The sequence below is a fragment of the Geotrypetes seraphini genome, chromosome 8 (genome assembly GCF_902459505.1).
Source record: "Geotrypetes seraphini chromosome 8, aGeoSer1.1, whole genome shotgun sequence".
Lineage (NCBI taxonomy): Eukaryota > Metazoa > Chordata > Amphibia > Gymnophiona > Dermophiidae > Geotrypetes > Geotrypetes seraphini.
This window is the reverse complement of record NC_047091.1, coordinates 134,922,540-135,044,435: the sequence shown is the minus strand read 5'-3', so window position 1 is coordinate 135,044,435 and position 121,896 is coordinate 134,922,540. Positions and strand designations below refer to the sequence as shown.

At 42.1% G+C, this 121,896-nt stretch overlaps 1 protein-coding gene across 1 annotated transcript; it reads right to left on the bottom strand.

Moving 5' to 3' along the window:
• Window positions 1-21,844: 21,844 nt before the first annotated feature.
• Window positions 21,845-53,128, bottom strand: TOP3B (DNA topoisomerase III beta). The gene is made up of 18 exons (XM_033957111.1): window positions 52,842-53,128; window positions 48,746-48,852; window positions 47,330-47,461; window positions 46,154-46,260; window positions 45,355-45,429; window positions 42,561-42,757; window positions 38,246-38,402; window positions 32,819-32,932; window positions 32,186-32,276; window positions 31,414-31,568; window positions 30,646-30,751; window positions 29,939-30,085; window positions 29,188-29,361; window positions 26,758-26,886; window positions 24,887-25,036; window positions 24,264-24,364; window positions 23,857-24,058; window positions 21,845-22,401 (listed from the first exon to the last, which is right to left on the bottom strand). Exons 2-18 carry the CDS (start codon window positions 48,813-48,815, stop codon window positions 21,920-21,922), a joined length of 2,589 nt encoding a protein of 862 aa, XP_033813002.1. The 5' UTR covers window positions 48,816-48,852; window positions 52,842-53,128; the 3' UTR covers window positions 21,845-21,919.
• Window positions 53,129-121,896: the final 68,768 nt, after the last annotated feature.

Sequence of the window (121,896 nt, the reverse complement as noted above, 5' to 3'; positions counted from 1 at the left end):
CCCTAATCCTTTATTTTATATGATGTATTCTCTTCCCATTTTCATTTGATGTGTCCAGTGACATCCTTTAATGTTTTAATCAGTGTACATTCCCCGGTTCTGTTTTCATTTATTTAAACTTTTGAACAAATGTTTTTCTGTTATGTAAACCGCGTAGGATTTTTTAGACAGTATATCAAATGCAATAAACTTAAAACTTGACATGAAACTTACTACGCCACTGAGGTCTGGTTCTTCATAGGGTCACTTGCAGAGGTAACAATTCCCATACACTGTCTGTAGCTGACTCAAAAGCTTTGTCCTGCCCCTCCCTGACACAACTTCCTATTTCACCTTTGCATGCTAAGATTAAGCGCGATTAATCATGCAAATATTTAATTGTTGTCCACCCCATATACTGTATACAGCTCATATGATCCTGTTAAAATCAATAAAATTGTGAAACCTTAACATTTTGAGATGCCTGGAAACCCCAGGTTCAGATAAACAATTAACAGTAGCATGTTTTGGAGCAGGGGTAAATGCCAACATTCAGATTTTGGAAAGTAGGCATGTATTGAAAATACACACTTGCGGCATACCTTTCTACAACAGAACAGAATTATTATTTTTTTTAATGTTAATAAGAATTGCCATACTGGGACAGACCGAGGGTCCATCAAGCCTAATATCCTGCTTCCAACAGTGGCCAACCCAGGTCCCAAGTACCTTGTTAGATCTCAAGTAATATAACAGACTAGCTGATGCCCCGGCTTTGCACGGGTATTTAATTATAGCAATAACACTGTAAATGGAATCAAATAAAGACACTTTATAGTGGTGAATGAAATTATTTTTTAACAGCTTTATAAAAAGTACAATATTCAAATTATAATGTGAAATATTTGACAAAATGAATACAATACAACTAACACAAAACTTGATTATAAACAACATTTTTAGTTTCACCTCCAGGAGCAAGAACATATAAATTCTTGGGTGAACCCACCCTTGAGCAAGCAACATAGAGTTGGCCAATGGGAAAAACAGGGGGATCTTAAATCCACTCCACAGTATGTAATAGTCTGTCCCTGTGATTTGTTGATTGTGAATTTGCAATCTCTTAAACTGAAAAGGAAGATCTGTTGGAATAAGTGGCATCCAAAAGTTCCAGTATTGATTAAAACAACTCAATATGTGGAAACTCAGGTTGAAAAGAAACTCCATGCAGTTGTTTCCCGGTTCAGAATGGAACCTGTGTTCCTAGTTCAGCATATGTGAGTACTCATGTAATGTAATAACATTAAGAACTGGGGTGCATGAAGGAAACAGTTACAAACACAGTTAGAACATACAAACTCTATATGTATGGTGTCCGTGGTAGAATAGAAACGATGTCCCTAGTGGTTATAGTGTCATAGAAAGTGTTTTATAGTTGGAATTACGGTGAGAATGGCAGCTTTTTACATCCTTTCCATTGACATGAATGGGTGAAATCTGATTTTCTGTTTGTAGCTCCGCCCACGTGTGCAGGTGGGCAGCGAGACCCCCAGAACATATCACCCCAGGTAGTGAGGGATCTGCATACCAAGTTTGGTAAAAAGCGGTCAAGCCGTTTTTGAAAGCAACGAAACTGGTAAGAGGGCTGGAACACTGCCCATACGCCGAGAGGTTGGACAGGCTGGGGCTCTTCTCTCTGGAAAAAAGGAGGCTCAGGGGTGATATGATAGAGACCTTCAAGATCATGAGGGGCATAGAGAGGGTGGATAGGGACAGATTCTTCAGGCTGAAGGGGACAACAGGTACGAGGGGGCATTCGGAGAAAACTGAAGGGAGATAGGTTCAAAACAAATGCAAGGAAGTTTTTCTTCACCCAAAGGGTCGTGGACACTTGGAATGCACTACCGGAGGAAGTGATCGGGCAGAGTACGGTACAGGGATTCAAACAGAGACTGGACAGATTCCTGGGGGATAAAGGGATCGTGGGATACTGAGAAAGTATAGAAACCCAACCAGGTCGTGCATGTGCAAGACCGGAGGGCTAGGACTTCGATGGGAAGATAGGACTCATCAGGAAACCAAGGTGGCATGGGGGCCCCTTCTGGTGATTTAGACAGGTCATGACCTGTTTGGGCCGCCGCGGGAGCGGACTGCTGGGCGTGATGGACCTATGGTCTGACCCGGCGGAGGCACTGCTTATGTTCTTATGTTCTTATTACTGTGAGAATGGCAGCTTTTTACATTTTTTCCATTGACATGAATGGGTGAAATCTGATTTTCTGTTTGTAGCTCCGCCCACGTGTGCAGGTGGGCAGCAAGACCCCCAGAACATATCACCCCAGGTAGTGAGGGATCTGCATACCAAGTTTGGTAAAAAGCGGTCAAGCCGTTTTTGAATTACTGTGAGAATGGCAGCTTTTTACATTTTTTCCATTGACATGAATGGGTGAAATCTGATTTTCTGTTTGTAGCTCCGCCCACGTGTGCAGGTGGGCCGCGAGACCCCCCAGAACATATCACCCCAGGTAGTGAGGGATCTGCATACCAAGTTTCGTTCAAATCGGTCAAGCCGTTTTTGAATTACTGTGAGAATGGCAGCTTTTTACATTTTTTCCATCGACATGAATGGGTGAAATATGATGTTATGTTTGTAGCTCTGCCCACGTGTGCTGGTGGGCCACGAGACCCCCAGAACATATCACCCCAGGTAGTTGGAATTACTGTGAGAAAGGCAGCTTTTTACATTTTTTCCATTGACATGAATGGGTGAAATCTGATTTTCTGTTTGTAGCTCCGCCCACGTGTGCAGGTGGGCCGCGAGACCCCCAGAACATATCACCCCAGATAGTGAGGGATCTGCATACCAAGTTTCGTTCAAATTGGTCAAGCCGTTTTTGCGTGATCGCGGCACATACACACACGCACACATACATACATACACACATACATACCTCCGATTTTATATATATAGATTTTATGCTGCTTATATGTGTAAGCAGTGGTTTCCAAGCCTATGGACTTCCATTTTAGGAATTTATCCAAACCAGGAGGAGAGTGTGGCATAGTGGTTAGAACCACAGCCTCAGCATCCTGAGGTTATGGGTTCAAATCCTGCACTTCTCCCTGTGACGCTGGGCAAATCACTTAATCCTCCACTGCTCCAGGTACCTTAGATAGATTGTGAGCCCACCGGGACAGATAGAGAAAATGCTTGAAGTACCTGTATGTAAACTGCTTTGAATGTGATTGTAGAACTACAAAAAGGCAGTATAGAAATCCCTTTCCCTTTTTAAAACCCTGCTAAGCTAACACCCCTGAGACATTTCTTCTCCAAGCTGAATAGCCCTGGCTGCTTTAGCTTTTCCTAATAGGGAAGTTGTTCCATCGCTTTTATCATTTTAATTGCTTCGCTGTACCTTTTCTAATTCCGCTATATATATTTTTAGATGCGGCAACCAGACTTGCACACAGTATTTGAGATGCGACCACACCATGAAGCAATATATAGGCATTATAACATTCTCATCTTTGTTTTCCATTCCTTTCCTGATAATTCCTAACCTTCTGGTTGCTTTCTTAGCTGCTGCCACACATGAGCTCAGGGCTTCAATGTATCCTCAATGATGACACCTAGATCCTTTTCCTGGTTGGTGACTCTTAACGTTTCACATAGCTATGGATTTTCCAAAATCCTTCTATAGTACTAATTGTGAATGGAGCAAGGCCAGCTTAGCACGTCTGTCACATTGAATGCTACAGCCAAGGATTTACTATGTGGTGATAAATGGCAAATGAACAGGATAAATATAACTGTAAAAAAATATACAAAAAATGTCATAAAATCTGAAAAAAACACAACACACATGTGCACATGCAAACACCCCCCCCAACAAAAGCAGCAAGGGAAGGCAGAATACTGTTCTCTCGGTAATTCAGACAAGAAGAAATAATGTTCATTTCAGAAGCAACACCCTGAAAAGGAAATCTGCATTCTAGAAATGAGGTAAGAAATGCAGCCAGGCCCCTGAGCCACAGCAGCTGGAAGCTGAGGAGAAAAATTTTTCTTTCCTCTCTTTGTACAACTGACAGTCATGAGGGTTTAAGAATTCCTGGAATCTAAGCCACAATTCTCTGAAACCAACACCACCCCTCCCCCTCCCCCCTCAACTGGAGAGAAGCTAAGTTTCCCAATTTATTTGTAATTTTATAAAATTCAGAGGTGAAAGGTCAGGCCTACAGCATTAGCGGTGCCCCCAGGTAATCCAAACTATTTCCAGAATTCAAACTTTCTATTCTTCAAAGTGCCCGCCCTTCCCCTCTCCCAGGCCCCCATGTTGCTAGCATGGTACCTGCCCTGCCCAGCATGTTTTCCTGAGCCCTTCTGTACCTAGGATGTTCTCTTTGAGAGACTGATGCAGTAAATGACTACAGGAAGTAGTCCTTATCCCGCAAGTGCTGATTATGATTTTACTGGATTCCTGAAATATTCAGAGATTTTTGGCATCTCTAGCATAAAGAACTGATGAATTCTTTCAAATATTGACCTTCAGGTTTAGATATCATACTGTACACCCCTCCCTCCATATCCTTGCTCTCCACCATCAGTCTCCCACATTCTTCTCCCCTCTGCCCACAAACCTCCTCTCCTCCTTCATCTTCCATGCCTCTGTTTCCATCATTCCTGTTCACTCACACAGCAGGCATCTTCTACGAGGGAGTGTATTTTTGTATAACTTTGCGTGTTGTATAATATATGTAGATATGCTATTTCATTTAGTGCACATTAAATAATGAAGGCTATTATTACATGAAATGTAAAAACACAAATGAAAAAGAAAACAATGATAGTTAAAATGATACAAAATGCAATCAACAAAACTTTCTTGACGCACATTCCTATTCTCCACCCCACACCCAACTTATTTACCCCAAATCATACTATCCCTCCATCTCCATTATTTACCACAAACCACCCCTAATCCCCCAATCAAAATATGCATCACTCAAGGCCCCCAGGCTGGAATCTGTACCATGCTCAGTTCCTGTGTGCTTCTCTATTCTGGAATCAGCAGGTACAACATGGAGAAAATATTCACAGCTGCAAAATGCATGGGTACCTTTTATCTATAAGATTGGCAGAAGGAAAAGGTAGCCACAGACACTCAGGCCCAAATTCTCAAAACTGTGTTGCAAGTTAGGCGGCAGTAGGCAACCTACCACTGCCTAACTGGATTGTTATAATTGGTGATAAACGGTGTGGTAATTGTAGAGTTACCATATTTTTCTCCAGGAAACCCCGAACACATGGCCCCACCCCATTCCACCTCCACAAAGCCTCCTCTCTTCTTCCGGATGAGCTCCAGTCACATCTGGAGGGCCTGTAGCGTGTGTGGATGTGTGTGACATCATCTGCGCATGCTTAGAGACCCTTCTAGATGCAGCTGGACTCGGAGCTTTCCAAACCCAGACAAATGCCAGATTTTGGAAAGTCCATCCAGGAGCCTGGACAGTCCTCTAAAAAAAGTACATGTCTGGGTTTTCCCGTATGTCTGGTAACCGTAGGTAATTGACCGCATCATTTAAAATCAATTAAAATCTAATTTAAAAAATTGTAGGTACTTGCAAGCGCCTACAAATGATGGTGTCCAACTTCCATCCATAAAGGCACCTACCGTCGCCTAAGTGTAAAGTAGGTGTGGTTTGTAACAGAAGTGTAAATATAACATTAGAACCAAGACTTCTCAGAATAAATATCCAAAAGGGAGGTTAGATGAAATTCAAATGCAATAAAGTAAATGCATTTATACATACACTCAGATATGTGTAATCCGACCAAGAGCCGTGGCTCCTATAGCCGAACCCACCGTCCCATCACTGGGTATGACTATGATGCTAATAATATTGGGGTGCTTCTTAAATAATAAAAGTATTTTTCAGTTGCAATAAAGGAAAAACAATTCCTACTTAACTTAAATAAGTGTTAGTAGGTCCCGACATGGGCCATGTTTCGAGGGTCTTTTTCAAGGAACCCAAAAGAGGTGTTGGTAGTTTAATTCAAATGCCAAAGAAATAGTTGCTAAGTGATGTGGGCAAAAATTTTTTTTACTAGAGTGAAAAAAGATAAAAAACAAACAAGGTTTTAAGGTTAATACAAAATGTTTACATATCATTGTCTAAAAAGGAAGCTCTAAAAAGCAACACAGGAAAAGGTACTTGCCATGTAAACATTTTGTATTAACCTTAAAACCTTGTTTGTTTTTTATCTTTTTTCACTCTAGTAAAAACTTTTTTCGCCCACATCACTTAGCAACTATTTCTTTGGCATTTGAAACTACCAACACCTCTTTTGGGTTCCTTGAAAAAGACCCTCGAAACATGGCCCTTGTCGGGACCTACTAACACCCCTTTAAGTTAAGTAGGAATTGTTTTTCCTTTCATTGCCACTGAAAAATCTTTTATTATTTAAGAAGCACCCCAATATTATTAGCATCATAGTCATACACAGTGATGGGACGGTGGGTTCGGCTATAGGAGCCACGGCTCTTGGTCGGATTACACATATCTGAGTGTATGTATAAATGCATTTACTTTATTGCATTTGAATTTCATCTAACCTCCCTTTTGGATATTTATTCTGAGAAGTCTTGGTTCTAATGTTATATTGTCATTGAGTTTGACCTCTCAGCCCTGCATTCTTTTAGAGCGTTTCCTCACCGCCTACTATTTTTGATTTATAACAGAAGTGGACATAGGTGCCAATGGGCACCTTTATGGTTATGGTTCTCATTGATAGTAGGTGCCTATTTTTGACTTGGCTGCGATTCTCTTAACAGCACCATTTAAGCGGTGCTATTTAGAGAATCCAGCCCTCAGAGCTCCTGTGTGTCCAGATACTTTTGAAAATACAAGGCAAGGGCCCTCTTACAATCTGTACTTGAGCCCCACTTCAGGAACCTCTCTACTAAGGGCTTGAGCCTTTTATAAAGAAAACAAAATCAATTCAATCAAATCTCAAGTGCTAATCATATATACTGACTATAAAAAAAATCCCAACATGAAACACCATAAATAGAGCTTTACCAAATAGCATATTTTACTATTTGGACAAATATAAATAGAGTAGACTCTCTCAGTTAACCGGCACCCATGGGGAGTGGTAGATGTTGGATAAATGTAGTTTCTGGTTGCTTGAGAGTTATTGTTAAAAATAAGCATAATACTATACCCCATACCATGCCATACCATAAACTGTTCCAGACATACTACCGGACATATGGTAGGCAAAGTGTGGGCATACTCAGGTCAGAAATTGATTTTATTTTCATTTTTATTTAAAGTATTACAGTAGTTCTTTGATTTTTTTTTTGCTGGTTGCTTGAGAGTTTTGGTTGCTTGAGTTCCAGTTAACAGAGAGTGTACTGTAATGGGCATTAAGATTTAACACAGGAAATACTATAATAAAAGAAGTGATATAAAATCATATATCTGAATTTATTGTGGCTAAAGAAGAGGGGGGGGGAGGAGTAACTGTTGGTTCAATTGCTTTGCCAACAGTTTAACAAACTGGCTGTCTGGGGGTAAAAACAAATGTCTCCTCCTCTGTTTATAAGATAATGTAAAGTTATTTTCTTTTTTTCTTGCTCCTAGTTTATTTCCTTGCTCTTGGATCACAACTCTTCTTTGTGGACAAAATAATTAATAGCATCTTTAAAATATTTTGTTTGTTACTTTCAGTCCTTTTATGACTGGTTATTTTTCTAAATTTGTTGTAGCGTGTGCTAAAATTCTGCATGAGCTAAAAACGCTATTACAGCTTAGTAAAAGGAGCCCCAAGTGTTTATTTCAGAAGGATTTAGCACATTAGAGTCCTGGATTATTCATATTCAAAATTAGATGCACATCTCCTTATGAGAGGCATAGAGGGATATGGGTGATTAGAACTGGGCCTCCGCGTGTGCGGATCGCCGGACTCGATGGACCATGGGTCTGATCTGGAGATGGCAATTCTTATGTTCTTATGTTATGTTAAATTTAAGGGGTCCTTTTATCGAGGTGCGGTAGGGGTTTAACACGTGGAATACTGCGCGTTAAACCGCCTGCCGCGCTAGTCGCTAACGCCTCCATTGACGAGGCGTTAGTATTTTGGCTTGCCGTGGGTGTTAGCGCGTGATGAAATGTCTGACGCGCTAACCCCCCGTAGCGCACCTTGATAAAAGGAGCCCTGAATCACTATTTGGCTGAATACAAATAATTTATTTGATGCCAAATTGAGTTGAATACAAATATTTGGCACAGCCCTAATATCTGTATAAAATAATCTTGGATCATCATGTAACAAGCAATATGGTATGGTTCAAAATTATTTTATAAAAATATATCTACATTATATGGTGTCTGATCTTTGGGTGTTTTTTTAAGATTATCAAAGGCAGTGAAAGTACCTGTGCCTTTATAAAATAGGCTCCCAGACCCAGCCCAGATGCTGTAGAGTTTCACTGTTCAATAAGCTGGACAAGTTCCCAGAGATAACTGCAAGAGCCAACCGCAGGCTGCAAGAGCTGCTTTATGAGTTAGAGGCAGCAAAATTTAAGCAGTGCTTCACAGGCCTCAACCAGCTGGACACTGCTTGGGGCATGAAGTTCATTATAGCTAAATTGCAATATGACATTAGGGAGAAGTGGTCAGCAGTTGGCACAAGATATGAACAAATTCTAGGAAAACATCCTCCCTTAAATGTCTTCATTGAGTTCATAAGAGACATAACCAAGAGGAGAAACAATCTTCACAACAAGGGTGATTCACCAAGAGCAGTCGATTTGAGACACCTCCTGAAGGAGGAACAAGTTGCGCAGTATGACTATGGAGGAAAGCCAGTATCTGCATGCAAGATGAAAGTGCCACCCTCAGCATCTTCACCATACCTTCTCCCACCAAACATATATCATGCTTATTTCATAAGAGCATTTTAATGTTCATATTTTTAAAGTACTTATTGTTCATAATTCCCTTTCTCCTCACAAGTACAGAGAAGAGTCTCCTGACATAGGTCCACATTTCACCATCAGTTGCATCAGGGAATAGATTCAGTTCTCATTCTCTTAAGGCATTTGTAATGTTAGCTCAGCATTGATGGTAAGATTTATCACTGAGGATACTAATCAACAATACCCCATACATATGAAATCTTATCCTCTCAAAAAATGTCAAGGGTTCAGAGAAAAATCCCTGCTCAAGAGGTACAGAGTCTGTTACAAATGTTGGGGGCTTCTCAGGCCACCTTGCCAAAGACTATAAAGCACTATTCAAGTGCATAGAATGCAACAATGACCAACATGTCTGTACCCTACACCCAGATGGTACAAATCCAAACCCTCAAGATGCCCCTACCCCCCAAGTCAAGACATGGCAGGAAAACAGAGAAGGGGAAGACTGTAATGTTCCAAGTCACTCCTAAATGCATAATGGTGTGTCAAGACAACCAAGAAGGGAGATCCTGCACTAAAATATGCCTGGCCAGGGTGTACCCTGAAGGCAGTCCGAGAAAGCAGCCACAATGTAAGTTGTCACAGATGAACAAAGTACCAAGTCTCTTGTGAGGAGCAGTTTCTGTGAATGCCAGTCTCAAAGCTTGTGTAGGAGTTACTTAGGTGACCAGAAGAATGGTGAATGGCTACATGATAGATGCAATAGATGGCAGCAGTAAGTCATGTCTACCCACACTGGTTGAATGCAAACAGATCACAGATGACAAATGAAATTCCCACACCAGACATTACTTGGTATCATCCTCACCTGAAGCTATCTGACCACATGCATGAATAATTCAACATTTAATTTCTGGAATGTGGAATACCTTACTGTCTAACTATTCTCTCACCTCTACCACAAAGCTTCTGTTCTTCAAATCTTCACGTCCACCTGCAATATTCAAAATCTGCCAACTGCGAGTACATCTCAATAAAGTATATTTTTAAAAATTATAAGGGCTTCCCATGTGTGCCTCAGTGTGCTAAGGTTTAGCTATCTGGAAAGTATAGCCTATGTCTGCTTAGAGAGTTCTGAACTGCGGCAGCATACTATATGAATCTATATGCTATTACTATAGAGATAACTATAGATTATATGTGGGTTTTATTTTGTACATCTCTGGGATCTGTATGTCAGAAGTGATAATATATCAAATACTGAATAAATTAAGCATAAAAATGTAAACTGGGCAGACTGAATGTCCAACTTTACCATCATTCACCATGTTACTGTGTTAGAGGATAGAAAGGTTAACACATACACACAATGACTAATTTAACATATTACATTAAATTAGCTCAATAAAAAGGAATCAGCATATTCTTTTCACATGTACTAATCTTTATTCCCATCATTTGAAGTGGACTAGTATGACAACTACCACACGGTTAAAGGGAACCCAGCCTGACAGACTTTTAATTATGATACTTCCGAAATGTGCATGCAACCACCTCTGGGGTATGAGAGCTGACAGCAGTTCTGAATTCTTGTAATGTATTCTATAAGTTGGAATACATATACCATTCTAAAGCCAGCAGAGGGCAATGTTTGCTCATTTACCTTTCCAATGACAAGAAAGACACCAAGGTAGGACTAGGTTGCTGTAGTTAAGTGCCCTTGTGGATCTCATCTTGATATCCCAGCCTCTTCTTGCTAGCCCAGGGGGGATGGGACGATTCAGAAAGGCCATTTCAGCATGGCCAGTTCAGAGCAGTCCTTTCAGCATAGGACAATTCATTGCAGCCATTTCATCACAGCACTTTTAGCATGAGCTGATTAATCTCTTAATATTAAGATGCCCTCTCAAAGTCAACTTTTTACCCCAGAAGTCTTCCCTCTGGACAACTTTCTTTTCCACTATAAAGGGAAACCTTACGATATGCCTGATTGATCTGTGATGATGCCCCCCCCCCCCCCCCCCCCCCCCCGTTTCAAACCTTGAAGTTACCAAATGATGTGAAGGCACAAGAAGAAGATTCCAGATGGGTAAAGGGAAAGGAAAGAAGCACCATTGGGGAAATGGCCATGCTGAACCGGGCTGGCTGAAACAGCTGCACTAAATTGGTCATGCTGAATTGTCCAAATAATTTTCTTTTGAAAATCTCCTACTTGGATGTCTTGGCCACCAGGACGTCTAGCTTTATTCACTATTGTCAACCACAAAAATGTTCAAGTTAGAAACATCCAAATCAGCACCAGTTAGACATGGAATAGGCCAGCATTGTAATGGACTGGCCACACAGACATCCCACAGGAGCAGTGGGGCACCTTAGAGGGCACTGCTGTGAACTTCACATAAAGGGTGCAAGATATACATCTCACTATAACCCCCTTATTATTTATGGTGATCCTTCTCAAACTCCCCTAAAACCTACTATACCTACCTGTCTCCCACCCCAATAGCTCTTATGGCTACAGGTGGCTTTTATATGGCAGTAGGGTAGGATTTTGGTGGACTCACCCCCCCAAAAAAAATCTGAATGAAACAATACATACCTGTCTCTAGAACAGCAGCATCTGGTATGAGGTTAATAGAGCATCACAAAGGTGCCTTAAGTAGCCTGGTGAATGGGCTAATCAGTTATGAGCCATAGAGAGGAGGACCCAGGCCCTTAAGACACTATAACCACTACATATATAGTGAAAAGTGTGAGTTTACCAAAACCCAACAAAACCCTATTCTACTTCTATATAGGTACTAGGAATCTCGGTTGGTCCCATTAAAATTAAAGCTTCTGTCTTTGCGGATGATGTGCCATTGTATATGAGGTCTGTTCAAAAAGTTCCAGGATAGATTGAATTGCGCGCCAATGGGATGTTCTTTTGCGATGTGCTAAGTGGACTTGAGTAGATTGAAACCTCACGAGTGACCTCCTTTTTTTCTGTTTGTTGATATCTGGTTTTGTCTCCAAGGTACAGCAGTTTTTGTGAAAGTGCGTTTTCATGATCAGCTATTTTTCATCATGTGCAACCTCAATGAGCTGCGTTACAGCAAGAAGTTCTGTTTTAAATTGGGTAAGACTGCTACAGAAACATGAACTGTTAAAAGTGGCTTATGGGGAACATGTCATGAGTCATGGAAGGTGTTTTTGAATGCATCAAAATTCACAAATTTTGATGCAAAAAACCACAATGACAGTTCTTCCCCAGCCACCTTATGCTCCCAACTTGGCCCCTGCTGACTTCTTTGTTTCCTAAACTTAAATCCATGCTGAAAGGAAAGTGATTTAACACCATTGAAGACATAAAGCAATCTGACACAGCAACTTTTGGCGATTCCTGAAGATGTGTTTAAGGACTGTTTCCAGAAGTGGAAACCACAAACAAAAAATCCAACTTGACTGCAGTCGAATATCAAACCGAAGAACAAAAAGAGCAAAGACTGCAGTGATGATGTACAGGATGCCAATATTTTATTAAACAATCATAAAACACATAAAACAAAAGGACTGATAAGATCAGACCCAACACCATCTGTGTTTCGAAGATACACTCCTTCCTCAGGGGTCCAAACTCATGTCAGTTCAAAATGACCTGATGGATAACAACTGAATGAAAGCTGGGAACAGCAGTGAATAACGTGTTGGGTCCTTTTGGAAACAAACTGTTTTATGTGTTTTATGATTGTTTAATAAAATCTTGGTGTCCTGTACATGATCACTGCAGTCTTTGCTCTTTTTGTTTTCCAGAAGTGGAAACATTAGGAAAAGTGTATATATAGGGAAGGGAAGTACTCTGAAGGGGGCCCAATGGAATAAGTTGTACGATTGTTTAATTTTTATAGCCATGCAGATGATAACACGTAATTGGAAGAACTATGATCGCCTCAACTTTCCTTTTTGGTGGGCAAACTTATGCTCCAGCTACAAGTAAGAAAAAATGAATGCTGAGATGTTAGGGAATAATAAGGTATTTAAATTGGTTTGGGACCTGTTGACATCTGTTATTGCTTCTATATAGTTGTCATTTCTCTTTATTTTCTGTTTGATTTCCCTACACATCCAGAGTGGGAGGGAGGGGGGTTGGAATGTATTATTACTTTAAATAAGAGTGGGTTATTGGAAGATTAAGTGTATTTATATCATTGATTAAATAAAAGGGGTGGAGGGGAAATGATTACTTTCAATATCTGTAAGTTAAATGTGATTTTCTTGATTTGTTACACATTCAGATATATGTGTATTACACTGTTAATACTTGAAAATCAATAAATAAATAAAATCAGTCCTGGAACTTTTTGAACAGACCTTGTATGTGGGAGTCTTTAATCACAATTCCTGAATTTTTATGCCTTTATCATTATATTTTGGATCTCTCTTAGGTTATTCTGTCAGTTGGAAGAAAACAGAGGTTTTACCACTAAACCCATTATGTACTAAAGATATGGTCGATTCTTTTTCTCTTTGCTGGAGTAACTCTGAAATTAGATATTCAGGAATTCAATTTAGATCTCTATTGAAGATACAATTTGCCTTAATGAAGATCTTTTTTTGAAAAAAAGTTAAGGAGCTATGTGCTACTTGGTCTATTCTCTGGCTCTCGTGGTGGGACTGTTTAGAAGTTGTATGCATCTGGTCACCTTTCAAGTAACAAGGAAAGGAAAATGGTAAAACCAGAGGACATAATTTGAGGTTGATGGGTGGGAGACTCAAGAGCAATATAAGGAAATTCTTCTTTACAGAGAGGGTGGTGGATGCCTGGAATGTGCTCCCGAGAGAGGTGGTGGAGAGGAAAACAGTGAGAGAGTTCAAAAAAGCATGGGATGAACACAGAGGATCTAGAATCAGAAAATAATAGTAAATATTGAAGAACTAAGACCAGTACTGGGGCAGACTTGCACGGTCTATGTCTGTATATGGCCATTTGGTGGAAGTAGGGCTGTGGGGGGCTGGAATGACTGGGACGGTGTAGATCAGGGGTCTCAAAGTCTCTCCTTGAGGGCCTCAATCTGGTCAGGTTTTCAGGATTTCCCCAATGAATATGCATGAGATCTATGTGCACTGCTTTCAATGCATATTCATTGGGGAAATCCTGAAAACCCGACCGGATTGCAGCCCTTGAGGAGGGACTTTGAGATCCCTGGTGTAGATGGACTGGAGTGAGCTTTGACAGAGATTTCAGTAGTTGGAACCTAAGAACAGTACTGCCCAGAAATAGCTAAGGAGAAGAAGAAACCCCCACCCCAACAAACTTTTAGATTGAATCAGGTTGGGTAGACTAGATGGACCATTTGGGTCTTTATCTGCCGTCATCTAATATGTTACTAAGTTACACTTCAGATCTTATATGTGCTTCAGATATTACTGGTTGCTACGAGGGGGCATTCGGAGAAACTGAAGGGAGATAGGTTCAAAACAAATGCAAGGAAGTTTTTCTTCACCCAAAGGGTCGTGGACACTTGGAATGCGCTACCGGAGGAAGTGATCAGGCAGAGTACGGTACAGGGATTCAAACAGGGATTGGACGGATTCCTGAGGGATAAAGGGATCATGGGATACTGAGAGAGGAGCTGGGATGTAACACAAGTATAGACCAGGTAATAAGTATAGAAACCCAACCAGGTCGTGCATGTGCAAGACTGGAGGGTTAGGACTTCGATGGGAAGATAGGACTTCAATGAGAAACCAAGGTGGCAAGGGAGCCCCTTCTGGTGATTCAGACAGGTCGTGACCTGTTTGGGCCGCCGCGGGAGCGGACTGCCGGGCAGGATGGACCTATGGTCTGACCCGGCGGAGGCACTGCTTATGTTCTTATGTTCTATGTCCCATTCTTTCTATACAAGTATTGACAAAATTCTTTCTGCCATTCTGTGGAGATCTAAAACCCCCAGAATATCTCTTAATGCTTGTTCGTGGGCTCATCTTCAGCCAAGTCCTTGGGATCCTGTCTGGCTGACTATAGAAACATAGAAAAATGACGGCAGAAAAGGGCCAAAGCCCATCAAGTCTGTCCACTCCAGTGACCCTTCCCCCATGAGTTTGCTCACCAACCTCCTGCCCTTACCTCATTAGAGATCCCACATGAATATCCCATTTATTTTTGAAATCTGCCACGCTGTTGGCCTCAATCACCTGCCGTGGGAGTTCATTCCAATGATCGACCACCCTCTCAGTGAAGAAATACTTTCTGGAATTTCCCTCCCCTTTCATGAAATTTCCCTCCCCTGATTTTCAGCGGATGCCCTCTGGTGGACGAAAGTCCCATAAGACGAAAGATTGTGCATTGATTTCACCATTCTCTACTATGCAGTTGGTTGGAGCTTCTACTTTACCTAGTACAGGGGTAGGCAATTCCGGTCCTTGCATGCACTACCTCGTTGAGATGCAAATCTGTCTCATGCATATTTATTGTGGATATCCTGAAAACCTGACCTGGCTCCGGCTCTCGAGGACCTGACCTAGTACATCGACATCACCCATTTTGTATGATACGGTACAATCTTTAATTGCTTTAGAGCACAGGTGTCAAAGTCGGTCCTCGAGGGCCGGAATCCAGTCGGGTTTTCAGGATTTCCCCAATGAATATGCATGAGATCTATGTGCATGCACTGCTTTCAATGCATATTCATTGGGGAAATCCTGAAAACCCGACTGGATTACGGCCCTCGAGGAGGGACTTTGACACCCCTGCTTTAGAGAGAACTTTATCTTTTCCGCTTTAACCAAACACGCTTTTCTCCTCTATGGGCCAATGTACACATGAATTGGGAAACAACCCATATACTGAGCTCAATGGATAAAAAAAGGTATCAATCTTTTATAGGAATAAGCATGGGAAGAGTGTCCATCTTGCATCTTGGGTAGCCTTCTGAAGTAATTCTGATCTTTGAATCTTTACCAGAGCAGACCAGATACCTGTCTTTATTGCTGATTCTCAATGGAAAGGGGTCTCTCACAGTAATCAAACAGAAATACTTGGGAGCTGGGATTTCATTCTCCTCAAAGTTTGGGAGAACTTTCTCAAGTCCTTTTTTCTTCAAAAATGTTAATTTTAGTGCTCATGAATTCAATTGGATGTTTCTCAATCAAGATTTGCAATCCATGCAATCCCTAGCACCTAGGTTAGGATCCCTACTGGAGGTGTGGGTGCACCGGATAACCATCAAGGTGAAGAAAAAAGCATTTATCTCTTACAAACAATCGGGGACACGGGACTCTAGAGCACACTATCTGACCAAGTCAAAAGCCGTCAAAACAGCAGTTAGGGAGGCTAAATTCCAGATGGAGACTATGTGGAAAAAGACTCGGAAAAAGCCCAACTGTTAAATGAATACTTCTGCTCAGTCTTCACCCGAGAGGCGCTGGGGCTCGGCCCTCAGCTACAGACAAGGGTTGACTCAGTTGACCCGTTTAGTAATTTCAAGTTTACGCCCAGCAGTGTCTAAGGTGAGCTATCAAAGCTCAAGGTTAACAAGGCAATGGGACCTGACAACCTACACCCCAGGGTGCTCAGGGAGTTGAGTGATGTCTTGGCGGAACCACTGTCCGCACTCTTCAACCTCTCCCTTAGTACAGGCAGCGTCCCATTGGACTGGAAGACGGCTAACGTCATTCCACTCCACAAGAAGGGCGCTAAGATAGAGGCAGCAAACTACAGACCAGTGAGTCTCACATCAATAGTGAGCAAATTAATGGAAACTCTAATCAAACGCCAATTGGATATGATCCTGAATGAGGATCCCCGTCAACATGGATTTACTAAGGGGAGATCCTGCCAATCAAACCTGATCAGCTTCTTTGACTGGGTGACGGGGAAGCTGGATGTTGGGGAGTCCCTGGACATCGTATACCTGGACTTTAGCAAAGCATTCGATAGCGTACCACACTGCAGGTTGCTGAGCAAGATGAGTTCTATAGGATTGGGCGACACATTGACAAAATGGGTTGGGAACTGGCTTGGAGGTAGGCTTCAAAGGGTAGTGGTGAACGGCACCCCCTCCGAAATGGTGGAGGTGATCAGTGGAGTGCCCCAGGGCTCGGTCTTGGGCCCGATCCTATTCAACATCTTTATAAGAGACTTGGCAGAAGGGCTCCGAGGTAAAATAACATTATTCACCGATGACGCCAAACTAAGCAATGTAGTGGGCAAAAGCACAACGGACAAAAATTCAATGCCCGACAACATGATGTACGACCTACTCCTACTGGAGCGCTGGTCTAGGACCTGGCAACTCAGCTTCAATGCCAAAAAATGCAAAGTTATGCACCTGGGCAGCCAAAATCCATGCAAGACTTATACCCTTAATGGCGAGATCCTAACAAGAACGGTAGCAGAACGAGACTTAGGGGTGATTGTCAGTGAGGATATGAAGGCTGCCAATCAAGTAGAGCAAGCTTCATCCAAGGCAAGACAAATCATAGGTTGCATACACAGGGGTTTCGTCAGCCGTAAGCCTGAGGTCATTATGCCACTGTATAGATCCATGGTAAGACCCCACCTGGAATACTGTGTGCAATTCTGGAGGCCGCATTATCGCAAGGATGTGCTGAGACTGGAGTCAGTCCAGAGAATGGCCACCCGGATGGTCTCGGGACTTAAGGATCTCTCGTATGAAGAACGGCTAGATAAACTACAGCTATACTCACTCGAGGAGCGCAAAGAGAGGGGAGACATGATCGAGACGTTCAAGTATCTCACTGGCCGCATTGAGGCGGAGGAAGATATCTTCTTTTTCAAGGGTCCCACGGCAACAAGGGGGCATCCGTGGAAAATCAGGGGCAGGAAACTGCGCGGTAACACCAGGAAATTCTTTTTCACTGAAAGGGTGGTTGATCGTTGGAATAGTCTTCCACTTCAGGTGATTGAGGCCAGCAGCGTGCCTGATTTTAAGGCCAAATGGGATCGACACGTGGGATCTATTCACAGGGTAATGGTAGGGGAGGGTCATTAGGTGGGTAGACTGGATGGGCCGTGGCCCTTATCTGCCGTCTATTTCTATATTTCTAAGCTATTTATCGTCACAGGACTGTGTGTGTCCTTTAGTAATTATAATAATAACTGAACTCACATAGATTGCCCTGATCAAAAGTTTACACTCTTGAATGTTTGGGCTGATAATACACACTTAATTTGACACACACAGACTGAGATGGCAATCAAAGGTAAGTATCTACAACTGTGCCTTGTTTGATTTGTAATTAGTGTTTGTGTATAAATATAAGAACATAAGAATTGCCATATTCAATGAGATTCTTAGTTCTTGAGAAGTACCGGTACTTGTGCATCATCCAGGGCTGTACTGAGTTTGCTGCTTACTGAAATATGGGAAAAGTAAAAGAACTGTCAAAGGATCTGCAAGCAAAAGTAGTTCAACTTTATAAATCAGGAGGACTTAAGAAGATATCCAAAGATTTGAAAATGGCAATCAGTACTATTCAAACTTTGATCAAGTAGAAAATTATGGGTTTTGTTAATACCAAATACACTCCCCCCTCCGTATTCGCGGTGGTTAGGGGCAGAGCCGGCCCGCGAATATTGAAAATTTGTGAATAACTTTTTGGGCCGACTCTGACCCATTCCCGCCTCCCTCCTGCGTCCCTGGTGGTCTAGCGATGACACGGGACAGGAGCGATCTTCCTACACTCCTGCCCCGTGCAGAGCCATCATCGAAAATGGCTGCCGTGAGTTCCCGTTGTAGTCGGCTTCTGAGAATACAGAATACAGCCCTCAATGTCTCCCACTTTTTGTGTCAAGTGACCCCACAAGTGCATCAAACAATAAAAAAGTGGACCTCAAATCCCAAAGGAATTGATAGAGCATATATACCTTCACTAAAGAGTCAATTGTTCCAATTATTGGTCTACTCCGGAAACAGGCCAGAGAGAAAAAAAGCCTCCCTTCCCACAAAATGAGGAAGAAAAAGTTTCTAGCCAAAAAAATGGGCTCTTCTTAATTAACTCATACAGGGGTCAGAAAGATTTCAAACACAACTGCCAGGAATCTTTGTAGGGATATAAAGAAAAACTCACAGCAGCTTCTCCTGAAATACAAGTTTCTTTGAAACAAAGTGGTGTGGCTGTTTCAGCATGCACAATAAAGAGACACTTGAATAAAAATAGGCTGTATGATAAAGCTGCCAGGAAAAAAAAACATTGCTGCACTAATGTCACAAAACAGCCTACTTACAATTTGCCAAACAGAACCTAAAGAAGTCTCAAAACTTCTGAAACAAAATAATTTGGAGTGATGAGACCAAAACCATAAATGCTATGTTTGATGAGGAGTCAACAAGGCCACTGAAGAGGCCTACCATGAAGCATGGAGGTGGATCTTTGTTATTTAGGGGTGGGGGTGGGGTGAGCTATAGCAGCACAGAGAATTTAGTCAAAATGGATGGCAGGATGAATGCAGCATTTTATCAAAAAAACTATTGGAGGAAAATTTGCATATTGGAAGCTGCATATTGGGCGCACTTGGACTTTCCAATATAACAATGATCTGAAACAAAAGGCCAAGTTGACCCTTTAGTGGCTGTAGCAGAAAAAAGTGAAGGTTCTGGAATGGCCATTACAGTCTCCAGACCTCAACGTCATTGCGCCACTTTGGGAAGAACTCAAATATGCAGTTCAGGCTAGAGAGCCAAAGATATGTTGGCATTTTTCAAAGAACGGGGAGCTTTACCATATTAGAAAATAAGAGGCTGCAATCCACAATATTAAGAAATAAAAGTATGCAGTCTTTTGACCAGGGCTATTTTATCATTTCCTTTTTTGCTATGATTTTTTTAAATGACCGAGCTATTCTGTAATGCACAATGGTTTAAGACTTCGTTTACTTAAGCTGCGGTCGAGGTTTCTACGCAACGCAGTGTGCTAAATGCGCCAACGCTCATAGGAAGCATTTAGTGCTCCGGGCCGCAGTAGAAACCTCTACCATGGCTTAGCAAAAGAAGGCCTTAATTTGAAACGCATTAAAAATAAGTGTTTTATCTTATTACTCATATTTTCCACAAATGGTACATATCTTACAAATTCTGCCAGGGGTATGTAAACTTATGAGCACACACAAAAGGTACATGTTCAAAAACAAAAAGCCAATCAATATATATATATGTTGGTAGGAGGAAAAGAAAAATCTGGATTGTGTTTTCAAATATATGTGAATTCATTTTCAAGGCAAAAATATCCAAAGGAAAAGAAAGTACACACTTTGAAGTCCAGAGTTTTAAAAAAACACCCAAGGATTTTGACCCAGGTGGGAAAATTGTTGAAAACTACCCTTATGGCCTTGCTCTCCTCTACGAGAAACCCTTATTAAAACCATTGACAAGTGCTGGGCAGTTGCTTCATTGTCTGTTTGTTGTGAATACTGGAGAATTAGAAGACATGGCTATTATTATGTGCAAATCATATACTTTGTCTTTGTTAGTGACACACCAAAGGCTGACAATAGATATTGTCACTTATGGTTATTGTTCTCAATTGTATGGACCTTCAGATAGCAGCAGGGCAAAACGCGACCGGTTGCTTTTGCTCTTCGTCGGTCCAGCCTTTATTAATTGTGTGTGGCGCAGAGGTTGAAGCTACAGCCTCAGCACCCTGGGGTTGTGGGTTCAAACCCCGCGCGCTTGCTGGGCAAGTCACTTAATCCTCCATAGCCCCAGGTACGTTAGATAGATTGTGAGCCCACCAGGACAGACAGGGAAAATACATGAGTACCTGATTGTAAAACCGCTTACATAACCTTGATAGGCGGTATATAAAATCCTAATAAAACTTGAAAACTTGAATATGACTCATTTTGTAATTTTTTGTGTTTTGTTTTTACTTAGAATTTTCTATATACTAACATTAAAGGAACGTCACTTAACTTATAGTGATCTTGTCCTGTATTCACCTCTCCCGACATGCATGTTTCATAGTGAAACCTTTCTTCAGGGTCGAGGGAAACATTTGAGGGAGCTAACTCGGGCTTGTAACAATAACCATAAGTGACAATATCTATTGTCAGCCTTTGGTGCGACTCTAACAAAAACAAAACAATATATGATTTGATTGATATTACAACAGTGGCTTTTCTATATTACTGATTTATTATTATGTGCAAACTCTCTGGCCCAAATGCTACCAGGGAAACGCCACACACTAGGGCTGTCCAGAAAAACTATGTGATTTGAAGTTTTTTCCTTGAATTTGATTGTGATCAGAAAATAATTTTAAAATATTTTCTAAAATTTGTCAGTACAGTGAAGGTGGTTAACGACACAGTGGAGTGAGGTGTTAAACTGATAACTGACTTTGCCACTGGCATCAGCACAGACCCAGTGCAGCGTAAGACCTTGATGCGAAGAGTTGAACAGCAATGCAGGCTTTATCCTATCTCAAGAAGACATTGCTTGAGTGTTGGGAATGCCATTAGTAGATGACTAAACCAAAGTGTACGTGTTTAGCTATTAGCGAAGTATGATAAATTTCTGTTATTTTCCACAATAAAGTGCAGATATTTAAGGTTGATTTAATAAAATACTGCTACATTTTCTGCAGAAAATGTCTTTTTTATCAATGTAATCATTTCTGAGTGTGAAAACATAAAAGTTATAGCTATAATACCAAGAAATTTGTTCCATTAAGCAAAAATAATAGCAAATTTAAGAAAAACTGAGCTTCATGTAATCAGTGGTTTTGAGGGACCCCAGGATGAGCTTTAAAAATTTTTAAATAATTTTTTTTCTGATCAAGTACAATCAAATTCATGGGAAAAACTTCAATTCGCACAGTTTTTTCTAGCAGTACAATCATCTGTCCCATTAATAGACGTCCTCTAAAAATTTCTGCATGTTATGTGCCAGGAACTTTGTATGCCATATACTGTATATAGAGAGGGGAAAAATCAAGAGACACTTTGGAAGAGGAGACTTTTAATTTTTTTTTTTTTTTGTAAAATCTCATACGGGAAAAGGGGGTTGGAAGGCTTATTATACAAAGTATGCAGCCAGGGCTGCCATCTTGTCCTTGGGTTTCTTAGGATTGCCCCTGCCCCCTGGCCTCCGGCCCCTCCCTCTGCCACGGCCCTGCCTCTTCCCTTGCCCTCCCCGATGCATAGGGTGCCTCATGGCAGCATGCTTTAGTTCCACTAGGTCCTGGAAAACAGGGTCACAGAACACACACCCTGAGTGCTGAGTCTCCTCTCCTGGGAGTGGAGACTTGGTCTTATTGAAATCAACATCTACCAGGGCAGCATCACAGGAGTCACAGTTCTCAGAAGACACACGCACTTTATGGGCATTCTCGAAGAAATGCACAATGACATTGCATTTATTACAGGCCATTTTCCACTTGGGGCCAGAGGTTGGGTCGAGTACAAGCACCCCGTTTTCACATTCCACACACTGGCCAATCCCAAGCATGCCTAGAGAGTGCTGGCATGTGGGGTGAGTGCACTCATTACATCCCATTCCTGCGCAGAGAAAAAAAACAAAGCAATCAACAAACAATCCCTGAACTGTGAAGAACAGCAGGAATGCAGTGAGCAAAGTGCTCTAGCGACTTTTCAGGTAATGGAGAGCTCAAGACAAAATGACAATTCTATACTCAATAGAACAGGGAGAGATGCAGGACATTACCCAGGAACATAGGGAGAAGGTAGGGTGTTTTGATAAGCTGTTTGATAAAGAAGTAAAACTGAAAAGTCATAAAGTTCAGCAGGTCTTGTGGTATGAGTCTCCAGTAGCCCTCTTCTCTCTTAACATAAAGATCACAAGAAGAGACTCAGGATCTCATGTAGGTGAACACAAGTTCCTGGATTTGCAGGTAGTTTAAAATAAAGTATAGTAAAACCTTGGATTGCAAGTAACTTGGTTTGCAATTGTTTTGGAAGACAAGTAAAACATTTTATTACATTTTAACTTGATATACAAGCAATGTCTTGCAATACAAGTACATACAGTATACACACATCACAACTGAGCTGATGGTTCTTCTCTCTCCGACACTTCAAGAGTGAGTGACTGTTCTAAACAAGCTAGGTCTTACGATACGAGTATATACGGTATACATGCATCACATCATCACAACTGAGCTGATGGTTCTTATCTCTCCGACGCTGCGGAAATGTAGTGACTGTTCTAAATGAGCAAGGCCTTGCTATCCAAGTACGTACAGTATAGTATTTTGTATAAAAGTTTTTGGATTGTGGAACGAATCGTCTGAGTTTCCATTATTTCCTATGGGGAAATTTGCTTTGATATACGAGTGCTTTGGATTACAAGCATGCTTGAAACTAATTATGCTTGCAAACCAAGGTTTTACTGTATTTATTTCTCAAAAGACTGTTTAATAAAAGTCAAATATACATAAAGGTATAAAGTCTGTGTCAAGGAATTAGTCATGACAGCATATATTTGATGCTCCGTATTCTTTTCAGGAGCATCAAATATATGACTAATTCCTTGACACAGACTTTATACCTTTATGTATATTTGACTTTTATTATACAGTCTTTTGAGAAATAAATAGTTTAATTTAAACTACCTGCAAGTCCAGGAACTTGTGTTCCACTTCGTGTGGGTTTTGATATCAATTTTGTTGTGGAACACTGGTCCTTTTTTGTGGTTCTTTGAGCTTAGAGGAAAAAGGGAGACAGAAATATGTCTACCATTGTGCAATGCTAATGGATTATGTAGAAATCTCAAAACAAAAAAAGCAGTAATTCCACAACCAAATATCAAATACACAAAAAAGTGGAATGAAACAAAAATTAACTTTGTCAATTCAATTGCACTGATAGATCATAAATGGAAGAAGGCAAAATCTCAGACTGTACTGCTGCATCTCATAACAGCCAAAGGCTATTGACAAATGCTATGTTATGGTTTCAATCATTGGTCCACCTCCATCCTTGTAGAAATCTCACCTTTTTTCATATCCCTGAATGGAGTATGGTTGTAACAGTAGGGACACAGTGGATAGCTCTTTCCCCTGGATCCCGAGGACCAGAGAACTAACTCAAAATCATCCAATGGGCAGCGCAGCTCCTTGTAGAGTTTGATTGTGCCATTTTGAGGGAGGGTGTAGGTCTCATCACAATGTGAGCAATGAAGGCGGCTGGGCTTTGCCTGTAGAGGAAACCAAATATAGACAAAGATCTGTCTTTGTTCCCTGCAGTAGGCATGAAAGCATTAACTCTGTTCCTGTGAAAAATCAGACATTAGCAATGCCACTTTGAGTCACAATTTCAAGTTACAGGTCTGAGTGCAAAACGAGGCATGATGCGAGCAGGAAAACACCTGAAAAGTATTAGGGAACTGCTGATGATGTTACCTGGATGTACTTCATAAAGCGATGGCACTTGCCACAGCGAGAGAGAGGCTTGCCAGTGGCAGCCAGAGGTGAGAAGGACACCTCCATCAACTCGTCCATGCCTAAAGAATAAAAATAAGTCAGCTAAGCAATGTCCTTCCATGATTAGAACAAGTAGCTGTTGACACTGTTGAAAAAGTCACAAGATCAGCTCCACAAAAGCCTTATCAGTCTGTATCGCCCCCTGCTGCTCCCAATCAGCTACTACCAAGCACCACTCACATAGCCAATCTCTTTTCCAATGGTTGATTTTCCCTGTCCATACTGTGTCCCATATATGGAGAAAATGATATGCTTCTGCTCCAAAACATGAAACCTATCACAAGACTCTGACTTATAAAGTCACAGAACTATAGAGACATACAAAAAGTCCTGTGCTGCTTTAACTTGGTTCATGCTTCATTCACTCACACTGGGGTTGGAGAACCCGCCATGCTTTGCAGTCATTTTCATGGGTGCGGGGGCAGGAGGTAACAAATGATATAGCAAACTAGTAGGTAAGTAATGCTGATTCTCATGTGACATAAGCTAATGCTAAAGGCGAGGACCTTTCAGGTCAAGAGAGAAAAACCCTCCAAACTTACCTGCAATAGAATCAACAAAGTAATGAAATTTTCTTTTAAATATATCCAAGGTGTGATTGAGAACCTGCTGGAAGTCAGCTTTGCCCTGCGCTATGAGATTTAACTGCTTCTCCACCGCACTGCGGATAGTGGGCTGTACTAGCTCCGAATCTAAGGATGCAAAGAGAAGGAATCGTTTTAGCAGCTTATTAAAATCATGCTGGCCCTTATCACATAGCACATACTGCTTGGCATACACAGGACATTTAGCAATAGTAAGTTGATCTGGAGGCTGACTGAAATATCTATAAGAGCCACTAAGAGGAAGGGGATCAAGGGAGGGTTAAAGTGTGAAATTCTAGATATTTTGGTTCTTAATAGTTCTAAGTTTGGGAAAGAAAGATATGAGATCAGAAATATGTTGGATTGATATTCAGCATGATTTAAATGGGCAGGAGAGGCTCATAACTAAACTAAACCTTAAGTTTGTATACCGCATCATCTCCACAAAAGTAGAGCTCGACACGGTTTACAGGAATTGATATAGAAAGGAACTCCAATGAAGAGGGGAAGGACTTAGTAAAGAGGAAGATAGAGGGACTTAGCATATCGAAGAGGGGGGGAGTAGTTACAATTTAGAAAAAAGCCAGGTTTTCAAATGTTTTCGGAAGCGTTGGAGGGAGGTCGTACTCCGAAGCGGGGCAGAAAAGCTGTTCACTGAGTGGGCCCACCACTGATATTCAATAGCACTTTAACCAGGCAGTGCCACTGAATATCAGCTCTAACTAACCAGGTGGAACCCAGGCAGTACTAGAGCAGACTGGGCACAGGGTTGGCTTGCATTGAATATCAGCTGGCATCCGCATAACTGGTTAAGGGACTGGAGGAGTTGCCGTACAGTGAGAGATTAGAGAAACTGGGCCTCTTCTCTCTTGAAAAGAGAAGACTGAAGGATCGAAACATTCAAGATAATGAAGGGAATAGACTTAGTAAATAAAGGCAGGTTGTTCACCCTCTCCAAGGTAGAGAGAACGAGAGGGCACTCTCTAAAGTTAAAAGGGGATAGATTCCGTACAAACGTAAGGAAGTTCTTTACCCAGAGAGTGGTAGAAAACTGGAACGCTCTATCTGGAGGCTGTTATAGGGGAAAACACCCTCCAGGGATTAAAGACAAAGTTAGACACGTTCCTGTTGAACTAGAACAACGTAGATAAGGCTAGACTCAGGGCATTGGTCTTTGACCTAAGGGCTGCCACGTGAGCTGACTGCTGGGCACGATGGACCACTGGTATGACTCAGCAGCGGCAATTCTTATGTTCTGGGATGCTGCCTCACTCTCCAAATTCCTCCTCCTCCCATTTTTCCCTTTTATGGAATGCTAACCCCCTCCCCTGTGGTAGTAATGTGAGACTCCTGCTAGGGGGTCAATGCTGCCATTTTGAACCTGGAGCTGAAGGGACAGGAGCAGAAAAGGCCAAGGGAACACCACAAGGTAAGTTCTGGGAGTAGAAGGGTTTCCAGGGGTGGAGGATGGCAGACCGATAGTCCTTTTTTCAAGTTCCAGTCAATATTCAGCTAAGCATCTTCTACAGTTCCTTCCTGAATACTGGCTGGGGACTTGGATAAGTGCCAGTAGCTAGTTCCTGGCTGGAAAATGCCTGATCTTCAGTGCTGGTACCTTAACATGACACAGCACTGAATATCTAGGTCCAATTTAATCAGTGCTTAAAAACACATAGTCTGTCACCAGCTGAATATTGACCAGCTTATGTTTTATGGTGAAGAGAGTGAGAAATGTATTAGGACCACTGGGCATACGTAATGTGAACAATTTGTACAATCTTGCTCTCTGCTCTATGGAAATTGTTTTATCTTGATAAATAAAAACTGACCTATTTTATAGTAGCCATGGACAAGGACAATGCCCAAGTTTGTAGGCTTTAGTCTGCGACCAGTTTCTACTGTAACATAATTTCTCTGACAGATGTTGTTAATGTGTACAGGAATACTTGCATCTGTACCTAAAATACAAGCAGAATCACAAGTCAGCATCTGATTTAACTCTGCATCTGATTGCCATACCACTCTTCCAGGCTAGACCTATCCTGGCCACTTCCTATTGAACCTCTTCTTGTGTGCTGGCTGGAGCCAAGACAATATCTTTTCTGTTTTTGCTTAATTAATAATAATAATAACAACAATTTTATTTTTATACTGCACTACCTCATAGTTCAGTGTGATTTACAACAAGAGAAACTGTGAAAACACAGCGATGATACATCAAATTACACTATTAATAAAATCACAAATTTCTTGAAATTGACAAGGCATTATACAAATTATTTACCAAATAGATAGGTTTTTGAATATTTTCTAAAATCCTGGTAAGAAGGGGAAGTCATAGTCAAACCACTTTCAAGGAATCTTTTATATATACAGTGGAACCTTGGTTTACGAGCATAATTCGTTCCAGAAGCATGCTCGTAAACCAAATTGCTCGTACAAAGCAAGTTTCCCCATAGGAAGTAAGGGAAACTCGCTTTGATTGGTTCCACCTTTCCCTTCTCTAGCAGACAGCAAACAACTAGTTTTCTTGCCGACAGCCTTGCAAATTCACCAGATACAACCTCCACCCCTGCCACCTGCACTCTCACTGTTCCTCTCCCCATTTTGAGCAGTCTCCCCTTTTCCTCTTGCTGAGCCTTGTTCCACACTTCCTCCACCCAGCATTTACACCTCCTCCCCCCCCCGAGGCTACCGGCGCTGCTCCATTCCCCCCCCCTTGAGGCCACCGACACTGCTCCATATCCCTCCCAGCGATCCGGCATCCCCCCTGCAAACCGGCATCCTCCCCCCGTTCGCGCTGCCCCCCTCCACCGCGATCCTACATCCCCCCCCAAGCACGGCAATGACATCCCTTACCCCAACTGGGCACCGGCACCATCACCGGTGCCCGAAGATCCTCCCTTTTCTGGCGCGGCCTAGGCTGGGTGGTGCGTTGGAGATCCTCCCTCTTCTGGGCTGGGCTGGGCTGGACTGGTTTTGAGCATTTGCACATGCTCAAAGCCTTCTGGTCTCACTCTCTCTGAGATTCTCAGAATCTCGGAGAGAGCGAGACCAGAAGGCTTTGAGCATGTACAAATGCTCAAAACCAGTCCAGCCCAGCCCAGAAGAGGGAGGATCTCCGACGCACCACCCAGCCTAGGCCGCGCCAGAAGAGAGAAAATCTTCGGGCACCGGCACTAGTGCCCAGTCGGGGTAAGGGATGTCATTGCTGTACTCGGGAGGGGGGGGGATGTAGGATTGCAGGGGGGGGCGGACGCGAGCGGGGGGGGATGCCGGATCGCGGGGGGAGGGCGCTCAAAACATTTGCAAACCGGTGCACTCGTAAACCGAGGTACCACTGTATGTGTATATATATATATATATATATATATATATACACACAACCTTTTAAAGATGGAAAAGAAAACAAAGAGATATCGTGGGCATGACAGTTAACTTCAGATAATTCAAAATGCTTTAAAAGAGAACTTGGAGCAAAACCAAGCAGTGTTTTATAACATAAGCAAGTAAAAATTATTCTCGCTTCTACTGGGAGCCAGTGTAACTTTTGATAGTAAGGTGTTGCATGCTACTTCCAAGGCCAAGTGGAAAAGACAGGGTCTGATTTTTAGGTCTGGTCTTCTGCTTCCTGGGCCCTTGCTGTACAACAGAGACTCCTAGGAGCATGTTCTCAGAATAGTCCTGGTAATCAGCACCCAGCAACAGGCTATCCTGGCAACAACTGGGCTGAGTCAGTTGGGAGGGGATATAAAAGAGAGAAGCAAATTTCTAGAGAGATATGAATAAAGGCTCATAACAGCTGAGCTCACCCTGCTTCTGAATGAGCTGGAAACCCATTCAGATACTCCCCCCATCCCAAACAAAATACTAAGACAAACCTAGAACACTCCAGAGTCACTGATGGCCTACCACCTCACCTGGAGTCAACCAGCCCTTCCTGGAGTTTGCCTCATTACATGCATAAGGGAAAAGATGAACTTGAGCAGAAGGACTCGTTGATAACCCTAAACCAGCCCCCCCTATAGCCCCGCAGTTTGCCTTCTGCTTTTAATAACAAGCCTTCCACTCCACCATATAAGCTGCTTCACACTTAACCAGAACTATCTTCAGACCTGAAAGTGAAATGACAAATGAGGCAGCATGCTGTGGTTCTCAGGGAGGGGTAGAAACGGCTTAACTCAGAGGCTGCGCTTGGATTCCTAACATTCTTGACAGTGTAGGTAAGAAGAAATGAGAGCAAGTGGTGCATCTCCTACCAATTCCATGCCTCTCCATCAGTGTGATGAGTTCTGCCTCTGTCAGGTAATCTGGTGGGTTGGTTTGTTTCTCCAGCAGTTTCACTTCTTCAATGTTGAATATGTCTCCCCTCTCACAAGTGGGGAGGCTTTCCTCTTGAGGGATGGCTTGCCAAGACATGATCTCCGTATATCCTGCACACAGACATATGGAGGGGTTTGTGCATTGCTCTATTTATATAAAGTGATCTTCGGGGTAAAACAGGCTACAGTGAAGACAGAACCAAGATTGCCCACATCACAGTGGGAAGGAAAGAGGTGAGCTAAGGCAGGCCAAGGCCACTGTGGAGTCAAGGAAAAAGGAGTCAAAGCAGATGTGGTGGAGTTTTTAAAACTTTTTAACATTTTAAAATTTTCCCAATATTAATTTTAATTTTTATATGTTTTCTTTTTCCTCCTGATGATGTAGCCAATTTTACTGTATGTTTTACTGATAAGGCGAACCCTCTGTCATTGTATAAGGAAGCACAATAAATTAATTCTTTAATTGGCAGATGGTGAAAATGGCTGTTTTACCGTAAATTGATGTTGAACGAGAGCAACAGTGCCAAGTAACAGGCATTTGGAGATGCAGATCTCTCATAAAAGCCATAGAAACGCATGTTGCTCCTGAGCAACAATGTCAAATAAAGGGTTAAATAAAATAAACAATAAACCATATGGCAGGAGGCTGCAAAGCCTACGGTTTATACTGTTTCTTGTCCTCTCTTACCTGGTGATAAAACTGTCTTCCCGGAGCAGGTGAAGTGCTCTGGGCCCACGCTGAAAGCAATGATGGTCTGCAGATACTTGCAGTCATAGCTGATGGTGGCAATGAAATGGCGGGTGATATATTCATACAACCTCCATGCATCCCCACCTGCAAACACAGAATCACCACTGCGGTTACCATGCCATGCTGCTCTATCTACTCTTAGCTTACTCTCAAGACATCGATGTATTGGTTTGCTAGCTCCCCTCTTAATGTCCTTATTTCCTCTTTTAATATCAGGCTCTAAATCAAAGCCTTTGCTTCAGTGGAACTAATGATATGAGGACCCCAGAGGGGCTGCTTAACAGGCAAGTAGGAGGCCTCTAGAGATAAAGCCTCTACAGTTATGTACAAGAATTCATACACCAACACATTTATGTTCATCTGAAAGCAACTAGAAAGAAATGAAAAATCTGTAATCTTCTGCTTAGCGAAACATACATGGTACAAAACCTAAGAGTTGATACTCGTCAATAGACCAGCAGACAAAACCCAGTGCCATGCTCAGTGCCTCCCCCCCTCCCCCAACACACATTACAAGAGAAATCTGCATTCAACTCAACTTCAATAACATCGCATGGGGATTATTGGAGGGTAGATATTGGCATCAAAACCCAGCACCCATGTCAGAGCCTCACCCACCCTGGAAGTGCAAGAGAAACCTGTACCCAGTTCAGCTTCAGTAGCAGATCTCATGGGGGTTATTGGAGGATGGTCACCAGCATCAAAACCTTTTCTTGGATGATTAATCCCTTCTGCAAGTAAAGCTTTCACCTGTGGAGAGAGGAAAAGAAGAATTGAAAAACACAGCACACAATCTGGAAACAAGTGGAGGCACTGGCAAATTTGCATTTTCTGTGATAGGACCTCTTGAATAGAATATACATTTGATGGCATTTAGACAGGATAATAATGGTGCCAGTTGAAAACTTCTATGCAGGCATACTTTGGGCAGTAGTACTAGGGGAGGAAGATACGTTTCTTTAGTATTTATGTTTGTAGTACATAAGAACAATAAAAACGCAATAGAATATATGTGAACTGTAAGCCACCTAGTTCTTAGATGGGCTAGAAATGTGCAATAAATAAGATTTATATTTGAAAAGAGCACCTGGACTTTATAAACCTCACATGGAGGCTTAGGCACCAAAGATATAGCAAAGATGATAAAGAATAGATCTTGCTGGAGAGTTATTGGAGATTACAAAAGGAGGGGCACCTAGGTCAGATTCTGGGTAAGAGTACAGAGAGAAGAGTTTGGCATTTCCTCCTTGTTAAAGTTTGCAAGATTATAGTTTATTGAAAATACAACACAACAAACTCAATAGAGATAAATTAAAAAAAAAAAAAAAGATAAAGCAGTGTATTTTCCAGGACAGCTTCTTCAGCTTCAGACAGGAAGCAGAAACATGACAATGGCCATCTTTTGTACTCACTGTTTCTGCCCAGTAGGGATTATTCGCTTGTTGTCTCAGAGATCCCTTCAAATCAAAGTTTTCTGGATAATGGGTGGTTTCAGTTCTGGGGTAGCTGATATAGCCCTGGGTGTAAAGTCGTTCAGCGATCTGCATGGCATGCTGAGGGCCCATTCCTAAAGTCAAACAGAAAAATATTGAATGAGCCACTTGGTGTTTCTGTTGAAGGAGGTAACATACATTATATGAAAAGTCCAGAAAAGCAGAGGGGAGGAACTGAATCCTAAATGCTAAAACTTAACACCAGAAATTCAGATGACCTGTGCACTGATTGCCCAGTATGCAGCTGGTATTCAACCAGGGCCTGCATAAATGTGTCTTATACAGGTCACGGCTGAATATTAGCTGATACCCACATAAGATATGGCGGCCTGCACAATGTTAATTAGCCCCAGATATTCAATGCTGGTATCGCTGGGGCTAATTCTGTCCATGGAAGCCACTTTTTAAAAAAATGCTGAACATCATTGGCTGAAAAGATTTTAATGTAATCAATCACATTATTGTAATCCAATTGGTAAAGTGGACTGTAAATGTTTAGATTAAATAAAGCAAAAAACAAAAACAAAACCCTGCTGGGCAAGCTTGCTACTTGGTTACAGGCTCCTAGTTGTCACAAGCAAGATCACATGTTCCCTCCATGACTCCAACTGCATTGCCATGGCTAGTTTTACTACCATTCAAAAGCTGGAAATAGGTGTTGCAGCACATATAATAACTCCGTGCACTGTACCTAAGGCCGAACTGGCCACTCGCAACATTTCCACTGTGTTCAGGGCTAAAGGTCTCTGTTTCACCTTTTCCTTTCTGCTCAGCGATTCCACCTGAAAGACAAGCATTCTCACTGAGTGCCAGCACCGTGGCGTCTGGCGATTGCAGCCTTAGGTTAGTCTTCTCAGCCATGTCATTGCATAATAGTACAGGCTTCAGCACTATAACAGAAGCATGCTGGTTTTGTACAGATAGAATATACTAGTCAGAGTTGTACTGCCCAAAGTTGCATCCTTGCAGCTTTGCACGACACAATTTGAGCTGTTTACAGCAAACTGTGACAAAGACTTTGCAAATATGGACTGAATGGCAGTGAAAAAAACACATAGAAAAGGCAGACTTAACAGCACATTTCTGTTTGGGGTTGCAAAAGGGAACAATATATGCAATATTTTGTGGCTCTGTTTTCTCACAGAGCTGTTCAGCAAAACATTTTAGAGGAAAAAACCCTAACTAGATGTCTAGACTTGGGCCAGTGAAGCTGGATGGGCCTCGTTACCAAACATCTCTGGCCACATTGGGAGTTTCTGTGGATTAGTACATCAAGTTTATTTCCGTCCACAATCCCTATAGAAGAATGGAATTCCACCAGTACCATCGCTTCCTTTGCCATCTTTGTTATAAGCAGAAAGGTCTGGGCAATCTCTCTATCGAAGACTCTGACGCGGTCCCACTCCAGTGTGAGGGTGTTATCCTTCTCCTGGTTCACCTGCAAAAAGGGGAAAAGTCAAAGGCTCTGCAGTGCTGCCTACATTCACCATATACTAACTTCACACATACATAACTAGCGATATAAGTCTGCACTCACCATATATTCTGAGAGATTTCATTTGTTGTGTTACTGTGAAATAAATTCTGAGCTATTCTAAAACAAGTTCTAGCACTTTATGCATGGTTCAAAGTGTGCTTAGGTCACAATTCAATTTGACCATCTAGTCAAAGGCATCTATTGGGGCAGAGTTGGAATGAAGCCTGGTCATGGACTTGGAACTGACCCTTTTTGAAAATGACCTCACATAGCTGAAGTTACAAATTATAGGCCAGGCTGTGCAGAAGCCCATTTTGCATTTCTTGTGATTCTCCTACACCCTTGACAGCTGCCGGGTTTGGAGAGCACACCAATCATATTAAAGTTTGGATCTGCATTCACTGGCAGCACATCAGGGTCCAGGAGAAATAACCAGAATGAGGATTCTGTATTGTAAAGTTTTAACTTGCAATTCTGTCTTTTTTGTAAAATTTTCAATTGTACACCGCTCAGAAGTTTGATTGAGAGGTACAAGAAATTTTAATAAAACTTGAAACTATAACCTCCCCTCAATATTATATCCTAGAGATTAGATAAAGACATACAGTGTCAAAAAATAAGAAACACTTGGTGCATCCACACAAAAAAAGAGGCTGTCTCTAGCAGTTTGCAAAGGAACAGACAATGTGCCCAGACCATTGAAGAACGAAGCAGTCACACAATGGCATACAAAATTATAATTTTTTGTTGCAATAAACTTATTTTATTGTACTTTTGTGCCTGAAATCACATTGCTGGATATTTTAATTTCATCAATGTTTTGTTAAACTATATTACAAAGTGGTCCTTTGACTAAGGTTAGCACCCTTATTAAAAAAAGACCCCATATAATTTATTAATATTAAAACATCTGACATGGCTGAGTTTTGGCCACCACCTATACCAGGGATACAGTGAAATATTGATTACTGTACTACACTGAACAAGCAAATAATCATATACATAACTAACAAACTTGCAGTATCACATACAAAATTTACAAAATACATAGAAAATGTAGCCACACTGTATTTTTGAGTCATATTGGAATAAAAATTGCTTGAACCAGTTATGTACATCAGTTTAATGGGTTCTTTAATGACATATATATTTTTATATGGTTTTATTGGTTAACATAGTAACATACATAGTAACATAGTAGATGACGGCACATAAAGACCTGAATGGTCCATCCAGTCTGCCCGACCTGATTCAATTTAAATTTTTTCACTAATTCTGGGCAAGAATCCAAAGCTCTACCTGGTACTGTGCTTGGGTTCCAACTGCTGAAATCTCTGTCAAATCTCACTCCCAGCCATTGAAGCCCTCCCTAGCCCATCCTCAACCAAAAGGCCATATACAGCCACAGACTGTGCAAGTCTGCCCAGTACTGGCCTTATTTCAATATTTACTATTATTTTCTGATTCTAGATCCCACGCTTCTTTGAACTCATTTTCCTCTCCACCACCTCTCTCGGGAGCGCATTCCAGGCATCCACCACCCTCTCCGTAAAGTAGAATTTTCTAACATTGCTCTTGAATCTACCACCTCTCAACCTCAAATTATGTCCTCTGGTTTTACCATTTTCATTTCTCTGGAAAAGATTTTGTTCTACGTTAATACCCTTCAAGTATTTGAACGTCTGAATCATATCTCCCCTGTCCCTCCTTTCCTCTAGACTAGAGTATACATATTCAGGGCTTCCAGTCTCTCCTCATACGTCTTCTGGCGCAAACATCTTATCATTTTCGTTGCCCTCCTCTGGACCTCTTCAAGTCTTCTTACATCCTTTGCCAGATACAGTCTCCAAAACTGAACATAATACTCCAAGTGGGGCCTTACCAATGACCTGTACAGGAGCATTAACACCTTCTTCCTTCTACTGGCTACGCCTCTTTATACAGCCCAGCATCCTTCTGACACCAGAAAGTATTTCTTCACAGAGAGAGTGGTTGATCATTGGAACAAGCTTCCAGTGCAGGTGATCGAGGCAGACAGCGTGCCAGACTTTAAGAATAAATGGGATACCAATGTGGGATCCCTACGAGGGTCAAGATAAGGAAATTGGGTCATTAGGGCATAGACAGGGGGTGGGTAAGCAGAGTGGGCAGACTTGAAGGGCTGTAGCCCTTTTCTGCCGTCATCTTCTATGTTTCTATGACAACAGCTACCGCCTTGTCACAGTTTTTTCACCTTTAGATCTTCAGACATTATCACCCCAAGGTCCCTCTCCCCGTCCGTGCATATCAGCCTCTCACCTCCCAGCATATACGTTTCCTTCCGATTATTAATCCCCAAATGCATTACTCTGCATTTCTTCGCATTGAATTTTAGTTGCTAGACATTAGACCATTCCTCTAACTTTTGCAGATTCTTTTTCATATTTTTCACTGCCTCTTCGGTGTCTACTCTGTTACAAATCTTGGTATCATCTGCAAAAAAGTAAACTTTTCCTTCTAACCGTTCAGCTATGTCACTCACAAACATATTGAACTGGATTGGCCCCAGCACTGAACTCCACTACTCACCTTTCCTTCCTCCGAGCGACTTTCATTAACCACCACCCTCTGGCGTCTGTCCGACAGCCAGTTTCTAACCCAGTTCACCACTTTGGGTCCTAACTTCAGCCCTTCAAGTTTATTCAAGATCCTCCTATGAGGTTGGTCTAAAAAAATCAAGCATAATCATTCCCAGCTCATTATTCATTCGTGTATTCTGCATACATAAACCTTAATCATAATACTCTTGTTCATAATTAATTTAAAACTGTTAGATTATTAAAAAAAGTGAGGTTAAAGATAAATAGAACATCTTACTGCCACTCTCAAATGATCACCAAAAACTAATACACAGTAACAAGATTGTAGGTAAGCCATAAATAAAACTGCATATGAAAATACAATGTCCACTTAAAAAAAATACATTAAGGGCCTAACTCTGCAAACACATATACTGACGGTAGGCGGCGGTAGACATCCTACCACCGTCTCTCAGCCAATCAGGACACATGTTTACAAAAAAAGGGGGGAGGACACCTACATGCTAGACACGTATTGTGTGTCTATGGAGATGCGTAGGGGACGCTTAAGCACCTCCAAGGCAGGGCGTGGGCGTGGTTTCACCTGGAAATGGCCTTGGGCATGCTAAAGCGTCCTTACATGTCTCTGTAAGCACGAGACAGATGCCTTAAATGTAGGCCTGCAAAATGCTGGCCCACATTTAAGATGTCTATTCAGCAATGTAGATGCGGCTCTCTTTAGGATGCTGATTGACACGTGATCGGCGTTCTAAAGAGAATCAGGCCCTAGGCACTCATTCTAACTTTTATTTGCCACCTAACTAATTAAACCTATGACATGCTACAGTGCCACACGGTTTAGAAAATGCTAAAGCAGTCAAAGCTACTATTATGGCTTTATTCATTTATTTAAAACATTTATAATTTGCTTTTTTTACCAAAGTGACTCACAATTCACATACAGTCTTACAAGACCAGATAAAAAAACAGAGGTCAGAGATACAAACACTATCACATTTATTTATTTATTTATTTTTTCTATCCTGTTTGCCCGAGCTCAGAATGGATTACAAGGCTTCGCTCCAGGCCATCCTGCAGAAATTCCAGAATGTGAGGCAAAGCAGCTCGAAGAGGAACCATGCTACGCGCGAAACACCAATCCTCAAAAAGACGCCAAACATGGACATAAGCCCAAGAGGTGGAAAGTCTCCGAGACCCTAAGAGTGGAGATCACCTTATCCAAATATCCCTTCTTCCTTAGGTGAGCCCTTTCAAGAGCCAAGCCGTAAGACAAAAGGGACCAGGATCGAACATTGGAATGGGACCCTAGTCAGAAGATCGGGTAAGAGGGGCAGTGGGAGAGGATCCACCACTAGCAAATGAACCAGATCCACGTACCACGGGCACCTGGGCCAATCCGGAGCCACCAGGATCACACGGCCCGCGTGCTAGGCAATCCAAAGAAGAACTCTGCCCACCAGAGGCCATGGAGGAAAGACATACAGCGGGCCGTCCGACGGCCAAGCCTGAACCAGAGCATCCCGCCCCTCAGCATGGCAATCCCTGTGCCGACTGAAGAACCTTGGCGCTTTGGCATTGACAGTTTCTAACCCAGTTCACCACTTTGGGTCCTAACTTCAGCCCTTCACGTTTGTACTGGCTCTGACGCTCATAGAATTGCTATGAGCGTCAGAGCTAATACCCTGCGGCCGGCAATAAAAAAGCCTAAGATGGCTTTGTAAAAGGGGAGGTAAATTAGTTTTCAAAAATAAGAGCATCATGTTTAAGTTACAAACACTAATGAATAATGAGCTGAAAATGGACTATGGTTATGCAATAAAACCCATATATACTGTTTGTATACTGACATAAATGAACTGGTTCAGGCAATTTGTATTCCCATATGACTCAAAATAATGTAGTATGACTACATTTTCTAGGTGTAGTACTGCAAGTTTGTTAAGTTTGTGACTGTTTGCTTATTTTGTGTCGTAACTAATGTTTGTTTAAATGTTCTACAAATCTTGCCATTCTCCCAAAACAGGTGGTGGCTGAAACACGACTGTGTTGGATAATATCCATAAATGAGTTGGTATGTAATACTGTGATGGTGTGTCCTTCTTGGACCAGCTCCATTTCTGTGTACTTGGCACATCCAGTTTGCCCACTTATACTGCCTTCCTTTTGTGCACTTAGAATTGCCCTTAGGTTCCACATGCATCATGCACACATCTCTTTTTTCCCACATGCTGCATTACTTATTTGGAAGGCGCATAACTTATGGCCGATCTTTATTGGTCCATGCTAGTTCTGCAGTCAGTATACAGGAGATTAAACCCACCTTTTACAAAAGTGCAGAAGAGATTTTTAGAGCTGGCCAGCGAGCATTCCCGATGCTCATAGGAACTCTATGACTGTTGGAGCAACATGGAGCATTCGGTGTGCCAGCCAGCGCTAAAAACCTCTTCCGCGCTTCTGTAAAAAGGGAGGTAAATTTCCTCTGTACTCTGTGACTTTCTCATTCAATGTTAAGGGATATTGCTGGATGCTGACTGTATTTAATTTATCTGTAGAACTGCTAGGTTTACCCTGAAGATAACCTGAAATACCATGTTAGATCCTGCAGCAAAATGTTTCCCCCCAAACTGCAACCCTTGGGTAAACAGCTCTATACATGCAAACCCCATGCAGTTATGCACCAGGTCACCACACACACCTTGGCCTGAAGCACCCAGTATGCTTCCGGTTTGAAAGACTGGATTTTATCATGCCTCTCCACACAGAACCCAAGTGTTGGCGTCTGGCATGGTCCGAAGGAAATCAACGAGCTGTCTAAATTACCATATTTTCCCTGGAAATATTTTGTCTGAAACCTGAATACATGCAGGAGACATAGAGAGGTAAATACATTTATCAAAGTTGTTCCACATTAATAAAAAGATTTCAAAATTCCTCCATATTTTTGCCTTGTTTAAAGGCAGAATATAAATAAATAATAAAATAAAATATACTGACTGGCCACCTCACTTATTTAAGGCAGGGAAGCTTACTGATCTGCAGGAACCCAAAGACCAACTGGGTGAATTTTTTTTAAAAATTTCTAAAGACTACTTTTGTTGTACAAAGGAGGGAGGAGTACAGGTTACAGGTTAGCTAATGAGGGAAAGGGGAGGGGGGCAGGACTTAACCTGGTGCCACCAGGTGTACCCCTAGTCAGGAACCCAGAACCTGAACCCCCGGCTAACTGAATTGCCAAACTAAGACAGGAGCAAGGGAGATGTCCATACATCCATCTGCTGGAGATAAAGAATACTGATCAGCCAGGGGGTGTACCATCCTATATCACAGAAAGAAGTTCAGTGCTCTCCAGCTCCACCTGCTGGGGGAGAGTATGGTGGTGGTAGTGAAGGGGGGAGACTGTGGCACAGTGGTTAAAGCTACAGCCTCAAACCCATGCTGCTCCTTGTGGCCCTGGGCAAGTTACCTAATTCCATCCATTGCCCCAGGTACATTAGATAGATTGTAAGCCTGCCAAGATAGACACGGAAAATGCTTAAGCACCTGAATAAATCAACGTAACTGTTTTGAGCTCCCCCGGGAGAACGGTATAGAAAATTGAATAAATAGATAGATGGACACAACACACTCATCTGGATTCATCTGCTGATGATGACAGGGAATGCATGTTTATTGAACAGAGAGGAATACTGCCCATCTGCAAGATGTGTCTAGCGCAGGGGTAGGCAATTCCGGTCCTTAAGAGCAGGAGCCAGGTCAGGTTTTCAGGATATCCACAATGAATATGTACGAAATGGATTTGCATGCACTGCCTCCTTGAGATGCAAATCTATCTCATGCATATTTATTGTGGATATCTTGAAAACCTGACCTCTCTCCAGTTCTCGAGGACCGGAATTGCCTACTCCTGGTCTAGCGTAACAATACCAACCATAGAGATAGAATTAATCAGTCCATGAATGGGGAGAGAGATTAGAGAGTGGCATGTGATTTAGACACATGAGTAAAAGCTTTAATATTAAATTACAAATCATGAGGAACCAGAAATATCCGTTGCAAAACACTAAAAAAATTATTCAGATCTCAATTTTAGTGTCACCTTATAGAAGAGGGATGTGACATATTTTAGTATTAGAGAAGAGCTTTAGACACACATATTAGGCTCAATGTATCTGAGGGAGTTGTGTGAGTTTAGTTGTAGCATTCTTTAATCAGGGGTGTGACGTCTTTTAAGGTCTACTGCCTGGCTTGTATTGATATAGTGAGGAATTATAGATTTTTTTTTTACCAAAAAAAAAGGAATTATAGATATTTAAATTTTGGGTTGGCTCACTGGAGAATTCTTCACAGTGCCACAAGGATCACCTGGGCTTCATTCTTGAGCTGACTAGGGATGCTGAGGAGGCTGGCTTTCACAGCCCCTGGAGAAAAAAAATGACTCAAAAGATCATGTTCACATTTAGCTGGGCTCCAGAGGGTCACCGAACAAGGACTGTCTTTGGACACTGGATATAAAAATGGGAGACAATTCTTCAGGTAGTTATGAATGTTTTAGAGTAAGCTGGAAGCCCAGTAAAATGAAATGTCCAATCATAAAAAGAAACAGAATTCAAATACAACTCCAGGTGAACTGTGAACTGCCATCTTGAATATTAATGCCGAGCAAGTCTGGTGGCAGAAGTCTGAACTCTCTGACTATTTTAATGAAAAAATTTCAAACATAAGGAAAACCTTTAATAATGCTAATGTTAAAATTGAATTAGATCAGATTGACCAAGATGTATTATTTTCAAAATGTTCCAAATTTAAAATACCGAGCCTTAAGGAGATTGAAATTACTCTTCAAACTCTGAATATCAGAAGCTCAAAAGCAGATCCAATACCACCATTTCTTCTTAAAAAATACTTTGACATCTTTGGACCTTGGATTCATGTATTAGTAACAGAAAGTCTAAAACAACAAACAGTTCCACTAGATTGGAAAAAATCCTTTATTCGACCTATTCTTAAAGATAAAAATGCTAATCATGATGATTTGTCTAATTTTAGACCAATATCCAACATTCCATTTTTAGCAAAGTTAACAGAAAAAATCGTCTTTAAACAAATTTCAGAGTTTGTAGAGCAAACAAACGTGTTACATCCTAATCAAACCGGTTTTAGACAACACCATAGTACAGAACATTCACTAATTGGTATGACAACTTCAATTCAATATTTCTTGGATCATCATCAATCGGTGCTTTTAACTTCTCTGGATCTCTCAGCAGCGTTTGATACGATTGATCACGGTTTACTCCTTGCTAGACTTCAATCTATTGGGGTTACAGATGATGTTCTAGCTTGGTTTACATCTTACTTCAGTAATCGCACATCTACAGTAATCTTTAATGATTCTTCTTCCTCAATTTCACAAATATCATATGGGGTTCCTCAAGGATCAATCCTTTCACCTTTACTTTTTAATATATTTTTGGCACCTCTGTTGACATTATGTCAATCTATAGGATTTCATGTTTTTGCCTATGCTGATGATATCCAATTATTGTACCCCCTCAATAATAACAATATAAATGAAATTCTGACAATTAATGAGAAACTGGAACAAATTCATCATTGGCTGGACAAAAACAGGTTGGCTCTCAATATTAAAAAAACTAACATCATGCTGTTTCCTTGGAAGGAAAACTTTTCCTTAGTTACTCCTATTATGATTCAAAATATTCCTCTTCAATTAGTTAAAAATACTAAAATTCTAGGAGTAATTTTTGATAACAAACTAAATTATCATGATCATATTAGTAGTATTGTTAAAACCACCTTCTATAGATTGCGGAAAATTCGATCCATTTCTAAATTCCTCTGTCCTAGAGCACTTAATATTCTTATTCACTCTCTGGTGATGTCTAAAATCGATTATTGCAACTCATTATTTACAGGAATTACGTTACAAGAAATTAAACGTTTACAAATTATTCAAAATGCTTCCATTAAATTAATAACAAAATCTAAAAAATTCGACCATGTGACACCACTCCTTAAAAAGGCTCATTGGCTTCCTGTCATACACAGAATTACACACAAATTATGTACTATTATCTTTAAAACATTAGAAAATAAAACTCCAGCATTTTTATTCAGACTACTTATCCCATATTCTGTTAAAAGAACTTTAAGATCTAGTGAACGGAATCTCTTATCAATTCCTACTTTGAAAGTAATAGGCACAAGAAGACAATATATCTTTTCATGTACAGCCCCCCAGATCTGGAATGCGCTTCCTATGTTTTTACGGGAGGAGAAAGTGTTCGGGAAATTTAAATGCGAATTAAAAACCTTTTTGTTCAAGGATGCATTTGCAAATTAAGTAAAATTTTTTATACAGTGTTATTTTAGTAAATTATTTTTCAGCCAATTTTAACTTCCTTATGTGTTTTCCCTTTATGTTCTTTCTTTACTATAAAAAATGGAGTTCTTTCCCTTTTTACCCTTTTTTTTTTACGTTATAATTGAGAAATTGTATGTAATGTTTTTGTTTCCCTTCATTTATATTTTATTGTACATCGCTTAGAAGTTTGATTAAGCGATTCAACAAGCAACCTAATAAACTTGAAACTTGATGTGTGCCCAGGGGATGCCAGCCATCTCTGGAGACTGCTTTGCCAAGGGCATGGGGAAGCCACTGCTGATTAAGCCACTTGGTAAAATCAGAGATTATGTAGCTAGAGAATAAATGAATTCATAGTTCCACTTATAATTGACATGAACAAAGAAAGCAATACAAACTTTCTGAAAATGGGATTAAGTGACATTTGATTCTTTATGAATTGCACAAAATGGAGACTGATCTTTGAAAGATAGCCAGAGCTACAGCGGACTGCAATTAGATTAAATACAAAATCAGAAAAATGCCATCCTCAGCTTGGTAAGCTGATCTGCAAATCAGTCCTCCTCATTCTCCTTCTGCAAATAGGTCAGAAAGTCAGGCTACATGCCACAGAAGTCCCGCTTACCGTGTAAAGGCACAGCCAATGCGCAAGTCCAGCTCCTGCCGTGCATCCACAGACAGTGCTTCATTCTGGTTTGGCTCCCCGAGTCGGTTCATGGCGTTACAAATGTCCGTGTCGGTGATAGAACTGAATTTGGCTCTGTGCACTGTCCTCTCACTACTGTGGCATTTATTCATCACAGGGAGGACAGCATCCAGCACCTAAGACAGCAAGCAAACAAATTTTAACCCTTTATCATCATCCTACTCATACCACATTACCGATTCTAAAGTCCCTCACCTCTGAAGGACATGCTCTTTCACAGTGAGATTTTTGAATGCAGAAATCAATATTTAGAAGTATGATCACAGTTAAACTTTAACCCCCAGTCTCTATATATGGCGCACAAAATTGTGTGCAAATTTTGGAATGTGCCCAATTTATGTAACAAATAAAAGTGCCTATAATTGAAATCTAATAATTACTGGCACTAATTGCCAATAATTGGAATTTACGTGTACATCTTGCTAGGTGTTATTCTATAATGATGTGTGGGTAAATTCTTGTGCGGGGATCTTAAAAGGGGGCTGTGACAGCCAGGTCCCAGTTATATAGGAAAAACGTCAACATAGAACAAGCTGGAGCAAAATTTAGTTTTATTACTTCTCTATACAACTATGTTTCCTCACAGGTTTAAAGCACCATAAGTCTGGTTCCTACTTCACTTGTTAAACAGTCCAAACAGAACATTTAAAGAAACCCCTTTTCTTCAACAAAAGTCTCAACTAGCTCAGCTGCCATACCCCAAACACAAGGACAGTCACCTTTAAATATGTAGGTTCAGTTTACAGAGGTCTTGGATTAGAAGCTCAACTCTTTAGTGTTTTCCTGGATGGGTTCTCAGCTAGTTTTCTCACACCAGTCCTCCCCAGGGCTTGAATGCAGCCACAGCTAGAGGTCTCTCTCCTTCAGGATCCTCTTTCTCTTAGTGGACCCCCAAGAACTGATTCCAGTCTGGAACAGATATACTGCTCCCTGCCTGAGTCCCACCCCTCTAAGTTAGGCACGATCTGTTCTGGTCAGTTAGCACCACCTCCTGGAGGACAGCCTAACTACCAGCTCAATGAACCAGCGTCCTCTACTGCCCATTGATATATTAGCATCATTACTGAAGGAGAATCCCCAACTCTCTCACAGGGGCATAGGAAGGTCATGGAAGATTCAAGAATTTGCTTACACTGTTACAGAATATGCCTGATCTGCACTTATTTAGGCACAGGGATTTACACCAGGTTTCAGCTGGTGTAAATCTTCATGCCTCAAAGTTAGGCGCAAAGTCCAGCACTAGTTGCTATTCTATAAGTGGCACCTGATTCAGAGCACTGTTTATAGAATAGTGCTTATTTTTTTTTTCTGTACTAAACTGTGGTAGAGGTTTCTACCGCAGACCGGTGAAGTAAATGTTCCGATGCTCATAGGAATTCTATGAGCATTGGAGCATTTACCTCTACTGCGATTTAGTAAAAGTCAGTGATAGGTATTTAGGACCAAATTATAACTTTAAATTTTAAGCTATATGTACGAGGTCTGTTCAAAAAGTTCCAGGACTGATTTTATAAAAATGTATTAAACAATTTACAACTTATTCCATTGGGTCCCCTTCAAAGTACTACCCTTCCCTACATATACACTTTTCCCAACACCGTTTCCACTTCTAGAAACAGTCCTTAAATGCCTCTTCAGGAATCGCCAAAAGTTTCTGTGTCAAATTTTGCTTTATGTCTTCAGTGGTGTCAAATTGCTTTCAGCATGGATTCAAGTTTAGAATACAAGAAGAAGTCAGCAGGGGCCAAGTCAGGAGAGAAAGGTGGCTGAAGAAGAACTGTCATCGCGTTTTTGCACAAAATTTGCAAATTTTGACACATTCAAAACACCTTCCACAATTCATGACATGTTCCCCATAAGCCACTTTCAACATTTCACAAGTTTCTGTTGCGATCTTACCCAATTTAAAACAGAACTTCACGCTGTAACGCTGCTCTAAGTCACACGTGATGAAAAATAGCTGATCACAAAAACATACTTTCACAAAAACTGTTGTAGCTTGGAGACAAAACCAGATATTAACAAACAGAAAAAGGAGGTTACTCGTGAGGATTCAAGCTACTCAATGCCGCCTAGCACATTTCAAAGGAACTTCCCATTGGCGCACAATTCAAACTGTCCTGGAACTTTTTGAACAGACCGCATATTTTTAGTAGCACTGCCCATAAATCCACATATAAAAATTTAAACATTTAAGCTAGGCATTTTAAGACAGACTTGCTACTAGCTATCAATAGAAAAGTTATATATTCGGTGACTGAATTTTACCACCAAATGTGTCATTTTTTTCACCATTCTCACTCTGCCTCAAACCATGCCAGTTTTATGGAAGGACACATTGGGACTGTCTACATATAAAATATCTAATTTTATCTATAAAACCACCAGAGATTTTAAAAAGCATTTGTTCAACTGACACGGTTGCCAACTGCATAAATGCCTTTTAAAATCTTCCTTATTGAGCCTTTCAAAATAGCCCATAAACTAATCACTTAGGGATCTTTTTACTAAGGTGTGCTAGCGTTTTTAGTGCACGCACAAAATTACTGTGCGGTATGCTTCTAGAATAATGCCAGCTCAATGCTGGTGTTAAGGTCTAGCATGCGCTATTCCGCGCATTAAGGCCCTAACGCACCTTAGTAAAAGGAGCCCTTAGTTGCTACAATAGATGAAAATTCAAAACATATTACAGAACACAGAACTATAACAATACCTCAAAACAGATGTTTTCTCCTTCTTTATCACAATCCAACCACAAAACAATATAGTCACAGCTTCTGCCCTCCACCTACAGAGGGGAAAAATATCAACCAACCGTTACTGCTAATCCATGCTCGTTTTCCATATCAAATTTTTGAGTCTGATATCACAGTGTTACAAACTGCAATACTGAGTGGTAATAATACAAGAAGCTACACCCTAAGCATGACAATACTCATAGTACTGGGCTTATAATACTAAGCCCAGAATAATAAAAAAAAGATGGGAAAAATGTTCTTTTCCAGTTTCATCTCCACTGTGCTGTTTCCGAGGTCTTTGCATCTTCCCTTCTTTGTAAGTTCAGACCAGCATTAGGACTACACCTAAAACGTAAAATGCTAATGTATGCTGATTATGCAAAACACATATCCCAGTTTACTGCCAGATTCTGCACCTCTCTGAGTACAGAAGACACATAGCAAAGCAGTATGAGCAAGTAAGTGGCAACAGGCTTTAGTTGAGCTCAATACGAAAAAGTGGCCAACATCTGGTTGCAATAATTCAAAAAGTACCCATCGCACATAAAAATATTCATTTCCTTCTTTACCTATGTCAAGAGGCATGAGCAACACCGATGAGCTTGTTAGTATTTATCCAATTAGACATTTTTGCATTCATTAGCTCATTGCCACCTGGATTCTATATACAAGTATATTTAGGCAGATGAATTTCAATATATAGACGTGGAAGCATCCATATATCAAGATTCCTTGTGTCCCCAAACATCAATAAATTCTAGGCCATTTCTGTACCTGAAGGAACTTCACCATGCTGAGTTTGGGGTTGGCCTCTTTCTTTTCTGTTGGAGCTTTGCTGAAGAGCTCAGCTGGATCCACTTTATCCCAGTTATTATATTTCCCTGGAAGGTAAAAAAAAAAGGATTTTTACATTTTTATTAACATTTAACAATCAGCTTTTCACAGTAAAGCAGAATAGAAAATTTAAAAGCACAAAAATAACTTACAGACAGAACAGAAAGGAAAATATACCACACCCTGAATATGCCCCAAGCCCTGAATTGTTCAGAGGCTAAAGATGTACAGCTCATATTGTAGTACTTTTCTTAGAAACATGGACTACTGTGGCAAATACGAACTATTAGGCATCTAGTCTGCCAACTGTCAAGAAGGCTTCTCACTTCTCAGTTAAAAGGCCTCTCTGCTTATCCGAAGCCTTACTGAAATTTTCAGTAATTTACCTTCACCACCACCAATAAGGGGCTGTTCATGCTTTCACCATCTTCTCTGTGAAGAAATGTGCCCTAATGTTACTCCCAAATCTACCCAATTTAAAGTCCAATATCACCTTTATCAAAGGAACACGTACAATCCTACCTAAGGGCTAGATTTACTAACCTACCCGATTGGGCCCGATCCAGGCAGGTCTAACGAATGCATTAAACTGCAACGTGCAGATGGGGGCAATCGGAGGAACACCCCCTCTGCCGGCACGGATCACTCGACCCGGCACTTCTTTTTTCTTCTTTTAAACTTCTTTTACAGCTCGTGGTTTTAACCCGCTTTAAAGCCTGCAGGCTTACACTGTGGGGAAGGGTGGGAGAGTTGGGGCAGGCAGGCGATCAGGGCAGTGTCGAGGCAGGCAGGCAGGCAGATCGGGGAAGCAGGAGATCGGGGCTGACAGGACTGAGAGCAGGGTAGCAGAAGGTAGTCGGAAAGGGCTTCAACGACTGGTCCTCAACAGTTGCTTTTTGGGTTGATCGGCCAGCACAGTCGAATCACCAAATTTGTTTAGTGAATTGTGTCCCTGCCTACTTTGCATGCAGTTCTCCTCATTTACATGCGTGGATCGGAATCGGATCGCAAAACAGGTTAGTGAATACTGCAGGAGGGAAATCGGGTCGCAAAGGGCTCGCAAATCGATCGGTACACGATCGGTTTGCTTAGTGAATCTAACCCTAAGTGTCTTACCTATAAAGTCTAAGGTCATCACATGGCCACAAACAGAGGTCATCTTAAAGCGGACACTTTGTCCCATGAAAGACCCTGCGTACTCATGCACAGAACATGCTCCATTCAATCCCTTACGAGTGGACATGGATCCTGCAACATAATAACAGCAAAAAAGAGAGATGTGCCAAATTAGAAAGCACTGTATGCTGGATTCAGCAAAAAAACAAAAACAAGGCCTTTGAGCATATACTATGCAGAGGTGATCTTATAAGATAAGATGTTCAATTTGAGTCATCTGGAGCACTTTTCCTAAGATCAGATATTGTAAGGGTTAAATATTTTAAATTCCACCACAGAATGTGGAATCTGTGACTTGCTGAAACTTTCTGGTAGAATCAAACAAATTAGGTACAGAAAAGTCTCTGTCCTTTGGCCTCCTATATATGTTTCCCTTTTTCAGTCCTTTGGCTCAAAGTACAGTATCATTTATGCAAATAGAATATCATAACTTACATTTTAACTTTTTTACTGGCAGCTGCTAATGATCCACAGAGACACAAAAATGCTGCCAACCTAATACAGCTTACATAAAATCTAGAATGTTAGTATTTTATTCAGCACTAGCTTTATATACATCCTTTAATTCTTAAAAAAAAAAAAAAAAGAAAAAAAAGGTCAATAGCTCCATAAAACTGAAGGCCAATCCCACCTACTCTGAAATCACATCCAGCACTTTGGGAGGGCAACCGTTCAAATAAATGCTGAAATATTTGTTCTTTTCCCGCCAAAGTAAAAACAGGCCCATATTAATACTTTAAAGTATGTTATGGGGAAAAACACCCTCCAGGGATTCAAGACAAAGATGGACAAGTTCCTGCTAAACTGGAATGTATGCAGGTAAAGCTGGAATTATTTAGAGCATTGGCCTTTGACCTAAGGACCACCGTATGAGCAGACTGCTGGGCACGATGGACCACTGGTTTGACCCAGAAGCGGCAATTCTTATGTTCTTATGTTCTATTCTTCTATTTCTTGAATTTCTTACAGCCTATTGAGCTTTCTCCATTCCATCTTCCAAGTCAGGTATGACCTAACAACCCCACTTCCCCCATGAAACCCTCCTTTTAGTCAGAGAAAGCTCAAGCCACCCCAAGGACAAAGGCTTCTCTTCCCATGGTACAAAGACAGTCAAGAAAACACTCTGCTTAAGCTTCCTCTTTGATGACCACATCCTAATTGCAAGAGATTCAAAAATTATAAGGTGCCATCACCAAAGTGACAGATAATATGGATGTAAAACCCTGGAACAAATACTACTTTTCATTTGTTTGCATACTTGCAATCAGACACATGGCGTGAACGTTCTTGTAATCAAACATACGACAGTGAATGAAATGGCTCTAGAGCAGATTATGTTCCCCCCTCTCCAGTTACCTCTTGAGAGAATTTTTGCTATGGACTGTGCCAGAGATGGTTTCTCTGCAACCATGAGCACCGTCTTCATCTTCTGATACTTTAGCTTTTAGTAATCAAGTTCCTCTCTGTGGGTGAAATGGACCAACAATATCAATGACGGACTGCCTCATACCACATACTATCCTCAGAAAAGAAAAACAATCCACAAAAATGCCAACTACAACCAACACCTTTGTTCAGGAAGGTGGATACAGTAAGAACACAAATACAAGAAGCTGTGTTCAGCCGGCAGAATTATTTCTTGGGACTGACCAGGAAGATTCTAACTCCTGCTCCCACTTTAGCTATTAAATCATCTTAATGCTAGGTTTTACCCCAATTCATCATGATTTTTTTTTTTTTTACATAAACAAGAAATATAGAAAAATCCTTTTTATGACTGCATATTTAAATGAAATTTACTGTCCCCTCATTAACCCTCAAATTCTGTACATGACTGCCTTAAGTTGTGCATGAGTTGATTTATGCACACTTAATTGTTTACTAGGCCTAATAGGCACTAATTGGCAATTAAGCCTCATAATTGATGCTAATTGACACTAGTTAGAAGTTACACGCACAACTTTGTAGGCACATTCTATAAAGTGCCGCACATCAGTTCTAGTGTGCAAAGCTGAAAAGGGGACATGACCAGAGGAGGAGCATGGGCAAATCATGGGCATTCCTGAAAGTTACACGCACTGTTATAGAATATGCTCTATACACACACAAATTAAGTGTAGGTATTTAAGTCTGGTTTTCCTTGGCCTAAATGGATGCACCTAAAAGTTATGATGTACACTGGCACTTAGCTTGATTCTTTAAGGCAGGGGTAGGGAACTCCGGTCCTCGAGAGCCATATTCCAGTCGGGTTTTCAGGATTTCCCCAATTAATATGCATTGAAAGCAATGCATGCAAATAGATCTCATGCATATTCATGGGGAAATCCTGAAAACCTGACTGGAATACAGCTCTCGAGGACCGGAGTTCCCTACCCCTGCTTTAAGGTGTATGTTCCTTTTACAGAATCACATTAAGCAGTTCTAGTCGGCACTAATTTTTTGAGTGCCATACATAGAATATGGCCTTAAGTGTATGATTGCTATCTTTTCTGACTTCTGGCTTCCCAAAATAAGATCCAGAGCTTGTATAACCTAATATTTTGCGCCAAAAAGGGAACAATTCTGGGACAGAGCTACAAAAATATCAGTATTATCATGTGTCTTCATAAACAACAACAACAAAAAAAAGTCAGACAAGTCACTAGTTTCTTCATTCATCCAAGGATCACAAAATGCCACTTATGCTTATGTTAAAATTCAGTTGACATCTTTTCATTAGTAGCTCTGGATGAGTTATAAGCAGGTACAGTAGATATTTCCCTATCCCTAAGAGGCTTGCATTCAGGGTTTGTACCTAAAGCAGTGATTCTCAACCAGTGTCACCAAATATTTGACAGACAGCAAGCCTGTGGTTTATTTAACAACTATCTGTGCCTGCAAGCTTGGTAGAACAGAGACCCAGAGTCAAGTACTTTAATCCTTCATTAACTGGTCCCTATTTCTACTCCCCACTACCCTAAATAACTACCTCCACCAGCCCCAACTAGAAATGTTGCAACAAAATGTAAGGGGAATATCCTAGCTCTGTACTCTAGAATGGGTAAAGGTTATTGATGTTGACTTTAAGGGCTCCTTTTACCAAGCTGTGCTAGCGGTTTTAGTGTACGCTGCAATGCTGCGCGCGCTAGATGCTAACGCCTCCATTGAGCTGGCGTTAGTTTTCCCGCGTGGCACGGGGGGGGGCAGTGCACACTAATCTGCAGCATGTGGTAAAAACGCTACCGCAGCTTAGTAAAAGGAGCCCTAAGTTAGTACGAATTTGGCTACCATTCAACCCCATATCACTTCTTCGCGGGTGACATCCAACTGTACCTACTTGCTCGTAACACCCAGATTGCGAAACTCCTAGTCTGACTCTCGGAAATCAAAAACTGGATGCCGTCAACAAATTACAACTAAATGCCTCCAAGACGGAACTTGTTTGGATCCGCAAAGAACGCTGTGACCGTGCCCATCTCTCGCTGTGCTGGGATTCAACTACTATATCTGCAAAAGACCAAGTGCGCAGCTTAGGAATACTCCTCGATTACAACCTGCCGCTTTCCAACCAAATCTCTCAAGTGGTATCTTTCTCATTTTACTGCCTATGACAACTCTGAAAAATAAGGAACTACTTTTCAGAATCTGACTTTGCCCAACTATTCTATGCCTTACTATTTTCCCTCATGGATTACTGCAATGCACTATTCAACAGTCTCAAGGTGAAGAATGTATGACGTCTCCAGCATGTTTAAAACGTGGCGATCAGACTTCTGAAAAACCTCCATGCCTGTGATCCTGTCTTCCAGGCTCTAGCGTCAGCTCACTGGCTACCTGTAGCCAAATGTTGTGTCTTCAAGGGCCTGATACTAGTGTTCAAATCCTTGCACATGGTGCCAGGCTATGTGACGACTAAGCTTCCTTCGTACGTGCCGAACCAGTCCTTCTGCTCCCAGGATGAATATGCCTCAAAATGCCCCCTGGTCATGCCCTTCAACTGCAAAGCGATGGTCCTACTCTCACTTCATACCGAGCCACTGGAATCGACTGTACCCGTAGATCAGATCCCTTGAAGGACTCCTCTGCTGTAGAAAAGCAATAAAAACATACATCTTTACCTAAACCCCTACCCTTGACCAATGGACTACAAAGAAATGTATATTGGCACCAGATCCAGTATGTGCCACATAAGGATAACTTGTATCATACACTGTAACTTTCTGTGTGTCAAATTAGAATAAATCTTGTACTGAAAACCTTGCACTGTAAGGATAACTATAGCAAATTGTAACCAGTAACTGTATATTATGTATACTGTATTAATATTATACCCTAAAATGTATCAAGTTAGGATAAAAACTTGTATCGTAAACTTGTATGGAAATGATGTATGTTAAACCCACAACCCGTTCTGTACTCTTTGGGAACAATGGGATAGAAAACAAATTAAATAAATTTGTAAATAGTTCAAGTTAGAAAAAATAAAATGTGATGATTTAGTAGATTAAAAATAATTTCTATTTAAGAATAGTTTATATTTCCGTTGCAAATAATTAATTAAATATTTAGGACATTATTTTTGTTCAGTTGTGAATTTTAATGTTCATATGTATTATTAATTTTTCTAATGCCACTTTTCAAACTTATTAAAAATTTGATTAAAATATTTGAAAGAAGGTGGGTGGGACGGGATATAATTTTTATGTTTGTAGAATTAAATGAGAATTACAAGTGTTATTGTTGTTACTAATGATATATTCCTGTACACTTGTTGTAAGTTTTCAAAATGAATAAAGAATATTAAAAAAAATAAAAAATAAAAAATTTTTAAACCGTTTTTAAAAATAATTTATGAATGTGCTCAGTGCCTCCATTAAAAAATTATAAATAAATTTTTTAAAAATTTTTTAAAATAAGTTTGAAAAGTGGCATTAGAAAAATTAATATTATTTATATGAATGCCTTTTACGAAGGTGCGCTAGGGCTTTAACGCGTGGAACAGCACACGCTACATTGCCGCGCGCACTAGACCTTAACACCAGCATTGAGCTGGCGTTAGTTCTAGAAGCGTAGCGTGCGGTAATTCCCTACGTGCGCTAAAAATGCTAGCGCACCTTAGTAAAAGTAGCCCTTAGTATTTTCCCATTACATTATTAAATATGTATGACACACTGGACATCATCCGAGGTTCAGAACCACTGACCTAAAGCAAAGGAGGACGAAATAACTTACTCAAGAAGCATTAGTAAGAGAGCAAAGATTTTAGACTTCCCTTGCTCTAAGCCCACTGCTTTAACACTAGGTTACTCCTCCACTAAAAAAGCAGCATACTTTCCAATTGTTTTCAGGAATGTTATTACATACAAGAAAAACATGCAAATACCAAGGGTGCTAAAAAAATCCTTTAATATCTGCTACTCCAATACCGCAATTTTAAATATCTCGAGTCGACGACATTTTCAGTCTTACATACTTTGACAATCTCTGTATGACTGAAGCCCTTTTTTTCTGTTGCTTTGAGAAGCTGCCCTTTGTTTCATTAGCAAGCAGCAGTGAAGATGCTAATAGGAGTCGGAACGGGGGGAGCCACGGGTGCCGTGGCACCCCCAAAAACCCGGAGGATTTCCCCACTGAAGCCGCAGTTACAATGCCGCCACAACTGAATAAGAAAGAAAGACCATGGGACCGGCTGCTGCACAGCTTCCTCCTCGCGGCTGCCGGTACCGCCCACCGATGATTTCACTTCCTGTTCCGGGGCAGAGGCAACCGTGAAAAGGAAGGAAGCCGTGCGATTCTGCTGGGGTGGGGGAAGTTCTCTTAGTTTGCTGCAACCGCTGTTTAGCAGACTAACATTAGCAGCGGTAGCTGTAGCGGTGTCAGAGGGGAGAGACGCTGGATGGGGGAAGAAGGGGGCAGGCACTGGTTTTAGGAGGAGAGACATTGGATTAGCGGGAGAATGGCGGCAGACGCTGAATGAGGGATGGGGTAGAAGGGGACAGACTGCATGTAGGGGGAGATAGAGGGGAAGAAAGAGAGCAAATATTGGATTAAGGGGAGAGGAGACAGATGCTGGATGTGGAAGGGCGAAGAAAGGGGACAGACAGTGGATGAGGGGGGAAAAGGGGACAAATGCTGATGTGAGAGGAGAGAAGAGAGGGGACAGACAGGGAAAGAGGGGACAAATGCTGGATGTGGGAGAAAGGAAGAAAGGGGGACAGACAGTGGATGAGGGGGGAAAGAGGGGACAAATGCTGGACTTGAGAGGAGGGAAGAAAGGGGACAGATAGTGAATGAGGGGGAAAGAGGGGACAAATACTGGATGTGGGAGGAGGGAAGAAAGGGGGACAGACAGTGGATGAGGGGGAAAGAGGGGACAAATGCTGGACTTGGGAGGAGGGAAGAAAGGGGACAGATAGTGAATGAGGGGGAAAGAGGGGACAGATGCTGATGTGAGAGGAGAGAAGAGAGGGGACAGACAGGGAAAGAAGGGACAAATGCTGGATGTGGGAGAAAGGGGGACAGACAGTGGATGAGGGGGGAAAGAGGGGACAAATGCTGGACTTGGGAGGAGGGAAGAAAGGGGACAGATAGTGAATGAGGGGAAAAGAGGGGACAAATACTGGATGTGGGAGGAGGGAAGAAAGGGGGACAGACAGTGGATGAGGGGGAAAGAGGGGACAAATGCTGGACTTGGGAGGAGGGAAGAAAGGGGACAGATAGTGAATGAGGGGGAAAGAGGGGACAGATGCTGGTTGTGGAAGGGCGAAGAAAGGGGACAGACAGTGGATGAGGGGGAAGAGAGAACAAATGCTGGATGTGGGAGGAGTGAAGAAAGGGGACAGACAGTGGATGAGGGGTAAGAGGGGACAAATGCTGATGTGAAAGGAGAGAAGAAAGGGGAAAGAGGGGACAAATGCTGGATATGGGAGGAGGGAAGAAAGGGGACAGATAGTGAATGAGGGGGAAAGAGGGGACAAATGCTGGATGTGGGAGGAGGGAAGAAATGGGGACCGACAGTGGATGAGGGGGAAAGAAGGGACAAATGCTGGATGTGGGAAGAGGGAAGAAAGGAGATAGACAGTGGATGAGGGGGAAGAGGGGACAAATACTGATGTGAGAGGAGAGAAGAAAGGGGACAGATGGGGAATGAGGGGACAAATGCTGGATGTGGGAGAAAGAAAGAAAGGGGGACAGACAGTGGATGAGGGGGAAAGAAGGGACAAATGCTGGATGTGGGAAGAGGGAAGAAAGGAGATAGACAGTGGATGAGGGGGAAGAGGGGACATGCTGATGTGAGAGGAGAGAAGAAAGGGGACATGGGGAATGAGGGGACAAATGCTGGATGTGGGAGAAAGGAAGACGGGGACAGACAGTGAATGAGGGGGAATGAGGGGACAAATGCTGGATGTGGGAGGAGGGAAGAAAGGGGACAGATAGTGGATGAGGGGGAAGATGGGACAAATGCTGGATGTGAGAGGAGGGAAGAAAGAGGACAGATAGTGAATGAGGGGGAAAGAGGGGACAAATGCTGGATGTGGGAGGAGGGAAGAAAGGGGACAGACAGTGGATGAGGGGGAAAGAGGGGACAAATGCTGGATGTGGGAGGAGGGAAGAAAGGAGGCAGACATTAGATATTTTTTTAATTTATTTTGATTTCTAGCCCGTCCTCCCCGAAGTGCAGAACAGGTTACACAATGACATTCACAATAGCTAAGGACATGACTAGTCATAAGGTAGTGGGTACAAAGGGAGGGAATAATGTTGAAATTTTGCAGAGACTTAAGGTCAAGATTGGTCATTAAATAATAGGGCACATATGGGGGTTACAGAAAAGGAGAAGGCAGTCTGTCAGTCTGTTTAGCTGAAAAGGAGGGGACATGCTGGATTAGGGGGAGAGAGGAGATCTGCGGAACGGGAGAGGGTGACAAAAGGAGACAGACATGATATAGGGAAGGAGGACAGATAATGTGGGAGGAGGGAAGAAATGGAACAGACACTAGATATAGGGGACAGATGTTGGATTAGGGGGGAAAGAGGGGACTTATGCTGAATGTGAGAGGGGAACAAAAGGGGGACAGACTTGATATAAGGGAGGGAGGGAGGCCAGGTACTAGATGTGGGAGGGAGAATAAAAGGGACAGATGCTGGAAGAGGGAGCAGAGAGGGTTGATGCTGGATGTAGTAAGGGAAAGAAAGGGGCCAGACACTGGATGGAAGGTGGGAGAAGAGGAAGATGGTGGATGTGGGGTTTGAAAAGAGGGAGCAGATGCTGGGGGGAAGTGAGGATCAAATTGGGGAGAAGAAAGAGGGCAGAGTTAGAGACTGGAAAATAAGAGGAAGTGAAAAAGGAGAGCTAGAGTGAGGGAAAGAGATGGCAAGCTGTAGGTAGACAAAGTAAAAAAAAGAAAAATTGTAGACTATAGTAAGACAGAATTAAATCTGGACAGAGGCAAAAAAATAAAATTGTAGAAAGCTGAAGGGAAAAAGTGAAGAAAGGAGAGAAAAATGACAAATGGACAGGAAATCTTGGCAACAGAGTTAAGAGGAAGAAAAGTAGAAAACAAAGATTGGGACCAATACCATTAGAAAAATTAAATGGCCAGAGAACAAAAGTAGAAAAAAAATGAATTTTTTTTAAAATTTAGGATAAAGTAGTGTGGTAGCTTGTCAATAATGAAAATTGAAATACAGTACGGTGATTTCTTTTTATTGGACTAATACTTTTTGTGGACTAATTTTAATACTTTTTGACTAATGTTTGGAGACTAATCCCTCTTTCCACATGAAATAAGAACATAAGAATAGCCTTACTGGGTCAGGCCAATGGTCCATCAAGCCCAGTAGCCCGTTCTCACTGTGGCCAATCCAGGTCCCTAGTACCTGACCAAAACCCAAGGAGTAGCAACATTCCATGCTACCGATCCAGGGCAAGCAGTGGCTTCCCCCATGCCAGAACAAGTTACCATAATAGCAATATACTTTCCTGACCTGAGGAAAACAGGTTTTGGCCTCTGAAAGCTAATTGAAAAATATACACCTCCCCCCCCTTTTATGAAGCAGTGTTAGGCTTTTTTATCGCTGGCCTCAGCTGAGAACCACAGTAGCCAGGATCTAATCACACTACCATTCTTGTGATTTTGGGCAAGTTACCTAACCCTCCAGAGCCAAGAGAATACTTACTGTACCTGAATGTAACTTGAGCTGCCGAGAAAGGCCTGAGTTAAATCTCTGTATGTCAAACATGATATACCACTTTACATTAACTTCCCAAATGGTACAATAAAAACAAGGTACAGTACTCTAAAATGAATAAATAAATGAAATAGCAAACAGCCAATACCTTATTTCTATTTGACTTTTATATATCATTTTATAGAGATGCCAAGGGAAAGTAATTTTTAAGCAGGAGATTTTGATACAGCCCATTCTACACATGCCTTGCTCTAATGACATGGTGACAGAATTAATCACTGTTCCCGTCCCTGTGGATAACCACGGGAAACCATTTCCATGTCATTCTTTAAAGAGAGAGGGAAGAATTGGAGTATGAAGTACTGACACTCAAGCCTTGCAATGAAGAATGTTGGGTGTTGAAGGACTGACGTTGAGATAGACACTAAAGAATGACAGGATTGTTTCCCACGGTTATCCGTGGAGACGGGAATGGTGATAAATTGTCACCGTGTCATTCTGTACTCCTAGTCCACCCCCTCTGCAGCATTGCAGTTCTGAACTTCAAATCTGACTGCTCACATATCCTGCGTGTTAATCTTGCAGCAGTAAATGGCCCGAGATTTGAAGCTGCACCTGGTTATGAGCCAACCAGTGAGGTTTCTTTGCTCTGCTTGCATGCAAATATCCCACATTTTGAAGGAGTTCCCTGATTTTGTGTGAGAGGTGGCCTCCAAAGTGAGAGTCTCCTGTTCAAAGTGGGAGACGTAACAAGTCTGGCTTTACATATAAAATTGCAATAAAAACAATCCAGTTAACTAAATAATAATAATTAAGGAAATGGCCATGTACAAATCTATATTTTAAGTTTCCTTCCCCTTCCAAAAGACAGTAGATAAGAACATAAGAATAAGCTTATTCGGTCAGACCAATGGTCCATCAAGCCCAGTAGCCTGTTCTCATATCATATCATGGTGGCCAATCCAGGTCCTTAGTACCTGGCCAAAACCCAAGGAGTAGCAACATTCCATGCTACCAATCCAGGGGAAGCAGTGTCTTCCCCCATGTCTTTCTCAATAACAGACTATGGACTTTTCCTCCAGGAACTTGTCGAAACCTTTCTTAAAACCAGCTACGCTATCCGCTCTTACTACAACCTTGGGCAATGTGTTCCAGAGTTTAACTTTTCTCCGAGTGAAAAAATATTTCCCTGTAACTTCGAGTGTCCCCTAATCTTTGTAATTTTTGACGGAGTGAAAAATCGATCCACTTGTATTTGTTCTACTCCACTCAGGATTTTGTAGACTTCAGTCATATCTCCCATCAGCTGTCTCTTTTCCAAGCTGAATATCTCTAACCTTTTTAGTCTTTCCTCATACAGTAGGAGTTCGATCCCCTTTATCATCTTGGTCGCTCTTCTTTGAACCTTTTCTAGTGCCACTATATCTTTCTTGAGATAAGGAGACCAGAATTAAACACGATACTCCAGGTGAGGTTACACCATGGAGCGATACAAGGACATTATAACATTTTTAGTCTTGTTAACCATCCCTTTTTAAAATAATTCCTAGCATCCTATTTGCTTCTTTAGCCACCGCCGCACATTGGGCGGAAGGTTTCATCGTATTGTCTACGATGACACCCAGATCCTTGGGTGCTAACCCCCAAGGTGGACCCTAGCATCTGGTAAGTGTGATTTGGATTATTCTTCCCAATGTGCATCACTTTGCATTTGCCCACATTAAATTTCATCTGCCATTTGGATGCCCAGTCTTCCAATTTCCTAAGGTCTGCCTGCAATTTTTCACAATCCGCCTGCGTTTCAACAACTTTGAACAGGTTAGTGTCATCTGCAAGTTTAATCACCTCACTTGTCGTTCCAGTTTCCAGATCATTTATAAATAAGTTAAATAGCACCGGTCCCAGTACAGATCCCTGCGACACTCCACTATTTACTCTCCTCCATTGAGAAAAATTAGCATTTAACCCTATCCTTTGTTTTCTATTCGATAACCAATTCCTAATCCACAACTGAATTTTGCCATCTATACCATGACTCTAATTTTCTCAGGTGCCTCTCATGAGGAACTTTGTCAAAAACTTTCTGAAAATCTAGATACACTACATCAACCAGCTCACCTTTATCCACATTGCTAGATTTCTTAAACATAGTGCATTGCTTCTGTTTCCTGGAAACAGGTTTACAGACAATTGCTTTCTTACTGGGCATAGTTTCCATCTCACTATCATACAGGGCATCCTGACAGGGTTCATACTTAGGATAGGCAGCCAAATCAGTAAGGGAATGTGCCCTGGGCTTGTGGTGCACTTTCCTAGCCCCAACACTGTTCTTTTGATTCTTAAAGGAGATTAAAGCAGGCGCAGCTTCCAGGGTCCTCTGTCCCCAGCATTGAGTGAAGACCCCCAACCCCCTCTCTGTGCAATACACTTTTCCTCCTGTTGTATTCTCTGCTTCATGCCTCATGAATTCTGCTTCTTTCTAGTAGTGGGTCAGAACAAAGATGCTCATTATATTCTTGAGAGACTGTTGCCAGTTCTAGCAAAGCAGGTATCAGTATGAGAGCTCAGTTTCATTCCTGTGTAATGTCATAGACCTATGCTGTATAAAACAATATAATACACATCAACCTATTTCATTGCAGTTTAACAGGATCTTCAGAATGCCATTAGAAGCAACAAAATTTGCATCCTACAGCTAAAGTCTTCATTGATCCAAAGTGTTTTTCTTTATTTCTTCATTTATACTAAGGGGTCCTTTTATCAAGCTGCGCTAGCGGGGTTAGCGCGTTGGACATTTCATCATGTGCTAACCCCCGTGGCAAGAAAAAAAACTAACGCCTGGTCAATGGAGGTGTTAGCGACTAGTGCGGCATGCGGTTTAACGTGCGGTATTCCGTGAGTTAAACCCCTACCACGCCTTGGTAAAAGGACCCCTAAGTATTTTTTCAATTTCTTATAATGTGATTTTCAGAATTTCTAATAGAGAACTTATCTGAGTTTCTTTGAAAAGATTAGTTGTACCCCTCCCGACATGAATCCATGTTTCAGTACTTGGTCAGGGTTGAGGTAAGTTACTGTTTCAGTATAACTGCAACGATTTCATCCATTTATACATTGATGGAATGTTTGTGTTTTTTTTTTTAAATCATTGCAGTTATACTGAAACAGTAACTTACCTCAACCCTTACGAAGTACTGAAACGTGGATTCATGACAGAAGGGGTACAACCAATCTTTTCAAAGAAACTCAGATGTTATCTATTAGAAATTCTGAAAATCATATTACAAGAAATTGAAAATATTAATATAAAGGAAGAAAAACACTTTGGATCAATGAAGAATTTAGCTGTATGATGCAAATTTTGTTGCTTTTAACGGCATTCTGAAGATCCTGCTAAACACATAAGAACATAAGAATTGCCGCTGCTGGGTCAGACCAATGGTCCATCGTGCCCAGCATTCCGCTCGCGTGGTGGCCCTTAGGTCAAAGACCAGTGCCCTAATTGTGTCTAGCCTTACCTGCACATGTTCTGGTTCAGCAGGAACTTGTCTAACTTTGTCTTGAATCCCTGGAGGGTGTTTTCCCCTATAACAGCATCCAGAAGAGCGTTCCAGATTTCTACCACTCTCTGGGTGAAGAAGAACTTCCTTACGTTGATAAGGAATCTATCCTCTTTTAACTTTAGAGAGTGCCCTCTCGTTCTCTCTACCTTAGAGAGGGTGAACAACCTGTCTTTATCTACTAAGTCTATTCCCTTCATTATCTTGAATGTTTCGATCATGTCCCCTCTTGGATGTGTCTAAAGGTATTCAACTGGATATAGGTAAAATAGACCTTTGCTGGTCATCATGTAACTATTAGAGACAAAAGAAACATCCTCAGCTAGCAAGAAGAGGCTGGACTATCAAGTTAAGTTCCACAAGGGCAGGTAACTAAAGCAATGTCCTTCCTTTGCATCTTCTTTGTCATTGGAAATGTAAATGAGCAAACAGTGCCCTCTGCTGGCTATAGCGTGGTGTATGCCAATTTATAGATACTGTACAAGAATTCAGAACGGTTGTGGGCTCTCACATCCCAAAGGTGGCAACATGCATATTTCTGAAGTATTGTCATTAAAAGATTGTCGGGCTGGGATCTCTTTAACAGTGTGATGGTTGTCATGTTAGTGCACTTCAAATTATAGGAATAAAGGTTAGTACAAGAGTCCTCTTCAATTTTGGATGCCGTCTCTTCAAAGCACTACGTGGCCTACTACCCAATTACCTCACCCGCTCAATTCATCTTCATGGGGCCTGGCCATTCCATTTGATATCAATCCTTCTTTACCTTCCTATCGGTCAAAGGTTATACCCAAACAAAGGTTCATTAACAGACTTATCATACCAAGCTGCCTCCAGAGATCCAGAACTGAATCCAATGGTTAGCATTACATGCATTTTAGAAAGCTTCTAAAAATGCCTCTTTTCTCTAAATTCTTGTAATTCCTTTCTAAGAAGTATACAGTAGTGCTGCCTGATTCAGGAAAAAACATTTTCAATGATTTTCCTGCCCAATTGAGTGTTTTTTTCAAACATCCTGGTGAGTTTATTTTAAATCCTCTTCACCCACTCCAACCTGTTTGTCCTCTCCTACCCACTGGCATATCTAGGGTATGTGGCACCCGGGGCCCATCATTTTTTGACCCCCCCCCAATCTAAAAAAAATATTTTTTTGTAATAACCATGAAACGGAATAAATGGTCAGAATAGAAACAGGCAGTGAAAATTTTCTTTTATTGAACCTCATATATGTAACCATTATTCCAAACATAACATAACAAACATAACATAAATTATGTCTGAATTGTCATGACATCAGAAGTACATATGGAGTAGTTGCAAGTGATGCTTGGGACAGTTCTGATTGTGTTAGTTCGGTTTTATGTGTTTTTTGAATAGAAGGGTTTTTATATCTTTTTGAAGGTTTTGTAGTCTGTGGTTGAGGTCAATAGGTTGTAGAGTTGGGGGTCGAGTGTTGCAGCTCGAATGGCTAGGAGGTTGTCGAACAGTTTTTTTTCTTTTGACGTTTTTGGTTGGAGGGTGTGTGAATGGTGCATGAGTTCTCCTATGTCTGGTTGAGGTGGATTGAATTATTTAGCTCAAGAAATTAGTTACCCCCCCATTCCACACACATTAATTCTCTTCCATTTTTGTTCCCATTATAAAAAACACTGATAAGTTCCCAGAAAAAAAATACATTAAAATAAGAAGTGAAAACAAAGGCCCCTACAGATGAGAACATAACATAAGAATAGCCTAACTGGGTCAGACCAATGGTCCATCATGCCCAGTAGCCCATTCTCATGGTAACCAATCCAGGTCACTAGTACCTGGTCAAAACCCAAAGAGTAGCAATATTCCATGCTACCGATCCAGGGCAAGCAGACACTTCCCCCATGTCTTAATAACAGACTATGATTTTTCCTCCAGGAATTTGTCCAAACCTTTCTTAAAACCAGCAACGCTATCTGCATTTACCATAACTTTTGGCCACTTCATTTTTAAGCTTAGATCTTTCCTTCCAAACAGAGACCTTGCTAGATGTCAAATACAGAAAGAACAAGGTAACTTCACAAGGACTTAATTGTGCAGGAAATGTGAATCTCCTCATACACCCACCACATAGTGCAAAAATGTGCAAAGGTCTGTTTTTTTCTTTAGATCACTACATAGCTTAATGCCACACAAGCAGTGCTGTTACAAAAGGTCAATGCTAAGGTTAACAAAGTTTCTTTCCTTGGACCACAAGGAGATACTGACAAACCACTGGAAGAGATCCCAAAACAACTACCCAGGCACAACACCCAAAGACCCACTCAGTGTGTGAACCAGTTGAGTGGAGTGGACTAACTGGGGGGTGGAAATGGGCCCGCAGTTTGCTCAGCAGAATTTCCCAGACCACCTCTTCCTCTCAACACATTGACACGCTGCCACCATCACCACCATTAGGAACACCTCACCGGGTAGGCCAGCAATGCTTATAAACTTTATAAAACACATTATTATATTTTCTTATAAAGCACATATTTTAACTGAACTCTCTGACATCCTCAGCCTTGCCATTCACAAAAATAAAAGGAAGAAAAGTTCCCATTTCCTGCTGTCTCATGTCCCCAGCCTATACAATATTTTTCTTCTGCAGACCCTTCAAAAGTCTGACCAAATCCTCGTTTCACTTGCATTATAAAGTACTGAGGATGCCATCTCTCCCCAATCCCAGGTCCTAAAGTCTAAGACAGTAGCGCAAACTAGTGCTGCCCAATTCAGGAAAAAAAACTTCGATTCAATTCAGCCTATTGAATTGGTTTTTCGATTCGATTTTCCTGCCCAATTGGGTGTTTTTGGTTTTTTTTTCCAAACATCCTGGTAGGTTTATTTTATAAACCCCCCTTTGGCTTCTCCTAACCACACTGGCGCTAAACAAAAGAAACAAAAAGGACTTTTCCTCTCTCTGTTAAATCCTAGCTCATGTTTGCGGTCTAACACCAGCTCTAGCAGGATACACATTTCAAATCTGACATATTGTAATCACAAAACAGAAAATAAAATTAGGTTTTCTACCTTTTGTTGTCTGGTTATTTTTCAAATCTTCTTGGTCCAAGGCTCTGGTTGTCTTCTGATAACTTGCTTGCCAGGGTCTCCTTCTTCCTTCTTTCTGCATGCTAACCATCCATCTGCCATCTCTGTCCTCCCCGTTTTCCTTCCCTCCCCAGGAGGTCTGGCATCTTTCCTTTTTTCGTCTCCCTCCACAGATCCATCTTTTCTTAACTACCCTTTCATCCAGCATCTCTCCCTCCTTCCCCACCACCCCAGGGTCCACCATCTCTCCCTTTCTTTTCCCAACTACCCTCCTATCCAGTATCTCTATCCCCCCTCCACACCATCCCTTGTGTCCAACTTCTCTCCCTTTCTGTTCCTTCTCCCTAAAAACCATGGTCCATCATCTCTCTCCCTCTCCTCTATTTTCAGACCCATTATTTCTTCCCACCCAAAGTCCAGCATATGCACGTCTCTTTGAAACCCCCCCTTCCCTCCGTGTACTTCTACATCTGGGCCTCCCTTCCCTGAAGGCCTGTCCCCCCCCTTGAAGGTCTGCCTGTCTGTCCCCCTTGAAAGCCTGTCTGCCTGCCTGTCCCCCACTTAAAGGCCTATCCCTCCCCTTGAAGGCCTGTCCCCCCCCTTGAAGGCCTGCTTGCCCGTCCCCCCCTTGAAGGCCTGCCTGCCTGTCTGTCCCCCTTGAAGGCCTAGCTCCCCCCTTGAAGGCCTGCCTGCCCGCCCCACCCTGAAGGCCTGATGCCCCGCCCCCATCCCGAAGGACCGCTCATCCCCCTGGCCTCCCCACACCACCTACGGTAGAGAAGCAGCCCTCAGCAAGATCGCGATGCCAGCGATCCCTGCGCTGCTTCCTCCGCTGTGGTCCCGCCTCTCCTCTGACTCCATTCTCAGCACATCCTTTTGATAATGTGGCCTCCAAAACTGAACATAATATTCCAGATGAGGTCTCACCATGGACCTATACATGGCATTATAACTTCGGGCTTCCGGCTGACAAAACTTCTACGGATGCAACCCAACATTTGTCTAGCCTTGGATGATGCTTTCTCTACTTGATTGGCAGTCTTCATATCTTCACCGATGATTATTCCTAGGTCCCGTTCTGCAACAGTTCTTGCTAAGGTCTCACCATTCAGGGTGTAAGTTCTGCGTGGATTTCCGCTACCAAGGTGCATAACCTTACACTTTTTGGCATTAAAACTCAGTTGCCAAGTTGTGGACCATTGTTCTAGTAAGTGTAGGTCCTGCGTCATAGTGTCTGGCACGGTGCTTTTGCCCATTATGTTGCACAGTTTAGCGTCATCAGCAAATAATGCAATTTTACATCGAAGTCCCTGAGGCAGGTCCCATACAAAGATATTAAATAGGATTGGGCCCTAGACTGAGCCCTGCGGCACTCCACTGATCACTTCCAATGTTTCGGAGGGAGTACCATTGACCACCACCCTCTGGAGCCTGCCACTGAGCCAATCTTTAACCCATGCAGTCAATGTTTCTCCTATATGTCTGGCTTAATTGGTAGAGCGTTACGAAGTACCCCGGCCCACTTTGTATTGGATTTGCCGGAGGCTTATGGGCATTTGCATAGGAGCAATCAGGCTCTCTGTAGGAAGATGAACCTCCTGGCCATGAAATGTATTCTGCAATATTGGACGGTCCCTGACCCTTCGGCGTTTTGGCATTGGTGGAACCAGTTGCATCAGTTGGCTACCTGGGAGGCGAGGGATGCGGGAGGGTCTAGGAAGCGGAAGATAGTCTTCATGAATATTTGGGAGCCATATCTGCAGTCCTTATACCCAAAGGGTCGAAGTAAGATTTTAAGATGGGTGACCTGAACTGGATGCTCAGATTGCTGAAGTGATAGAGCATTAGTGCTTCCTGGTGGGATGGGGTGGAGAGTACCAATGGGGGGGAGGGAAGGGGGGTTCGTATGGTTATTGCACTTAGACATAGGTTTATGTATTGTGGATGAGTTGGGGGAGGGAGGTGGAGTGGCTTCTGCGGGGTTCATCAGAGTCCAGGGTGTCGGAGGGTCATTCTGCTGACTCTGGCCTTGTTAGCCACAGGTCGATTGAAGGGGGGGTTGTATTGCTGTTCTTATCTCCTGTATGTATTTGAGATTCTGTTGAATATGATGCTGCAGTAATTGTATTATGAATCTCTTGTGTTTCACTGTTTTGATAGCATTCTTGTTTGCATCAATAAAAAAATTGTTTGAACCTAGATGGCGCTGTTTAGAGAATCGCAGCCAAGTCAAAAATAGGCACCGGAAATGTAAGCCAGGGTTTTACAGGCCTATATTTCTGGCACCCACTATCGATGAGAACCATAACCATAGAGGTGCCCTTAGGCGCCTACATCCACTTCCAGTGTAAACCATGCTTACTTTAGACTTAGGCAACGGTAGGTGCCTCTATGGATGGGAGTTGGATGCTGCCATTTGTGGGCACTTGCAAGTGCCTACATTTTTAAGATTAGATTGAATTGGTTTTAAACAACGCGGTCAATTACTACACCGTTTATCACGACTTAAAGCAATCAAATTAGGCAGCGGTAGGGTGCCTACTGCCGCCTAACTTTCAACGCAGTTTTGAGAATTTAGGCCTGAGTGTCTGTGGCTAGTTGGCTACCTTTTCCTTCTGACAAGCTTGTGGGTAAAAGGTACCCATGGATTTTGCAACTGTGAACATTTTCCCAATGTTGTACCTGCTGATTCCAGAATAGAGTAGCACATAGGAACTGAGTATGGTACAGATTCCAGTTAAGGGGCCTTGTGTGATGCATATTATGGTTGGGGGATTAGGAGTAGTGTGTTGTAAATAATGGAGATGGAGGGATAAGTGTTGTAGAGGATAGTATGATTTGGGGTAAATACGTAGGGTGTGGGGTAGAGAAAATTTTGTTGATTGCATTTTGTATCATTTCATTATCTTTGCTTTCTTTTACATTTGTATTGCTACAGTTCATATAATAACAGCCTACATTATTTAATGTGCACTAAATGAAATAGCACATGCTATTTATACTACTCCCTAGCAAAATATGTACTCCCTAGCAAAATATACCTGCTGTGTGGGGGAACAGAACGATGGAGACAGAGGAATGGAAGAAGTGGGAGGAAAGGAGGTTTGTGGCAGAGGGGAGAAGAATGTGGGGGAGTGGATATGGAGGGCAAGTATGTGGAGGGAGGGGTGTACGGTATGATATCCAAATCTGCAGATCAATATTTGAAAGAATTAATCAATTCTTTATGCTATAGATGCCAAAAATCCTTTAGAATTTTCCAAGAATCCAGGAAAATCATAATCAGTACTTGCGGGATAAGAACTACTTCCTGTAGTCATTGACTGCATTAGTCTCTGAAAGAGAACATCCTAGACACAGAAGGGCTCAGGGAAACATGCTGGGAAGGGCAGGGATCAGGCTAGCAGCATGGGGGCCTGGGAGAGGGGAAGGGCGCTTTGAAGAATAGAGAGTTTGAATTCTGGAAATAGTTTGGAATACCTGAGGGCACCGCTAATGCTGTAGGTCTGACCTTTCACCTCTGGATTTTATCAACTCCTCTCCAGTTGGGGGGGGGGAGGGGTGGTATTGGTTTCAGGGAACTGTGGCTTAGATTCCAGGAATTCTTAAACCCTCATGACTCTGTCAGTTGTGCAAAGAGGGGAAAGAAGAAGAAGAAAAAAAAGCATCTTTCTCTTCAGATTTGGCTGCTGTGGCTCAGAGGCCTGGCTGCATTTCTTACCTCATTTCTAGAATGTGGATTTCCTTTTTTTTTCTTGAGAGGGGGGGATGTTTCCGAAATTAACATTATTTCTTCCTGTCTGCATTGCAGTCTTGGGACTCCATTGCAACTCACAATATTCTGCCTTCCCTTGCACGTGTTGTGGTTGTTTCAGACTTTATAACATTTCTCATATATTTTTTAGTTATGTTTATCCTAGCTATTCATTTGCTATTGATCATCAAATAGTAAATCCTTGGCTATAACATTCAATATGTGACAGATGTGCTGAGCTAGGTTTGCTGCATTTACAAACAAAACTAGGACCCCTTTTACAAAGCTGTGGTAGCGAGTCCAGGCATAGCAAATGTGATGCAATCCAAAGGAATTGAATGGACTGCATCACATTTCCTGCGTGGGACCCGCTACCATAGCTTTGTAAAATGGGGCCCGTAGTGCTATAGAAGGATTTTGGAGAATTCATATAGGCCCCCCTTTTATCAAGTTGTGTTATGTTTTTTTTATCACTGGCCGCTGCAGTAAAGCTTTTGTTTCTCACAGAATTCCCATGAGCATCAGAGCTATTACCACAGCGGCCGGCGATTAAAAACCATAACATGGCTTGATAAAAGGGGGCCTTAATTTATTAACATAAATAATAATTCTATTCCACCTCTCCCAGACCTTGTGGAATACCCCAGGTGATTTACAAATGTGCCTACAGGTCACAAACAGTATAATATACAAAATAAAAAGAATAAAATGTATCAATATTAACAGATAATAATTCAATCACAAAATTCCCCGTTTTTCTTCTGACTTGTCTATAATCTTGAGGTGGTGCTAATGTTTAAAGGTCCTGAAAACTTAATCTAAATCTCTGGAGCACTATCCCGGACAGGCATGGGGAATCCAAGACTGTCAGACTTAGAATGCAGAGCTAAAGAGAGGGTTTGGGTGAAGAGAGATTTTAAATCCAAGAAGCTGGCTAATATAGGGAGCATTATCTATTCTCCCACAGCTGTGCCTAGGGCGAATAATTTCATAGAGGTTGTCTAGCTGAGGAAACAGATGTCCAAAGCTGACCATGTTATAAAAGGTTCAATCAGTGATAAAGCTTTTATGAAATACACATGGTGCCACAGAAGAAATAGACAGTAGAAAAATCAGTTTTAGAAAGGAAGATGCTTAAAAGAGAGCTACATACACATAAAAGACAATGGCCTGGGTCACTTTTACATGTATGAACAAGGGCATTTACATGGCATGACTAAGATGTGAAAAGTGCTCATATAGATTTACAGCATACACAATTTTTAGTAGGGTGTGTTGTGGAAAGGTGGGCTGCAAGTGTGTATTTATTGTTTATTGAAAGCTTCTATACTGCTGCTAATGACTGGGGGAATCAATTCAGAGTAGTTTATATGAGCTTCTGTAATGGTGTTACAATACAGAGTTTGCATTTCCTGGGATGGTTTCAGTACAAAGAACAAAGGAAAAAACTGCTGGAATAGCCAAGTCTTTAATGAACATACTGTACATTAAAAATGAACATAAAACAGTTTGTATCCAAAGAGGTTAAACAACCCGGACCTGACACAGTCCATGTTTGGAAGAAACACTCCTTCCTCAGGGTTCCGGAAAAAAACATGTACTGGGGAACCTTATGGATAACAACTGGAGACAGCGATGTCTTGAACAAGTAAGCAAGCTGAGTTTCGGGTCCGGGTTCTTTAACCCCTTTGTATATAAACTGTTTTATGTTCATTTTTAATGTATGTTCATTAAAGACTTGGCGTCTTGTACACCATTCCTGCAGTTTTTTCCTTTGTTCTTTGTTCGACATATCACTGCAGTTCTGTTGGATTTTTTTTTTTTTGCTTGTGTTTGCCTTTCGGATGGTTTCAATACAGACATTATTAAACCATAATCAATACATTATTAAAGCTTAATCAATACTTATGCTTTTGTAAAGGTGTTACAATACAGAGTTAGCGTTTTTGAGTTGGTTCTTAACCATAATCAATCATCTTCCTTATTTCCGCCTATAATATATAATCAGTCTATCTGCTTATACATACCTACTTGTACATACCTATATAAAATATATCATATATTTATTTGTATTATACCTTCTTATACACACATATAAGTATATACATGTATACATCCATATTTAGTATCATGTACTGTGTTCATACTACTTTTTCAATTTGCGCTTAGTGTCTGTATCGTGATCTATGTTCATCTTGGAAGTACTAACTTCCTGATAAATCTGGTTATCTGTGCTATGATTATCTTATCCCGTGTCCCTACTGTGTTTATCCTATAGATGTTCCTAGTGAGGACTAGCCAACTATCTCCTCTTTGTTGCTTTATTGGCTATAGTATTCTGTGAAGAGGATGGTTTTCTTCCCTTTCTTGAACTTTCCAGTGTCCTTTTCTAGTTTTAGTTCCTTAGGACGGGTGTTCCACCACCTTGGAGCCATCACTGAGAACATTCTTTTCTTGATGCTTTTGTATTTGATGTCTCTGAAGGAAGGTATTTCCAGCAGGAGGTTTTGGCTCGAATGTAGTGCGCATGCTGGTGTGTGGTGATGGAGTTTGTCCACTAGATGTTGTGGTTCTGAGAGATAGTACAGGGAAAGGTGTAAGAGATCCTTTTGTGAACTTCATGATAACTGTAGTTTCTATGTTGTATGTGATCCTGTGGCGCAGTAGTTAAAGCTACTCCTTGTGATCCTGAGCAAGTCACTTAATCCCCCCATTGCCCCCAGGTACATTAGATAGAATATGAGCCAACCGGGAAAAATGCTTAAGTACCTGAATAAATTCATGTAAACCATTCTGAGCTCTCTTGGGAGAACGGTATAGAAAAATGAACAAATAAATAAATAAATAAATAAATAACAATTTTATAACAGCCATGCATGCCTACTTTCCAAAATCTGGATGTTGCCATTTACCCCTCTTCCAAAACAGGCTGCTGCTAATGTTCATCTGAACTTGGGGTTTTCAACCATCTCATAATTTTAAGCTTTCACATTTTTTTATTGAGTTTAACGGAATTACATACAACATAGAAACTACAGCTATTATACAGCTTACAAAAGGATCTCTTATGCCCTTCCCTGTACCAGCTTTGTGGTTTAGACCCATAGGAATTCCTTCTGTGTAATACTGCATGGTCTGGACCCCTGGATATTCCTCCTGTATAATAACTTTAGGGTCTGATCTCCTGTTAATTCTTCCTATATAATAACTGTAGGGTCTGGACTCCTGTGAATTCCTTCTGTATAATAACTGCAGGGTCTGAGTCTCTAGAAATTCCTCCTGTATAATAACTGCAGTGTTTGAATTCTTCTTATATAATAACTGTAGGATCTGAACCCCTGTGAATTCCTTCTGTATAATAACTGTAGGGTCTGAGTCTCTAGAAATTCCTCCTGTATAATAACTGCAGTGTTTGATCCCCTGTGAATTCTTCCTATATAATAACTGCAGGGTCTGGAATCCTATGAATTCCTTCTGTGTAATAATTGCATGTTTGTACTCCTGTGAATTCTTCCTATATAATATCTGTAGGATCTGATCCTCTGTGAATTCCTTCTATATAATAACTGCAGGATCTGGACCCCTAAACTAAACTAAACCTTAAGTTTGTATACCGCATCATCTCCATAAGGATAGAGCTCGGCATGGTTTACAGGTAAATTCAATAAATGAGGGAAGAACATGATACATTTATCCTATATAATAATTGCAAGGTCTCAACCCCTGTGAATTCTTTCTATGTAACAACTTCAGGCTCTGAGCCCCCTGTGAATTCTTCTGAATAATAATTGCAGGGTCTGATCTGTGAATTTCTTCTGCGTAATAACTGCAGGATCTGATCCCCTGTGAATTCCTTAGTTACCCAATTCCAAGAGGGAGACATTCTGACCTGCCCTAGTTTTGAACAAACATCCCAATGTACTTGGATAAAGTAGTCTGGTTGACGTGTTAGTTTGCTTTAAAGGTAATAAGTAGGATTCAAGTTCGGCAAATTAAACAACCTGAACTGTGTTTTTTCCTGCTCATTTTCATTCATTAATTAATGTTTCTGCTTTAGAAAGTTTGAATGCGGGAACGATGGGGTTGGCTAACTAAGGTAACATTGTAGTTATGCATGGGTAATGTGAATATCTATATATATAAAATCGGAGGTATGTATGTGTGTATGTGCCGCGATCACGCAAAAACGGCTTGACCGATTTGAACGAAACTTGGTATGCAGATCCCTCACTACCTGGGATGATATGTTCTGGGGGTATCGCGGCCCACCTGCACACGTGGGCGGAGCTACAAACATAAAATCAGATTTCACCCATTCATGTCAATGGAAAAAAAGTAAAAAGCTGCCATTCTCACAGTACTTCAAAAACGGCTTGACCGATTTGAACAAAACTTGGTATGCAGATCCCTCACTACCTGGGGTGATATGTTCTGGGGGTCTCACGGCCCACCTGCACATGTGGGCGGAGCTACAAACAGAACATCAGATTTCACCCATTCATGTCAATGGAAAAAAAGTAAAAAGCTGCCATTCTCACAGTAATTCAAAAATGGCTTGACCGATTTGAACGAAACTTGGTATGCAGATCCCTCACTACCTGGGGTGATATGTTCTGGGGGTCTCGCGGCCCACCTGCACACATGGGCGGAGCTACAAACATAAAATCAGATTTCACCCATTCATGTCAATGGAAAAAATGTAAAAAGCTGCCATTCTCACAGTAATTCCAACTACCTGGGGTGATATGTTCTGGGGGTCTCTCGGCCCACCTGCACATGTGGGCGGAGCTACAAACAGAACATCAGATTTCAACCATTCATGTCAATGGAAAAAATGTAAACAGCTGCCATTCTCACAGTAAATCAAAACCGGCTTGACCGATTTGAACGAAACTTGGTATGCAGCTCCCTCACTACCTGGGGTGATATGTTCTGGGGGTCTCTTCACCCAAGAATTTATATGTTCTTGCTCCTAGAGGTGAAACTAAAAATGTTGTTTATAATCAAGTTTTGTGTTTGTTGTATTGTATTCATTTTGTCAAATATTTCACATTATAATTTGAATATTGTACTTTTTATAAAGCTGTAAAAAAATAATTTCATTCACCACTATAAAGTATCTTTATTTGAATCCATTTACAGTGTTATTGCTATAATTAAATACCCGTGCAACGCCGGGGCATCAGCTAGTAACCTATAAATGTTTGTAAGGTTTACCCTGATAAGGTGTTGTTTTTTTTGTAGAGGAATATCCTTGTTAAAGCTACGGTGAAACAATTAATATTTCCCCTGTCAGAGAACCAAAGCTCAGTGGTCCTCATAAATCGTACTACCAGTACTGAGCTACCAATGTCTTAAGATCACAAGAACTGAATATCTTCCCTGATGCAGTTGATAGCAAAATGTAGAACTATGTTGGAAGACCTTTCTCTGTGCTTATGAGGAGAAAGGGAAATTATGAGAGATAAATTCTTTAAAATATTGGTATTAAAATGCTCTTATGAAATGTGTGATATGAAATGTGTGCTCTTATCAAATGTGTGGTTTTAATACATATGAAAAAAGCAAAGGAAGGAGAAAATCCCCTACATAGCAAAACCAAAGAACACACAGAAGTAGGGGTAGACCTAGAACCTTTCTGCACATGAGTATAAAATATAAAGCACTCTTTTATTAGCAAAGTACCAACAGATAAAAAGACCCAATGCAGGGCCATGTTTCAGTGGATAATCACTTGCTTCAGGGGTCACCAGTACTCTGTTGGATGTATCATGTCAAAAGAAGCCAAAGAGCAGAATCTGCATCTGATAGTACCCACAATGTTCTAAAAAGAAAGGCAAAGCTCTTAAAGTGAAACTAAGAGCTTTATCTAAAAGGTATTTCCTGATGTTTCCTATAGGTCATCCAATGGGATTTTCTTAAACTGAGATCAAAAATTTAATCTCTTGGTATGATCTTCCTGAAGTTCCCTAGACCAGTGTTCTTCAACCTTTTGACACCTATAGACCGGCGGAAATAAAATAATTATTTTATGGACCGGCAGTTGAAGAACTTTGGGCTAAGTCATGGGCCAGACCCCGCCCATCTCCACCCAATCTCCACCCCCGCCCTCCATAATAGTACTAATTATAATACCATTTTTTCCATTCATTTTTCATTTATACACACACACAATATAATCGTATTAACAACACATAATGGTTAACCACAAAATTGAACTACACAAAGCACATTTTATGCTTCTCAATATTCATTCCTACCAGAACACAGATAACCCCATGCGAATACGGGACCCAAAATTAAAAGTACTAATATATACAAACAAACCCTATGATGAAAGACTCTGCATGCAGTACAACCCCAAAGGAATAGAAACAAATGCTTTTCTTCCTGAACAGACAGCAGATGTAAATCAATCACTAAATTAAAAAATAAAATCATTCCCCCTATTGTTGTTGTCTCCCTACCTCCCTCCCTCCCTCCATGCTGTGCCTTGCCTTCTGTCCTGCCCCCCCCCTCTCCCCGGTGTTATCTTTGGGCCAACTCCCTCTTCCTCAGTGCTGCAGTGCACAAAGCTGTGGGCAGCGTCCCGCACCTCATCTGGAAGCCTTCCCTCTGACGTTAGAGAGAAGGTTTCCTGTTCAGGTGCAAGATGTGTGTAAGAGCCTCTGCCCACAGCTTTGTGCACTGCTGCACCGGGGAAGAGAGAGTCGGCCCGAAGACAACGCCAAATCAATCGTACCGTGGACCAGCAGCTGAAGAGCATTGTCTGGGGCCCGATGCACGTGCCAGCCCTGTGGACCAGCATGAAATTTCTGTGGACCGGCACTGGTCCATGGACCAATGGTTGAAGAACACTGCCCTAGACTGTGACAGGTAAACTTTCGGGGGGAAATAGTATTCTTTTCATGATCCTTTACATTTAGAGAAGCTTATACAGTCTCAGGAAGTTAAGAGGGTTAATTTGCTATCAGGAGAGAACTTAAATTGGATGGAATAAATAGGCAATTTGTTCTTTTGAACAGGGTATATGTAGGACACTAGTCCAAAATTTATTTTGTTTTATTCTTCTAGTTGAGGTTTGATTCTGTTTTCTCCTTCCATTTTCTTTTCTATTACCAAGATTTGGATGAAATGAATATATCTGGATGTGTTTCTTATGTCTGTTTTGAATTATCCTCTCAGAATTTTGTTTACTTTGTATGATACACCCCCTTTTACTAAGTCGCAGTAGAGGTTTCTATTGCGGCCCGGGGTGCTAAATGCTGCGATGCTTCTCCAACGCTCATAGGTCTAGCCCCAAACATCCAAATTGTGCCAACAAGATGCCCAAACTGACTAGATGAGCACTATAGGCATGAGAGCATAATACCCCTACACTCCCCCAGTGGTCACTACCTCCTCCTACCTCCCAAAGATGTGAATGAGGCTTGTCTGTATGACAGCAGCAGACATTATGGCCAGTCCTAGCAGATAGCAAACAGGTGTCTGGAGTGGCTTGGTGGTCAGTGCAGTGGACTCAGAAGGGGTCCCAGGACCATATTCCACTATAACTAGAACACTTGTGGAAAGTGTGAAACCACCAAAACCCTACTGTACTGACATAAAGGTGACAACTGCAGGCATAAGGGCTATTGGGATGGTAAACAGTTGCGTACAGTAGATTTTGGGTGAGTTTTGGAGGGCTCCCCATACACTGTATGGGGGTTATGGAAAGATGTATACGGGATCCTCTATGTGAAGTTCTCTGTACTGCCCCTTAGGGTACTCCACTACTCTGCGGGGCTGTCTGTGTGGCCAGTCTACTAAAAATGCTGAATCCTTCTACCTCCCAATGGCTTGTTTTGTGCGTTTTTCATTTGGACATTTTTTTTTTTAATGGCCAAAAAAAAAATAGATGCACTAAGGGTGAAAACATAAAGAAAGGTAATTTTTGGAAAAATTAAAACGTTTTGCGGTTTCAAAAATGGCCATTTTCTCTACCCAATTTTTGAATGCACTTTATAAAACGTCCAAACTTAGACTTAGACTTCATATCGAAAATGGTTCTTTGTGGGTACTATCAGATGCAGACTCTTCTCTTTGACATCTTTTGACATAATAATACAGCAGTCTCAAACTTGCAGCCCCCCAGGTACTATTTTGCGGCCCACGGTCACTCTAAGCAAGGTGACAATTCAGATTTGTTGCAGCACAATGGGCAGGAAGAGAGGCTCCGGCGTCAGCTGTCTTGCAACTTCCTGCCTTCTGCTGCCAGGACTCATGCTTTCCTCTTCTCCTCCAACCAGTAGCCCCGCGCCTCCCTCTCCGCGTCGCCAATCGGTGCCCTGCTTCCAGCGCATGCCGAGGCGGGAAAGAGGGTCGGTGGTGGCAGCTGCCATTGGAGACTCCAGCGGAGTGGCATCTGTGCCGGCGTATGGTTTGTTTGTGTGGGGAAGGAGAGAGCACGAGAGCAGGCCTCATTCTGGGCGAGTGTTAAGGGCAAGCCCTCTCCGAAGAAGATGACGGGAATTCTGGAGACATGTGAATTCTTCTCTCCCAACCTGTGGATTAGCAGGGGCAGCTCAGTGTGATTTTAACTTAGCCACACAGCTATGGTTTCATCAGGTAGCCTCAGAGCCTTTGCTAGGCTGGCCCACTTCAATGATGTGAGGTGGGCTGGCCTAGCAAAGGCCCCGAAGCTGCCTGATGAAACCGCGTGTAAACTACTGCTAGCGGCAGCTGTGTGGATAATTAAAATCACACAGTGAGCTGCCACTAGGCTAGAGAAGAGAGGGGTTTTGCTGGAGAGGGAAGGAGGGAAGGGAGAAGGGGTACTGCTAGACATGGGGAGAAGGAGCAGTGCTGCTGGACAGGGGGGAGGGAAATGGAAAGAAGGAGAGTTACTGCTGGACAGAGGGAGAGAGAAGGGAGGAGAGATACTGTTGGACATGGGGGAGGAGGGAAGGGTGAATAGGTACTGCTGGACAGGGGAGAGGTAAAAAGAAGGGAGAAAAGGTGCTGCTGGACCTGGCAGAAAGGGAGGAAAAGGAAAAGTGCTACATACTGGAGGGGAAGGTGTGATGGTGCATGGGGAGAGAGCATGTTGGGTTGGGGGGTGGGAAGGAGGGATGCCACTCAAGGGAAGAGGCAAGGACAAAGAGAGAAAGCGTGCAAGAGGCAGAAAGTGTTGGACTCATGGAGAGGGCAAGATGGATGGGGAGGGCTGAAAGGAGGGAAGGAGAAATGTTACACTGGGGAAGGGGGTGAGGGAAGAGAGTGAAAAGTTGAACTCAAGGAGGGAGGGAGAGAGAGATGTTGAGGGAAGGAGGATCAGAGGAGAAGCATGCAGGAGGAAGAGATTTAAAAAATTTGGACTGGTGGAAAGAAGGGAGAAATATTGGACTGGGAGGGGGGCCAGAAAGGAGGAAGGGAAGGGACATGGACTGCAGGGGGCAGAAAGGAGGAAGGGAAAGAAAAATGTTACACAAGGAGGAAAGGAGAGAGATGTCAGACCATGGAAATAGGGAGGGAAGGAGAGAGAGATAGGAAGGGAAGACATGGAAAAGTAGATTTTGAGAAGAAAGCAGAAAAATGGAAAAATTGAATGTTAAGTTAATGCCAAAGATGGATGCAAGGCAGAAAGTGGAGAAAAAAAACAGTCAATGAACAAGAAGGCCCTGGAAACATAGTTAAAAGCACAGAAAAATAAAGTCACCAGACAACAAAGGTAGGGAAAATGATTTTATTTTCAATATAGTGATTGAAATGTGTCAGTTTTGAGAAAGGAAAGATGTTAAACTTTAACAGTGAGGGCCGCAGAAAAAATATTTAATGTCTTATTAAAGAAATGACAATTTTGCATGAGGTAAAACTATATATAAACTACAATGAGTTTTACCTCATGCAAAGTTGTCATTTCATTAATAAGACATTAACTATTTTTTCTGCAGCCCTCCAAGTATCTACAAGTCCAAAATGTGGCCCTGCAAAGGGTTTGAGTTTCAGATCACTGTAATAATACATCTGACAGAATATTGATGATCTCTGAAACAGGAGGTTTATCTGCTGAAACAGTGCCCCAAGTTGGGTCTTTTTATCTGTTGGTGATTTGCTGATTTAAAAAAGAGTGCTTTATATTTTATACTTATGTGCAGGAAAGCAGTGGCGTACCAAGGGGGGGGCGGGGAATGCAGTCTGCCCCGGGTGCACGGCTTGGGGGGGGTGCACAGCCGGCCAGGTCCGGGTCCTCCTGCTCTTCCTTTCCCCCGGTCTGCGCCTGCAATCTTACCTCCCCTGCTGCTGCTAATCGCCAACAAGAATTCTTTCCGACGTCAATTCTGATGTCTGAGAGGACGTTCTGGGCCAGCCAGGCAGTGATTGGCTGGCCCGGAACGTCCTTTCCGACGTCAGAATTGACGTCGGAAAGAAGACTTCTTGTCGGTGATTAGCAGAAGCAGCAGGGAGGTAAGATTGCAGGCGTGGACCGGGGGAAAGGAAAGCGAGAGGCGCTTTTTTTTCCGCGGCAGGGAGGGAAGGATGTAGGCAGGCAAGCTGGCTGGCTTTAGCGCGGCAGGGAGGGAGGGAGATAGGTAGGCAGGCAGGCAGGCAGGCTGGCTTTGGGGGTGGACAAAATCTGGAAGGTAGTGGGGGGACATAAGAAGGAGGCACTGGGGGCACTAAGGACACGGGAAGGAGGCATCATGGACACAGGACGGAGGCACTGGGGGCACCATGGACACGGGAAGGAGGCACTGGGGGCACTAAGGACACGGGAAGGAGGCACTGGGGGCACTAAGGACACAGGACGGGGGCACTGGGAGCACTATGGACACAGGACAGAGGCACTGGGGGCACTAAGGACACAGGACGGAGGCACTGGGGGCACTAAGGACACAGGACGGGGCACTGGGGTTACTAAGAACACAGGATGGGGTACTGGGGGCACTATGAACACAGGATGGAAGCACTGGGGCACTATGGACACAGGACGGAGGCACTGGGGACACTAAGGACATGAGAAGGAGGCACTGGGGGACACTAAGGACACAGGATGGAGGCAATGGGGGCACTAAGGACACAGGACGGAGGCACTGGGGGCACTAGGGACACAGGATGGGGGCACTGAGAGCACTATGGACACAGGACGGAGGCACTGGGGGCACTAAGGACACAGGATGGGGGCACTCGGGGCACTAAGGACACAGGATGGGGGCACTGGGAGCACTATGGACACAGGACGGAGGCACTGGGGGCACTAAGGACACAGGATGGGGGCACTGGGAGCACTATGGACACAGGACGGAGGCACTGGGGGCACTATGGACACAGGAAGGGGCACTGGGGGCACTATGGACACAGGACGGAGGCACTGGGGGCACTATGGACACGGGAAGGAGGAACTGGGGGCACTAAGGACATGGGAAGGAGGAACTGGGGGCACTAAGGACACAGGATGGGGCACTGGGAGCACTATGGACACAGGACGGAGTCACTGGGGGCACTAAGAACACAGGACGGGGCGTTGGGGCACCATGGACACAGGATGGAGGCACTATGGACACAGGATGGGGGCACTGGGGGCACTATGGACACAGGACGGAGGCACTGGGGGGCACTATGGACACAGGACGGAGGCACTGGGGAGCACTATGGACACAGGACGGAGGCACTGTGGGCACTAAGGACATGAGAAGGAGGCACTGGGAGCACTAAAGACACAGGACGGAGGCAGTGGGGGCACTAAGGACACAGGATGGAGGCACTGGGGGCACTAAGGACATGAGAAGGAGGCACTGGGAGCACTAAAGACACAGGACGGAGGCAGTGGGGGCACTAAGGACACAGGATGGAGGCACTGGGGGGCACTAAGGACACAGGATGGGGCACTGGGGGCACTATGGACACAGGATGGGACACTGGTGGCACTATGGACACAGGACGGAGGCACTGGGGGCACTAAGGACATGAAAAGGAGGCACTGGGGGCACTAAGGACATGGGAAGGAAGGAGGGAGGGAATAGAAAGGGACAATTGTTGAGCCTGAGTGCAGAAAGAGAGGATACACAGTCAATTAATAGATGTCCCCTTTGATGAAAAAAATAAATGGTCACGTTACCTCTGACCTACTTTCTCTGCAGCAGAATCGGCAGCCACGCTGAGGTGCAGGAAGGTCCCGCGATGAATCTTCTGCAAGCTCTGCTCCAGAAGAAGTAAGTTATGTCGGAGGGGGTGGATCCGGCAGACGCAGTCATTGCGGGACTTTGCCACAACTCCCTGCGTCTGCCGTGTCCACCCTCTCCGACGTAACTTACTTCTTCCGGAGCAGAGCCCACAGACGAGTCATCATGGGACCTTCCAGCATGCGGCTGCTGAGTCCGCTCCAGAACAAGTACGTCAGAGTGGGGTGGACTGGCAGCCGGCAGCTACAGTCATCGTGGGACCTTGCTGCATGAAGGGAGAGAAAGGAGCAGGATTGCTGGAATGGAAGAGTGGTGGAGGGAAAGAAAGGGGGCAGGGTGGTATGGAAGGGTGGTGCTGATGGAATTGATATTCAGAGAAAGGGGAGAAACATAAGGGGGAAGGATATTGGAGGGAAAGAAAGGGGACAGATGCTGATTGAAGAGGGGTGGATGGCGAGAGAAAGGGCAGACATTGGATGGTAGTGGGGAGCCTATGGATGGAAATGCAGATGGGAGAGATAAGGGAGCAAATGCAGGAAGGAAATGGGAGGAGAGAAAGAGGGGAGCAGACGCTGGATGGAAGGGTTGGAGAAAGAGGGTACATGATAGAAGGAGGGGATAAATAAAAGGAGGGCACATGATGGGGAGAAAAGGATTGTTAGGGAAACACTGGAGGGGTGAGGGGAAGAGGTGGCAAGCTTTAGGTAGACAGTAAAAAAGGACATTGATGAGAGGGTAGTAAGAATGTAATCTAGACAGATGCAGAAAATAAATTGAAAAGGAAAATGAGGGAAAAAAGGGAAAGGGATTGCAGAGGAGAGGTGTGGGAGAGGGAAGGAGAGTAGAGAGATGCCAGACCAATGGGGGTGAAAGGAGAGATGAAGGGGGAGGAATACAGTTTCTGGAAGGGGCATAGAAGGAGAGAAGATACCATATAGGGGAAGAGAGACAGCAGACTGGATGGAAGGAAGAGAGTTACAAAAAGATGAGGAAAGCAGAAACCACAAAAGACAAAAGTAGAAAAAAAATTTCTATTTATTTATTGCTTTAGGAGACATGTGTCACTGTTTCTGTGGTGCACTGTATGCAGAGTCCAGCTTCTTACTGGTTCAATTTAACCTTTGTTTATGTATTTCTATTTTATCCCTCCTTTTACAAAACTGTGGAGTGTTTTTTAACACCAGCCATGGTGGTAGCAGCTCTGATGCTCAGAATTCTATGAGCGTCAGAGCTGTTACCACCGTGGCTAAAATCCACACTACAGTTTTGTAAAATAGGGAGAGGTTAGTTTGTGATTACATATTCCATACTAGGCGAAGGTGTTTTCTGTGTTCTGTGTATTCGAAAGAGATGTTTTTTTGTTAGGATTGGCTGCAGGATTGATCTGTACTAGTCTGGCTTGTTTAGTTTTACAATGGGTATATTGATGTTGTACTGCTCACTGCAGTATGTAAGATGCTGCCTTTTCCTAGGTACTCATGTGTGACATGTGGCTTGTTACTAAAAATCATGTTTTTCGTACAGATGCGGGGGGGGGGGGGGAGCAGGGGTGTCACATATGCTAGGTATGCCACTGCAGGAAAGTTCTTGGTCCACCCCTACTTCTGTGTGTTCTTTAAATATTTTAATATACACAAGTGGACTGTAACTTATGAGTGAATCACAGAACCCTACATAAAAAAATAAGATATATGAGGACCAATAAGGAATATAGATGTTGGTACTGGAACAAGTGTTAAATCAGTTGAACCCACCTTCTGAAGTCCCATCTATAAAAATACTTTAAATATATGAGAGTTTGTTTGATAATAGCTTATAGTTTCTCTCATAACAAGTTTTTATATTGACTGGGAAGAACATTAAGGTCAGAGAGAGGGATGAATTTAACAGCAATAAAGGAAGTAGGAGTAAGATATGTGACCTCAAAAAAGAAAATGTTTTCTATCGCTGCTGTACATCTGTGGAACAGTCTTCCTGAGCAACTTTAAGAAATTATTAAAAACTCAATTATTTGTCAGTGCCTATGGCCTCCTTTTACGAAACTGTGATAGCAGTTTCTAGCGCGGGGAGCCGCGCTGAATGGCCTGCGCTGCTCCCAATGCTCATTGAGTTCCTATGAGCGTCGGGAGCAGCGCAGGCCATTCAGCGCACCAGATTTAAACTCAATTTGAAAGGAGGAGGAATCGGCTGTGCAGAAGGCTGATTCGCAGACTCATTCCCTGTATTTTCTGACCGGAAAAGGCAGTCAGAAAACACCGCGAATGACTGAGTCCGCGATTCATGAACTTGCCTAGCCTGTAAGAGGGAAACAGCTTTTTTCTCTCTTGTTCCCTGCCTTTGGTATTCAATTGCACCATGTCTTTGCTTAGACTTCTCCCATGAGAAATTAAGGTGGATCTGAAGGTATTTATGTATATGTAAATAATTATTTTTTTGCCTTGCTTAGAACTCTGCAGAGGAAATTTTATATGTGCTGGTGGTGTAATGAAGAGCGATGGGTTCCAGGCTCCTGACTGTTTCCTCCTTCTTTCAAGTCTTGCACTCTCATTATTTTTAGGTATTGTAAACCCTCGTGTATATATGTACAAAGGCAGTATAGCAAATAAGAAAATAAGCATTCACATAAACCAACACTCCCCTCTCTAAGAAACTTTTTTTTTTTGTTGTTTTTTTTTTGGGGGGGTTGCATCTTCAGAACACCCACTTATGTAATCTGGGAGCTCATATTTGCCTACTGCTGGTTCATAAAAAAAAATAAAAAATCTTTTTGGACTGTGTTTATGCTGGTGGCTCTCAGTCGTGTATTAAATGCTTGAGTTTTTACAATCCGAAGTATAGTTTTTACCCAACTGGCAACTCTGGTAGGGAAGGGGGATGGAGATGGGAAGGGGGGTGTTTGGGATTGTGGGGAAGGGTCTGTTATTGGTCTAGTGACAGGATACTGTATATTTGGATTTTTCATGGTCTTGTTTTTGACTGCTGTTTTGGATCCTGTTGTCCTATGGTTAATCATTGTTTTGTTTTGTCATTGTTTTATTTGAAAATGAATAAAGATGATTATTTAAAAAAAATTAGCCCTGACATTAGACTTACATAATCACATATGATCTCAAACAGGACAAATAGATTAAATGAAGAATCACACAGGCAGCTACAGCAAAACATGCACAAGAAAGACGAAATCCACGCTGCTGAGTAAGGCTTCCAAGAGATCATACCAAGATTTCTCCTGTCAAAACCTCATTTTAAGGCATTAGGTGGCATTTCTAGGACTGGTGCACAGACAATAGTTTCTTTTAACAGTTTGAGAGTTTAATAATAATAATAATAATTTTATTTTTGTATACCGCCATACCCAGGGAGTTCTAGGCAGTTCACAACAAATAGATGAATTACATACAGTGGGATTGAAAAAAGAAGAACATAACAAGGCAATCGAAGGGTCAAACTAGTTTACATTGACAATTTAGGTGAAGGAAGGGCTTATACAGAGCACATACAGTATGTACTGTAAGAGAATACAATTGAATTTATAAGAAGGGGGAACAAAGCATATTATATGAGGGGGTGAGCAGGGATCTTGGAAGGGGGGAGGAGGGGGAAAAAGTAAAGGAAGGTGGGAAGTGTTGAGGGGGGAGGGGAGGGTTAAGGATTTGATCTGTTGCAAAGAAGAGTGTTTGATCTGTTTTCTAATGTGGAGAGGGGGAGCGTTAAGGCGGATTTGGTCCATTGAAAAGTAGAGTTTTGAGCTTTTTTCTAAAGTGGAGGTATGAAGAGGCGTCAAGTATAATTTGGGCGAGCCATGAATTTTGTTTGGCCGCTTGAAAAGAGAAGGTTCGTTCGAGGAATCTTTTAAGATGACATGATTTCAGTGAGGGAAAAGCGAACATAGTTATTCTGCGGGAGATCTTATTATTATAGTTCAGGTTGAAGTGGGGGTAAAGATAGTCTGGTGACATACCAGATACGGTTTTGTAGCAGATGCAAGAGAACTTAAATAGGACTCTGGATTCGAATGCCAGCCAGTGCAACTTGTGGTAGAAGGGGGATATGTGTTCCCATTTCTTCAGGCCAAAGATAAGGCGGATGGCGGTGTTTTGGATCAATCTCAGATTCTTGGTGATTTTCTTGAAGGCGCCTAGTTAAATGATGTTACAGTAGTCCAGGACTCCAGTTTAATGGTCTCTACTGAATGTGCAATGATTTAAATGTACTTTACAAAGGGGTCGGGTGTGTGGCTCCTTCCGTCAATCTAAGGGCCTCCTTTACAAAGCCGCGCTAACGGCCCCAAAGCCCATAGAGATTTAAAGGGCTTCAGGGCTGTTGCTGTGCGGCTTTGTAAAAGAGGCAGTAAGTTTTTCTTGCAGGTTTGGGGTCCCTATATAGATTCCTTATCTCCTAGAGCCTGAGGTCCGATTCTTAATACACTAAACATCTGATCTGCCTTGAGCGATGGGGTGGGGTGGGGAGCGACCATGGGATTGCCCATATTTCTGGGTTTGGATCTCCTAGTTATTCCTCCGTGTTGTTTATTTTATTTTTTTGTTTTGTATGTGTGTGTGCTCGGAGTTGTCTTCTGTGGGAAGGGAGGGGGTATGGGGGGAGGTCCTTTATTGTGTCTCTTGGGGCTCATCAGAGTCCAGGGCCTTGACTTTCATGATTTTTTTAATTTTTTTTTTTTTGGGGGGGGTAATGTTTGGGACCTTCTGGTTTGGCTGTTGTGGAATATTTGCTCTTTCTTTGCCTTTGTTACTTGCTGTACTTTCATTGTTACCGATATCATTGGGGACGGGGTGGGATGGAGGGGTGTTGTATTCGTTATGTCTTAATGAAATCAATTTTTATTGAACAGAGAAAGAAACACAGCAAAGAAGGAACAGGTTGTGGAGAAAATATATAACAACTCCCCCAACTCCCCCCTCCACTCCCAACCCCCTCCCCAATCCCACCCCCCATCCAAAACCAGCCCTCAAAAATAAGGAGCAACACTATGCAAAACTAATAACAGGCAAAAGCTCAATCCTGCGCCACTGGAGAGGCCCAAACAGCATAGGCCAAAATACCGTGCAAACAAAGCCCTTTACTCTGATGAGTCCTGAGAAGAAAATCAAGGCCTCTCCCCCCCCAAAAAAAACAAAACACCAGCACGAAGAACAAACAACCGAAAGGAAAGAACAGAACCACAAGAAGAACAGAGGAGATCCATAGCCGGGGAGGAGCAATCCCGAGCCCCCGCCCCCACCGCTCAGAACAGCTCAAAGCCGCAGTGTATTAAGAATCGAACTCCGAATTCTAGGAGATAGAGAATAGATATAGGGCCTCCAAACCCACAGAAAAAACTTGGACTGACGAAAGGAAGCACACACCTGACCCCTCTCAAGCAACATCAGAGCATACAGCTGATTGCGCCATGCCCAATACACAGGATGTTCAGCTGACACCCACTCAGTCAAGATAACCTTTTTAGCCACCAAGCCTGCCTTCCGCAGGAGTAAACTGCCGACACCAGGTGACAAATGAAAAGCCTCAAATTTGTCTAAAAGAAACCCCACCGGGGTAAGCGGAAGTATTCGTTATGTCTTAACGGACATGTCTATCCAATAACAAATTCCATTAAAATTTTGGGTATCACGCTTGACCGTCAATTGACTTGGATCAATCACACGAACCTGGTAGTACAAAAATGTTTCTATATATTATGGAAATTATGGACTATTAAAAACAACTTTGATCCAGTGTCTTTCAGACTACTGGTACAATCGTTGATCCTACCAATTCTGGATTATTGTAACATCATTTATCTGGGATCTACTCAGAAGACCTTAAGAAGATTGAGAATAATTCAGAACACGGCAGTTCGATTGATATTTGGCCTAAAGAAAAATGATCACGTTAGTCCATATTATCGTTTACTGCATTGGCTGGCATTGGAGGCAAGACTATTATTTAAGTTTTCCTGTATTTGTTTTAAGCTGATCTCAGGAAAGTCTCAAATTTATTTGTCTTCTCACTTTGAATTTTACAGACCATCAAGGATCACAAGAAGCTCCAACTTATTTACTTATCCTAAACCAAATGGAGTCAGATATAAGACCTTTTTTGATAGGACCTTAGCATTTCAGGCAGGCAAAATACAATGTTGACTCGGTGAATGCATCCATCAAGCCATGTCTTATTGCTCTTTTCGTAAACTAGTAAAATCTGCTTTGTTTGATAAATTTATCACTTAACTAGATTGTTTTAAGATTGTAATTTTTTAATCTTTTACTCTGTTTTTACCTCATCATATGTATATGTTTCACTGACTGTTCAGTTTCTTATGTTGTAAACCGCCTAGAACTCTTGGGTAATGGCGGTATAAAAGAATAAATTTATTAATATTATTATTATTGTATTGGGGTTTTTAAAATTGTATTTTGAACAAACACTGTACCTCTTGCTGTATCTATTGTCCTTTTATCTTTTGTTCAATAAAACTGTTTTCCCGTAAATGTACTTTACAAGATGTAGCCTGAACTTCTCTTCAGAGCCTACTTTCACCAGGGTACGGAGAGAAAGATGTCATTTCTCCTGCACATAACAAGCTCTTCATTTCAAGAGACAAACCTCTGGAAATTTGAGGCAGAAGGGAAAACAAAGCAGGGAGGCCTTGTTCCTGAAAAGAGCTTTCTTCCTGGCCCCATTTGTGAGTGTTTAAGGCCTGAGTAATAGATTTGGGTATATCTTAAGAGCCTCTTCCCTGCCCCCTTTGATTGATTAATTCTACTCTCTTCAGATCTTTGCCAGTTCCCACAAACCCAGAATCCCAGGATTGTTTGATTAAGCCATGGTTACAAAGACAATACAAAGACCTCTGGCCAGCCTGACCTTTCACTGGACTCAGTGCATGGACTTACTCTCTCGGGCCATTCTTCTAGAAATGACCAGCTCCTGCAAGCAGCAAACAGTTTTATTGTTGCCCACCTAAAGCAGAGTCACCCACATACAACATTTCTGTGATCTCCCAAATCTAGGGTGACCAGGTTACCCATTTCAGAAGGGAGATTTTTTGGCCAGTCCTGGTTTTAAAATTACATCATGGACTACAAAGTAGTGTAGTATTTGTTGTTCATGATTCTATCCATTGAAATCAGTGCTGTAGGTCCCATAATGCACCAGGATGAGAGTAGCAGAAATCCAGGACTGGTCCAAAAAGTCTCTGTTCTGGAATGGGTAACCTGGACACTTAATCCAAATCTGTTAAACTCAGTGTGCAGATAGAGAGCACTGGATGGGAAGTGCCACTGACATATCAAGTTGTTTGACATCCATATACTAGGACTAATGTCACCTTTTTGGTTCCCTACCCTGTCCTGGAGGGACCCCCAGCCAGTCGGGATTTCAAGATATCCCTAATGAATATGCATGAGAGAGATTTGCATACTTGTCACTTCCAATATATGCAAATCTCTCTCATGCATATTCATTAGGGATATCTTGAAAACCTGACTGGCTGGGGGTCCCCCGGGACAGGGTTGGGAATCACTGTTTTAAGTAGCGCAGAACTGAGGCAAGTCTGGGAGAATGAACAGTGGCAGTGAGTCCAGGGTCTGCTCTGACATTTTTCAGGAAAAATATTGCATTTGTACCTGCAGATGAAGAAATTAATTCAATCAGCTGGTGAAAATGTCTGCTGATTTCAGTGCAACTTATGACATGTCCCATTTGCAAAAAAATTTATTTGTTAACCTCCTCCTTGTCTTCTTCCTGGCAGCGTCAGTTTAAGACTATACCAGTCAATGTGACTACATTATTTGGAGGACCCAGATGAGTCAAATGTTCTTTATGTAAATCCTAGAAGCTCACCTTCCTTGTGATTCTGTGGAATGTTCTAGTACTTTTCTACTGTGCCCAATAGGCAGAGAAGCTGTTACACCGAAAGCTATGTATTTTCCAAAGTGTGGCGTGCACACGATAAATCTGATGTTGCATTGAGCCTCTAAACATTACTTAACCTGCTCCTCAGATGCTGACATTAAGCTGTAATATTGTCATTCTTTTCTGACCCTTGAACTGATTATATCCTTGTACAGTTCTGAATTAGTTCATTTGGCCTCACCTCATGTTCTGTTCAGACTGATAAATTTATTCTGGACCAACAACGGAATCATTTCTAGAAATCTGCACTTCTGCAGCCTGAAAATGTTCATTTTGCCTCATTTCCTATATTATTAATGGGAATTTTTGGTTTGGTTTTTGTTTTTAGTAATTTTTTAATCACAGAAGCAATATTGTTAGGAGAAGGGGGAAGGGAATGGGAACTTGTATACTGTCTTTTTGTGGCTTTAAAAGAGGTGCAGACTAGTATCAACACATGAAACTTCCTTATATTTAGGGGTTTTCCCTGTCTGAGAGAAAAATGTAAAGAAAACAACATGAAAAATATCATTCCAGATTAACTACAAATCCTAATCAGAGGTACAGTAAACTCCATTCACATTCATGTAATCTGGCCTATAGCTTCAGTTCTATACAACATGGATTTAAAGAAGAAGGGGGTGCTTGCAAATCTTCTGAGATGGACCCCCTGCTGTAGGGGCATTTTCTGATACTGTTGCTTGGAGAATGGATTTATGCCAGTGAATCCAGCAATAGTTACTCCCAGAATAATATTTATTTTTTTTTTTTAAAAGATTTCTAATCTGCTTAAACCTAAGCGGTTTACAAAATACAAACAATAATTATCATATAACATACAAATAAACAAAACAAACTCATCTAAATTGCACATAATTAGTATCCCAGCCTACTCAATTGAAAGCCTCCATAAACAAAGTTGTTTTCAAAACCTTCTTAAATTTCTGGATATCAGAAAATGACTTCAGTGCTTAATATGGAGGTAAATCACTTCATAAAGGCAGTCAATGAATCCTAATGAACAAAACAAACAAACTTGTTCTCCGGTCTCCTGGTGCAAATACAAGCAGTGGTGAGTTTCTGGTGAATATGTTTTCACTATTTATGATAACAGTCCTAGGGGCCCTTTTACTAAAGCTTAGCTAAATACAGCACATCCATGTGGCACTTAACATACACTATTACCCATTAGCACATGCTAAGCTTTAGTAAAGGGGCCCCCTAGTGTTCTAAATTGTAGCAGCAGGTTCCCCATGCCTACAGATGGAAGTAACCCAAAATATACGAGTATGGGTTCGAAATTATATGTATTGTTAATACACGTAAAGGGAGCAAGAGAGATTTCCTTCTACTTACACCTTCTCATAGCCCCCCCCCCCTTTTTACAAAACCATAACTAGTTTTAAGAAATGTTTGGACAAATTTCTGGAGAAAAAGTCCATAGTCTGTTATTAAGACATGGGGGAAGCCTCTGTTTGCCCTGGATTGGTAGCAAACAATCCTTGGGTTTTGGCCTGGATTGGCCACCGTGAGAACGGGCTACTGGGCTTGATGGATCATTGGTCTGACCCAGTAAGGCTATTCTTATATAGAGTGGTTTTTAGTGCCAGGAGTGGCGATAACAGCTCCAACACTCATAGGAATTCTATGAGTGTCGGAGCTGTTACCGCTGTGGCCGGCGCTAAAAACCTTGCTACGCTTTCATAAAGGGGAGGGGGGAGTGTGAAGATACAACTGATTCCACTGTCTATGAACATAGACTTCTACCTCACCCCAGGTTAATTGCAATTGAGTAGATTGATCCAGTCTTATTTTATGCATGAATTTTCCAAAGAGAACTGGAACTACAATTTAGAGAATGACATGGGGACAAATTTTTCCCCATCCCCCATAGGAAACCAATTTCCCCGTCCCATCCCTGCGAGTTTTGTCGCTGTCCCTGTCTTTGCACCATTCCTATAAGCTCTGCCTTAACCGCACAAGCCTCGAGCATTTATGATTTTAAAGTGTTTGAGGCTTGTTGCAGATGAGGACAGAGCTTGCAGGAATGGGGCAGGGACAGGAAAAGAACTTGCAGGGATGGGAAAATGAGTTCCTGTGGGGATGAGGAAAAATTTGTCCCCGTGTCAGTCTCTACTACAATTCAAGTTACCCAGTTCCAAGAAGGAGAGTTTAGGCCAGTCTTGAATTTTAGACAGCCCTCTCCTGTTGCATTATAGGACTTACAGCACTGATTTCAATGGATAGAATCAGGAACTATAATTCCCACACTGCTTTTGGGAGGTAAATTCAAAATCAGGACTGGCCAAAAGTCTCTCTCCTAGTCTAGAACTGGGTAACTTGGCAGCTCTGCTGATGCTAACCTGCTCTCTTCAAGCTCACTTACGTCTGCTATCCCAGGATGAAGCAGGAAGTTCTTGAAATTTCCTTCAGATTGAATCTCCCTGGGGTCTCCAACCAGACCACCAGAAGCGTTTACACTTGAAATCCATGGAGTATGCATTTATGCTTCTGCTTTGCCAGGAGAAAGGATTTGGCATAGAATGAGCCCCTCCTCCCCCCAGTAGAGATTAATTCATACTAACTTGCACACATGGTCTCTGTTATAAATGCATTTTCCAAATGTCAAAATGTACAGGAATGCTTTGTAAAGTGTATTTGTGCCCTGGGGTGATGCCCATCTACCTGCCCAGTCTTCTAGGATCCCCTCTCCCCTGGCTGAAAAAAAGCTGTCCGGGCTGGCGCCTCTCTGCCTGGGAAACCTGGGAGGGGCTGTCCTTGTTTCTGAACCGTGACATGTGCATTCCATGGGTGCTGACCCCCAGGGCTCAAAGGTGCCTCCAAGGTCAAGCAGTTTCCTCTTTCACTACTAGTGCAGACCTCGGCAAGAGGTAAATTACGTTGCAGTTTAAGGAAATAATTTGAAACACTCTTGTAATTACAATAAATTTTCTGTTTACATTCTAATCTTCATCCTTTTCACCCCTGTGCTTACTTAAAAAGATTGGGGAGGAGAAATTATACGACTGAAAGATCACAAAGAAATGTATATTGATAGAAGATCCTCAGTATATGTCACATTAGGATAAAAACTTGTATTGAAAAATCTTGCACTGTAACTATGGCAAATTGCAACCTGTAAACTGTATATTATGTATATTAGTATTAGATCCCTAGTATGTGTTGAGTTAGGATAAAAAGTGCCAAGAAAACTTGTACTATAACTAGGGCAAATTGTAATCTGTTAACTGTTATGTATGTTAACTTGTAACCCGTTCAGAGCTCTTTGGGGAGGACAAGATAGAAAACAAATTAAATAAATATATTTAGCAGAAAGGGACAGAGCTACAGCAAGATTCATATCCGGTTTCAAGACCCAAATTTGCAAAAGATGGGGAGTGGGGGGGTTGATAAATCCTAAACAAATTATGTCTCTCTGGACACAGTAAACTGGCACCTATATGGACAGAGATATTGCCAGTCATGTGGCATTGGAACAGTGCAATAAAATGTCTTTGGCTTCAGTCCTCCTCCTTTTTGATGCTTCATAAAAGCATTCCACAGCAGCCTGGAATTGCACTGAAGGGGTGTGAGAGGACTGGGGGTGGAGAGGAGGCAGAAACAGATCTGCTAGAAACAGCCTGGATACAGGAGGTTCTGATCTCACTTTATAATTTTCAAATAACATTTCCCTTGCTGTTTTTCCTGTAATTCAGTATTCTGGTCTTCCCTGTTCCCAAAATTTACAGTCAACCAAATTCCACAATCCTCTTAAAATGGTTTCTACGAGTAGACTTTGACTGGAGTGAATTCTTGTTAAAGGTAACTGCTGGAAGAGCTGCAGATTGTGTCAGTAGTTCCAGGTCAAGATCAGATGATTGAGTAGAGGTTCCTCACTCAAGGCCTGGATACTGGGCTCATCTTTGGAGCTCTATAATGGAAGCCTACATTAGAACCTGCTTCTCACAGCCCTATGCTGGAAGTGCTTTAGTAAAATACTAACCCACCCTTCTTTCCCAGTTCATCAACTGCCTAACAAAGAGATTCAGATTGTTTCTGCCTTTTTCTTTCTGGACATCTCCCCAACAAGGACAGTAGACAAGACTAGGCAGTTGCCCAGGGTGGCACCTTCTTGAGAACAGCTCAATGAAAGCAGAATACTAGTCCTGAGAACCACATAAACTTAGGGTGGCAATTTCTAAATAGCAGAGTTAGGGCAGAGTGAAGGCAAAATAACCAACTATGCCCATAGAGCAATATTCAGCCATTATTGGTATAGCTAAGCAGTTTAATGTAGGTCTGTAAATATGCTATACACAGCTAAATATTGCTAAATATCTGTTGGAGATGACTGCATTATACACATATTCAGTGTTGCCTCTATCCATACAGAGGCCCTAGAAACCTGTGAGGGAATCTGTGGGACCTTCGGATGATCAATGATAAAAGGTGCGCTCAGGGAGGATAAAGCCATAGCGGAGAGACTGAATGAATTCTATGCTTTGGTCTTTACGGAAGATATAAGAAATCTACCTGAACCGGAAATGGTTTTCAAGGGTGATGAGGTGGAGGAATTGAAAGAAATCTCGGTGAACCTGGAAGATGTACTAAGCCAAATTGACAAGTTAAAGAGTAATAAATCACCTGGACCAGATGATATTCATCCCAGGGTACTGAAAGAACTCAAACATGAAATTGCTGATCTGCTGTTAGTGATCTGTAACCTGTCGTTAAAATCATCTGTAGTACCTGAAGATTGGAGGGTGGCCACTATTACGCTGATTTTTTAAAAAGGGTTCCAGGGGAGATTCAGGATATTACAGACCAGTAAGCCTGACCTCGGTGAAAAGCAAAATAATGGAAACAATTATAAAAAATAAAATTGTGGAACATGTAGACAAACATGATTTAATGAGACAGAGTCAGCATGAGTTCAGTCGAATGAGGTTTTGCTCACCAAGTTGCTTGACTTCTTTGAAGGTGTGGATAATGGTGAGCCAGTTGATGTAATGTATCTAGATTTCCAGAAGGCTTTTGACAAACTTCTTCATGAGAAACTCCTGAGAAAATTAGAGTCATGGGATAGGAGGCAATGTTCAATTGTGGATTAAGAACTGTGAAGAGATTTGTGCTGGGGTCAGTGCTGGGACTGGCGCTATTTAATTTAATTATAAATGATCTAGAAATTGGAACTACGAGCATGGTGATGAAATTTGCAGATAATACTAAACTGTTCAAAGTTGTTAAAACACATGCAAACTATGAAAGACCTTAGGAAATTGAAAGACTGGGCGTCCAGATGGCAGATGAAATTTAATGTGGACAAATGCAAAGTGATGCACATTGGGAAGAATATTCCAAAGCATAGTCTATCACCTCTTAACTTCATCCTGGAAAGCTGTACCTGAGCAACCCAGAAAGAAGGCCTAGATGAGAGGGGAGAAGACACCCCTGCAAATTCAGAAAATACTGAAGCTGAGGTAGGGGACGACCACACACCAGGAGGAAGAGAGAGAACGCAGGAAGACGTCCCCCCACCCAAAGAGCTGAAAACAATTTTAAGTGTATTGCAGGAAGAAGAAGATTGGCCCTACACCATGGACGTGGACTTACGACCCCCAAGGAACCCCCAAATAAAGAAGATAGGGATCATCATAGGTGACTCCATTATACGTCATGTGGACAGCCACACCGCAGGAGGAAGAGAGGACAGAATCGTCACCTGCCTGCCTGGAACAAGAGTGAAGGATGTGGCCAACAGGATCTCCAGGATCATAGACAGCGCAGGGGGAGAGGACACTGCTGTGCTTATCCACGTGGGAACCAACGATGTGAGCAGGCGGAAGTATGACAGGGAAGAAATGAAGGGCCAGCTCCGCTCACTCGGAAGAAAATTGAAGATCAGGGAGGTGAAGGTGGCTTTCTCTGAGATCCTCCTGGTATCAAGAGCGGATGAAAAGAGACAAGGGGAATTGCAAGCGATCAACACCTGGATGAGACAATGATGCGAAGAGGAAGGCTTTGACTTCGTGCACAACTGGATGGCGTTCTGGGGAAAAAGCAAGTACTACAGAAAGGACGGACTACACCTCAACAAGGAAGGAACAAGAGTATTGGCAGGCAACATGAAGAAGGCCATCGAGAAGGCTCTAAACTAAAAGACAGGGGAAAGCCGACAGTCGACCACCAGTCGATGGCCCGGGCAACAGGATGCCCTGATGAAGGAACCACGGGCAACTACTCAGACACAGGAGGGGACGACCTCACAGCAAATAAGGGAGACAAGGCAGGAAGGGACGACTCAGGCACAGGAAGGGATGACCACACAGTAAACAAGGGAGACAACGCAGGAGCAGAAAGGGATACTGTGAAAGAAACAGTAGAGACAGCCAAGCATAGAAAGTCCAAGAAGGTAACACAAAGAGAACTCAAATGTATGTATATGAATGCTAGAAGTCTGGGAAACAAAATGGGGGAATTAGAGACAATAGCAAGACATGATGAACTGAAAATCATTGGCATAACAGAAACATGGTGGAACGAAGAAAACAAATGGGACACAGTACTACAGGGATACAAACTATACAGCAGAGATCGAGTAGGGCAGAAAGGTGGAGGTATTGCCCTTTATGTTCAGGAAGGAGTAGAATCTGTTGGAGTGGCTAAGATGGAAAGGAAAGAGAAGCTGGAGTCCCTCTGGATCAAGATTCCTAGTCATAATGGCGCAGACACAAAAATTGGCCTTTACTATCGACCCCCAGGACAGACGGAGGAAACTGACTCAGAAATGATACAGGAAATCAAACAAGAATGCAAGACAGGCAATGTAATAATCTTGAGAGACTTCAATTTCCCGGGGATAGACTGGAACCTGGGAACCTCCAACTGCGGCAAGAAGGCCAAGTTCCTGGAGGCGCTAGGGGATTGCTTCCTGGAACAAATGGTAAGAGACAAGAGGCAACGCCACCTTGGACTTAGTCCTAAATGGCCTCACAGGACCGACAAAAGAAGTAGAAGTCATGGTCCCGCTGGGGACGAGCGGTCACAGCATGATCAACTTTAAATCGGGAAAGGGAAACATACCAAAACCTTAACCACGACCTTAAACTTTAAAAAGGGTAAATACGATCGCATGAGAGCCATGGTAGAACAACGGCTCAAGAAAAAGATGGACAAAATTAAAACGGTAGATCAGGCATGGTCCCTTCAGAAAAATACTTTCAGGGAAGCACAAAATCTCTACATTCCGCGGATTTCCAAAGAAAGGAGAACTAAAGGCAAAGGAGAACTGGCATGGCTTACCAGACAGGTGAAGGAAGCCATAAAAGAAAAGAAGGATTATTTCAAAAAATGGAAACGCACAAAAACAACCGAAGCTTGGAACAAACATAAAGATGATCAGAAGAAATGTCACAAGGCGGTGAGGGATGCCAAAAAGGACTATGAGGAGAAAATAGCACAAGAGGCCAAAATCTTCAAGCCCTTCTTTAGATACGTAAAAGGGAAAAACCCCGCTAAAGAGGCTTGAGAAAAGGAGACTGCGAGGGGATATGATCGAAACCTTCAAAAATACTGAAAGGAATCGACAAAATAGAGCAGAAAAAATTATTTATATTGTCCAATTCGACATGGACAAGAGGACATGGAATGAAGCTAAGGGGGGACAAGTTCAGGACAAATGTCAGGAAGTTCTGCTTCATGCAGAGAGTGGTTGACACATGGAATGCTCTCCCAGAGGAGATTATTGCAGAATCGACCGTCCTAGGATTCAAAATCAAACTAGATGCACATCGCCGTATGAGAGGCATAGAAGGATATGGGTGACTAAAAATTATGCCAGGTGTATACCTGGCAGGGCCTCCGTGTGTGCGGATCGCCGGACTTGATGGACCGAATGGTCTGATCCGGAGATGGCGCTTCTTATGTTCTTATCCTATGCCCTCTCATTCCAGAGCTTCCTTTCAAATGAAAGAGACTCAACGCATGCGGTAGTCATTTAAATAACTACATGATATAAATGCGCATGAGTCTAATCTCTTTCATTTGAAAGGAAGCTCTGGAATGAGAGGGCATAGGATGAAGTTAAGAGGTGATAGACTCAGGAGTAATCTAAGGAGATACTTTCTTATAGAAAGGGTGGTAGGGGCATGGAACAGGCTCCCAGAAGAGGTGGTGGAGACCGAGAATGTGTCTGATTTCAAGAAAGCCTGGGATAGTCACATGAGATCTCTTAGAGAGAGGAAGAGATAACGGTTACTGCGGATGGGAGACTGGATGGGCCATTTGGCCTTTATCTGCCATCATGTTTCTATAGTTATTGGATGCTAGGAACCACCTTGGGGGTCAGCGGTCAAGAAAAGGATCTGGGTGTCATCGTAGACAATATGCTGAAGCCTTCTGCCCAATGTATGGTGGTGGACAAGAAGGTAAACAAGATGCTAGGAATTATTAGAAAAAGGATGGTTAACAAGACTAAGAATGTTACAATGCCTCTGTATCGCTCTAAGGTGCAACCTCACCTGCAGTATTGCATTCAATTCTGGTCTCTTTATCTCAAGAAAGATATAGCAGTACTAGAAAAGGTTCAAAGAAGAGTGACCAAGATGATAAACGGGATGGAACTCCTCTCATATAGGAAAGACTAAAAAGTTTAGGGCTTTTCAGCTTGGAAAAGAGATGGCATAAGGGAGCTATGGTATAGAACAGGTAAAAGTAGATCGATTTTTTACTGCATCAAGATTTACAAAGACTAGGGGACACTCAATGAAATTACAGAGTAATACTTTTAAAACCAATAGAAGGAAATATTTTTTCACTCAGAGAATAAGCTCTGGAACGCGTTGCCAGAGGATGTGGTAAGAGCAGTTAAGTTAATATAGCTGATTTTAAGAAAGGTTTGAATAAATCCTGGAGGAAAAGTCCATAGGGCTCCTTTTACTAAGGTGCGCTAGCGTTTTTAGCAAACGCACAAAATTACTGCGCGCTAAACCACTGCGCTATGCTTCTAGAATAATGCCAGCTCAATGCTGGCATTAAGGTCTAGTGCGCGGCAATTTAGCGTGCCCTATTCCGCACGTTAAGGCCCTAACGCGGCTTAGTAAAAGGAGCCCATAGTCTGCTGTTGAATCAGACATGGGACAGTTGAATGGAATGCCACTATTATTTGGGTTTTTGCAATGTACATGGGACTTGGATTAACCTCTGCAAAGATGGGATGCTGGGGCTAAATGGACCATTGGTCTGACCCAATGGGGCTATTCTTATGTTTTTATGTTCTTACATGTCTTTTTAAACATTGCATCTAGTGTTTAAAACATGTGATCGATGCCACCACTGAAAATTGACCCCCTACGTGTTCAAAAGTTCCTATATTTGTTTTCTATCCCACTCTCCCCAAAGAGCTCAGAATGAGTTTCAGGCTAACACACATAATATACAGTTTACAAGTTGCAATTTGCCATAGTTACAGTACAAGGTTTTTCAATTTAAGTTTTTGTCTTAACTCAAGGCAAACTAGAGATCTAAAACCAATAAACATATTATACAGTTTACAGGTTAAATTTGTCATAGTTACAGTGCAAGATTTTTCATCACATCCTAATGCAACGCTTACTGAGGATCTTGTATCAATATACATTCCTTTGTAATCTTTCGGTTGTGGGCGGGGGAGTTAGGTTTATCAAGTTTTTATCAAGTTTATTATGTAATTTGATTAATCGCCTATTCTACATTCTAGGCGATATACAAACAATAACGAGTGAATAAAAACTTGGGGTAATTATTACATAGACAAATAAAATTACATAATTACAAAAACTTACAATCATGAAACACTAGGAAAACTATATTTAAAGGGTTACATTCTGTATCAAATTCTGTATTTCAGGATTACAACAATAGGGAGGGAATAAAAGCACAAATAAGAAAATAAAAGGTTAAGAAGGAATATAAAGTTATTTATTAACTAAAAGCATCATTGAAAAAGAAACTTTTAAGCTTAGTCTTGAAATTAACTAAGTTCTTTTCTTCTCTTATATAGATAGGAAGATTATTCCAAAATTGTGGGGCGGTCACTGAAAAAATAGTAAGCCGTCTAGTGTTAATAACTTTCAATGAAGGAATAGCCAATAGATGTTGATCCTGAGATCTAAGTGTTCTTATAGTTATATAAGGAATTAAAACTCTGAAAATAAAAGCTGGGGTTTGAGACATTATTGATTTGAACGTAAGCAAACATATTTTATATAAAATACGATGTGCAACGGGAAGCCAGTGGGATTCTTTAAGTAAAGGAGTGACGTGGTCGAATTTCTTTGCTTTATGAATTATTTTTATGGAAGCGTTCTGTATGATTTGAAGGCGAAGATTTTTTATTGCTTTCCTAAAGTCGAAGGGTCCTTCAAGCGATCTAATCTGCATCTGAGAAACCTCATCCTGTCTCTAAATCTGGGATTGGAAGTTTGGGTGTACCTCACTCTTTTTTTTTTTTTTTTTTCCAGCAGTAGCTGAATTGCTTTCATATACAGTAGGTATTTCCTTGAGCCTGGGAGGGAGGAGGGGCTCACAAATTTGTACCTGAGGTAATGGAGAATTAAGTGACTTGCCCCCAAACCAAAAGGAGCTTCAGTGGGAATTGAACCACTCAGAATGCTGAGAAGATGATATATAAAGATTGTAATAAATAAACAAACCCTGTCTCCCTTGGAGCCATCTGTGAGTTTCAGGTGCCCTGTCATTCACAATAATGCTCACCACTGGGTGGATATGAAGATGACAATGATGATAATGGTAGTGATGACGGGTATTTCTATTCCATTTTATCTCTTATTAAAGGTTCAGGGCTAACATAAATTAAGAACTGAACAAATATTCACAGAATTACATAAAGAATATAGAAAAAAAAACATTATTAACATTCCATTGCTTAACCATCTGGACTGAACAGGATTTCAACCTAATTCCCTTGAAAGAAGGATATTGCAACAGCACAAGGGGCCGCTGAAAAGTTCTCAGCCCAGCCCAAGAAGAGAATGATGTGAAGCCATGAAACTTAGAAGTTATTCCACGCTTTTCTTGACACTTTTCAGTGATATGAAATGAAATGACACGTTTCAATGATATGAAATGAAAAGAAAAGTGTGGAATAACGTGTAAGTTTTATGGCTCCACATCATTCTCAGCTTGGTTGGGCTGAGAACTTTTCAGCAGCCCCTCATAAATAAATCTGTGTTTGGTTATGAAGAAACCTGTCTGATAGATTCATTAAGGCCCTCTTTCACTAAATGCTAAATGCTCCGACAATCATAGTAATTTTATGAGCGTTGGAGCAGCATTGGAGCTCTGGGCTGCGGTAGAAACCTCTACTGGGGCTTAGTAAAAGGAGGAATAAGTGCATTAATGATACTTAAAAACTAGGCAGCACAACTTAAAAATTATTTGTACCCTCAACAGCAACCAATGGAGAGAAATCAACAGCAGAGAGACATGATCAAACTTTGTCTTATAAAAAATCAGCCTAACAGCCATATTTTGAATCAATTGCAATCTACCGGTACTTAATTGTTTTTCAGTAGTTCCAGTACATAATGAATTACAATAGTCTAATTGTGACTTAATTAAAAACTGAACAATCACTTTAAAATAGCGAGAAAATATGAACACAACAAATGCAGTTTAATTTTTAAAAAGTTAAGAGATTTATGAAATATTCAGACTCATTTCTAATGCAGAGTCCAAAATAACTCTAAGAACTTGAGAGGAAAACTCAATAATTAGATCCCATCATAACATAATATTTATTGTCAACACATGTAGAAATCCAAATAATCTTTGTTTTATCAGTATTGTTGAGACAAACTGAAGAAAGACCAGTGACTAAACTAAAACTAAACTAAACTAAACCTTAAGTTTATATACCGCATCATCTCCACAGAAGTGGAGCTCGACACGGTTTACAGGAATTAATAAAGAAAGGAACTCCAATGGAAAGAAGAAGGGCTTGGTAAAAAGGAAGGAAAGAGGGGACTTAGTATAACGGAGAGGGAGGGAGCAGTTACATTTTGGAGAAAAGCCAAGTTTTCAAATGTTTTCTGAAGCGTTGGAGGGAGGTCGAACTACATTCAATATTACTAAATAGTGGATCATAGAAAAAGTCAACTGGAATTAACTGTCATCCGCCTAAGACAAAATCATACCGGGGTGGGGAAGGGATGGCATGAGTGTGGCATGGGGGGCAGAGGGGTGCTGGTGACCAGGGTGGTCTGCTCCCCCTTACTATGCCACTGTACACAATATTTCAAATGAGGCCTCACCAGAGTCTTATACTGGTCATGCCTCTCCCTATACACCCTAGCATCCTTCTAGTGTTCACCGTTGCTTTTTCAACCTGTTTGCTACCTTAAGATCATCACATACTATCACACCCAAGTCCCGTTCCTCTTTCATGCACAAAAGTTCTTCATCCCCTAAACTGTTCCCTGGGGTTTTTGCAGCTCAAATGCATAACCTTACGTTTCTTAGCATTCTTCAAGCTTCTCTAGGTCCTTCCTCGTGTTATTCACATTATCAGGGTTGTCTACTCTATTGCAGATTTTGGTACAATCTGCAAATAGGCAAATCTTACCTGACAGCCCTTCAGCAATATACAATAGTTTACAAAAATGTTAAACAGTCCCAAGAACTGGTAACATCCCTTTCCTCAGAAAGATCTCCATTGACCATTAAAGAAAAATTTTCTAAATATCAATGTTTTTACATTTTTCCTAAAACCAAGAGAAGAATTAGAACAATTCAAACATAAAACCATATCTTTCCACATTTTAGGAGCATGCACTGACAATAATTTATCATGATATTTAAATCTTCTAATCCCTTTAATAGAAAGCAAAACAAATGGACAGAATAGTTTGCTGACCCCCCTCCCCCTCCCACCCCCAAAGATGTGAATGAAACAGTACATATCTTCCTGTATGATAGCTTCAGTTGTTATGGCCTGTCCTCGGACAGCAACAAGCAGGTTCCTGGAGTAGCCTGGTGGTCAGTGTAGTGGACCACAGAGAGGGAGACTCAAGCCCATCCTCTAACTGCTTAAGTTGTGAATCTTCCAAACTCCATCCTAATCCCACTGTACCCACGTATAGGTGTCACCTGTAGGCTTAAGGGCTATTGGTGTGGTGTACAGTGGGTTTTAGAGGGCTCGTCATACAATGTAAGGGGGCTATGGTGAGATGTGTACCTGGGACTTTTTACATGAGGTTCACTCATTGGCATAGTAAGGGGGGGTGAGGGGGCGGTTTGCCCCGGGCACGGTCTCCCCTCCTCTTTTCCGCCCCGACTTCCTATTGCTTCCCCCGCCACGCTTGCGCACCCGCGCCTCTTCCACATACATTTTTAACTTCGGCGTGAGCAGTGAAGAACTTGCTGCTCATGCTGGCTTTGGCATACTCTCTGACGTCACTTCCGGGAAGGAAAAAGACCTCAGAGACCCACAGTGAGGGACATGAATACATATGTAATGGCTTCTTCAGGGAATTCAGAACTGTGCATGGTTGGCTTGCGGGTAGCTATAAGTGGTGATACTGAAGCAAATGAAAGCATGCTGATTTCTGCACACTTGTGAATTTCCTGAAGAAGACGTAACACATGGTGAAATGGGTCGCGTTGGGATTAAACAGTGTTTTTGATATTGAAAATATTGAAAAAATACAAGTCACGTTTGTATATTTATGAGTGGAAATACAAGAAGCAATGGTTAAGGAGGTCTTTCAGACTGATGAAACTAAACTAAACTAAAACTTACGGCCTCTTTTACAAGCCGCTAGCGCGGCTTTGTAAAAGAGGCCAGTTAGTTTTATAGACTGAGTCATTAACCAAGAGGAGCTCGACTCAGTTTACAATAATGTAAAACATAATACATAAATTTGACAAGAAAAAGTAGACTGAAATAGTTAATTTCCAAAATGTTTAGCAAACAAAAAAGTTTTCAGAACTTTCCGGAATAAAGCAAAAGAACCTAAACTTCTTAATGTAAGCGGTAAAGCATTCCAGAATTCGGTTAATTTAAAAGCAAAAGAATAACTAAATCTCTTAAAGGTTCTGTTTTTACCATTGAGAGAGGGAAATGTAAGTTTTAATTTTTGAGAACTTCTGGCAAGATGAGATCTATGAACATTCCAGTCTAAAGGAATCAAAGTGGCAAAAATGCCAAATAGGATTTTAAATGCAATACAAATGCACTTATAATGAATTCTGAAATACACCGGAAGCCAATGTAATTCCTTGAGCAGAGAGTTGGACCCTGAAAAGTGTGAGTGGATTTCTTGAAAGTATTCATATCCCTCACTGTGGATCTCTGAGGTCTTTTTCCTCCTTATAACAAAGTATTAATCTATCCTGAGAACTGCTGAGACCTTCAGTAGAACATAAGAACATAAGTAGTGTCCAGGCAGCATCATCAATATATCATTAATCTGTGGGGTTAGTACCATTTTGATTGTATCTAGCCTACCCCACCAAGACAGATTCAAAGGTGGTAGTTTCATTAATGATGGTCAAAAATTATTTTATATTCATGCATATTGTTTGTTCTAAACCTTTAAGTCATATTCCTAGATATTTAAATTGAAATGGGGACCATTTAAAGTTGTGTGTTCCAATATTATGTTGTGTAGTATATTGATTCATTGGCATGACCTCTGATTTTTTCTGTTTATTTTATATCCTGAGAAAGTGGAGAAATTATTCATTGTAATCATAAGAACATAAGAAATGTCTGCATCGGATCAGACCATGGGTCCATCTAGTCCGGCGATCTGCACACGCGGAGGCTCAGCCAGGTCTACCCTGGCGAATACCTTAGTTACTCAATGTGTCTTTCAAGAAGATATGCATCCAACTTGCCCTTAAATCCTGGAATGGTGGTTTCTTCCACAACCTCTTCCGGGAGAGTGTTCCAGGCATTCACCACTCGCTGTGTGAAGCAGAACTTTCTGACATTTGTCCTGGCCCTGTCTCCCTTTTTACAAAACTGCGCAAAAGGTTTTTAGCGCCGGCTGGCACGCTGAATGCTCTGCACTGCTCCAACGCTTACAGGAACTCTATGACCGTCGGAGCAGCTCAGAGCATTAAGGGATCCTTTTACGAAGGTGCGCTAGCGGTTTTAGCGCATGCACTGGATTAGCTATAGTAATGTAATGTAATGTAATGTAATTTATTTCTTATATACCGCTACATCCGTTAGGTTCTAAGCGGTTTGAAGAAAATATACATTAAGTTTATAAATGAGAAGTAAGAAGGTACTTAAAAAAATTCCCTTACTGTCCCGAAGGCTCACAATCTAACTAAAGTACCTGGAAATTAATAAAGAAGAGAAAATAAAGATGGTTGAAAAAAGAAAAATTCTATGTGAACTTATAGGATGGAAATTAAACTGACAGTGAAGAACTGTATGAAAAATACATATGGAATTCAGTTAGAGAGGGTAGGTTACAATCTATTTATGGTATTTGTTTAATTGGAAGGTGTTAAGGTGGGTAATTTGGGGGAAGGTTATCTGAAGGTAGGTGAATCTTCTGGAGGTAAAAGAGGAGGGGTTAAGATATTTGGATGAATTTTTTGAAAAGCAGGGTTTTGATTTCTTTTCTGAATGTTTTGAAGTTGTCTGATATTGTCATAAGATTGGAGATGGAATGGTTGATTTTTGCTGCTTGTGTTGCCAGAAGGTTGTCAAACATTTTCTTGCGTTGTGTGCCTTTGAGTGGGGGGAAGGCGAAAGGGTTTGAGGTTCTTCTGTGTCTTGAGGTGGAGATTTGGTTTAAGCGGTTGTTTAGATAGGAGGGGGAAGAGCCGTGTAATGCTTTGAATATCATAGTGTGCTAGCCGGAAATCTACTGCCTGCTCAAAAGGAGGCGGTAGCGGCTAGCACGTGCAGCAATTTAGCGTGCACTATTCCATGCTTTAAGACCCTAGCGCACCTTCGTAAAAGGATCCCTAAGTGTCCGTCTGGCGCTAGAAAACCTCTTGCACAATTTTGTAAAAGGGGGGGATAAGTGTTTGATGGAAACTACATAAGCAGCAACTTTTATCTCAGTATTACTAGTACTTATCCCCATAATATTAGAATTCTGTATAATTGTCAATGGTAACAGTTCCAAAGCCAAATTAAAGAGTAATGGGGAGAGATGACAACTCTGTCTCGTCGTTCTTTTAAGTTGTATTGGATTAATAATATTATTAATCATGATTCTTGAGGATGGTAAATGATAAAGGATTTTAAGCCAATTTGAAAAATCATCTTTCATATTGAATCAGTTTATGTTCTTATAAAGATAAGGCCATTCTATTCTGTCGAAGGCTTTTTCAGCATCTAATGATAGGGTAAAACAAGATTCTTTTTTATTAGAAGCAATATACTAAACTAAACTAAACCTTAGGTTTGTATACCGCGCCATCTCCACAAGCATAGAGCTTGGCACGGTTTACAGGGTTAGGTTGAAAAGGAGCTACAATGAATGAATATAATTAAGATCATAAAATAATCTTGGGATGGACAATGCAATTTAGTATTTTGAAGAGCCTAGTCGCTAATGTTTTAGTAAAAATTTTATATAATCAATATTTAAGAAAGATATGGGCCTATAATTTTATATTAAAGTAGTATCTCATCCAGTTTTAGGAATCAATGAAATGGCAGCATTTGCAAAACTGTGTTGGTTATAAGGAGATTAATGAAGATAATTGTAGTATTTGGTTAATAGGGGAGAGAAGAATTTGTGGAAAGTTTTAAAAAATTCTGACATGCAACCATCTGGTCCTGGAGTCTTGTTAGCTGATAAAGATTTAGTGAAATTAAGTATTTATTTTTTCCATAATTTTTCCTCCCAGCAAGGATTGTTGTTTATCAGTTAGTTGAAGATGGGTAAGATTGTCTAAGAAAGAATCAATTTCCTTAGAAGTTTAATGAAATTCAGATTGAAACAGATTTTCATAAAAGTTGGCAAATGCTCTCTCAATATCTGCTTGCTTGATACATATTTTCATTGCAGAGTCATTAATAGAAATAATGTGTGTTTTTTGTTTGTTTGTTTTCCTTTGAGATATTGAGATAATATCCTATCAGCCTTATTATCTCCTATGTATGTTCTATTGTAGCTCACGGACAATGGTCAGTCCACCTCTTTTGTAAACCACATAGTTTTATCTTATTCTCTAATTTTTTTTAATTTCTAGTGTATCATTTCTTTTTCCAAGCGGAATAGAGAAGAATCTCTCTACACAAAGTGGTTTTATAGGTTTTGCATAAAAAATCTATATTATAATCATTTATTGAGTTGTGCTGAAAAAATTCTGATTAATAAAAGTTCAATATGGTTGATAAAGTCTGGATCACATAGCTAGGCATTATTGAATCTCCACTGAGTCTTATTTATTATCTCATTATCCAACTGAATATAAATGCTGATGACAGCATGGTCTGATATCAATATGGGGAGAATACCGTATTTGCTTTCAGGATTTGTGAGATCAATTTCTTGGAAACCAAAAAAGTAATTAATCCTAGAATAAGTATCCTGAGGATTGGAATAGAATGTACCAGTACCAGTGGGATTTAAAATTTTCCTGGGATCAGTTATATTTAAAGCTGGGATCATAGTACTAAGCTCATTCCATGATCGTGACTTAGCAAATTTAGCAATGGATTGTCTATCTATAAATGTATCTTGGGGTAAATTGAAATCACGTGCTGACATGTATACAATCTTTGTTTTCTATTATAATTTGTAACAGTGCACTAAAGCAGGGTTTCTCAACACATGGTACAGGGCCTCTTGTTGGGGATACGCAGTCTGGCCGCCAGTGCCGGGGATCCCTCCCTCCCTGCCTGCCGGCCTGTCTGCCTGCCCGCTGCACCACTCATCACCCCCGAAGCTGACCTTAGCATACAAAGGTTCATCAAGCTTCTTTCTCATTTATAGTAATAAAAATATTGATAAATATAAATATATACATATATACTTTGGAGGAAAGGTGAGAGAAGGGAAAAATGATAGAAATGTTACACTACACATGGCTCGATAGTCAACAAGCAAATATGCATTTTGTCATCCAGCATTTGCAGTCGTTCTCTTTTCTTTGATTTAATTTCTGTCAGAGCTGAAAATCCAAGTTTGCAAAGATAAAAAGATCTAAACAGTAACAAAGCCTTGATTGCTTTGTTGCTCAACTTAGGATAACTATTGCATAAAAAAATAAAAGTAAAATTCACGTCAAAGAATGATGCTTGTCTGGGCAGTTGTATCCTTACGCACATAGATGCTCATAACATTGACAGACTCTTGCATAAGCAAACAAGCTTTAAGACTAGACAGAAAATCGAACCAAACACATTCTGGAACGCAGTGGACCCAGCAATAGACTCCAGCAACCCTAGTGAATTCATAAACTCCTGGCGGTCTCTCAGCGAATCGACCTTGAACAAACTAGCACCACTAAGAGAAAAAAACAAAATACATAGACAATCAGATAAATGGTTTGACACCGAACTCCTACAACTAAAAAGGAAATGTAGACAACTAGAAAGGGCATGGACAAAACAGAAACAAGTTATTACCAAAACAGAATGGAAAATCCAACTCAAGCAATACAAAATCAAATTGAAGGAAAAACGCAAAGACTACTACTCTAACCTCATAGGCACCAACAAACCAGACACAAAAAAACTGTTCAACCTAGTAAGAAACCTCACCGACACTAAACCATGTCTAGCCACCCAGGAAAACCTAACACCTACAGCCTCTCAATTAGCAGACCACTTCAAAAATAAAATCATCTCAATTAGAACAACATTCAACAACTCACAATACAACACAGACAAGATTCTAACAAAACCCACAACAGCCGAAGCAATATCAGCAGACAGGTTCTGGACCGACTTCCCTAAAACCCAATGGACCGAATTGGACAGGCTATACAAAAAATATTGCAAATCAGCATGTGATCTGAATAACTGCCCACCATACCTACTAGCAACAGCTTCCACCAACTTCAAAGCTTGCTACACATTATGGCTGCAAACCACACTCAGGGAAGGCCAGTTCCCACCAGACCTCGGAGAAATTATAATCACGCCAATACTGAAAGATCCCAAAGGTCTAACAAACAGCCCATCAAACTACAGACCAATCGCTTCTATCCCAACCTACGTCAAAATAATAGAAGGACTAGTCGCACAACAACTGTCCACGTACCTCGAATCCCACAACATCTTACACCCATCCCAATCCGGATTCAGAACCAACTACAGTACTGAAACTCTACTGGTATCTCAACTAGACATAGCTCGAAGTCACCTCAGCCAAGGAAACAAACTGCTAATCATCCAATTTGATTTATCAGCTGCATTCGATCTTGTGGACCACTACATACTCCTCCAAAAACTAGACGCAATAGGAATTTCAGGTAAAGTTCATAACTGGTTCAAAGGCTTCCTCAAAAATAGAACATACAGAGTCAAATCCAAAGACATTCTATCTGAACCATGGTCCAATCCATGTGGAGTACCACAAGGCTCTCCCCTCTCTCCCACACTTTTCAACCTATTCATATCTTCCCTAGGCACCACCCTAGACGCCCAAAATATTACTTCTCTCAGCTACGCGGACGACATTACCATCCTCCTTCCATTCGACATACATAACCCAATCTCCACAGAACGCCTGAAAACTACACTGGAAACAGTGGATAAATGGATGATAGATCACAAGCTGAAGCTAAACTCTGACAAAACCAAATTCTTATTACTAGAGAAAGACAAAACACCATCCCTAACAGAACTGGAAGTAAACTCAATCCAAATACCCTATACAGAACTCCCTCAAAATCATTGGAATACACTTAGACAGATGCTGTACAATGCAAACACAAATCCAAAAAATCACCCAAAAAGCATTCTTCACAATGCGAAATTTAAGAAAAATCAGAAAATTCTTTAAAAAAGACCAATTCAGGATCATTGTCCAATCCCTGGTACTAAGTATCGTCGACTATTGCAACAGCCTCTACTTACCCTGCCCGACCAACACAATAAAAAAACTACAGACCATCCAGAACACAGCCCTCAGACTCATATATTCACTCAGCAAATACGACCACATTACCAATGCATACCTAGAATCTCACTGGCTACCAATAAAAGCAAGAACACAATTCAAACTCTACTGTCTCATTTTCAAAGTTACCCATGGCACGGCACCCAGTTACCTAAATAACCGTTTTCACTACTACCACCCACCAAGAAAAAGGAGAACACAGAACCTCTTCACCTATCCACCACTCAACGGTACTTGTCGTAAGAAACTCTACGACAACCTCCTGGGGACACAGGCAGCCAAAATAGACTCTGACATCTCTAAATTACTGACCAAAACAACAGACATAAAAGAGTTCCACAAAGAAATAAAAACACTACTGTTCAAAAAATATCTCCCATCACTCTAACCACCGCCCAATGAGTTCCCAATCAACGACTTCGGAATCACTCATCCATACTATCTCTTTGTCTGTGATCAAGAATGTACTGTAACTCTTCTACTCTACACCTGACTTAACTGATCGAGTTGACATGTATTACGTCTGTAAAATGCATTATCTTCTGCTATATGTATTATCTTCTGTAATAAGTAATATCTTCTGTGAAATTGTAATATCATAACTCTTCACTGTTCCTGTAACTTACTCCTATCCTGAAATGTAATTCTACTGGAATGTCCCAGATATTTTCTATATTGTAATCCGCCTAGAACCGCAAGGCACAGGCGGAATAGAAATCCGTAATGTAATGTAATGTAATGTAATCTGTTCTAGTGTATACTTATGAAGGGAATTTTCAAAATTAAAGTAAAATTCTGGACTCTCTTGTGGCACATCCGGAATCTCTTCAGAGCACACAATTGTGCCTTGGCACACAGTTTGAGAGACACTGGTCTAAGGTGTTTAAGAAGAATTAGACATTATTCTGAATTAGAGAATGACACGGTGACTGTTACCTGCGGGTAGCCATGGGTAGCCTGCCGAAACGGTGAAGGAAAAAAACTGGTCACTGTGGGTACGGAGACAAGGCCATTCACCGTCCCTTGGAGTGGTGAATGGCCTTGTCCCCACAGTAAAGTACCGTATCTATTGCATTGGTTCCCTTCCCACCCCTCCTAGTCAGCAGCCCTCCTGGCAATTGCGACACTCGCTCCCTTCCGCTGGCGGCAAAATAAAACATCTGGGCATCTCTTCCCCTCATCTAGCCACCTCCCTCCCTTCCCCTCACCTTCGTGGGTGCTCTTCAGAATGTTCTCTTTCTGAGGTGTCCGGATGTGGGCTATGATGGGCTATGGCCCTTTTCTGCCGTCATTTTCTATGTTTCTAAGCAGTGGCGTACCTAGGGGGGGGGGGGCGGGGGGGCGGGCCGCCCCGGGTACCAGCCCTAAGGGGGTGTTCCCGGCCTTGCCGTTCAGTCCCCCGCCACCCCCGAAGGACCGCTCGCCCCACTGACCTTCCTGCACCATCTGTGAAGCAGCCCGCAGCAGGATCGCGAAGTCAGCGTCAGCATCCCTGCGCTGCTTCCTGCGCCACGATCCCGCCCCACCCTGAAGGCCTGATGCCCCGACCCACCCCGAAGGACCGCTCGCCCCCCTGGCCTCCCCGCACCACCTATGAACAGCCGCAGCAGGATCGCGAAGTCAGCGTCAGCATCCCTGCGCTGCTTCCTGCGCCGCGATCCCGCCCCTCCTCTGACGTCAGAGGAGGGGCGGGACCGTGGCGCAGGAAGCAGCGCAGGGATGCTGACGCTGACTTCGCGATCCTGCTGCGGCTGTTCATAGGTGGTGCGGGGAGGCCAGGGGGGCGAGCGGTCCTTCGGGGTGGGTCGGGGCATCAGGCCTTCAGGGTGGGGCGGGCGGGCAGGCAAGCAGGCTTTCAAGGGGGAGGGGGTGACAGGCAGGCAGGCAGGCCTTCAAGGGGGGACAGGCCTTCGGGGGGGGGTGCAGGCCTTCAAGGGGGGCAGGCAGGCCTTCAGGGGGGTGCAGGCCTTCGGGGGGGGGTGTAGGCCTTTGGGGGGGTGCAGACCTTCAAGGGGGTGCAGGCCTTCAAGGGGGTGCAGGCAGGCAGGCCTTCAAGGGGGGGACAGGCCTACAAGGGGGGGACAGGCCTACAAGGGGGGGGGACAGGCCTACAAGGGGGGGGACAGGCCTTCAAGGGGGGGTGCAGGCCTTCAAGGGGGGTGCAGGCCTTCAAGGGGGAGACAGGCCTACAAGGGGGGGGGCAGGCCTACAAGGGGGGGGGGACAGGCCTACAAGGGGAGGGACAGGCCTACAAGGGGGGGGGGGACAGGCCTTCAAGGGGGGGTGCAGGCCTTCAAGGGGGGGGGACAGGCAGGCAGGCCTTCAAGGGGGGGACAGGCCGACAAGGGGAAGGGACAGGCCTTCAAGGGGGGTGCAGGCCTTCAAGGTGGGACAGGCAGACCTTTAAGGGGGGACAGGCCTTTGGGGGGGGACCATGATTTAGAAGTACACAGAGGGAAGGGGGTGTTCAAAGAGACATGCATATGCCAAACTTTGGGGGGGGAAGAAATAATGGGTCTGAAAATAGAGGAGAGGGAGAGAGATGATGGACCATGGGATTTAGGGAGGGAAGGAACAGAAAGGGAGAGAAATTGGACACAAGGGATGGTGTGGAGGAGGGATAGAGATACTGGATAGGAGGGTAATTAGGAAAAGAAACGGAGAGATGGTGGACTCTGGGATGGTGGGGAAGGAGGGAGAGATGCCGGATGAAAGGGTATTTAAGAAAAGGTGGATCTGTGGAGGGAGATGAAAAAAAGGAAAGATACCAGACTTCCTGGGAAGGGAAGGGAAATGGAAAGGGAGGACAGAGTTGGCAGATGGATGGTTAGCATGCAGAAAGAAGGAGACCCTGGCAAGCAAGTTATCAGAAGAAAACCAGAGCCTTGGACCAACAAAATTTGAAATATAACCAGACAACAAAAGGTAGAAAAATTAATTTTATTTTCTGTTTTGTGATTATAACATGTCAGATTTGAAATGTGTATCCTGCCAGAGCTGGTGTTGGACTGCAAACGTGAGCTAGGATTTAACAGAAAGAGGAAAAGTCCTTTTTGTTTCTTTATTTTATTTACACCACAGCGCCAGTGTGGTTAGGAGAAGCCAAAGGGGGTGAAAAAGCTATAAAACCCACCAGGAGTTTTGAAAAAAATCACCCAACTGGGCAGGAAAATCGAATTGAAAAACCAATTCAATAGGGCTGAATCGAATCAAAATTTTTTTTTCCTGTATCTGGCAGCATTAGTTTGCGCTACTGTCTTAGACTTTAGGACCTGGGATTGGGGATAGATGGCATCCTCAGTACTTTATAATGCAAGTGAAACGAGAATTTGGTCAGACTTTTGAAGGGTCTGCAGAAAAAAAATATTGTATAGGCCGGGGACATGAGACAGCAGGAAATGGGAACTTTTCTTCCTTCTATTTTTGTGAATGGAAAGGCTGAGGATGTCAGAGAGGTCAGTTAAAATATGTGCTTTATAAGAAAATATAATAATGTGTTTTATAAAGTTTATAGCATAGCTGGCCTACCCAGTGAGGTGTTCCTAGTGGTGATGGTGGCAGCGTGTCAATGTGTTGAGAGGAAGAGGTGGTCTGGGAAATTCTGCTGAGCAAACTACGGGCCCATTTCCACCCCCCAGTTAGTCCACTCCACTCAACTGATTCACACACTGAGTGGGTCTTTGGGTGTTGTTTTGGGATCTCTTCCAGTGGTTTATCTCCTTCTGGTCCAAGGAAGGAAACTTTGTTATCCTTAGCATTGACCTACAGAATATGTTTGTAACAGCGCTGCTTGTGTGGCATTAGGCTATGTAGTGATCGAAAGAAAAAAACAGACCTTTGCACATTTTTGCACTATATGGTGGGTGTATGAGGAGATTCACATTTCCTGCACAGCTAAGTCCATGTGAAGTTACCTTGTGCTGTATTTGACATCTATGTTTGAAAGGAAAGATCTAAACTTAAAAATAAAGTGGCCAGAAGTTATGGTAAAAGCAGATAGTGTAGCTGGTTTTAAGAAAGATTTGGACAAATTCCTGGAGGAAAAGTCCATAATCTGTTATTAAGACATGGGGGAAGTGTCTGCTTGCCCTGGATCGGTAGCATGGAATGTTGCTACTCTTTGGGTTTTGACCAGGTATTAGTGTCCTGGATTGGCTACCATGAGAATGGGCTACTGGGCATGATGGACCATTGGTCTGACCCAGTTAGGCTATTCTTATGTTATGTTCTCATCTGTAGGGGCCTTTGTTTTCACTTCTTATTTTAATGTATTTTTTTTCTGGGAACTTATCAGTGTTTTTTATAATGGGAACAAAAATGGAAGAGAATTAATGTGTGTGGAATGGGGGGTAACTAATTTCTTCAGCTAAATAATTCAATCCACTTCAAACAGACATAGGAGAACTTGTGCACCATTCACACACCCTCCAACCAAAAACGTCAAAAGAAAAAAACTGTTCGACAACCTCCTAGCCATTCGAGCTGCAACACTCGACCCCCAACTCTACAACCAATTGATATCAACCACAGACTGCAAAACCTTCAAAAAGAAATAAAAACCCTTCTATTCAAAAAACACATAAAACCGAACTAACACAATCAGAACTGTCCCAAGCATCACCTGCAACTACTCCATATGTACTTCTAATGTCATGACAATTTAGACATAATTTATGTTATGTTATGTTTGGAATAATGGTTACATATATGAGGTTCAATAAAAGAAAATTTTCACTGCCTGTTTCTATTCTGACCATTTATTCCATTTCATGGTTATTGCAAAAAAAAAAAAAAAAAAATTTTTTTTACATGGGGGGGGGGGGGGGTGTCAAAAAAATGATGGGCCCCGGGTGCCACATACCCTAGGTACGCCACTGTTTCTAAGTCTTGCGCGACTGCCCCAAAGCTTCTCCTCTGACACAATTCCTGATTGTGCCTGGGCGGCTTGCATCAGAGGAGAAGCTTTGGGGTAGTCGCGCGGGGCTTGTGAGAATGATTGCTATGCCCGGACACCTCAAAAAGAGAACATTCTGAAGAGTGCAGAGAGAAGAGTGGAAGAGGCAGAGAGAAGGCAGACAGTGGATGGAAGGAAGAGAATGACGAGAAGATGAGGAAAGTAGAAACCAGACGAGAAAGGTAGAAAAAAATTTCTATTTTTGCTTTAGGATAAAGTAGTATTGTAGCTGGGTTAATAAATGTTTATAAACAAAGCCCTGCTAGCTGAAGATCTCTTCCTCTGATTTATAAAATGACAATTGTGCAGAATATTGTTTCTTTTTATATTTTAATAAAATAAGTTCAGTATAAAACTATTTTAGGCTTGTGCGGATGGGATCAGATAGTTTGCGTGGATGGGACGGGGACGGGGACAAGGACCGAGCTCATGGGGATGGGGCAGAGATGGGGACACATTTTTTCCCCGTGTCATTCTTTATTCTGAATGTGCTCAATCAGTGGCGTAGCGAGGGTGAGAGGCACCTGGGGTGGTGGTACCCCCCCTGCTCCTTCTCTGACCTCCCCTGCTGCGCACACACCCCTTCCCTTCCCCCCGTTCCTCTAGTTGTTCACCGCCATGAGCAACAACTTCAACATGATCCTCACAATTGCATCAGCTCTCCTTCTGATATCACTTCCTGTGCGCAGCACCCGGCAGTGACGTCAGCAGGAGCCAACACAGTTGTGAGGAGCACATTGAAGTTGTTGCTCATGGCGGTGAACAACTAGAGGTATGGTAGAAGGGAAGGGGGGTGCATGCGCAGCGAAGGGAGGAGTGGGAAGAGGCAGGGGGCAGAGAGAAGGAGGGGTGCCAGCGCCCACACCATGATGGCACCCGGGGTGTATCCCCCCCCCTTACTACACCACTGGCTCAGTTTAATATGTTGGTTCAAGCTTTGGTAGTAAGCCAACTGGATTACTGCAACTTGCTATCTGTAAGCTGCACAAGATACTGCAGAATACAATAGGTATTTCTGGAAATGTTCTGAACTGATTCCGAAGTTTCCTGGGTAGCAGATCGTATCAAGTGTTTAAGGATGATAAACTCTCTTATCGCTGGGTAAACTTATGTGGGGTTCCTCAAGGCTCACCTTTATCCCCGACCCTGTTTAATATTTACCTTACATCATTGGGAAATCTCTTGCAAAGTTTAAATCTTAGGTTTTATATTTATGCGGAGGACATTACTATAGTCATCCCGCTAATATGTCTGACAGTAGAGATAATTTTTATAGCAACTATTCTGAAACAGATTGAATTCTGGATGATTGATTTCAAATTGAAATTGAATCCTGAAAAAACTAAATTTTTTCTTGCAAGTCCTAGTGATAAGATTAAAGAATCAATGATATATCTGAATGGTCTTGACTATCCTATAGAACAGTCCATAAAAATATTGGGAGTGACTTTAGATCGACACCTTACCTTAGAACAGCACACAGATTTGTTACTCAGGAAATGGTTCTTAGTTCTCTGGAAACTTCGAACTATTAAGAAATATTCTGATACAGCTTCCTTTCGTCTGTTAGTCCAGTCATCGATACTGAGTATCCTTGATCACTGTAATATAATCTGCCTGGGCGCCTACAAGAAAATCTTCCAAAAACTAAGAGTGGTTCAAAATACTGCTGTCCGACTGATTTTAGGCTTGAAAAAAATGGGAGCATTTTACTCCTTATTATCAAAAATTACACTGGCTACCAATTGAGGCTAGAGTTTTATTCAAATTCGCATGTATTTGCTTCAAATCGATTTTCGGTATGGCCCCAGGTTACCTTGTTTCCCACTTCTCCTTAAAGCACCCAAATAAGCCCACACGTAGAGTCCAGTTATTTACATATCCAACTGTCAAATCATGTCATTTTAAGAGATTTCATGATAGAACTCTCTCATTACAGGCAGCTAAAATGAACGCCTGGTTTGGCAAAATTATGCCAGGAGTCTCATCCTATTACTTTTTTAGAAAATTATTAAAGACACAACTATTTGACAAATTTGCAGCCTAAGCTCCCTAATGCTTTTCATAATATAATATGTATTTTAGATGTCTTTTTTATGAACTGTATATTTGCTGGATGTTCAGCCTTATCTGCTGTGAACCACCTAGAACCATTCGTGATCTGGCGGTATATAAGAATAAATTATTATTATATCCTCAACCAGCAGGTTCAACAGCGTTACTCCTCCATTGGTACCTATTCAGGCCTGGATAAAGTTTAAAGTTTGCACTATGGTTTCCAAATTTCACAAGGAAACACCCCTCAATATATGTTTTTGTTGGTTACCCTCCCATCATGTAATATTATCTCAAGGATATGAGATTCTCTGGTTTTACATTTAGGGCCTGATTCTATAAATGACCCCCTAGCAATATTTGTGCGTAACTTAATTATTGTTTTAATGGGCTAAATCAGCGGTCTCAAACTCATGAGTTTGCAGGGTCACATTTTGGATTTCTAGGTTCTTGGAAGGCCGCAGAAAACATAGTTAATGTCTTATTAAAGAAATCCACCACGAGAATCACTTAATGCTGGTGAACAGAATTGAAAACACACATGCACAGAGTCGCAAAAAACAAAGGATCATGGAAGACCTTTAACGGGTATCAGACACATACCAACAAACACCATAGGTTTGTCAGAAAATTCCTCATTTACCCTTCGGTGCCTCCACCTCCTATTTTATAATCATTAATCTTGTTCCTTATTTGCGTTGCTTTTTTGAAATTCCTATAAATTCTTATAAATTATGCATAGCTAGTATAAAAACTTGTACTTAGCTTTTTCATCCCCAAACGCCAACGCGTTTCGATAATCTTTTTCAAGACGAAAACTGGGGAGCTAAAATGCCAAACAAACACATACACCGTATTAGAAATAACATTAAAGCACACACATACACTACTTTCAACAAAATCATACCCTTCTCTATGCTTAACTTACATTTATGCAGGACAAACGTCACATACCAACCATCGGCAAAAAAAGCACGCCGAGGTTTGCCGACTCTGAAACCTAAATACCCTCCCCCAAAGAACGTCATTTCCGGGGAATTACACCCCTAATCATTATAAACTACAGGAGAGAACCCCCCCCATTAGCGGGAATCATTCCCCGTGCGGTTCATGCCAATGGTGTGAGTATACGATTTCGGGTGAGTATTGGACTCATCCGACTACTGGGGTTATGTACAGGGCAAGACATAATACCACTTGCAGGTCCGAGAATGTGATATATGTGTTGCAATGCCCATGCCCCAAATTGTACGTGGGCAGAACTACCCGCTCTATACGGGTTCGTTTAACAGAACACAAGTCCAGAGTCCGTACTCACTCGGATTCGTCCCCACTGGTCCACCATTGGATTCAGTGTGGCCATACGTTAGAAGATCTTCAGTGGCGTGTGCTAGATCAAATTCTTGTAGGGTGGGAGGGAGGGAACACTGCCCGAAGGCTTAACCGGAGCGAACTCCGGTGGATGTTCCGATTAGACTCTATGGCCCCTAAAGGGTTAAATCAGACTTCTGACTGGCTAGCCCAGGCGGATATGTAGATCTTTGGTCTGCTTTTGGGTGTTGGTGGTCTTAATGGGTTTCTTTAGTGCTCGGTCCCTTTAACTTAGGATGGGTTAGGGGTGTAATTCCCCGGAAATGACGTTCTTTGGGGGAGGGTATTTAGGTTTCAGAGTCGGCAAACCTCGGCGTGCTTTTTTTGCCGATGGTTGGTATGTGACGTTTGTCCTGCATAAATGTAAGTTAAGCATAGAGAAGGGTATGATTTTGTTGAAAGTAGTGTATGTGTGTGCTTTAATGTTATTTCTAATACGGTGTATGTGTTTGTTTGGCATTTTAGCTCCCCAGTTTTCGTCTTGAAAAAGATTATCGAAACGCGTTGGCGTTTGGGGATGAAAAAGCTAAGTACAAGTTTTTATACTAGCTATGCATAATTTATAAGAATTTATAGGAATTTCAAAAAAGCAACGCAAATAAGGAACAAGATTAATGATTATAAAATAGGAGGTGGAGGCACCGAAGGGTAAATGAGGAATTTTCTGACAAACCTATGGTGTTTGTTGGTATGTGTCTGATACCCGTTAAAGGTCTTCCATGATCCTTTGTTTTTTGCGACTCTGTGCATGTGTGTTATTAAAGAAATGACAACTTTGCATGAGGTAAAGCTCATTATAGTTTATAAATCTTTCCTTAATTGCTTCTGATAATTTCAGCTGTACACAGCTAAAAGCAGTGCAACATGCAGAAAGTGAAAAACTATCAAAGTATCAACTGCAAGAGACAAGATTTTGGACCAACTATTTTGAGGCCCTCGGTATTATAAAGAATGATTTTTTTATGGAAAACTTGTGCCTTAAGTGTCCGGCAGTCATGTCCGCAACCGCTTTCAGCTCTCACCTCCTCCAGCACCGGACACATGCACAAGCTGCACTGCCTCCAATGGTTACCTTACGTTCTGGAACGTTACCCACCTCACTGCTGTAACCTCTTGCAATCACTTTCCTGCGTCTGCATGCGATTGGACTCTACCTCACAATCGCATATAGATGCAGGAAAGCACTTGCGTGAGGTTACAGCTACCGCCAGACACTTAAGGCACAAGTTTTCCATAAAGAATCATTCTTTATAATACTGAGGGCCTCAAAATAGTACCTGGCGGGCAACATGTGGCCCATGGGCCGCGAGTTTGATTCTACTTGGTTAAATGGCATGGTAATTGACCATACCATTAAAAACTCATTAAAAAATGTATTTTAATTGCTTATTAGAGTTACATGCAGATATCCATGTGATATCTGTCAAAGTGCCCTCTGACACTTACTGACGCCTACCTGAAAAGTAGGTGTGGTTAGGGGTGGAGAATTGGCGTAGTAGACTTAGGTAAAACCTGGCCTAATATGCCGGTACCTACCTCATGGATACTGGATTGGAAGAGGGACCTTGGAATGATAGTGTCTGAGAATCTGAAGGTGATGAAACAGTGTGGCAAGGTGGTGGCTGTAGCCAGAAGGATGCTAGGCTGTATAGAGAGAGGTGTAACTAGCAGTAGAAAGGAGGTGTTGATGACCCTGTACAAGACATTGATGAGGCCCCACTTGGAGTATTGTGTTCAGTTTTGGAGGCCGTATCTGACTAAGGATATAAGAAGACTTGAAGTGGCTCAGAGGAAGGTGGCAAAAATGGTAGAGAGTTCGAGCCAAGAGATGTATGAGACGAGACTAGAAGACCTGAATATGTATACTCTAGAGAAGAGGAGGAATAGGAGTGATATGATACAGATGTTTAAATACTTGAAAGCTATTAATATAGAACCAAATCTTTTTCAGAGAAGGGAAAATGTTAAAACAAGAGGGCATAAATTGAGGTTGTGGGGTGGTAAAAATAGGAGTAACATTAGGAAATTATTTTTCACGGAGAGGGTAGTTGATGCTTGGAATGCCCTCCCGAGGGAGGTGGTGGAGAGGAAAACGGTGACGGAATTTAAAAAAGCATGGGATGAACACAGTGGATCTCTGGCATTAATTGAAGAATAAAGGCCCATACTAGGCAGATTTGCATGGTCTGAGTTCATATATGGCAATTCAGCTTAGGATGGACTGGGGAGGGCTTCGATTGGAACTCCAGTCATTTAGAACATGAGGATGGTGCTGAGTGGACTTTTACCGTCTGTATCCCCCAAACGATGTGATGGTTTGAATAGGCTGGATTGAACTTTGATGGCAACTTCTATTGTTCCAAGTGGACTTCTATGGTCTAGCACCCAGTGATATCAAAGAAAAAAGATGATTCAATGTAAACATTAATTTATAATGAATGTAACTGTTGGGAAGACTGGATGGTCTTTATTTGCCGTCATTTACTATGTTATTAGCGATGCCTAAGTCCTCTTAGGTGCCGCTAGATATGATTCTATAAGCACTGCAGCACTGTGCAGTTGACTGACAACTGCGCTGAGTGGTATCTACAAGCCAGGCACCACTAAATACTATTTATAGAATCAGGCCCTCAGTTTACAAGGGTTTGTCAAGCTTCTTTCTTATTTATAGCAACAAAAATATGGAATGATTTACTAGTCTTAGATATGTTAACAACATGTTTCTATCTGGGATAGGCATGTGGGATCTCTTAGAGAGAGGAAGAGATCATGAGGATGGGCAGACTGGATGGGCTATTTGGCCTTTATCTGCCATCATGTTTCTTTGATATTTTTTGGATATTTCTTGAGACATGCTTATTTATAGAATTTGTGCTCAGGACACACAGTTTAGATGCCTAACTGTAGGCAACCTGTAAGAATTATGATCAGACTTTTATTTTTTTTTTTTATTAAATTTTTTTTTTTATTGAAAACATTTTCAAATATTACATCCCATCAAGCAAAAGCAACAACAATACAAAATAGAAACAACAAAGGAACCCCCACGCCCCCAAAAAGGGCAGAAGTGCAAAATACATGAAGAGAAAGTCATAAGGACCTAATACAAAATAAAAACAATAAACAAAAATGATACCACAATATCTATAGGTCGGAAAAAAAAATCAGTTGACCAGACTTTTCTTTTTTATTGGTTTAAGGGCTCCTTTTACTAAGCTGCGCTAGCGGTTTTAGCGCGCACACTAGATGTTAATGCCAGCATTGAGTTGGCATTAGTTCTTGGCGCGTAGCATGGGGTTAGGGCACGCTAAAAATGCTAGCACACCTTAGTAAAAGGAGCCCTAAGTGTTGTACACAAGAGAAGAAACGATCTGTAATAGGCTGTCAGCAAAACCTGAAAGGAGGTCTGAAGGAACGTCACAGGGCAGTACTCGATAGAAGAAAGCTGAGAAGGACCCAGACTGAGCAGGGAAGTTGCAGATCAAGAGCACACACCTGGTTTTCTTTATAATTCCTCAGAAATTAGTCCTGAAAGTGAAAATCTTTCATCTTTCCATTAGTAGCAGCCTAATGGTTTGCACAGTGGGTTGACAACCAAAGAAGCTCAGTTCAAATCTTAGTGCTGTGCCTTGTGATCTTGGGCATGTCATGTTAACCCTCCATTGCTTTAGTACAAATTAGATTGTCTACCCTCTGGGGACAGGAAAATTCCTACTGTACCCGAATGCAGCTCACCTTAAGTTACTTGAAAAGGCTTGAACTTAAATGCAAAATCCACCCCCATCTCACATGAATGCACTCGTTTGCTTTATGCTGTAGTCATCTGAAATGTGGAAGAGTAAAAACTCTTAGGAGGGGATTTATTAAGGTTCATAGTCATTTGCGCGCAAGACAAATGCACGTAAGTCTTTATAGCTCAAGACAATAGTGCACAAGACATCGGGGAAGACTTCCAGTTGGCTATGTGCTGCGGCAGGGCAGGCAGGAAATAGAAGACGAGCCTCGCGGCTCGAGCTCCATTTGAATGAGAAAGTTGCTGATAAGGTTGCTGGCAGATGAGGGCTGGACACGATCGTGGGAGGCAAACGCAGGACACAGAAGGGGTCAAACGTGGGAGGCAAATGCGGGACAGAAGGAGGTCGAACATGGAAGGCAAACGCGGAACACAAAAGGGGGGAGGGAGTGCTTTTTTGGACACAAGGTATGAACTTGGGAGAAAGGATGGAGGAAGGGAGGGAAAGAGGTGGGGGAGGGAATGCGTTTTTGGACACAGAAGGCATGAACTTGGGAGAGAGGAAGGGAGGGAAAGAGATGCTGAGGTGGGGAGGGAATGCGTTTTTGGACACAGAAGGCATGAACTTGGGAGAGAGGAAGGGAGGGAAAGAGATGGTTGTGTACACGGGGAATGGAAGAAAGGAGAATTTTTGATCATAGGGAGGGAGTGAGGTACAGATGAGAGGGAGAAATATTGTGGTGGAATGGACAGATTGAAATGGATGCAAGAGGGAGGAATGTTGGACATAGTGGTGAAGGGAATTGAGGGAGAGATGTGGCAAGGTGCTGGAAAGGGGTGATAGAAGGAGAAATGTTGGGCATGGGACTGGTGGGCAGGGGCGAAAGAAGAGAAAGGGATAAATGCTGGACCATGGTAGGAGGAACCAATGGACAACAACAGAATAATTTACAGAAGATGGGAAAGCGGAAAAAAGAAACTGGGACCAACTTTATAGAAAAATAAGTCTCCAGTCAACAAAGGTAAAAAATGGAATTTATTGACTAAAATATGTTAGCTTTGGGAAATGTATATAGCAGATGTCTTTGTATTGTGTTCAAAAGAAAAGGAAATGCATTTCTGATTTTATTTCTACAGTGTTGAAGTACTTGATGACCCTTGCTGTGACTGGTGGGGATCCCCAAGCACCACCAGCAGAAGACCTCCTCTAGAGACGGCCAGAACTCCCCTCCACCAAGCACAGTAGTCGCTGGCAGCATCCATGAGCCACTGGTGTGCCAGCATCTGTGACTCAGGGACGCTACTGCTGCCTGCCAAGCTTGGCAAAATGGACCCCCGGCCAACTGCAAAGGAAGTCCTCAGCTGACAGCTTGGGGGTTCTCATCAGTTGAGTATTTATATTTTATATTTACACTAGTATTTTAGCCCTTTACATTAACGGGTGCTAGAATATATGTCTGTCTGTCTTTATTTCTGTCTCTCTCTCTCTGTCCCGCTGTCTTTCTTTCTGTCTGTCTCTCTCCCTGGCCCCCTTTGTCTGTCTGTCTGTCTTTCTGTGTCTCTCGCTGTCCCTGTGTCTTTCTTCTTTTCTTTCTGTCTCCCTTCCTCCCGCTGGTGCTAGAATATATGTCTGTCTTTCTTTCTGTTTCTCTCCCTACCCCTGTCTTTTTCTTTCTGTCTCTCTTCCTCCCGTTGTCTTTCTTTCTGTCTCTCTCCCTCCCTGGCCCCATTTGTCTGTCTGTCTTTCTGTCTCTCTCTCTGCCCCTGTCCCTGTGTCTTTCTTCCTATCTCCTTTTACTGACTGGCTATCCATTAAAATTCCCCATAGGCGTTTTTTAAGTTAAAAAGAAACTTCAGCCCGGCCTGTAGATCAGGGGTTTCTTGGACTGACCGCCACCCGCTGCTGGTGGCTCCGTGCTCTGTGCTCGGCTGCCGTGGCCTACAGCTGCCGCAGCCTGCAGCTGCCGACAGCCGCCGCGGCCAACATCTGCCTCAGGGGAAGAGAGAAATTGAGAGAGATTCGCGCGCATGCGCACTCCTACCTGCGGTGCCCTACAGCGCACGGAAAACGGGAGCACGCAAGTGGGAGTGCGCATGCGCGGCTTAGGGTTTTATTATATTAGATTAGAGGCTCTGGTAGAAACCAGTTTACAAAGTATGTATTCTTTCCAATTAATATTTCCAAATTAATAAAGTGTCTTTGCTTATTTGTAAATGGGTCTCTACCAGAGCCTTTAATTCAGTAGCATAATTAAATGAAATAACTATTTCTGAAGTATATAGGGATGGGCGGGGACGGAGGGTATTCCTTACGGGGACGGGTGGGGATGGAGGGGATTCCTCGTGGGGACGGGTGGGGATGGAGGGATTCCTCGAGGGGACAGGTGGGATTTTGGCAGGGACGGGTGGGGACGGGTGGGATTTCTGTCCCAGCGCAACTCTCCATTGAGAGGACAGATTAGAGTCAGGTGCTCACTGGGCTTCAGGGCTTCGAGGACTCAAACACTTTGGGCCTGATTCTGTAATGGGCGCCTAAAAAAGATAGGCATCTATTGCATATCAATCACACAGGCACCTGTTACAAAATCACATTTAACAGCGCCTAACTTAAAACTTAGATACCTCTAATGTAGGCCAGGGTTTTAAAGGCCTACATTATAGGAGCCTATGTTCTTTAGAGAATTATGCCT

Coding starts and splice junctions, on each gene's coding strand:
- TOP3B (XM_033957111.1), bottom strand. CDS start 48,815: ATGAAGACGGTGCTCATGGTTGCAGAGAAACCATCTCTGGCACAGTCC. Junction 38,403..42,560: donor ATTGGCTGTGCCTTTACACG/GTAAGCGGGACT, acceptor GCATGTATTCAG/GTTTCAGACAAAATATTTCC. Junction 24,059..24,263: donor GCTTTATGAAGTACATCCAG/GTAACATCATCA, acceptor TTTCCTCTACAG/GCAAAGCCCAGCCGCCTTCA.